General features: G+C 46.1%; 3 protein-coding genes, 2 long non-coding RNA genes, 1 other non-coding gene and 2 pseudogenes across 8 annotated transcripts; 5 read left to right on the forward strand and 3 right to left on the reverse strand.

Moving 5' to 3' along the window:
* Positions 1–4,944: 4,944 nt before the first annotated feature.
* LOC122913813 (major allergen I polypeptide chain 1-like) lies at positions 4,945–6,495 on the reverse strand. The gene is made up of 3 exons (XM_044260439.1): positions 6,429–6,495; positions 6,102–6,289; positions 4,945–5,099 (listed from the first exon to the last, which is right to left on the reverse strand). Exons 1-3 carry the CDS (start codon positions 6,487–6,489, stop codon positions 5,070–5,072), a joined length of 279 nt encoding a protein of 92 aa, XP_044116374.1. The 5' UTR covers positions 6,490–6,495; the 3' UTR covers positions 4,945–5,069.
* Positions 6,496–10,421: 3,926 nt separating this feature from the next.
* On the forward strand, positions 10,422–12,677 carry LOC122913814 (major allergen I polypeptide chain 2-like). Its single transcript, XM_044260440.1, has 3 exons — positions 10,422–10,518; positions 10,959–11,140; positions 12,509–12,677. The coding sequence occupies exons 1-3, from the start codon at positions 10,458–10,460 to the stop codon at positions 12,587–12,589; spliced, it is 324 nt and encodes a 107-aa protein (XP_044116375.1). The 5' UTR covers positions 10,422–10,457; the 3' UTR covers positions 12,590–12,677.
* Positions 12,678–20,510: 7,833 nt separating this feature from the next.
* On the forward strand, positions 20,511–45,481 carry LOC122911531. 2 transcript variants are annotated; one of them, XR_006385484.1, is made up of 4 exons: positions 20,511–20,637; positions 22,172–22,380; positions 23,554–23,712; positions 45,419–45,481. It is a non-coding gene; the product is annotated as an uncharacterized LOC122911531 (long non-coding RNA). The 2 variants fall into 2 exon arrangements; XR_006385485.1 differs by lacking the exons at positions 20,511–20,637; positions 22,172–22,380 and adding an exon at positions 22,678–22,770.
* A 7,632-nt stretch (positions 45,482–53,113) lies between these two features.
* Positions 53,114–80,765, reverse strand: LOC122911529. Of its 2 annotated transcripts, none has more exons than XR_006385483.1 (4): positions 80,367–80,765; positions 58,908–60,645; positions 58,176–58,281; positions 53,114–55,601 (listed from the first exon to the last, which is right to left on the reverse strand). It is a non-coding gene; the product is annotated as an uncharacterized LOC122911529 (long non-coding RNA). The 2 variants fall into 2 exon arrangements; XR_006385482.1 differs by having other exon boundaries at positions 58,083–58,281.
* LOC122914803 lies at positions 67,864–67,972 on the forward strand. Its single transcript, XR_006385878.1, has one exon. It is a non-coding gene; the product is annotated as a U6 spliceosomal RNA (small nuclear RNA).
* A 7,909-nt stretch (positions 80,766–88,674) lies between the features above and the next one.
* Positions 88,675–95,993, reverse strand: LOC122913294 (annotated as a pseudogene).
* Positions 95,994–103,841: 7,848 nt separating this feature from the next.
* LOC122913295 lies at positions 103,842–104,811 on the forward strand (annotated as a pseudogene).
* A 14,674-nt stretch (positions 104,812–119,485) lies between these two features.
* Positions 119,486–134,941, forward strand: ZNF599 (zinc finger protein 599). The gene is made up of 4 exons (XM_044256294.1): positions 119,486–119,825; positions 122,086–122,212; positions 124,226–124,321; positions 133,073–134,941. Exons 1-4 carry the CDS (start codon positions 119,808–119,810, stop codon positions 134,593–134,595), a joined length of 1,764 nt encoding a protein of 587 aa, XP_044112229.1. The 5' UTR covers positions 119,486–119,807; the 3' UTR covers positions 134,596–134,941.
* The last annotated feature ends 7,592 nt before the right edge of the window (positions 134,942–142,533 follow it).

Consider the following 142,533-nt stretch of genomic DNA (forward strand, 5'->3'; position numbering starts at 1 on the left):
ATCTCTGGGTCCTGGGTTCGAGCCCCACATCGGGCTCTCTGCTCAGCGGGGAGCCTGCTTCCCCCTCTCTCTCTGCCTGCCTCTCTGCCTACTTGTGATCTCTCTCTCTCTTTGTCAAATAAATAAATAAATAAATAAATAATCTTAAAAAAGATTTTATTTATCAGAGAGAGAGAGTAAGAGAGCACAAACAGCGGGAGAGGCAGGTAGAGTGGAGAAGCAGGCTCTCTGCTGACCAAGGAGCCTGAGGATCATGACTTGAGCTAAATCAGACACTTAGCTGACTAAGCCTCCCAGGTGCTCCTCTAGTTGTACCTTTAAAAAAAAAATTCATTCAGCCACCAAATGCCTTTTTTTCTTTTTTTTTTAAAGATTTTATTTATTTGACAGAGAGAGAGCTCACAAGTAGGCAGAGAGGCAGGCAGAGAGAGAGAGGAGGAAGCAGGCTCCCTGCTGAGCAGAGAGCCCGATGCGGGGCTCGATCCCAGGACCCTGGGATCATGACCTGAGCCGAAGGCAGAGGCTTTAACCCACTGAGCCACCCAGGCGCCCCCCAATGCCTTTTGAAAAAAGAATTTAACTTACTTACATTTGAAGTAATTATGAGTAAGTCAAGACTTACTGATGCCATCTTATTGCTTTTTTTTTTAAGTTATTTCATTTTAGAGTGAAAGAGCATGTGTGTGTGCATGTGTGCAAGTGGGGGGAGGGGCAGAGAGCGAGCATTTCAGGCAGATTCCTGGCTGAGCGTGGAGCCTGTCGCAGGGCTCCATCTCAGGACCCGTGAGACCATGACCTGTGCCGAAACCAAGAGATCAGACTCTTAACCAACTGAGCCACCCAGTCGCCCCTTATTAGTTGTTTTGTCTGTTTTGTATTTCTTTGTTTCTTTCCTTTCTTCCTATTCCCCTTTTACTGTCTTCCTATGTGAACTGATGATTTTCCACAGTGGTATGCTTTGATCCCTTTCTCTCTGTCATTCATGTAACTACTGTAGAATTTTGCTTTGTGGGCCCCATGAGGGTTACATAAAACTTCTTAATGACATAAGAGTCTGTTTTAAACTGATAACAACTCAGGGCGCTTGGGTGGCTCAGTCGTTAAGCGTCTGCCTTTGGCTCAGATCATATGATCCCAGGATCCTGGGGTCAAGCCCCACATTGGGTTCCCTGCTCTGGAGCAAGCCTGCTTCTCCCTCTCCCACTCCCCCTGCTTGTATTCCCTCTCTGTATGTCTCTTTCTCTGTCAAATAAATAAAATCTTAAAAAAAAAATAAACTGATAACAACGTAATTTTGATCACACATGAAAATCTATCCTTTTATTCCCCTCCATCTTTAAAAATTGAAGAATAATTGACATCCAATAATGTATTACCTGCTGGTGTACAATGTGGTGATTTCGTACTGATTTACATTCCAAAATGGCCACCACAAGGAGTCTAGTCACTCTATCACCAGACAAAGTTGTTATAATGTCGCTGAGTGTATTCCTACACTGTACATTATATCCCCATGTCTTATCTATTTTATAACTGGAAGATTGTACCTCTCAGTCCCCCTCACCTATTTTATCTGTCCTCCCAAACCCCTTTCCTCTGGTAACACTTCAGTTTCTTTTCTGTATCTATAAGTCTGTTTTTTTTTTTTTTTCAAGATTTAAAAAATTTATTTGACAGAGATCACAAGCAGGCTCCCTGCTGAGCAGAGAGCCAGATGCGGGGCTCAATTCCAGGACCCTGGGATCATGACCTGCGCGGAAGGCAGAGGCTTTAATCCACTGAGCCACCCAGGCGCCCCCTGGTGGTGTTTTCCTAACCGATCTTTTGAATGCAATTTTGAACGGGTGAAGTTCTTTTTTTTTTTTTTTAAGATTTTATTTATTTATTTGTCATAGAGAGAGAAGCGAGAGCAAGCATAGGCAGACAGAGTGGCAGGCAGAGGCAGAGGGAGAAGCAGGCTCCCCGCCAAACAAGGAGCCCGACGTGGGACTCGATCCCAGGACGCGGGGATCACGACCCGAGCGGAAGGCAGCCGCCCAACCAACTGAGCCACCCAGGCGTCCCGAACGGGTGAAGTTCTTAACCATGACGTCTTAACCATGACGTCATACTGTCTCTCCAGCTTCCTTCTTGGACACTGTATACCTCGATGCAGGTGTTCTGTGCCTGAAACGGATGGGGGCGTGAGATTAGAGATTTCAGTGGTTCCACATAGAAATTTTCCACCCCTTACCTCCTTCTGGTTTTGCAGCTTTGTTTACTCTTACCCACTGCTCTGTCCAGTGCCTCGGAAGCCCAAACCTCTTTGGAATTCTGTAGGAAAAACTGGCTTTTCCCTTTCTTAGTAGATGTGGATTTCTCTGCTTGGAGTTAGCATATCTTTTTCTGCTTTCTGTTCTCTGAAAACATGTTATTATTATTATTTTTAAAGATTTTATTTATTTATTTGACAGAGAGAAATCACAAGTAGATGGAGAGGCAGGCAGAGAGAGAGAGAAGCAGGCTCCCCGCTGAGCAGAGAGCCCGATGCGGGACTCGATCCCAGGACCCCGAGATCATGACCTGAGCCGAAGGCAGTGGCCTAACCCACTGAGCCACCCAGGCGCCCCAAACATGTTATTTTTAATTTAAAATTTTTTTTCTTTTTTTCTTTTTTCTTTTTTTTTTTTGAGAGAGAAAACATGTGGGGGTGGAGAGGGGCAGAGGGAGAGAGAGAATCTAAGCAGGCTCCATGCCCCAAACGGAGCCTGACACAGGGCTCAATCTCATGACCTTGAAGGTCACGACCTGCGCCAAAATAAAAACTCAGACACTTAACTGACTGAGCCCCAAGGCACCTGATTCTCTGAAAAACAGGCTACGTTCAACCGCCTGGTAATATGCCCTGTACTGTGCCTTTTGTCCACCTGGGATTATACTTTTAAATTCTTTTACTATCTTTTTCATGGGATTTTGAGAAGGGAAAGAGAACCAGAAAAGTATTTTTCACCCCCCCTCCCCCACTTCACGGCATTTACTGAGAGGTGTGGGGTTTTGTGAGCCTGTGCTTGTGCAGTGAGCACGCCGTGTCCCGCACCGGACAGTCATGCAAGTGTCTCCCTGGACTTTAATGACCCGCCTGCGGCCCCTTTTGCCTTCTTCCTCTGGGCCTCCTTTCAGGATCTCTCTTAGTCTGGGCCTTCCCTGGTAATCTCGGGCCTTGCTTTATTTTTTCCTGGGCACCTCGACCACAACGGGTTAGCTAGCCTTCTGATTTGTTCTTGTGCCTTCTGTGTCTCTCCTGAAAGACGGTAGTCTGGCCTGGCCCCTCACGGCCTCGGTAAGGAAGACGCTCCTTAGGCTTTTCCAGTGTTTTCCTCTTGCCGCCTTCACCAAATGTCTTCCACTCTTCTACTTGGTCACCTTTCCTTCTCTATCAGGAAGCTGGGTGTAGGCTGCTGTGTGTCAGCTTGTGTTGCCACCAAAGGAGACCCTGACGCAAGGACTTGGGGGCCGGAGGTTTATCTGGGAGGTGATCTTAGGGAGGAGCTCAGGGAAGTCGAACAGGAAGGTGAGAAAAGCCACCAGCGTGGGCAGCTGGGACTCGAGACCACCGGGCACCTTATCAGAGGGGGCAGGGTTCACCCCAGCGCTGACCCCCCAGATGTCAAGGAGGCTGGGGTTGGTGTTGTTTGAGGGTCGCCCTGTGGGCATAAACTCCTTCAGGCTCTCAGAGTGGGCCTGGGGTGGGTCAGCAGCTCCTGGGGTGGGGACGGCCAGTGAACGGTGAGGGAGGGAAGGCGCCAGTGCTTGTGGAGGGAAGAGGTCTCCAGGAGCGGGTAATCTGCCTCAGCTTCAGGTGAATTTCGGTCAGACTCCGCGAAAGTGGGGCTTTTATGATCTCAGAGTCAAGGTCGCATGAGAGTCAGAGATTGAGAACCTCAAGTTTCTGACATTTACCCTTCAAGCCACCGAGGTTTGGATGTCAGACAAAACAGGATTTCGAAGGGCACCCGAACTTGACCTTTTAAAAGATTTTATCTATTTTATGAGGGAGAGAGAGGGCACGCGCGCACGCACAAGTGGGTGGAGGGGCAGGGGGAGAAGCAGACTCCCCGCTGAGCGGGGAGCCAGAGGTGGGACTCATCCCAGAACCCTGACACAATGGCCTGAGCTGAAGGCAGAGGCTTCACCCACTGAACCACCCAGGTGCCCCTGCACTTGAGTTTTGACCCTGGCCCCAGATTAGGGAAGGTTCCCCAGGCTGGGAGAAGGCAGGGCACATGGGCAGCATCGACATGGCTCGTGGGGCAGCCATGCCCAGGGGGTTCTGTGGGTTCTGTGTGTGACGGTCGAGAGACTGATGGTGTCTCAGTGACAGCAAAGTGCCCATCACTCATCATCGTCTCACCTGTGGACGGGGCGCCGTCACTCCCTGCCCTCGCTGCGGCCAGGGTGAGTCTCTGTCCCTGATGCTGGAAGACCCCTCCAGCTCCTCTCCCTCAGAGACCAGCTCTCCTGAGGAAAGCCCAAGAGCTTTGAAATGTGTAGAATGGCAGAGGGGCGGGATACGCAGCCTGAGTCACCTGTGCGAGGGTGACGCGAAGAGTCTGTGCCCCGCAACCTGCTGGTGTCCCCTAGGCTCTGCTTGCGAGCACAGGGACAGTTTTCCATCTCAGAAGCAGCCCCCAGACAGACCCTGGGGGTCAGAGCGGCGGGCCGTAGGCCAGGAGCTGGGGTCACTCGGGGCAAGGCGGCCTGTGCCACCCGTGCGTCTTGGGGCACAGAAGTGCTCAGACACTCTGGCTCTCCTGGTTACTGTCACCCGCGTCCCCACCTATGGCATTCCGTGGGGGAAGAACGTGGGCAGCATGCCAACCTAGCCGCAGCTGGAAGGCGCCCTGGAGGTCCCCAAGGTGACAGCCCTCCGTCCCCAAAGCCCAGCCCAAGGAGCAAATGCTGCCGTAAATTGCAAGACTTTTATTGCTGGAATCCTCTAATCAGACCCCTGGACGGGGCAGGGTGCCAAGATTACTGAGTCGGTGATCAGTTAAGGGACATCCATGGGGCTCCTGGCAGAGATGGCTCCGTTAACACAAAGAACTGGAGTATATTTTATTCTGCAGAGAGAAAGGCAGGAAACCTGGTGAGACCTCAAGTGGCGCCAGAGCCCTGGAGCCCTCCCGGAGGGCGCACTGGACACTCCCCGGGGAGCAACCTGTGGCTTTGTTTGGAGGATGGCTTCGATCGGGGCAGGCAAAGGTGGATTCCCCCCACCTCCTGCACCACAAGAGAACCCCAGGTGTGCCTAGAAGCTTCCTCCACTGAAGCAGAGTGAAGCAGAGGCATCACTGTGGGGGGATGGGATGGAAAGAGGCTGCTGAGAAGGTCCTGGCAGGCTCAGGTGCACCTACGGGCCTCTGGGGGTCGCCAGCTCTGCTTCATCTTTCTGCCCCCAGACCCTTGCGGCTTGAAGCAGCAGCCTGTTCCCTCTCTTGGGAGAGCCAAGAGAAGATTCACTGTGATTTTCCACTTGGGGCCTCTCAGGCCTGGGAAGGGCCGGAGGGGGCTTTTGGAAGCTGCCTTCACCCCTTCCTTCTCCCCCTTCCCTCCCCTCCTCTCTCCTTCCCTCTGCTCTCCTGGCATGTGGGGCATGGAATGGCACTCTGGGACCCCGGGAATGAGGACAAATGAAGGCTTTAGGGGAGAAGGGATAGGGAACTTGAGGAGTTTAAGTAAAGGAACCCATGGTGGGAGACAGGAAGGACCCCCTGCTAACAGTTTATAAAGATCCAGGCTCACACGCTGGAGAGGCTGGAGTCAGGGAGGCCAGCACTGAGGGCCTGACACTGAGGCCAGGCAATGCCAAGGACGCAGGAGGGCCTGCCAGCTCCCAGACTGGTGGCCGGGCAGCACTTGAGCAGCCGTGCTGGCCAGAAAGCCCTAGGCCTGGGCTGAGTCTTTCCTACACCACCCTCTCCGCTTCCCCATCCATGAAGCTTTTCTCTTTCTGGATTCCCAGGGAAGGGCGATGGTGGAGAAGAAAAATGGGTGGCCCCCCACCCCACCCCGAGCAGACCCCCAGGTCTGCCAGGGAGATGGACACATAGAGCTGGACCCACCAGCACATTGATAGCATTTGTCTGGTCATCTTCTGTGAATTTCGCATCCACGCACTCCTTCAGGCTTCTGGCGTTTTCCAAAATTATAGTTTCGTTTCGGTACTGGGCCACCTGCTGGACATACTCATCAGGGGTGCCCTTGATGAACAGGGTGACATCGTGCTTCACAGAGGAGCAAATTTTACAATCTGGAACACAAAGATAAGCTGACACTCTGTGGAAAGACCTTCCCCGGGACACATTCCTCCTTTCCTCCCCCGGACAGGCTCAGAACTGCCCTGGGAAGGTATCAGAACCCCTGGAGAACCTGCTGCCCTACGCGCCCACCTCCGCCCGAGATCAGGAGCAAGGCAGCGCAGAGAAGCAGGAAAGCACCGGCCGGCTTCATGGTGTGGGTGGCAGCTGCTCCCTGCCCCGCCTGGAGCCCTTTTATGCCCACGGAGGAGCAGGGCCATCCTCTCCCAGGAGGCCCTGCCAGGCCTCTCCTGGCTGCAGCCTGGACTTGCCCGGGGGCCACGGAGGGAGGAGGTGTATGTGTAGGCGACATTCTAAGTCCCTGAGTCAACAAAGGACACAAACTTGACCTCCCTTCCCCATCCCGGGGCTCAGTCCAAGTGTCAGCTGACACCAGAGGTTTCAGAACTGCAGTTTCCTAGGTTGACTGGGAAAAGGGGCAAAAGTCTCCCACATCAGGCCTCCTGAATGATGGCCGATGTCAGCCTCTCATTACCTGTGACCTTAGAGACAGTTTGGTCAGAGCTGAGGGATTCTTCAGGAAGCCCAGTGCTTAGCTAATGGTCTCACAGCGAGGAAGCCCCTGCCTGCAGCATCGTCTCTGTCCTTGACCTGCTCAGTGGCCTCCCTTCAGCCAGTCCTTGGGGTGTGTATCTGGAGCCCCGAATCCTCCCCTCCATGCTGACCAAGCCCTGTCACCTGGTTTCTCTGGCAGCACCTCAGTCTGCCTCAGAAACAGCATTTTCCCCACCAGCCTTTTCTCCTGAGCTTCTCTACACGGTCCACACCGCTCTGTCTCTAGAGGTGCAAGCGAGGAAAAGCCAGGCTCCTTCTCTGGCCTACCGTCCCTGTGTGCCTTGTAGGCCCGAGCCTTTCCCTGCCGTTCTGTCCCCGCTCCCTGGTCGCCCTGCTGCTTCTGGACCGGGCCCGTGGCCGGCTGCTTTGTGTTCCAGATTGTACCCCTGCAGCAGCGCCTTGGCTCGAGCTGCCCCCGCTGCCTGCAAGGCTCTTCCTCCAAGAACATGATACGTGGCCTGATGGCTCAGGTCTCTTCAAATGTCACCATTATCAGCGAGACTTTGCCACAGGCTTGACCCCTTGGAGCCTGGCCCCCGCCCCGCTGCCCTCCCCGACTTCACCTCCCTCCCTGGCTCTCCCTGGCACTCATCGATTGTCTTTCACTTCCTCTCAGATGTATAACGAGCTCCGGGAAAGCGGGGGCTCGGCTGTGTGTGGTGCTGCATCCCCCGGACACAGACACTAGCAGGTGTTTCACGAATGTTCGCTAGAGGAATGCAAGGCATCCCCTACTTCTGCGGAGCTGACCACCAAGAACGGTTTTGCTTGGGCTTGCTTGCTGGTAGTGCCTGCCTAGCCTTTCTTTACTCTGAGTCATCGGGTCAGAAGAGGGTTACTGGAGCCCAGAGCTGAAGGGAGGGCACGCGTTTTTTGACCCCAGTTAGAGCCTTATGCCAAACAGGATTCACATCCGGTAACTGCTCTTGGCGAAGAGGGTGTTGAGTCCCGAGCTCCCCCTGTCAGGTGGCTGCTGTGGAACCACTCCAGTCCAGATGCCCAGAGGCCATGTCTGTGAGGGCATCTCACGAGAGACTCAGGCCATTGCAGATGTCCCTCAGGTTCCTGGGCACCTGTTGGCCTGGGAAGGTGAGCACCATAGGCCCCCGAGCGGACATGCTTGCGGGACCGAATTTCACTGTGGTGGGGACACCCGGGCAGGGTCTGCTACCTTTCACTAGGCTCTTCCTTCAAGTTCTCCCCAGCTCTGGGAGACGATGAAGCCAGAGTTTGGGGTGCTGGAGTAACACAGGATGCTGATGTCCGTCCAACCCTACTGGGTGCCACAAAATCATCTGAGATCTCTCCAGAGGCGGGGACATTTGCTGAGGTTGGGGGAAATTTCTGGACAAGGTATTGCAGTATATGCAATCCTTTACTAATACAAGTGTTTGTTTTTTTTTTTAAATTCATTTTTATCCAGAGTAATTCTAGACTTACAGAAAAGCTGCAAAGATTTGTCAAAACCAAGAAGCTGACATTGGGGCGCGTGGGTGGCTCAGTGGGTTAGGCCGCTGCCTTCGGCTCAGGTCATGATCTCAGGGTCCTGGGATTGAGTCCCACATCGGGCTCTCTGCTCAGCAGGGAGCCTGCTTCCTCCTCTCTCTCTCTGCCTGCCTCTCTGCCTACTTGTGATCTCTGTCAAATAAATAAATAAAATCTTTAAAAAAAAAAAAAAAGAAGCTGACATTGGTGTACCACTACTGACTAAACTCCAAACTTTATTTGGATTCCACCAATTTGTCCATTAATGTCTTCTCTGTGTTCTAGAATCCAACCCACATCCTAAACACAGCATTGATTGTCATGTCTCCCCACTCTCTCCTGATCTGTGACAATTTCTCAGTCTTCCCTTGTTTGTAGTGGCCGTGATGGTCTTGAAGGTGGGCCAGGTGTTAGAGAATGTCCACCAAACTGACTTGACTGCTGTGTTTCTTCTAATTTGGATTGGGGTTCAGACCTTGGGTTTTGAAGGAGACACCAAAGAGGGGAAGTGCCATATGTCACATCACATGTGGCATATGTGACATCAGTATGTCTCACCACTGGTTGTATTGGCCTTGATCCTTTGATTCATGTTGGGTTGGCTAGGTTTCTGCATGGTTTCCTCCTTTCCCTACTCTCTAGAAGTGAGTTACCAAGTCTAGCCTACTCACAAGGAGGACAGGGCAATGAGCTCTGATTCCTGAAGAGAGAGTATCTAAGTGTGTTATTTGGAATGCTTCTGTGAGGAGTATCTGTGTCTTCTCCATTTACTTGTTTGTTTGTTTATTTATTTATTTATTTATTTGACAGAGAGAAATCACAAGTAGGCAGAGAGACAGGCAGAGAGAGAGAGAGGGAAGCAGGCTCCCCGCTGAGCAGAGAGCCCGATGCGGGACTCGATCCCAGGACCCTGAGATCATGACCTGAGCCGAAGGCAGCGGCTTAACCCACTGAGCCACCCAGTCGCCCCTCCATTTACTTGTTTATTAAATCATTTATTTAATAAGTATGGACTCACAGATACAATTTTATACGTTGGGTTATCATCTCATACTATGTCATTTCTGTGATTGCTTAAATTGTTCCAGATTTGGCCCCTGGGGAGCTTTCCTTCTAGAATTTTCATGGACTGTCTTGCCTTGTTTGTGCCAATAAACCACTTTGCTAGAGTAGACGGTTGAGTTTAACTCTTGAGGGAGTTTAAGCCAATGGTGTGGCCCCTCTGGTTGGCCTCGCCCTCTGGTGTGTAGAGCTCCAGCCCGCGGTGAGCATGGGCGACAAGATGCACAACTCCACAACTACTCACCAATGTTTCTGGATGAGCTGTTAAGCCCAAGCTCCTTTTGGGACCAGGTTCACCTATGAAGGGGATGAGACAGGGCCAAGGCTGGACCCACTGGGAGTCCAGAAGGTGCCCAGGAATTTGCTTCTTTAAGGGCAAGAAGGGAACAGGAGACATGATCCTACATTAGGAGTGTTATCAGCCCTTGAGGAGCCCTGCAATGGCCAGGAGTCCTGAGACTTCCCTGGTAGGGCGTACTCCAGGGCCCAAGAATGGTGCCCATGCATCCCTGGGGCTCAGTCCTGAGCCTGCAGCACTGAAGGTGGTCAAGAGAGTCTAGTTGGGCTCAGCACCCCATAGGTATCTGCAGGACTTCAATGTAGGCACAGGAAAGGCTGGCTGATCTTTTGTCAACCTGTAGTGGCATAGACTTGTCCTTGACACCCCATGTGATTGGGAGTATACTGCACTCGAAGCCAGGATAGGTTGGTGGAATGAGTCGCAGGCCACAGGGGTCAATGCTGGGGCTGGGACAACAGAGCAGTTGGCTCGGGATGGAGTCACTTGGAAATGCCAGCTCTAGTTGGTCTTTGGCAAAGGAAAAAACCACATCCTCTCCAGGAGGCTTTCAGTCCAAGGGCTGAGGGAGCCACACGTGCCAGGTGCTGCCCATAGGCCCTTGGAGCACCTAGGAGGGGTCTGGGCGAGGCTCAGGGAGCTAGTAGTTTATAAAGCCGCAGAAACGCTGCCCTGAGAAGAACATTCTGGTGGCTGACACTATGAAGGGGACACTGCTTATGCTGGCCTTGCTGGTGACCCAGGAGCTGGGCATCGAGATGGGTGAGAGTTGGAAGGAGGGACAGATAGCTTCCCTGATCCTTGTCCCGATCTATCTCACTCCTTCATCCCCCATGGTGATCTCCAAGTAGCTTCTAGGGACAAAGTTACAGGGCAGCTGGGAGGTCATTGCCCAGGAGTCCTGCATAAGCCCCCCTGAGGTTTCCAGTCACAGAGTGGAGGGAGAGGGTTGGAGATGGAGGGGTCCTTAGTTGTGCACAAAGTAGGGGATAGTTCGTTGGGGGTAGTGGGGCTTAGGGAAGGTCAGAAGCAGGCAGGGTGGTACGTCTCGAGGCAGCAGTCAGGGCCCCTCACGCTGTTCCCTTCTGCTGAGAGTGTCTTGGTTTCTCCATCTGGGATGTGAGCAGTCCTGGGAGTGGGGAAACAGGAGCTTCCTACCCTGATGATGCTTTCATTGAGGTGTTTTCTGTTTGTGTCTTCAGTGAAATCTTGCCCCATTTTTTATTCTACCTTTGGTGCCCTGGCCATTGGAGAGAGGTTTCCGCTGGACCTCAACCTTGATGTAGTAGGTGCTACTGAACCAGAAAAAGAAGCCTTAGAAAAAATCCAGGATTGCTACAATGAGAAAGGACTCCTGGCCAAGGGCTTGGATCTGATTGTCATGGTAATTTACCAGCCCTTCCCCTCCCCTCCCCCTCCGCCCCAAGACACGCAGGCAGTGTATTGTAACATCGCACAGACAGACAGACCGCAGTCAGGGGCCACAGGATGGATAAGAACTATGATGCTTGAAAACTCTGCCCTGCGGCACACAGAACACACAGCCACCTGCCGCCTGCACACCAGCCTCTTCTACCACATGTGTCCCTTTCACGCCAATTTACACACAGCTGGAAAATCAGGCACTGATATCCGTGCAACACAGAAAGTGTGTTGACACGTGATTTTCCCCCCCTACTTTACAGGAGCCAGCACTGCAGGAGTAGGATTTGATTTCATTTTTTGAAGATTTTCTTTATTTATTTGACAGAGAGAGACACATCCAGAGAGGGAACACAAGCAGGGGGAGTAGGAGAGGGAGAAGCAGGCTTCCCGCTGAGCAGAGAGCCCCAGAGAGCTCGAACCCAGGACCCTGGGATCATGACCTGAGCCCAAGGCAGATGCTTAAGGTCTGAGCCACCCCAGGCAGGAAGGCAAGGGTCCTTCCTTCAGTTCCCGCAGCTGTGGGAGCGCGCTCAGCTCTGTTCCTGGAATGTTGAAACCCAACCACTTGCCCTTAGACTCTCTTCTTAGGAAGGGGCTCCCTGGCCTTGGGAGGCTTCTGGTTTACGGCCCATTTCACTGTCTCCTCGATGGCTGTTCTTTGGCTCTGAGTCCCACTTCCATCTGCATCATCTCGGGGCCTGAAGCGGGGAGGGGCCCTCGTTGATTCGTGCCTGGGCCCCTGAGGCAGCTGCTCCCCAGGGCTGGTCAGCGCAGCCCTGAGGAGCGGTCTTTCTCCATCATTGTTCTGGTTGCACCGTTAGGTAGATTTGGATCAGTCTGTGTCTCACTCGGTCTTTCCCGAAGTGCCGATTCTGCCAAAGGTGAGGTTTGTGAAGAAGCAGAAATTGCTGGGTTCACAGAAGCACACAGGGCCCAGGAGACTGCTCACCGTGCCGGCATCCACACCCCCTACCCCCCACCGCTCCACACCTGCCACATGCCAGGCAGGGGCAGGAGGTGTCGACCCAGCCTTAGCCCCCTTGCTCCTCGTTCAGACCCAGCCTCCAACACAACCTCCTGAACCTCTGGCTTCCCTCACTGGGGGTTCAGACTCCCACTGACATCTGTGTATGGGCGACCAGGGAGTCCTCTTTATCCCGTTCTGACAGATAGCAGCTCCCTTTCCAGCCATCCGTCTGGGGGCCGGAGGCTCTTGCTGGGGCTGGAGCTCAGTCACCGAGGATGGGCCGTGGGGTGATCCCGGGAGGCCGGATCACTCTGCCTGGTGCTCAGGTCTTCTGTCGCCCCTCGTCTTACTCTCTCCCAGATTACCATCACCACCAGCAGCCAGTGCCTCTTGGAAGCCGTGGCCCCACTGAAGGATGCCGTGGTCTCTTTGGGGAGATGAATCTTTGCCCCGGATGCCCAATCCCGACACCGGTCCTCACCTCTGTCAGTCTCTCTCAGGCTCGCTGTAATAAAGTAACTGCAGCTTAGCTCGGCGTGCCCTGTGTCTGTGTGCTCTGCAGAGAGTGTGCGAGGCCTGGCAGGGGGTCCCGGGACACGGCCAAGGCGGGTGACACACGCGGTCATCAAGAGCGTGGGGACTGGAGTTGGGCCGAATCAGGAGTGGGTGTGAGTGGATTCGTTTTTCTCGGGCGAGTCTCTCATCTGTAAAGGGGATTCTGTGTTCAGACTAAATGACACATATGTAACTCCAGGATTCACCACTCTGGATGGGTCTGGTGCTTGCCCAGTTGCAGAGCGTTTAGCTCCTTAAATGTCACCCTGGTCACTAGAGGGTGTTCTCTAGCGTCATAACCTGAGGAGGCTTATTGCAAGCCTCTCTGTCTCCGAGGGGCAGCTGTCCTTTTATGTTTCTTAGGTGGATGTCTTCTGAGAAGCCCAGCCTTTCTTTCTTTCTTTCTTTTAAAAGATTTTATTTATTTATTTGACAGAGAGAGAGAGACAAGTAGGCAGAGAGGCAGGCAGAGTGTGTGGGGGGGAAGCAGGCTCCCTGCTGAGCAGAGAGCCCGATGCGGGGCTCGATCCCAGGACCCTGAGCTCATGACCTGAGCCGAAGGCAGAGGCTTAACCCACTGAGCAACCCAGGCACTCCCATTTATTATAATCTTAATGAAAATGCCAAGAGGATTTTTTTTTTGAAGAAAAAAGTATTTTTTAAAAATTGTTTTTTACTGAGGTATCATTGACATAAGATCTGTAATGCTTTACCTACCTTATCAGAGAGGGAGGCAAACCAAAGAGTACTTTATTCTTATAAAATTGACCTTACATTTGCCATATGATCTGGAAACTTCTCTCCAAGTGTACACTCAAGAAAAATAAACTTTATGTTTACATAAAAAACTGAAATGTTGGTAGTAGCTTTGTTCAGATTTCAGTTTATCAAAATTAGAAACAACCTAAATGTCCTTCAAGTGGGGAATAGATAAAGTGTGTCACACTCACACATTGAATACTAGTCAGCAACAAAGGGCACAGACTATTGGTGTGTGCAACGGTATGGAAGAATCTTGAGGGAATTATGTTGAATAAGAAAAACCGAGCTCAAAAACTACAGTTAAATGGCTTATTTAGATGTCATTTTTATTTGGAAAAATAAACAAGAATAGCTGAATAAAATTTTCAAAAAGTAGAGTAATTGGAGGTAGCAAGCCCTATGGAATACTAAAACATACACATCACGGGCAGATAAATGGACTCTCAAAGGAAGGCCAGACATAATCATGGGTTTTATGATGACTTGCCAATAAATGAAGAAATCAGGATTATTTTATAAATGAAATGGTGTTGGATCAATTGATTGACTATTTGGGGAAATAGAACTGTTGGATCTCTTATAACTTGCTTCACAATTAACTTTAGATAACTTAAAAACTTACATATTTAAAGAGTGAGACAGAAAAATCCCATCAAAGTCTTAGAAAAGGGGAGCCTGGGACGCCTGGGTGGCTCAGTTGGTTGGACGACTGCCTTCGGCTCAGGGCGTGATCCTTGAGTCCCGGGATCGAGTCCCACATCGGGCTCCCAGCTCCATGGGAAGTCTGCTTCGCTCTCTGACCTTCTCCTCGCTCATGCTCTCTCTCACTGTCTCTCTCTCTCAAATAATAAATAAATAATCTTTAAAAAAAAAAAAGAAAAAAAAAGAAAAGGGGAGCCTGGGTGTCTTAGTTGGTTAAGTGTCTCCCTTCGGCTCAGGTCACGATCACAGCGTCCTGGGATTGAGTCCCGTGTCAGGCTCCCTGCTCATAGGGAGTCTGCTTCCACTCTCCCTCTGCCCTTCCCCTTGCTTATGCTCTCTCTTTCTCTCTCTCAGATAAATTCTAAAAGTCTTAGAAAAGTCTTAGGAAAATTATAGAAGAATATTTCTATAACCTCAGAGTAAAGAAGACTTTCCCAAAGATATGTTTATTTATGTATATTTATAATATATATAATTATATATAATATATTGTTATATATTATATATACACACAGAGTATAATACTTCTATAATAGTTTTTTTACATTAAAATTCTACTTAGAATAGAATTGACTCTTTAAAATAAAAGAATAGAATAATAATTAATATTGGGATGGATAACACATGTAGAAATAGAATGTATCATACAGAGCACAAATGTCAGGGGAGAAGAAATAGATGCCCACTGTTCTTATGGTATTTTTAGATCTTATATATGAAGGGATATAATATTACATGAATGTTGATTGTGATAAGTTAAAGATGTATACTATAAATAAAACCACTTTATCATTTTTATTTTTTAATTTTAATTTATTTTTGAGAAAGAGAGAGGGTGTGCACATCATATGGGGGAAGGACAGAGGGAGTGGGAGAGAGAGAATCTTAAGTAGGTTCCATGCTCTACTCAGGCCTCTGTCTCATGATACTGAGATCACAACCAGAGCCAAAATCAAGAGTCAGACACTTAACTGACTGAGCCACCCAGGTGACCCTAAATAAAACCACTTTAAAAATCATTAAAAATTAAATGAATATGGGACAAAAACCTGAATTATTAAAAATAATTCAAAATTAGGCAGAAAAAGGAATAAAGAAATAAAAAAAGGATGGGACAAATGGGAAATAAACAGCAAAGCTATAGATTTAATCTCAATCCCATCAGAAATCACTTTAAATATAAATGGTTCAAATGGTGAGTGGTGTAAGACAGGGGTTCAATTTCATTCTTTTACATTGTGGATATCCAATTTTTTTTAGCATCATTTATTGAAAAGACTATCTTTTCCCCAAGGTATATTCTTGGCTTCCTTGTCAAATATTAGTTGGTCATATATATAAGGATTTATTTCTGGCCTTTCAGTTCTGGTCTGTTGTCTACGTGTCTGTTTTCATGCTAGTGCCATACCATTTTGATTACAGTAGTTTCTAGCATAGTTTGAGATAAAAAAAAAAGCATGATGCCCCTGATTTTATTCTTCATTCTCAGGATTGCTATGACTCTTTGGGTCTTTTGTGACTTCAAATTTCAGAATTGTTTTTTCCTATTTCTGTGAAAATGCCAGTGAAATTTTGGCAGGAATTGCATTGAATCTGGAGATGGCTTTGTGTCATATAAATATTTTGACAATATTAATTCTTCCAGTCTATGAACATGGGCTATCTTTCCATTTGTTCCTGTCTTCTTCAGTTTCTTTCATCAAAGTCTTACAGTTTTCAGCATACAGATCTTTCACCTCCTCAGTTAGATTTATTTCTAACTTTTTCATTATTTTTGATGTTGTAAACGGGACTGTTTTCTTTCTTTATTTTTTGGTTGTTTTGTTGAAAGTGTATAGAAACATATTTGTTTTCTGTGTGTTCACTCAGTATCCTGAAATTTTACTGAATTCTTCTTCTTCTTTTTTTTTTTTTTAAAGATTTTATTTATTTATTTGACAGAGAGAAATCACAAGTAGATGGAGAGGCAGGCAGAGAGAGAGAGAGGGAAGCAGGCTCCCCGCCGAGCAGAGAGCCCGATGCAGGACTTGATCCCAGGACCCTGAGATCATGACCTGAGCCGAAGGCAGCGGCTTAACCCACTGAGCCACCCAGGCGACCCAATTCTTCTTTTTCTAAGTGGCTTTTAAATTTTTATTATTTTTTCATTTTTTTAAAATTTAAATTTAGTTACTTAACATGTAATGTATTATTGGTTTCAGAGGGAGAGGTCAGTGATTCATTAGTGCTCATTGCATCGCATGTCCTCCTTAATGTTCATCACCCAGGTACCCATCCTCCCACCCCTCCAGCAACCCTCAGTTTGTTTCCTGTGATTAAGAGTCTCTTGTGGTTTGTCTCTCTCTCTGATTTTGTCTTATTTTTTTCTCTCTTACCCTATGATCCTATTTTGTTCCTTAAATTCCACATGAGTAAGATCGTATGATAATTGTCTTTCTCTGATTGACTTATGTTGCTTAGCATAATACCCTCTAGTTCCATCCACGTCGTTGCAAATGGCAAGTTTCATTTTTTTAAGCTTTCATTTTTTGATGGCTGCATAGTATTCATGTATATATATATATGTGTGTGTGTGTACATCACATCTTCTTTATCCTTTCATCTATTGATGGACATCTGGACTCTTTCCATAGTTTGGCTATTGTGGACATTGCTGCTATAAACACTGGGGTGCAGGTGCCCCCTTGGATCACTGCATTTGTAACTTTGGGATAAATACCCAGTAGTGCAATTGCTGCATCATAGGGCAGCTCTATTTTTATCTTTTTAAGAAACCTCCATATGTTTTTCCAGAGTGGCTGCACCAGCTTGCATTCCCACCAACAGTGTAAGTATGCTTCCCTTTTTCCGAATCCTAGCCAACATCTGTCATTTTCTGACTTGTTAATTTTAGCCATTTTGACCGGTTCAAGGTGGCATCTCATTGTGGTTTTGATTTGTATTTTCCTGATGCCGAGTGATGTTGAGCATTTTTTTCATATATCTGTTGGATTTTTGTATATCTTCTTTGAAAAAAATGTCTGTTCATGTCTTCTGCCCATTTCTTGATTGAATTATTTGTTCTTTGGGTGTTGAATTTGATAAGTTCTTTACAGATTTTGGATACTAGCCCTTTATCTGATAAGACATTTGCAAATATCTTCTCCCATTTTATGTGTTGTCTTTTGGTTTTGTTGACTATCTCCTTTGCAGGGCAAAAGCTTTTTATCTTGATAAAGTCCCAGTAGTTCATTTTTGCCTTTGTTTCCCTTGCCTTTGGAGACAGGTCTAGCAAGAAGTTGCTACGGCTGAGGTCACAGATGTTGCTGCTTGTGTCCTCTTCTAGGATTTTGATGGATTCCTGTCTCAAGTTTAGGTCTTGATGTATGACCTGTAATGGTGTAAGAAAGCGGTCTGGTTTTATTCTTCTGCATGTGGCTGTCTAGTTTTCCCCAACACCGTTTGTTGAAGAGATTGTCTTTTTTCCCATTGGACATTCTTTCCTGCTTTGTTGAAGATTAGTTGACCATAGAGCTGAGGGTCTATTTCTGGGCTCTCTATTCTGTTCCATTGATATATGTGTCTGTTTCTGTGCCAGTACCATACTGTTTTGTTTTTTTTTTTTAAAGATTTTATTTATTTATTTGACAGGTCACAGGTAGGCAGAGAGGCAGGCAGAGAGAGAAAGAGGGGAAAGCAGGCTCTCCACTGAGCAGAGAGCCTGATGCAGGGCTCAATCCCTGGACCCTGAGATCATGACCTGAGCTGAAGGCAGAGGCTTAACCCACTGAGCCACCCAGGCGCCCCCATACTGTCTTTTTTTTAAAAACACATTCTTTAGGGACGCCTGGGTGGCTCAGTTGGTTGGACGACTGCCTTCGGCTCAGGGCGTGATCCTGGAGTCCCGGGATCGAGTCCCACATCAGGCTCCCAGCTCCATGGGGAGTCTGCTTCGCTCTCTGACCTTCTCCTTGCTCATGCTCTCTCTCACTGTCTCTCTCTCTCAAATAAATAAATAAAAAATCTTTAAAAAAAAAAAGAATTTTAAAAACACATTCTTTAAAAGATTTTATTTATTTATTTGTTTGTCAGAGAGAGAGAGAAAGAGAGAGAGAGCGCACGCACAAGCAGGCAGAGGCAGAGAGAAGCAGCCTCCCCACAGAGCAAGGAGCCCAATGTGGGACTCTATCCCAGGACCCTGGGATCATGACCTAAGCCGAAGGCAGCAGCTTAACTGACTGAGCCACCCAAGATTCCCAGTATCATGCTGTTTTGATGATTACAGCTTTTTTTTTTTTTAAAAAGATTTTGTTTATTTATTTAACAGTTCACATGTGAGGCAGACAGAGAGAGTGAGAGGGAAGCAGGCTCCCTGCTGGGCAGAGAGCCCGATGCGGGCTGACCTGAGCCGAAGGCAGATGCTTGGGGCACCTGGGTGGTTCAGTGGGTTAAAGCCTCTCTGCTCAGCAGGGAGCCTGCTTCCCTCTCACTCTCTCTGTCTGCCTCTCTGCCTACTTGTGATCTATGTCTGTCAAATAAATGAATAAAATCTTAAAAAAAAAAAAAGGCAGATGCTTTAACCCACTGAGCCTACCAGGTGACCCTGATTATTACAGCTTTGTAATGGAGCTTGAAGTCTGGAATGCCACCAACCTTGGTTTTCTTTTTCAACATTCCTCTAGCTATTTTGGGTCTTTTCTAGTTCCACACAAATTTTAGGATTTTTTGTTCCAGCTCTGTGAAGAGTTGATGGTATTTTGACAGGCATTGCATTGAATGTGTAGATTGCTCTAGGTAGCATAGACATTTTCAGAATATTTGTTCTTCCATCCATGAGCATGGAACATTTTCCCATTTCTTGATGTCTTCTTCAGTTTCTTTCATGAGTGTTCTGTAGCTTTCTGAGTACAGATGCTTTGCCTCTTTGGTTAGGTTTATTCCCAAGTATCTTTGGTTTTTAGTGCAGTTGTAAATGGGATTGATTCTTTGATTTCTCCTTTTGCTGCTTCATTATTGGTGTATAGGGATGCAACAGATTCTGTACGTTTATTTTGTGTCTGGCAACCTTACTGAATTCATGTATCAGTTCTACTAATTTTTTGGTGCAGTCTTTTGGGTTTTCTACACAGAGTATCTTGTCATCTGTGAATAGTGAAAATTTGACTGCTTCCTTGCTGATTCGAATGCCTTTAATTTCTTTTTGTTGTATGATTCTGAGGCTAGGACTTCCAGTACTATGTTAAATAACAATGGTGATGGTGGATATTCTTCTCTTGTTCCTGACCATAGAGGAAAAACTCCACCTAGCAGCCTTGGCCTGTGGTCTCCCCTAGCTGCCACTGCCCTTTTTGGTGGCCCTGAGCTAAGAGGGACAACATGGCCATTTTGAAATGGAAGCTCCCCACTCCTAGTGATGACGGTGCTATTGTATTGTCCTCATCAGTCCAAGAGCATGATTTCTGAGTGAAATATGACACAATAGCAGCTTCCTGACCTTCCTTAAGGTTTAAAAATCATCTTGTGAGTCATCTATTAGAAATATAGATTCAACATGTGTTCTTTGTTCTGGAAAAGAAGTAGATCCCATAGTAATCATGGCTTCCTGGCACCTGCTCCTGAGAGCCATCACACCCGCTCTTTGTCCAAACTATGATGCAGATATTGTCCCTCTTAAATGTCCAAACTATGATGCAGATATTATGTCACATTTTCTAGATGGTTAGACAGGGGCTCGGAGATGATTCGAGTCACAGAGGATTTGAGTGTCAGAAAACTAAGTGGGATCCCCAAGCTGACTCCAAATCCCTATTATTCTATACATGATACTATTTCCCTCTTATCTCTGGTCTTCTCCATCTGGAAACATCTCAAGTCTCAGATTTTCTTGTTGTGTGGTCAAGTGGAATGAATTCAGCCAGCCTTTTCACCTCTGCCCTCATGATCATTAGGAGTGGAAGACCTCTGAGTAAGATATGCAAAGATCCCTAGGAATAGAGACATTATTTTTCTGATATTAAAGTTACTAAAATAACTATCTTTTAAAAATTGATTCAGGCTCTGGTATGTTCAGAGTGTGCTGTAAGATAGGTCTGAAATAGTATTTAAAAACACTCAGCTCAGTCTCTTCTATAAAGTGAGACAATGCTTGTAAACATTGCTAAACTATTCCCTTACCCACGATTACTTACTTCCCAACCGTCATAGTGTTTATATGGTATGACTATGACTTACATTAGTCAAAATCTGCAGGAAAAGATCTAAGACAGTGTATCCAAGCTTTAGGGGGGCTTCATGTTTAAATTAGTGTTGTGACAATGAGCTACTCTATTTTATTCTGTAGTCCAAGGGAATGGTGCCGGACATCTCTAAGATGTCGGGAGGTTCTAAAATTCTGAATTTAAATTATCTGTGTGTTTCAGAGATTTGGGCAGGAGAAAGGGAGGAGCCCAGCTTCTGTGAACACCTCTGTTACCTCCTTGACCACAGAACAGGTAATTTTCTGTACGCATCATTTTGATTTCTCAGTAGTATTTTTTTTTTATTTTTACACTTTAAAGATTTTATTTATTTACTTGACAGAAAGAGATCACAAGTAGGCAGAGAGGCAGGCAGAGTGGGGGGGGGGAAGCAGGCTCCCTGCTGAGCAGAGAGCCTGACACAGGACTCGATTCCAGGACCCTGAGATCATGACCTGAGTCGAAGGCAGAGGCTTAACCCACTAACCCATTGAGCCACCCAGGAACACCTCTGTTATTGGTATTATATTGTTAAAGGTGTTTTTGTCTCAAATTCCTTCCTTGAGTAGTAATTAGAATGATAATGGAAATTTTTATCTTTTACCAGCCATGAGCCTGGATCCTGGGCTCCCAGGGTAGCTGTCCTTTAACATTTTACCAAGCAAAACCGGGCCTCAGAGCTTGGGCCCTATTTCTGGCCCAAGCACATGTTGTACATCTGCTTCAAGAAGAAAAAGAGAATCAAAAAATGTCATTGCAGGGGTGCCTGGGTGGCTCAGTGGGTTAAAGCCTCTGCCTTCAGATCAGGTCATGATCTCAGAGTCCTGGGATCGAGCCCCACATCGGGCTCTCTGCTCAGCAGGGAGCCTGCTTCCCCCTCTCTCTCTGCCTGCCTCTCTGCCTACTTGTAATCTGTCTGTCAAATAATAAATAAAAAATCTTTAAAAAAAAATGTCATTGCAAACATAAAGATAAGAAAAACAAAAGAATCTCTCCTGCTCCCGTAAGATTAAAGTCATACTGACTTGCGCATACTGAAGACATAAGAAAAAGTCTGTAACTTTCTGGAATGTTCTTCCTCATGATGATGTGTAACTCTGTATGTAAAACAAAACAAAACGAATATAGAAACCTGCCCCAAATGTTCCTCTCCCGGAGCACTCCCTTCCTTGTGAAGACTGTCTCCCAGGCAGCTGTCTTTTTTTTTTTAATATTTTTTATTTATTCATTTGACAGAGAGAGATCACAAGTAAGCAGAGAGGCAGGCAGAGAGAGAGGAAGGGAAGCAGGCTCCCTGCAGAGCAGAGAGCCCGATGCGGGACTCGATCCCGGGACCCTGAGATCATGACCTGAGCCGAAGGCAGCGGCTTAACCCACTGAGCCACCTTTTAAGATTTTATTTATTTATTTCACAGAGAGAGATCACAAGTAGGCAGAGAGGCAGGCAGAGAGAGAGAGGAGGAAGCAGGCTCCCTGCTGAGCAGAGAGCCTGATGCGGGGCTCGATCCTAGGATCCTGAGATCATGACCTGCGCTGAAGGCAGAGGCTTTAACCAACTGAGCCCCCCAGGCAGCTGTCTTGATGTGGGTTTGAATAAAACTCTCTTCCTTTCTCTCTAAAACGTTTAAAAGGGTTTGTTCCTTTAGGGTCGACAATAACAATATGTTTTCTTTTTAAGTGAAAAATCAATGTTCCTGGTTCACACCTCCAACAGCCCGGAAGGGCGGTTGTTCTGATTCATCCTGGAGCTTCCTTGCAGATCCAAGCCTATGTATATATGTTTCAGCAGGAATCGTAGAAGGATGATAGAAGGTCTGAGAAGCACTCTCCACTCCAAGGGTGAGACCAGAAGGTGAAGCTCCTCCCCCTTAGAGCATTACTTTTTGGATCTTAAAATTGCCTTGGAACTGTGGGAAACCATTGCATTTCCTAAAGCCCAAGTCTGAGAAGGTCTGAGAGAGCAGCGGACCTTGCCAGGAGCCAGGAACAGCACCGGAGGTAGGGCTGGTGCAGGAAGAGAAGGGGGCAGGGCTCTGCAGGTGGTCTGCAGCCAGACGGGTGCCCGGAAGGAGCTGGATGTCTTGGGGAGAGGGGCCCTGCCCACGACCGGCCCCTGCCTGTCCGGCGGAGCCAGGTGTTCCAGCGAGGAGGCGCCGCCTTGGCCTCTGCGAGTACCTGCAAAAGCAGGGAGGTGCGGGTGTAAGGGCGGGTCGCCCATTACAGGCAGGTGCGGCATCCAATGGGCTCAGGGCACCACCCTCCCCGAGGGATTCAGCACGTGGGGGTGGAGCTACGTCCTCTATGGGCGGACCCGGAGCTGCCTGGGGATGCAGAGGTGGGGCAGGTGATGGGGCTCTGGGAGAGCTGCTGGGCAGAGATCCTGAGTCGGTAAGTTCGGGCCGTGCGCCTAGGTGGGGTTCCTGGGTGTAGGGTCCGCGAAGGGCGCATGAAGCGAGTTCATCGTGGGGACTCAGATGGGTTTTCTTTTTCCCTTTTCCCCCCTCTGCTGCCCCATGTCCGTCAACTGGCCGTATCCCCCAGACCTGGGAGCTCCAGGGCGCCCGCTCACCCAAGCCCTGTGGGATGGGCTGCGGACATTTCAGAGTTTCCCGTGTTCCCCAGGAAGAGTGCATGTAAAGACAGCACACAGTCCCCAACTTCAGTGGGGTGCCCCTGTCCCTGGGCACAGTGCAGGTAATGGACCTTGGGCAGCACCTTGAGCTCAGCTGGGTGTCCCTGTCCACCCCCCCCACGCCCTCGCACAGGTGTGGCACTAACAAGCCCTAGAGTAGTTCCCCAGCTTCAGCATTTTGCATCCTGTCCCGGGATTGGTGGTAATGGGCTGTCAGGGTCATGCACAAGGGTCTTCCTGGTTCCTGTCCCTCCCAGGCACAGGTGCGGCGCTAACAAGCCCCCAATTTCAGAGTCCTGCCCCGTGTCCGCGGGGATGGTAGTAATGGATTGTCAGGATCCTGCAGGAGAGTCCTCCAGGTGGGGGTCTGGAAGCTGGAGGAAACCAGACCCCACTCTAGTTGCATGAGGAACAGATGAGTTCAGGTGTTCATTTGGAAGAGTAACTTCGCTTCTCCAAAGAGGACAATGGCACTGGTCGGCTTTAGAATGAAGCCAATTAGTACTTAAGAAACCAGCATGTGTCTCCCCTTCTCCCAGGAGCTGGAGTGGGTGTGCCGGCCTTAGGTCAAAGGTGCCTTTTCATCCCCACCTGACAACACTTCCCCACTCTGGCTCCACGAGACCCAGTTTTGAAATCAGCCTCTGAGTCAGTCATGCAGCTGGTTCCAGGACGTCAGCCTTCAGAGAAAGCAGCAGGTACGTTGGGCGCAATGTCACATCCGTGTCAGGACGGGAGGTAAAAGTTCTTTAACCCCAAACATTGTGGGCTTTTCTCTTGTCTCTAGTGGAGCCACAAAGTCAGACGAAGCAGCTGTCAGCAGTCTAGAGTGGGTGCCCGAGTTCCTTAGTTGCTCTCCAGGGAGCGCATGGCAGGGGATCCCATTTTCTCTGCTTCATTTCTGGATTACAAAGGTACTTGGAACATCTCTTTCCTAGACAATCACTTTGATTAGAAAGAGAAGATGAGATTTACCCTGTGTGTGTTTTTAACATATAATTTGTTCTTCATCTACCAATGTTTACTCCATTGGGCCGAGGCTGTGGTGGCGTGGCCGGCGTCTGTAGTTAGGTGGGTGTTTGCGGTCAGATAGAGACTGGGATGGTGTCTTGTCATTTGTCAGAAGTGATGTTTCCTAACTGATCAGTCTTTTCGTCCAGAGAGTTACAATGAGGGCAGAGGGGACATTCAAAATAATTCCAAGGAACATTTTATGATTTAAAAGTTAAGCTTGAGGGACGCCTGGGTGGCTCAGTTGGTTAAGCAGCTGCCTTCGGCTCAGGTCATGATCCCAGCGTCCTGGGATCGAGTCCCACATCGGGCTCCTTGCTTGGCAGGGAGCCTGCTTCTCCCTCTGCCTCTGCCTGCCACTCTGTCTGCCTGTGCTTGCTCTCACTTCTCTCTCTATGACAAATAAATAAAAAGTAAAAAAAAAAAAAAAAAGGTAAGCTTGACTTTCCAGTTTCACTCAGTGGATCATCTAGATATCTGGACGTGCCGTATTTTCTCTGTAGTTTCAGGGGTGGTGAAGTCAGAAGGAGAGTGTTTGGGAATTTTCCTGGATAGAAACATGCCGGTGGCTTTAAGAGGCTTGGCCTCAGGAACCCTGGGGTGAATTTCTGGAACTACTTGCCTGTTGCTGCGTGAGTCAGGTTACCCCACAGGTTTTTCCACTCCCTGCTTAGGGAATTGCTGGCAGGTGATGTTGTGCATAAAGCAGAACCTCCTGCACTGTTGGCGGGAGTGCGGGCTGCTGCAGCCGCTCTGGAACCGAGTATGGTGGTTCCTCCAAAAGCTACCAATTGAACAACCCGAGGATCCAGCAATCGCACTCCTAGGTATTTACCCAGAGGACACAAAAATGCACATTCAGTGGGGTCCAAGCATCATGGTGTTTGTAGCAGCATGAACAATAGTGAAACTGTGGAGGGAGTCCCAGTGTCTGTTCACTGGGGAATGGAGAAAGATGTGGGAGACAGATACACAATGGAACAGGACCCAGCTTCCCAAAGAACGAAACCTCTGTCCACAAGGATGCGGATGGACCTAGAGTGGGTTAAACAAGCAAAATCTGTAAGGAAAGACAAAACCCACTGACTTCCCTCCGCTGGAGTTTCAGAAAGAACACAGATGACCATAGCGGGAGGAGGACAGGCACATGAGGAGGCAGACTCAACTTTAGAGCACAAATGGGGGGTTGCTGGAGGCAGGGGCGTGAGGGGAAGTGGTGACTGGGTGGCGGCTGCAGGGAGGGCGCTTGCGATGAGCCCCAGCTGTTGTCTGCAGGTAAGGAATCACGAAATCCTCCCCCTGAAGCAAAGGAATGAACACTTCGTGGAAACAAACCGGATTTGAAGTCCACGAAGGAAAGAAAAGACCGTGTTGTGCTTCATGAAGAGCGAGGTAGAAATGGAGCGTTTTCCGCTCTCCCGTTCTGTAGATGATAGTTTTCAAACACCCCGGCGTGGGCTGCGCTAGTTTCTGATTGCACGAGGAGTCCTCGGAGAGCTGCTGTGAAAGGTTCAGATCTCGGAGCGCATTCACGCTCCACTGATGCGCCGCTGGCTCCCAGTTTGCCCAGGGGGGAAGGTGAGTGCGGAGAAATAGGACAGAGGAGGAAAGGAGGCGTTCACCATTCAGGAGGGAGCCTTCTGCCCCCCGTGAAAGCCTTGGGCCAGTGTAATTTTGGAAGGGGCGAATCTTGGAGCTTTGCAGCAGACAGGGGAGCTCCAGGTCTGGGGAGAGCTGCCAGGGGTCCCGGAGGAGAGCGGAGTGCATTCTGTAGGAGGCTGTGGGCAGGGCTGGCCCCAGGGGTGGCTGTGTGTCCCCCAGGTGACAGTTGTGACAGGTCAGGGCCGTGAGCAGGTTCCTGGCTGAGGACGGGTGAGGCACAGGTGGCAAGCGGCCAGAGCACCTTCTTTGGGCCACCAGCCTCACCCAACAGGCACATCCTCGTCTGTCCCTGTCAGTCTGGTTCAGACCTCTCCGCACTGCCAGCGCGAGACGCTGGTTAGTGCTTCGTTCCTTGCGTGTGGGTGACGTTTCAAAAGTTAGATGGTGGAAATGACGGGTCGTCGGAACATCCGTTCCTCTTTTATTTCCTGCTCCTCTTTCAATCACTGGAGTGAATCAGACCTGCTAGTGGAAGGGGCGATCTGTGTGATTTTCTTCCCTGTTTTAATTAAACAATGGGAAAACAGTCTTCTGAAATAGTCCAAGAATCCTTTGTGGGTGTTTATGCTTTTCTCTTCCATGAACCACTTTCTGATATTAGAAATTATTTTTGAGGGGCGCCTGGGTGGCTCAGTTTTTCAGCATCTGCCTTCGGCTCAGGTCATGATCCCAGGGTCCTGGGATCGAGCCCTACATGGGGCTCCCTGCTCAGCGGGGAGCCCGCTTCTCCCTCTCCCACTCCCCCTGCTGTGTTCCCTCTCTCACTGTGTCTCTGTCAAATAAATAAATAAAATCTTTAAAAAAGAAATTATTGGGGCGCCTGGGTGGCTCAGTGGGTTAAGCCGCTGCCTTCGGCTCAGGTCATGATCTCAGGGTCCTGGGATCGAGTCCTGCATCGGGCTCTCTGCTCAGCAGGGAGTCTGCTTCCTCCTCTCTCTCTGCCTGCCTCTCTGCCTGCTTGTGATCTCTGTCAAATAAATAAATAAAATCTTAAAAAAAAAAAAGAAATTATTTCTAAAGTGAAGCGTAGGCTCAGAGCTGTAATAGGGGGTGGTGCCCTTTGTGAGGGGGAAGCTGAGGGGGAGTGTGGGTTGTTCAGGAGCCCGGGGAGTGGCTGGTTGTGCTCACTGTGGAACACAAGCCCCACAAGCCCGTTAGCCTTCCTTGATGGGGAGCTTACCTGGCGGCCCATCCTGGGCTCTGAAACATAACCCGGTGAATCACTTGTGACATGAACTGAGGAATTCATGAAGAAACAGAATGAGCCCAGAGGGTGCCTGCATCCTCTGCCCTCGGACAAATCCATGGAGCAAAGGAGCTCATCCCCTGTGAGGCGTGTCAGGATCCCTGAGGGTCTGGGCTTTTCTTCCTGGGAAGAGGTTGTGTCCATCCTTATCTGAACCAGTGTGTCTGGTTATGGAGACCCAGACCTTTATGTGATCATGTCAGTATTTTAAAAAAATATTTTATCTATCTATTTATTTATTTGACAGAGAGTGAGAGATCACAAGTAGGCAGAGAGGCAGGCAGAGAGAGGGGGGGGAGCAGGCTCCCTGCTGAGCAGAGAGCCTGATGCGGGGCTCAATTCCAGGACCCTGAGATCATGACCTGAGCCGAAGGCAGAGACTTAACTCACTGAGCCACCCAGGCATCCCACCACATCATTATTATTCTTATTTAAGCAAGTGATCTAGACATTGACTTTGAAATGCAAATAAATATCAAAAGGAAAGCACAAGGTCAAATCTATGGAGGACTGAACGTGTGGTGCCTCTCATTAGTATGGGCAGTGTAGGGCTGCCTGGATGAGAAGGAACATGGAGTTCTATTTGGATAGAAGCGAGCTGTGCCACGTGGTGTTCTATTCTATCCCTTTCCTCACTTCTCTGAGGGGAAAATAGAGTAGTGACTGGAGCTTGGTTTGGAAGTGTTGCTGTTCAGGGAGGATGTAGTCCGAGTTTCCCACACGTAGAGTCACCGGCTGGTCTGCCTAATCGGGCTGTTCTTGCCTTTTGAAGGGCAGCTTGAAGGTGGCTTGAAACCCTAGGGCACTGGAGGAATGATCTGGAAGGGGCACCTGGGTGGGCCAGTGTAGACAGATCCGGGGCATTCCAGAGCTAACGATGAACATTCCTGAGGCTGGAGTTGGCTTCTCTGTGAGCAGCATTGCGCTGGGGAGGAAGGCAGTCTCTGGGTCTTAGGAGCCACCGTGTCAGCAGGTATGAGCCTGGCAGGGGAGTCAGATCATAGCTGGGAGACGGTGAGCCGTGGCGGTGCCATCGCTCTGGAAGCACAGGCCAACTTGCTCCAGGGACGGGGCTCTGCTCCCCAGCCAGACCTCCTGCTGCAGATGTGATAGGAAACTTGTTTCCTGTTGGGTTCTCCAGCCCTTATCTCAGTAGGGGGCTTGGTGGGAAGCAACCCACAGGCAGCATTATGGATTCTCAACTGGTGTGCTCCTTGCTTCCTGGGATAAGGCCCCGCAGGTGTCCTCTGCCTGGTGTCTGTGAATTCAGCCAGCAGAAGCACTTCTTCCAGCACCACAGCCCTGAGAAATCCTCCCCTTTCCTGTGCATGTGCAAGAGACCAGTTTTCATTTGGAACTGAAATCTCAGCTCCTGCCGTTATGTTTCAAGGCCACATGGGACACCAGTCTCCTTGAGGCTCTAATTCTGCATGGGCCCTGATGTGCGAGACTGAGACCGACCTTGGGTCGCCTGTTCCTGCTGCTGCTGCCCGTTCCTTCCTGAAAACTGTGCAGCACAGCCTGGTTTGTGATGATGTCCCAGGAGAGAGGGGCGGGTGCAGCATTCTGCCCCAGCACAGGAGGATGCCGGACGTCAATCACAGGTGGCTGGTGCAGGGAGGAGGGATGTCTGTTTCCCAGGACCTCGGCCAGAGGGAGATTTGGACCCTGGGACGCTTCTCTGCTCAACTTTCTCAGATGAGCACATTTGTGTGCTCCCCTGGAATCGAGGAAGGTGTCTGGTTTCAGGTTTCATGTGCAAATGGATCCTCTTATGGCTCATTCCTGATGGTCTTCAGGTTGCGGTAGGGGGACTCCCTTGTTCCGGGCATCCTGGCTGTGCAAGAGCTCTTGTTACGTTTTCCTCCAGGACTCTAGACCAGGAAATCAGAGGCAGTCAGTGGTGAAACCATTTGTGTAGGCCTCTGTTTCTTCCCTGCCGAAGTGCACTGGTCACTCTGATAACTGCTCTGGAAATATAAAGCAGGAGACAGGGCTGGGGCGCTCAAGGGGAGGTGGTGGTGGTGTCTGCTGTTCACATAGGGGCCAGGTGGGACTTCACTAGGAAGGGGATGCTTGAGTCAAGGTCTAAAGAAGGTGAGTGGTATCACACCAAGAGCCTTCTAAACAGAGGGGAAAGCATATGCAAAGGTCCTGAGGCAGGAGCATACCAGATGTGTCCAGGAGCAGCAAGAAGGCCCCGTGGCCAGAGGAGACAGCTTAGGACAAGACCTCAGGGAAGTGACAGTAGGGTGACAGAAAACCATTGCAGGGCTGTGACCCCATGCGATCCTGTTTCACTGGGCCATCCTGGCTACAGTGTTGAGAACAGATGACACAGGGTTGAGGATCGGCAAGGGAGGTCAACGATGAAGCTTTTCCAGGAACTCAGGCAAAAGATGGGCTCTAGTGTGGACCAGACAGGTGGCCTTGAAAGGAGTGGTTGTTCCTATTCTGGGTTCCTGCTGAGCTCACAGGATTTGCTGATGGGTTCGATATTGGGAATAGAAGAAAGGAGCAATTGAGGTAACTCCGAGCTCTTGTTGGCTGTCCCGAGGGAGGAGAAGGAGGAGGTTCCTGGGAGAAGGAGGTAGTCTGTGTTTTACCTGCCAAGGAAGGTGCCTTTCACAGTGGACCTGCTGATGTTTGTGTCCAGAAGAACTCTGAACTTCTACCCCATCAGCAACTTTCAAGTACAAGGCTCCCCTAATTTTTGAAGTTCATGGTAAGACACTTGGGTTTTTGGGAAGATCTACATTATTACCCAGCTTCAGTCACAGGAAGAAACCTGAAGAGAATTTCCCTCTAATGCAAAAAGTCAAAAAGTGGGCATCACGTTCAGCATCTGTTTTGTGGGGAACACTTACAGAGGCGGTATGCACCCCAACCAGCCCCTTCCCGGCACCACTCTCCGTGTCCAGCCACCAGCACTTTGAATTGTGCCTGTGAGCATCTGCTGTGCTTTATCTCCATTTATTTTGGGCATCTGTTAGGATGTTGTGTCCTGACAACTAAGAGAAGCCAAAGAGAAGGAACTTTTGGAGTCTGAGCATGCTCACTCCTTTTTCTGTGGAAGTGAATGGTAATTCCTTCTTCAGTTTACACCATTTCTACTGTGAAAGGTTTCCTAGGATTGCTGTACTTTCAGATTGTGGGGGAGCCTGTACCCCATCCTGCAGGGTTAGCTTTCGCCTCCATGCTGGGCAGAACATTCCACAACTTACAGATTTTATCCCTCAAACATGGCACCTTTGAGCACCCGCACCTGTTTCTCCCAACCATTCCCGAATCTGGCAACCACCAATCCAATCTGTTCTCATTATCTATGTGTTCACTATTTTTTTTTTTCCCCATGTGGAATGTCCATGAGAGTATCTGGCCTTTGTCTTTCTGTGTCTGAGTGACTTAGCATGATGCTCCCAAGGTCTGTGTTTCCAGTCTGGTTATTGTGAATAATGCTGCCATGAACATGGGAGCGCATCTCTCTTTTTCAGGGAGTGTTTTTGTGTTCTCCAAATAAATACTCCGTAGAGCAGTTATTGGGTCATGTGGTAGTTGTATTTATCTTTTTAGGAACCTCCATAGTGTTTGTTGCAGTGGCTGGCTGTGCCAGTTTCCATTCCCACCAACAGTGCACAGGGTCCCATCGTCTGCATGCCCTTGACCACACCTGGTGTCTGTCTCTGGGATGATTGCTATTCCAATAGTTGTGAGGTGGTGGCTGATTATGGTTTTATGTTTCCTTAGTGACGATTAGTAATGTTGAACTACTTTTTCTGTATCTGTTGGCCAGATGGATGCCACCTTTGGAACGTATCTATTCACATATTCTCCCTTGTTTTTATTCAGTTTTTGTTTGGATTTGAAAGAGTGTTTTGTATATTTTGGAGATGAGCCTCTTCTCACACGACTTGGCAGATATTTTTTCTCATCAGGGAGGTTACCTTTTAAGTGTTTCTTTTATTTTTAAATAACATATAATGTATTATTTGTTTCAGGGGCACAGGTCTGTGAATCATCAGGCTTACATACTTCACAGCACTCACCGATAGCACATACCCTCCCCCATGTCCATCACCCAGCCACCCTATTTCACCCCCCCCCCCAGCAACCCTCAGTTTGTTTCCTGAGATTAAGAGTCTCTTATGGTTTGTCTCCCTCCCTGGTCCCATCTTGTTTCATTTTTCCCTCCCTTCCCCCCACCCCCGCCCTGCCTCTCAAATTCCTCATATCAGAGATATCATATGATAATTGTTTTTCTTTGATTGACTTATTTCACTCAGCACAATGCGCTCTAGTTCCATCCACATCGTTGCAAATGGCCAGATTTTGTGTTTTTTTTTTTTAATGGAATTTTATATATATATACCACCTCTTCTTTATCCATTCATCTCTGTTGATGGACATCTAGGTTCTTTTCATAGTTTGGCTATTGTGGACATTGCTGCTAGAAACATTCAGGTGCACGTGTCCCTTTGGATCACTACATTTGTATCTTTAGGGTAAAGACCCAGTAGTGCGATTGCTGGTTCGTGGGGTAGCTCTATTTTCAACTTTTTGAGGAAACTTCATCCTGTTTTCCAGAGTGGTTGCACCAGCTTGCATTCCCACCAACAGTGTAGGAGGGTTCCCCTTTCTCCGCATCATCACCAGCATCTGTCGTTTCCCGACTTGTTAATTTTAGCCATTCTGACTGGTGTGCAGTGGTATCTCAGTGTGGTTTTGATTTGTATTTCCCTGATGCCAAGTGATGTTGAGCAATTCTTCATGTGTCTTTTGGCTATTTGGATGTCTTCTTTGCAGAAATATCTGTTCATGTCCTCTGCCCATTTCTTTTTTTTAATTCTTAATTCCATTGTAGTTAACGTTAAGACTCTTTTTTTTTCTTTTAATATTTTATTTATTTATTTGACAGAGATCACAAGCAGGCAGAGAGGCAGGCAGAGAGAGAGAGAGAGAGAGAGAGAGAGGAGGCAGGCTCCCTGCTGAGCAGAGAGCCCGACGTGGGGCTTGATCCCAGGACCCTGAGATCATGACCTGAGCTGAAGGCAGAGGCTTTAACCCACTGAGCCACCCAGGCACCCCTCTCTTCCCATTTCTTGATTGGGTTATTTGTTCTTTGGGTGTTGAGTTTGATAAGTTCTTTATAGGTTTTGGATACTAACCCTTTATCTGATAAGTCATTTGCAAATAAATATCTTTTCCGATTCTGTCAGCTGTCTTTTGGTTTTGTTGGCTGTTTCCTTTGGTGCGCAAAAAGCTTTTGATTTTGATGACGTCCCAATAGTTCCTTTTTGCCCTTGCTTCCCTTGCCTTTGGTGATGTTTCTAGGAAGTTGTTTTGGTTGAGGTCAAAGAGGTTGCTGCCTGTATTCTCCTCAAGGATTTTTGATGGATTTCTGTATCACACTGAGTCTTTCACCCATTTTGAGTCTATTTTTGTGTGTGGTGTAAGGAAATGGTTCAGTTTCTATCTTCTGCAAAAAAAAATGTGGCTGTCCAATTTTCCCAACACCATTTGTTGAAGAGACTGTCTTTTTTCCATTAGACATTCTTTCCTGCTTTGTCAAAGATTAGTTGATCATAGAGTTGAGGGTCCATTTCTGAGCTCTCTATTATATTCCCTTGATCTGTGTGTTTTTGTGCCAGTAACATACTGTCTTGATGACTACAGCATTATAATAGAGCCTGAAGTCTGGAATTGTGAAGCCACCAACTTGGTTTTCTTTTTCAACATTCCTCTGGCTATTAGGGGTCTTTTCTGGTTCCATATAAATTTTAAGATTATTTGTTCCATTTCTTTGAAAAAAGTTAATGGTATTTTGATAAGGATTACATTAGGCCTGTAGATTTCTCTAGGTAGGATAGACATTTTCACAATATTTGTTCTTCCAATCCATGAGCATGGAACGTTTTTCCATTTCTTTGTGTCTTCCTCAATTTCTTCCATGAGTACTTTATAGTTTTCTGAGTACAGATTCTTTGCCTCTTTGGTTAGGTTTATTCCTAGGTATCTTATGGTTTTGGGTGTAATTGTAAATTTGATTGACTCCTTAATTTCTTTCTTTTGTCTTACTGTTGGTGTATAGAAATGCAACTCATTTCTGTGCATTTATTTTATTTCCTGACACTTTATTGAATTCCTTTTTTTTTTTTAAAGATTTTATTTATTTGTCAGAAAGAGAGAGGGAGAGAGAGCGAGCACAGGCAGACAGAATGGCAGGCAGAGGCAGAGGGAGAAGTAGGCTTCCTGCCAAGCAAGGAGCCCGATGTGGGACTCAATCCCAGGACGCTGGGATCATGACCTGAGCCGAAGGCAGCTGCTTAACCAACTGAGGCACTCAGGCGTCCCCACTTTATTGAATTCCTATACAACTTCTAGCAGTTTTGGAGTGGAGTATTCTGGGTTTTCCACATAAAGCATCATATCATCTGCAAAGAGTGAGAGTTTGACTTCTTTGCTGATTTGGATGCCTTTTATTTCTTTTTGTTGTCTGGTTGCTGAGGTTAGGACTTCTAGTACTATGTTGAATAGCAGTGGTGATAATGGACATCCCTGTTGTGTTTCTGACCTTAGCAGAAAAGCTCTCAGTTTTTCCCCATTGAGAATGATATTCACTGTGGGTTTTTCATAGATGGCTTTGATGATATTGAGGTACATACCCTTTATCCCTACACTGTGAAGAGTTTTGATCAAGAAAGGATGCTGTACTTTCTCAAGTGCTTTTTTAGTATCTATTGAGAGTATCATATGGTTCTTGTTCTTTCTGTTCTTTTCTTTTTAAAGATTTATGTGACAGAGACACAGCGAGAGAGGGAACAAAAGCGGGGGGAGTGGGAGAGGGAGAGGGAGAAGCAGGCTTCCCACTGAGCAGGGATCCTGATGCAAGGCTCGATCCCAGGACCCTGGGATCATGATCCAAGCCAAAGGTTTAATGTCTGAGCCACCGAGGTGCCCCATGTTCTTTCTTCTATTAATGTATCATATCACATTGATTGATTTGAGGATGTTGAGCCAAACTTGCAGCCCAGGAATAAATCCCACTTGGTTGTGGTGAATAATCCTTTTAATGTACTGTTGGATCCTATTGGCTTGTATTTTGGTGAGAATTTTTGCATCCGTGTTCATCAGGGATATTGGTCTGTAATTCTCCTTTTTGATCAGGTCTTTGTCTGGTTTTGGGATCAAGGTAATGCTGGCTTCATGGATTTGGAAGTTTTCCTTCCATTTCTGTTTTTTGGAACAGTTTCAGGAGAATGGGTTCTAATTCTTTAAATGTTGTAGAATTCCTCTGGGAAGCTGTCTGGCCCTGGGCTCCTGTTTTCTGGGAGATTTTTGATGACTGCTTCAAATTCCTTACTGGCTATGGGACTGTTCAGGTTTTCTATTTCTTCCTGGTTCAGTTTTGGTAGTTTATATGTCTCTAGGAACACATCAATTTCTTTCAAGATTGTCAAATTTGCTGGTGCATAGTTGCTCGTAATATACATATATGTGTGTGTGTGTGTGTGTGTGTGTGTGTGTATTTGACAATCTTGAAAGAAATTGTGTATATATACACACACATATTATATGTAAAATATATATATATATATTAAGATTTTATTTATTTATTTGACAGAGAGAGACCACAAGAGAGGGAACACAAGCACAGGGAGTGAGAGAAGGAGAAGCAGCTTCCCACAGAGCAGGGAGCCTGATGTGGGGCTCGATTCCAAGACCCTGGGATCACGACCTGAGCAGAAGGCAGACATTTAATGACTGAGGCACCCAGACACCCCTCAAAACTCCAATCTTTAGGGATGTGGTATGGTGCAGACTTGCACTTGTCCACTGCAGGGGGTGGCAGTGTCTTGCCACACTGGGGCTGGTGGAGGTTTGTCCCAGAAGGGCAGTCACACCAAGGCACAGGAGCTTGGAGTTTAGAGTAAAGCAGAGCAAAAAGCCGGCGTCTAGGTTAGCTACCCTCAGCAGGGGTATTCTGCTCTTTTTGGATGGAATATTATGAATATATATTAGATCCATCTGGCCCAAGGTGTCATTCAAATCCACTGTTTCCTTGTTGATTTTCTGTCTGCATGATCTATCTATTAATGTAGGTGGGGTGCTAAAGTCCTCTGCTAGTAACGTAATATTGTCAGTTTCTTCCTTTGTGTCTGATAATAGTTGGTTTATGCATTTAGGTGCTCCCCTGTTGGGTGCCTGAATATTTACAATTGTTATTCTCTTGTTGGATTGTTCCCTTTATATAAAATCATATAATTTTAATATATTTATAAATATTTATTTATTATATTATATTTATATAAATATAAATTTATGTAGTGTCCTTCTTTGTCTCTTGTCATGGTCTTTGTTTTAAAGTCTATTTTATCTAAGTATTGCTACTTCAGTTTTCTTTTCACTTTTAATAGTGTGGTAATGCTTCTCCATCCCTTCACTTTCACCTTCTTGTGTCTTTAGGTCTACCGCGAGTTTCTTATTAGGCAGTGTATGGATGCATCTTGCTTCTTCATCCGTTCAGTCACATTATACGTGTTGATCGGAGCATTTAGTCCACTGTCGCTCAAATTGATTATTGAGAAGTATGTGCTTGGTACCATTTTGTTACTTGTTTTAGGATTGTGTTTGTAGTTCTTCTGTTTCTTTCTTCTCTTGCTTTCCTCCCTTGTGTTTTTATGACTTTCTTTAGTGATCTGCTTGGAATCCTTTCTCCTAATTTTTGTGCTTACCTATTACAGTTTGTTGATTTATGGTTACTGTTAGGTTGTATATAATTAGGTTTGTATATGATTAGATTTCATATAATATCTTATGCATGTAACAGTCTATGTTAAGTTGATGGTCGCTTAAGTTTGAACCTATTCTAAAAACACTAAATTTACTCTCAATATTTTATGTGTACGAATGCATAATTTCATCCTTTTATTTTGTGAATTTCTTGACTGATTTTATTTATTTACTTTATATTATTCATGTCCGTTTCATTTGGGTCTTTTGCTGTGGTTTGCCCTGTTCTTGCATTTGGGATGTATTTCTCTGTCTTCTCATTTTGTACATTGCTGTGTTTGTCTATGTGTATCAGGAAAGTCAACTATGTCTTCTGATCTTGGAAGTAGTGGGCTTATGGAGAAGTAGTCCTGCAGTGCCCTGGGGTGCAATGTTTCCTGTTCATTAGAACCTGGCACTTCAGGGGTATCTCCTATGTCCATTGTGTTCACTGTGGCTGAGCTGCATTTGCCTTCAGTCCAACTGGCTAGTTTTCCACTTTGCCTGTTGTGGCCAGGTTTGGTCCCTGTTCTGTTAAGTGTTCGGTCTCAAGCCATGGGTTTGAAATTTGGTGATATAAGCAATCAGACTCTGTGCCTGCCCTCAGCCCATCTGTGCTGCCCCCGAGAGGTTTTCACTGGTGGGCAGGGCTGGTGGGTCAGATGTCCGCCTTCAGTCTGTATGTTGGGGCTATAGTTAAAGTGGTGTGTGACTACACACCTTCCCCTCTCCCGAGGGCAGGAGTCCCTCTGGAGTGGTGCTGCTCCTTTCCCCAGCTGCTTCAGGCCATGATATGGCAGGAGCCATATCGGAGTCACTCCAGCGGAGCAGCACGGGTTGGATGGGGGCAGATTCAGAGGAGAATGTGGGGTGGGATGCACGGTGTGAGCAAGGTCCTGGTGCTGGTTCCTGCAGGTGTCTGCCTACCTACCCTGAGATAAGAGGCAGAGAAAATAACTGGCAGAGAAAAGGTGACTGCCAGCTCTTTTGTTCTTTGAGAGGTCTCCTACAGATCCCTGCCCCTCCAGCACACATTCTGGGATTCGTAAATAAATCTCCTCCAATTATACCCCAGGCCCTTTACAAACTGCTTTATCTCAGAGGGGTTGTTTGTTACGCTGTCTCTTTAAGGGTAGGGACTGTTTCCTATGCCCTCCACCCCTCCCAAAGCCCAGTCTGCTGATTATTAAAGTACCAAGAGTTAACCCCTGCTGATTGTAAAAACCCTGAGTAAAGTTAAGCCCTACTGGGTTTCAAAGTCAAATACTGTTGGTACTTCTCTTCCCAGTGCAGGCCTGTGGTGTCTGGGGGTTGCCTGCTGTGGGGTCTCTCTCTCTCCGTACCCTGTGCTTGTAGTGTCCCTCTTATTTGTGGTTCCTGACCATATCTCCACCCCCTTACCCTTTTTGATGTGGTCTCCTGTCTGTGATTAACTGTGGAAAGTCTGTTTTGCCCGTCTTCAGCTCTCTTCTGTGTGACACTTATGTGGTGGTTGTGTAGGTGTGTCTCTGGGACAAGGTGAGCTTAGGATCTCCCTACTCTGCCATTTATCCTAGGAATGTGTTTTAACCATTTTAAGGTGTACAATCAGTGGTATTTGATGCATTCACAATGCTGTGCCCCCATCGCCACTACCTAGTTCCAGAACATTGACATTATCCACAAAATAAAACCCACCACCCATTGGGCACTTCTTCCCCATCATTCCCACCCCCAGTGCCTGGAAACTACTAATATGCTTTCTGTCCTGACGGGTTTGCCTATTCTGGATATCAATCATACAGTATGTGTACCTTTTTATGTCTGCTTCTCTCACTAGCATTTTTTCAAGGTTCATCTATTTTCTAGGATATATAACAATTCTCTTTTATGGCTTAATAATATTCCATTTTATGGATATAGGACAATTTGTTTATTCCTTCATCAGCCGATATACATTTGGGTTGTCTTCAGCTTTTGGCCATTGGGAACAGTACTGCTATGAACGTTTGTGTGAACATTCTAGTTTGGACACCTGTTTTTTATTTTTATTTATTTATTTTAAAATTATTTTATTTATTTGACAGAGATCACAAGTAGGGAGAGAGGCAGGCAGAGAGAGAGGAGGAAGTAGGGTCCCTGCAGAGCAGAGAGCCCAATTCGGGGCTCGATCCTAGGACTCTGGGATCATGACCTGAGCCAAAGGCAGAGGCTTTAACCCACTGAGCCACCCAGGTGCCCCCACACCTGTTTTTTATTTTTATTTTTGGACAACTGTTTTGAATCCTTTTGGGTGTACTCTCAGAAAAGGAACCCCTAGGTTCTATGGTAATTCTGTGTTTAACGTTTGAGGAGTGGTCAAATTGTTTTCCTCATTAGCTACCAGCAGCAATGTATGAGGGTACCCATTTCTCTACAACCTTACCAATACTTACTATTCCATTTATTCTTTTCTTTTCTTTCCTTTTTTTTTTTTTTTAAAAGATTTTATTTATATGACAGACAGAGATCACAAGTAGGCAGAGAGGCAGGCAGAGAGTGTGAGAGGGAAGCAGACTCCCTGCTGAGCAGAGAGCCCGATGCGGGGCTTGATCCAAGGACCCTGAGATCATGACCTGAGCCGAAAGCAGAGGCTTAACCCACTGAGCCACCCAGGCGCCCCTCCATTTTTTTCTTTTATACCATTCTAGTGTTATGAACTGTGAAGTGAAATCTCATGGTTTTGATTTGCATTTCCCTAATGATTAAGGACACTGAGTATCTTTTGCTGTGATTATTGGTTATTTGTGTATCTTCTCTGGAAACATGTCTATTCAAGTCCTTGGCCCATTTTACTTTAAAAATTTTTTTTGCAACATCTAAGTTTTTGTTGATGAGAGTTTTTAAAAACAAGCACCACCACCATGTGGAGACTAGGAAATTTGGAAGGGGAGGGAAGGACAGGGGAAAGGATTCTGCTTTATCAGTGAGAAAGTTCCAGCATGGATTTCCCAAGTCCTCCAGAAACCTGTGGTCCTTGAACACCTATATGTGTCACTTCCTCAGGATCGTCTTTTTCTGGTGGGAGCCAGGTTGGGCTGTGATTGCTTCTTTTTTTTTAAGATTTTATTTATTTATTTGGGAGGCCTGGGTGGCTCAGTTGGTTGGACGACTGCCTTCGGCTCAGGGCGTGATCCTGGAGTCCCGGGATCGAGTCCCGCATCGGGCTCCCAGCTCCATGGGGAGTCTGCTTCGCTCTCTGACCTTCTCCTCGCTCGTGCTCTCTCTCACTGTCTCTCTCTCTCAAATAAATAAATAAAATCTTTAAAAAAAAAAGATTTTATTTATTTATTTGACAGGCAGAGATTACAAGTAGGCAGAGAGGCAGGCAGAGAGAGAGGAGGAAGCAGGCTCCCCACTGAGCAGAGAGCCCGACGTGGGGCTCCATCCCAGGACTCTGGGATTATGACCTGAGCCGAAGGCTGGGGCTTTAACCCACTGAGCCACCCAGGTGCCCCTGTGATTGCTTCTTAAGGTTCCAGTCATCAGCATTGCATTTAGTGCACAGAGAAAAGGAAAAATTAAGGAAAACAGAAAAGTGATGTGAAAGTTAAAATGTCACAGTCTGGCAAAATTGAGTTTCTGCAAAGAAAGAACTGAGAGAATAGAAGAGAGACAACATGGAAAGAAAATGGATAAACGCTCTCCAAAAGTGATAAAAAATGAACCAATAGATTCAGGAAGCACCGTGGGAGGTTCATAACTAGTCTCTAGACTTTTCTAGATTCACAGATGTTTGCTCGCTCAGTGTCTCCACGGAGGAGTGAGGGCCTGGAGGTTCCCGTCTGCCATCTTGTTGACGTTACTCCCTCTCCTTTTCTGCAAAATGCACAGGCTCAGATTTTCCCAGATCTTCAGTCCTGATTACATTTTGCTTAACAATTCCTTCTTTAGTTTCTCTCTCTCCTCTTGTGTTTTATCAAAAGCAGCAAGGAGAAAGACAGCCATACCTTTAGCACTTTGCTTAGAAATCTCAACTAAACGTTCAGGTGCATCAATTAGAAGTTCTACTTTTTGCAAAACGCTAGAACACAATTTGAGCAAGTTCTTTGCCACTTCATATCAAGGATAAACTTTCCTCCAATTTTCAGTAGCTGTTCCTCATTCCCATCAGAGACTTCATCCAAAGCGCTTTTGATATCCATGTTTCTATCAACTGTCCCTTCGAGGTTATGGTGGACAGTCCCCAGTTTCTTCATGATCAGTGGCTCCTGAATTCCTGGAATCCAGCCCTTGTACCCCCCCCAAAGACACAGCAGAATTTAGGGGCATGCATGTTCACAATCTCAGGGCATGGCAGAGGGTACAGCCGTAAAGGCAGAGAGATTATCCTGAGCTAGAGACAGGATGCTAAGTTACTTGCTTGGGCAGTGGGGGTGAAACGGTACAGCCCAAAGGCATGGGTTTGATGCTTGTGATTCCCTGACTGACCTTGATCAAATTATTTAATTTCTCTGTGTCTCAGTTTCCCCTTCTGAACATTGACCGTCTTACAGTAAAGACTCTTGACATTACCATTGCTAAGTCCCAGACACAGTCTGAGGCAATGGAAAATTAAAGATGGAAAGATGAAGCTAAAATCCTGCCTTATAGAGCACACATTCTGGAAATGGGAGGCAGGCTATAAACAAGTAGACAAGAAGGGATTCATAGCAAGTCATACTGTAAGTGCTAAGGAAGAAAGCAGAGTGTAAGGAAGACAGGTATGTGTGGGAACGTGGTGATTTGAATGGCATGGCTGCAGGGATTAAGGACCTGGACAAGTGGCGGAACTGGCAGAGATGTTTGGAAGGAGGGGGACGCAGGTGGAGTGAGCAGCATGAACAAAGGCCCTGAGGTGGGGTGTGGCTGGGGTCCCTACTCATTTCTGAGGCTGTGAAACAAATCACCACAAACCTGCTGGCTGAAAATGCACATTTAATCTCCAAATTCTGGAGGCCAGAAGTCTCAAGTTATATTCACTGGCCTGAAATCAAGGTGTTTTCAGGGTTGTGCTCCCTCCTGAGGAAGGGGACAATCTGGTTTTTGTTCCTTCCAGCTGCTGGTGGCTGTGGGAATTCCTTGGCTTTGGCCACATCATTTCAATTTCTTCTCCATGGTCACATTGTCTTCTCCTTCCTTTCTGTGACCTGTTTCTATCTTATAAGGACACTTGCAATTGCATTTAGGGTCCACTCAGATAATTTGGGGTAATCTTTTCAATCTTTCGATCACATTGGCAGGGTGCCTGGGTGGCTCAGTGGGTTAAGCCGCTGCCTTCGGCTCAGGTCATGATCTCAGGGTCCTGGGATCGAGCCCCGCATCGGGCTCTCTGCTCAGCAGGGAGCCTGCTTCCTCCTCTCTCTCTGCCTGCCTCTCTGCCTACTTGTGATCTCTGTCTGTCAAATAAATAAATAAAATCTTAAAAAAAATTTGATCACATTGGCAAAAATCTATTTTGCCATAAAAGGCACACAGGTTCCAGGGATTCATTACCTTTGAGGGATATTTCCATGTTTCCAGTTTCTTAAAAATAGAAATCAAGGAGGGGAGTGTGGCTACGGAAGAGTGAGATTTGGGAGGAATAGATTTATCACGGAGAGGTCACAAAGGAGAGGCCATTGCGAGGACTCTGACTTGGAAAAGAGGGGGAACCACTGAGGGTTCTCAGCAGGAGAATGAGATAGTCGAAGAGGATTCCTTAGTTTCTGTGGTAAGATCAGACTTTGGGGGGTTAGGATGGAAGCTAGTGAGAGGATGGTACAGTGGAGGGAGAGAGACAGTGATAGCTGGGCCCAGCATGGCAATAGTGGTGATGAGAAGTGGTGGCTCTGGGGTACACTGAAAGTAAGTTGGACAGAATATGCCAACCAGTTGCATACAGGAAGAAATAAAAGGAGTCAAGGATGGCAATGAAGTTTTTACTCTGAGCATCTGGAAAGATACAGTTGCTGTGTCCCGAGATCTGAAAGCCAGAGGGAGGACCAATTCTGGAGCAGGAGGCAGTGAAGAGCTCATTGCCCTCAATGTGTTTTGGACACACTGGATTTGACATGTTCATCAGATATCCAAGATGGCGCATTGAGTATCTGATTAGATCTGCAGGTCTGGAGTTGAGGGGGTTGCTATGAGCTGGAGATGGAAGTGTCACCCCCACCCCACCCCCACACATGCCTATTGGACATGTGTTACAGAAATGCGGGAGTAGACAGCCAAATACTCATTAAGACAGTGAGACACAAACACACACAGGATACACATGAACTTAATTTATGTGCCAAAAATCTGAGGACTCCTAATGAAAAGGCTTTATAACTCTCCCAAGAAGGTTATAAGAAAAAGCAGCAACAATGAAGCAACTCTATGTAAGGTTTACTGGATGGACAGAGCAGGGACTTTATGTCTAAATACAGTTTCAAGTGGTTGCAGACTAGCAGTAATCCCAGAACTTGTCCAAAAATGAAATTCTGTAATCTCCAGAAAAGAAGGGTACTTTCAAACAAAAAGTACCCTTGGGAAGTCCCATAATGTCTCTTTTCAGGGATGAAGTGACACACAAAGATAACCAACCAAAAAAGGAAACAAAGCAAATTTAGGAATTAAAAAAATAAATTTACAAGGAGATTCATAAAATCTTGTTACTGGTATTATCCCATGCATATTATGAGTTAACTGTGTCTACCACATTACCAAAAGTATTTAACAAATTGAAATTTAAAAGGATTCGCTGGAAAGGGGATTATGAATAGGAGACAAAGCAGAATAAATTATCCAGAATGCAATACAGACAGTGAAAGATGGAAATTACAGAGGAGGATTTAAGACTCATGAAGGACAGAATAGAAAGACCTACCAACTGGTGTTCACAAAATGAAAGAATGGGGAAAGGACAATATATAAAGGAAAGGAAAATTTGCTGAGTAGAGATTCACAGATTCAAGTTGCTCAGCAAATCCCTCGCTAGAGAAAAATTGAAGAGTTTTACACCCTAAAACATGCAAAAACTGTAGAAAACACATTTGGTTACTGAATCCAGGCAGAGATAAGTGAAGTTACACCAAACTGAGGATCCAAACCCAGGATTCTAAGGGGGTAAATATATAATATCCTGGTCTCTGCACTCCCCCTTTAAAATCTTGCATTTTTCTCTTTTTTAAAAATATTTCTATTTATTTATTTGACAGAGAGGTAGAGAGCACAAGTAGGTATAGCAGCAGGGAGGGGGAGAAGCAGGCTCTCCGTGGGGCAAGGAGCCAGATGCAGGACTCCATCCAGGACCCTAGGATCATGACCTGAGCTGAAGGCAGCCACCTAACCAACTGAGCCACCCGGTGCCCCTAAAATCTTGCATTTTTCTATATAACTTGTATTTTAATATCAAAAAGGCCTTTGCTCTAAAACAGCATTGACCAAAAGATATGCAATTCTTAGAGAAGGAAATATTAAAGCCAACAAACACATGAAAAGATTCTCTTATCAACAATAAAAGAAATGCAAACTTAAGCCACATAGAGTCACAATTTCATACTTAGCAGATTGGCACGATTTGAAAATTTCACAAAATCCAGTACTGGACGTAATAACTAGCAACCAAAATAATTATAAACCACGAAAAAAGTGCAAATTGGTACAATTTTAGAAAACAACTTGTCATTGTATAATGAAGACAGGGAGGGGAATATACTTTGCACTAGCAAATCTTGTTACCTTTTGTAAGCCTTGAGGAGAATCTAGTTGATGCCAGGGTTTTTACCAACTACTCTTGCTAAAGGAATTAAATACCACAGCCACGAGATCTATACCAAGCTGGAAGCATTGTCTAATGAATCTTATGCACTTAAGTACTTGACATATACACGAAAATTCATAGCCACACTACAATTTAAAAATAAACATAATTAAAATGAAATGAACAGGGGCGCCTGGGAAGCTCAGTGGGTTAAGCATTTGCTTTCGGCTCAGGTCTTGATCCCAGCGTCTCTGGATGGAGCGCATGGGGGTCCTTGCTCAGTGGCGAGCCTACTTCTCCTTCTGCCTGCCGCTCTCCCTACTTGTACTCTCTCTCTCTCTAACAAATAAAATCTGAAAATAAAAAATGAATTATAAGTAAAAGTAAACTTAAAAAGAAAGTAAAGGAAACAGCCCAAATATATACCCGCCGTAGACTGCTTTGTCCTACGTACATCTACCGCCAGCGGGCGTTGGGGGTGGGGGGCAAGGACAGCGATTCTGGGGACAGTAGTGGGTCAAGCTCTATGGGTTCCAGGACTGAAGGCCTTTTTCCTTAAAGCGCTCACCTGAAGCCGCCGTTTCTGAGGCCTTCGAGGACCTGTAAACAGGATAGTGGCAGTCAGTGTCACAGCCCTGACGGGACCGCACAAATTTGCAAGTGTCGTCTGTTCGCTGGCAACTGTTGCCATGACAGCCCGGACACAGGGTATTTTAGGAACCACAGACCTGGGCAAGCCGGCGCCAAACACTCAGAGCCCACCCGAGCTGGCCAGAGCAGCCCAGGATTTCACTTGAGACCTTCCACGGTAGACCGCAGCTCTCCGCAGGCACCAGCAAGGCTGCCCACCTCCGGGCAGGAGGGCGGTCGCGAGGGCCGAACCGCGAACCGGAGGACTTTCCACGGCCGCATCCTTTTCTGGGAAGGGGAGTTTTGTGCTTTGCGAGCCACTGTACTTCAGAAGAACTCAGAGGGCGGTCCCCTTGGCCTCTGGACACTTGGAGTGCGCGTCGGACCGGAGCAGCTCCGCCGCAAAGCGCGCGGGCAGTGGCATGCTGCGGCTTTCTCGCGGGGCGCCCAAAGCGCGCGGGAACGCGCAGCCTTTTGGGAAGTGTGGTTTTTATGGGGCAACGCGCGAGGCACAGGTAACTTGCTGCTGACGCGGAGGAAGCTGGGAAATGCTGTTCCGGTGTGGGCTGTGGGCTCCGTCCTCCTTCCGCCTCGCGGTAATCTCAGGGAGGCGGCGGGATCCTCCCCGGGCGGTGCAGTTCTTTCCACCGCAGCGGCCGTGGTCCGCTCTCCGCATCGAGTGCAAGGAGGTGCGGCCTCTGGATCCCCGGGCCCGGCCTTCGGGGCCAGGGAGGGCCCGCAGGGACTCAGGCAAGTGTGGGTCCTGACGGTGCGACCGGGCGTCGGACACGGCCGCCACAACCTCCTGCTGCTGATTCTACACTGCGGGGTGAGCCCCGGCAGGGCCTTAGCTTTCTGGGCGTGTCAGCTCTGTACAAGGGGTGTCGTTTACCTCAGAGTTGCTGCAAGAAGGAAACGGGCGAGTGATTGTGCATCCTACGCACTGAGAGAAAACGCCCTTGGCAATGGTTTTGGGCAGTCCAGTGGTCAAGTGACGCTTCCCACTTATGCAGCCTTCAACGCTTTGGTTCAGCATCGCTGGGTTTATTTTCTCATCGTTTAGAAAAGAAATGTGGAATAAGTGAATGTCTGTCTTGCATAGTTGTGAAGACTGAATGAGCTCTTAACATTGTTACTGTTGTTTTGTGAGTCTAAAAAAAATACGAAGTAGCCGATTTACATGCCTGTAGCAGCTGGGGAATGGCTATCCCGTGCCAAGGAACACTCTGCTAGTTTAGGAAAAGAATGAAGCCCTAGAAAGTGATTCCCAGTGTTTACTTGTAGATGTGTCACAGCACTGTGAGATACATCGCCTCATTTTTCATGGGTCCTTTTTTGTGTTCTTGATCTGCTTTCTCAGGACACTACTCTTCTTTAAGACGGGAGGCTGGAAAAAGGACCGTGTTGACAAGTCATGTTCCAGGTAAGTCGGTGATGTCCGCAGATCTTCCTGAACCATCTTACCAGAACTCTTGAGTGTTTGCTTTGCTTACAAGCTCCTACCTAACAAAGTCCTTTTAGGGACCAGATTTGTGTTTCCTTTCATTGTAGCAAAGAATGGAGCCCAGAGAACTCCAAAGTACTCTCTTCTCTCAGTGCTCCTCTTCTCTACCATTTTTGTTTAAAGTCGCTGTAGTCTTGAGCAAAACTTTTTCTTTTGTTTGTTTTTTATTACAATTCAAAATTCGAGTTTGGAATTTGGGGTTATTTGCTTTACGATTGTAAAAGTACTATTGTGTGGTTTCAGTTAACGATATTATCAGTCCTTTCAGTTGTAAGTCAAGAGATGTTTGGAGTCATCGTGATTCTTTCCTTTCTCTTATAACTGACCTTCAGACAGTCTAGTTGGAACTAAACACACACAGGATATCCACAGACCCTGACCAATGGTTACACATCACACCCACCACCACTGCTACCATCATTGCTCAGCTTAAAACTCTAAAAGTGACCCTAACTCAGATACCAGAGTACTACAGTGACTTAAAAAGCTTTGTGCACTTAGGCTTTTATCCCTTTGATCTCATCTTACTTCTCTTGTCTCCTTGTTCCCTGTGAGCTCTAGCCACTGGCTACAGCTTCCAGGCCTTGGAAATTGCTGTGCCATCTGCTTGGAATCCTCTTTCCCCAGATATGTACAGGCTTGCCTTCTTACCTCCTTCCTATCTCTGCTCAGTGGTTACTTATTAGTAAAGCTTCCCTGAACACTCAGTCAGCTTTTCTAATAATTACTTCTCCTCACTGCTTGATTTCCATAGGGATTATCACTCACTAGAGAATACACGCTTTGTTTACTAAATGCATATACTCATTATTTGTCTCCTCAGAGGGATTTTTTTGTTTTTTTTGTTGACTGTTTTCAGTACCTAGAGTGGTATCAGGTACAAAACAGAGGCTAAGTAGATAGCTGTTGAGTGAATAAGCTTTGAAAAAATGAAATGGTAGGGTAGAATCATGGAGTGCCAGGTGAAACCTGCATGGAAGGTATTAGTGGCATATGTGCACATTGGGCAGAGTCTGGTTTCTTGGGAATATTAGATAACTAGAATTGAAAAACTTTTTTTTTTTTTTTTTAAGATTTTAAAAATTTATTTGACAGAGATCACAAGTAGGCAGAGCCAGGCAGAGAGAGCGGGGAAGCAGGCTCCCCACTGAGCAGAGAGCCCGATGTGGGGCTCGATCCCAGGATTAGAGATCATGACCTGAGCCGGAGGCAGAGGCTTAACCCACTGAGCCACCCAGGTGCTCTGAAAAACTTTTTTAAAAAAAGATTTTATTTATTTATGTGACACAGAGAGAGAGAGAGAGTACAAACAGGGGGAGCAGCAGAGGGAGAGGGAGAAGCAGGCTCTCTGCTGAGCAGGGAACCCAATGTGGGGCTCAATCCCAGGACCCTGGGATCACAACCTGAGTCTGAGGCAGACACTTAACTGAGCCACCCCCTCCCCGAAAAACTGTTCCTTTTTAAAGTAAAAGCTAAAGTGAACTAGTTGCCAAAATCATTCATTGATTGATTCATTCATTCATGATTCATTTTAATTTAAAGAGAGCACATGCAAGCAAGAGTGGGGAGGAGGGGTAGAGGGAGAGAGAGAATCTCTAGCAGACTCCCCATTGAGCATGGAACCTGACACAGGGCTTGATCCCAGGACCCTGAGATTATGATCTGAGCCAAAATGAGGAGTTCGATGCTTAAATGACCGAGTCACCTTGATTCATTTTATAAACATCTGAAGTACCTGTTAGGAAGAACTGTACTTGGATCCAAGTGTACAGTGACATGTGATATCTAGTTTAATACTAAGAGAACTTTCTGCAGTGGTGGAAATGTTCTGTGTACTGTCCAGTACGGTAGCCATCAGCCCCCTGTAACTATTGAGTGCTTGAAGTATGACTAAAGTGACCCAGAGACAGAATTTTAAGTTTTACTTAACTTTTAATTTTTAATAATTTAAACTTACAGAGCCAAATGTGCTAGTGGCTGTATTGAGCAGTACAGGGCTGGTAGGAAAGTAAGAAAGAAAGAAAGTAGAAAACATTAAGATGGGCGCTGGAACAAAATCCTCAGTGCTAATGGGGACAAAGATGACTGAACATCCTAGGCAGTTGAAGCGGGAGAGAGCGTTGAAGGATTCCTGGGGAAGCAGGGCTGGGACTGGTTTTGGTGGCCCATGGTACCAGGGAGGCAGAGGTAAGTGAAGTTACACCAAACTGAGGAACACCTTGAGCACAGGTACACAGGGCGGACAGAGACTTTCAGGGAACTGTAGACATTTTCTAAAGTGGTGGTTCTCAAACAGGGGTGACTTTGTCCCCCTTAGCCCTACCCATACATAGGGACATTTGATAATGTCTGGAGACATTTTTGGTTGTCACAGCCTGGGGGGGGGTGTCATCATGCACTGAAATAAAGTTCTCAGACACCGATCTGAGTGGCCGTTCAGGACTGCCTCTGCAAGGGAGACAACAGCTATGTGCAGCTGAATTCTGCACAAAGCTTTTATTATTATTTTTTTTTAATCAGAAAAGCAAAGGTGCATCTAAGGGTGGGAGAGGAATACAGAGGGATGGCAACTATCTTGAAGCCATAAAGCAGGCTTGCATCCTCCCCTACGGGCCAATATGCAGGGAGGCAGTTATGGGATAAGGGAGAAGCAGGATGTTTTCTGCTAGCAATCGCCAGGTGCAGGAAGGGGGCTGAGGGCTATGTTCTTCCATAGCTCTAAACCTGTGCCCAGCCCCAGGGGATCATGAGATCCTGTTCATTAGCGTTCAGTAGCCTGAGACTGGGGAACTGCTGACACTTGCTTCCACAATCACCCCTTACGGTTTACAATTAATTTTCTAAGAATAATTCTAGGGGGGGCAGAGACGAATTACTACTAGTATCTAATGGGTAGAGGCTAGGGATGCTACTTACTAAATAGTCTGCAATGCACAGGACAGTTCCCACGACAAAGAATTATCTAGCTTAAAATATTAGTAGTGCCAAGGTTGTGAAACCCTCATCTAAATAAAGAACAGGGGCGCCTGGGTGGCTCAGTGGGTTAAAGCCTCATGATTCCGGAGTCCTGGGATCGAGCCCCAAATCAGGCTCTCTGCTCAGTGAGGACCTGCTTCCTCCTCTCTCTCTGTCTGCCTCTCTGCGGGCTTGTGATCTCTATCAAATAAATAAAATCTTAAAAAAGAAAGAACAAAGGGTATCTGTTAATAAGATTATGTGAGTTTTCTTTTGTAGACTTAATACAATGACGTTCATTAATGTGTGTTCAAAACTTAAAATATGAAATATCTTGGGTGCTTGGGTGGCTCAGTTGGTTAAGTGATTAACCAACTTGGTTAACCAAGTTGGTTAACCGCTCAGGTTATGATCCTGGAGTCCCAGGACTGAGTTCTGTGTCGGGCTCCCTGCTCCATAGGGAGTCTGCTTCTCCCTCTGACCTTCTCCCCTCTCATGCTCTCTCTCAAATAAATAAGTAAAATCTTAAAAAAAAAAAAAAAGGAATATCTTTGCATTAGTGGAATAAAACACAAGTATCTGTGCATTAATTTAGTATTGATTTTTTGGAAGATTTATGTATTTATTTTAGAAAGAGTGTGTGTGTGCGGAGAGGGGGCAAAGGGAAAGAGAGAATCCCAAGCAGACTCACCACTAAGCATGGAGCCTGACATGGGGTTCAGTCTCACCATCCTAAGATCATGTCCTGAGTTGAAATTTTTGAATACTAAATTGACTGAGTAACCCCAGGTGCCCCTGGTATTGATTTTTAAATTTGGTTTATCAAGTGGGGTTTGTTAGAGCCAATCATTTAAAACCATTGTAGAGGGGTGCCTGGGTGGCTCAGTGGGTTAAAGCCTCTGCTTTCAGCTCAGGTCATGACCCCAGGGTTCGGGGATTGAGCCTCACATCGGGCTCTCTGCTCAGCAGAGAGCCTGTTTTCCCCGCATCGCCCCTGCCTCTCTGCCTACTTGTAATCTCTGTCAAAAAAAATAAAATCTAAAAAAAACCCCAAAAAACCAAAAAAACCCCCTAAAACACTGTGCAAAGTAGGAAAAGATGGGAAAGTTTTTGATTCATATAAGGCTAGCATAACCCTAATACCTGGGTAAGAATAAATACAAATGAAAAAGGAATTTTCCCTGGTTCCAAAAGGGAAAGAGATCCTTCCCTCCTCCCTTTTATAGAGTATTTCCTTTGAGAAAAACCTGTAATTTTATTTTATTTTATTTTATTTTTTTAAAGATTTTATTTATTTATTTGACAGAGAGAAATCACAAGCAGATGGAGAGGCAGGCAGAGAGAGAGAGGGAAGCAGGCTCCCTGCTGAGCAGAGAGCCCGATGCAGGACTCGATCCCAGGACCCTGAGATCATGACCTGAGCCGAAGGCAGCGGCTTAACCCACTGAGCCACCCAGGCGCCCCAAAACCTGTAATTTTAAGTCCTTTCCCTGTCCCTTTGAGATGCCTGTGAATCTTTTTCAAAGCTAAATAAGCCTCTACCAATTTTTCAAGTCAGTAAAGTCTTCCCTTTTTCTTTCCTTCCTTCCTTCCTTTGAGAGAGCACAAACAGCGGGAGCAGCAGTGGGAGAGGGCGAAACAGGCTCCTCACTGAGCAGGGAGCCCGACATGGGGCTCCATCCCAGGGCTCTGGGATCATGACCTGAGCCAAAGGCAGATGCTTAACTGACAAAAGCCACCCAGGTGCTCCAGTAAAGCCTTTCTTAAGGCCTTGCAGCCATCTCTTTGAAATGAAAACATGAAGGAAAATGTACCTCTATCTCCCTGTCTGTGTGGGTGTTTAGCTTAGGCTCTTGGATCCAAGTTCTAACTACTTGCTGTCATAAAGCTAGGGGAAGTTTTATTTTTCTTGGGGTAAAAGCAATTAACACAGTTGGCCACTCCAATTACCAGGTGAATTTAGGATGAACTATGATGCAAATGATGCTGCCAAATCCTCTTACTTGAGGACAAATTATTTATTTTGAAAACGTCTGTGTTATAGATTATACATGCCCAGCTTTATTACAGAGTGAGATTTCTTTCTGTCCTTGCAATCTCATTGCCTATGAAGTGTGTTATAGTCTGCTGTGATGCTTATTCAGGAGCAAAACTGTTGTTTTCTGAATTGTGGAGAGGATTTTCTGCTTGGCAGGTGTGATTTTTAACTATTTCCCCAATACCTGACAAAGGTAAGTTACCTCTTTAAAACCAAAGACCAGTATCACTAATGAACATACATGCAAAATATCCAAAGAGAATATTGAATCAGCCACTCTTAAAATGAAAACTTTGTCACAGCCAAACCATGTCCATTTCACCAGTGAAAGTAGTAAGAATGTCATTTTAAATGCATAATTTATTTATTTGACACAGAGAGATCACAAGTAGGCAGAGCAGCAGGCAGGGAAGCAGGCTCGCTGCTGAGCAGAGAGCCCGATGGGGGGCTTAATCCCAGGAACCCGAGATCATGACCTGAGCCGAAGGCAGAGGCTTTAACCCACTGAGCCACCCAGGTGGCCCAAAATGCATTCATTTTTTGCTATAATTTGACTAACAAACTATCACTAAACATTTGAGCTTTTTCTAAAGTTCTGCTCCTTTAAAAAGTATCATGAATGAATACTGTTTCCTTAGAATATTTTCCTTGAAATGTGTCCTCTAATTCTTTGCCCTTATTTACAGTCCAATTCATGAACTGCCTATGGCATAAACTATTCTTTAGTCTTCTTGCCCAGCGGTGTCAAATTATTTTAACTATAGATTATCAATAACAGGGCTTAATTATATGCTGTAAATGGTTTTTGTTTATAAATTAGTTATGTATATTTCTATCTTTCAAGGAAGTCTTTTTCTGAATTTAATTGATTTTTTTAAACCTTAGTGGATCATTTTTATTTACCTATCAAGTAAGCAGCAAAAAACATAACTAAGCACTTGACTATATGCTGTCCAATGTTGAATGCTGATTTAAAACAATTTTAGAATTCTTTTCCATTTGACAAGAATTAACTCTCCTGAAGCAAAGCTCTTATATATGTCTTTTTTTTTTTAAAGATTTTATTTATTTGCCAGAAAGACAGCGAGAGAGGGACTATAAGCAGAGGGAGTGAGAGGGGGAGAAGCAGGCCTCCCGCTGAGCAGGGAGCCTGATATGGGGCTTGATCAGGACCCTGGGATCATGACCTGAGCTGAAGGCAGACGCTTAACGACTGAGCTACCCAGGCACACCCTCGTCGCTTACTCTTACTGTAAAACAATGCCAAACACATAATTATCTAATTACTATTTAAGTTAGATCAGATTCCTAGTCATTGCCACAACTAAATCTTCTTCCCTTTTTTCTACAGGCAGGGTAATTTTACCCCTTTACCAGTGAGGGAAGTGGCCTTGGCTATGACTGAGCCTAAATACGTTTGCTATTTCAGGTGACATTTAGTGATGTAGCCATAGACTTCTCGCATGAAGAGTGGGGATGGCTAGATTCTGCTCAGAGGGATTTATACAAGGATGTGATGGTCCAGAATTATGAGAACCTGGTTTCTCTAGGTAAGCACATCTCCCTCTTCACCCCAGTTTTTCACAGTTCTTCACCCCAGAATTGCTGGGGATTCTCCTAAGTAAATGGCTGAGATTTTGTTTCATGTTCCCGAAGAGGTGTAGGGCTCTGTTGTGCCCTCCCTGAAGTTTATCTTCCCCTTTCAATGACCATCCTTCAAAACTGCCTTTGGTTCCTTTTATCCATGAAAACCATAGTTTAAACAGGTTCTGTATTTTTCCTGTAAGCAGGTCTTTCCATACCTAAGCCATATGTGATCACCTTACTGGAGGATGGGAAAGAACCTTGGATGGTGGAGAAAAAAGGTATGTTTCTAGATAAGTCATGGAGAATCAGGCAAAAGAGGTCTTTGTTAAACATGCTTATAAAAAGTTGGAGGCATTTAGGGTATTTTAAGGATACTGTCTTCAGAGATCCCAAAGATAACAAATTGAGGGATCCTTAGCTTAGATTTTATTTATTTATTTATTCATTCATTCATTTTTAGCTTAGATTTTAAAACAGTCATTCTTCCATCCCAAATTATCTTTCTGTATTAAGTTATCTAATCAAAAGTGAAGGTTTTGCCATCATAATAATTCAAATTGTTATTTTATTTGAAAAAAAAAATAAAGCAAGTTCTCTTTAAGACCACCTATGGAAAAATATACCACTGGTTTTAGGTGAAGAAAGGTTGTCAGTAGGATGGGAAATCACTTTGCCCATAATGCTGAGCTTCAAAGGTCAAATGTGAACGCAACTGTTAGAGGAAGTAAAGAATGTATAAAAAGGTTTCTAGGAACAATATTTTCTAGTGTCCAGTAACATGATTTCATATAGATCTTAAAGCCTAAATCTGAATGATTTTGTTCACTGTTAACTTTTTTTTTTTTTTTTAAGGATTGATTTATTTATTTGACAGAGATCACAAGTAGGCAGAGAGGCAGGCAGAGAGCCCAATGCAGGGCTCGATCCCAGGACGCTGGGATCATGACCTGAGCCGAAGGCAGAGGCTTTAACCCACTGAGGCACCCAGGCGCCCCACTTATTAACTTTTTAATGTACTACTATAAATTGTGCATTTTAAGCATACTAATCTGACAGCAAGTTGAGATTAATTGAAAGTTGGAGAACCAAGGCTGTGAGACAAAATGTGGTCTTTCACAAAAATGTAGGTACAAAATAGAGTGTTGGCTTGGAATCCAGAAGACTTTGTGCATTTTTTCCTGACAATTTCACTTTTAGTCCACATACTGATTGCCTGTTTTTAACTGATTTCCCTTATTACACTCCATTTCCACCTCTGCAAGCTAGCTCTAGTCTTTGCTCCATTTGAACTTCGTTCAGAAATCACTGAATGAGAATTCAGTCCTGTGCTTTCTGGAGGTAGAGATGTGCTCTGTTTCTTATCTCTTATTCCTACCATAGTAGTTTCTTTTCAAGAAGTACAGAAAAAGCAGTGTTTTGCTTTCTTGATATATTTCAGATTGGGAATCAAGATGGGAAAACAAGGAATTAGTAACAAAGGAGGATATTTATGATGAAGATTCACCCCAAACGGTAATAATAGAAAAAATGATAAAACACAGTCATGAATTTTCCAATTTTAACAAGGACTGGGAATATATAGAGAAGATGGAAGAGAAGCATGAAAACCAGGTAGAACATTTCAGACCAGTGACCCTCACCTTTAGAGAAGGTCCTACTGGGGAAAATGTTTACAAATACAATACATTTAGCAGCATCTTCTCTTTAAAGTCTATTCTTTCTGAACCACAGAGAATTTCTGCTGAAGGGAAATCACGTAAACGTGATATATGTAAGAAGAGCTTACCAAAAGAATCTGTTATAAAAAATAAGGCGATCAATGGTGGGAAGAAACTTTTGGATTCTAAAGGAAGTGTGTCAGCCTTCAGCCAGAGCAAATCTCTTACCCTTAATCAGACTTCTAATAGAGAGAAAATCTATACATGCAATGAATGTGGGAAAGCCTTTGGCAAACAATCAATCCTTAATCGCCATTGGAGAATTCATACAGGAGAGAAACCATATGAATGTCATGAATGTGGGAAGACTTTTAGCCATGGCTCATCCCTAACTCGACATCAGATAAGTCACAGTGGAGAGAAACCTTACAAATGTATTGAATGTGGGAAGGCCTTTAGCCATGTGTCTTCACTCACTAATCATCAGCGTACTCACACTGGAGAGAAGCCATATGAATGTATGAACTGTGGAAAGTCGTTTAGTCGTGTTTCACATCTTATTGAACATCTGAGAATTCATACTCAAGAAAAACTCTATGAGTGTCGAATATGTGAGAAAGCCTTCATTCATAGGTCATCTCTCATTCACCATCAGAAAACTCACACTGGAGAGAAACCTTATGAATGCAGTGAATGTGGAAAAGCCTTTTGCTGTAGCTCCCACCTTACTCGACATCAAAGAATCCACACTATAGAGAAACAATTCGAATGCAGCAAATGTCTGAAAGTCTTCAGCAGCCTGTCATTTCTTATTCAGCATCAGAGTATTCATAATGAAGAAAAGCCTTTTCAATGTCAGAAATGCAGGAAATCCTTCAACCAGCCAGAATCACTGAATATGCATTTAAGAAATCACACCAGATTGAAACCTTATGAATGCAATATATGTGGGAAAGCCTTCAGTCATAGGTCGTCCCTGCTTCAGCATCACAGAATTCATACTGGAGAGAAGCCCTATGAATGTATTAAATGTGGGAAGACCTTCAGCTGTAGTTCAAACCTTACTGTACATCAGAGAATTCATACTGGAGAAAAGCCATATAAATGTAACGAGTGTGGGAAGGCTTTTAGCAAAGGCTCAAATCTTACTGCCCATCAGAGAATACATAATGGAGAGAAACCCAGTAGTGCAATAAGTGTAGAAAAGCCTTTAGGCCATATGAATGATTATACATGTGAGAAATCACATGAGAGAGAAACTATATGAACAGAATATTTGTCATAATATGCTTTAGCCATAGATCTTTCCTGAAAATTTTTACTGGGAAAAAAAGTCTCATGAATGTAGTGAATATGGGAAGGCCTTTAGCAGGGGTACAAGCCTACTGTCCATCACACTTCACACTGTGGAGAGACCGTTTATTGACTATGAAGGCAATAATTCATAGGCAATAAATGTGAGAAAGCCCTTAGCCAGTATTAATCCCTTAATGGACGGAAGTCCACACTGGAAAAAACCGTATATATGTAACATGGGGAAGACATTAGGGAATAAGAATTTCTTACTGAGTATACACAAGAGGAAAGGAATAGGAATATAAAAATGGTGGGAAATCCTTCCGTTAAGGTGTATCCCTTATTCTGTATCAATTCACACTGGAGAGAGCTTGTATGAGAAATGTAGCAAACTGTCCACTATGAGTTCTTACCTTGTTAGACATCAGAAGATTAATCCAAGAACAGCCTGACGGATGTAGGAATTCTGTGTAAATCTTTGCAGTGATGCTGTTTGTAAGCAGTTCTACAGGAGAGCAAACAAGTAGATTATAAATGAATATGCCTTTCTTACAGCAGTAGCATGCCATTTTACTCAAGTCCTACACAGAAGTTTCTTTAGCTAATGGGCATGTGAAGATAGTCACGCAGTGGATCCAGAAAATGTTTTAAAGTTAAAAATTAAAGCTGCAGAAGAAGCAAAAGTTGGTGTGAATAAAGTTTTTGGTCTCTAATAAAATCAGTTTATATATAATGAGCTGTGACACTGGTATTTCTTACCAGATTTTCAACTTCCCCTTTGAAGAATTAAGCCTTACTATAGCTTTTGGGGGAGACTAGCCAAGCTAGAGAAAAACAGCCTGATCTCTGTGCTAAGAATATCATTATTTTGGTGTCAGTTTCACACATTTTAATTTTTACAAGTGCAGTGAGAACATAACCAAGAAACAACAAACCAGCAGGAGAGATCAAAGCAGGCTTAATGGTGGATGTGGTTTGCAATCCGAATACTAAGGGATGAGCACTAACTGCATAGCTGTGTGCGGGCCACGTACTCTGGGAGTCATTCTACGCCAAGTACACAAGTCTGTTCCCTCACGTTTGCTGCATCTAGATGCCACGATCCAGTGTCTAGTGTCAGATCCCGTGGCGCTGCGCTATCACTGCTGGCAGCATTACTGGTAACAGCAACAGTCCTTGCTCCATGCTAGGTCATAGTTATGAGCATTTACATTGAAATTAATAGTCCAGAGCTGTCCCCATTACTTTTCCTCCAGCCTGCCTATCAGTTTTGAAAACATTTACTTGTAAGTCTTCTTGAAATAAGACAGTTTTTATTTTCTCTACCAAACACTGAGAGATACTCATGGTTTGTACAGATGCTGGCTCAAATATTTTTACATAAATAGTCTGACTGGCCCCTTGGTTTCCTGTCTTGTGACTAGACAGGTGATATGTAGTAATCGTCAGAACAGTCCAGACACTTGGAAATAAATCTGAAAATAACAGTCCAGACACTTCTACCGCTTATATTTCAGGTTATGTTTTCGATGGCATCTGATGTAAGTAAATTATTTTAAAAAGGAGTATTATATCACTGACACAATTCTGATGTGGAATGAGTGATAAGGTTTCCAACTTAAGACAAAATATTCTGCTCTAGTACGTGAGCTACCTTAACTGAAAACCAAGAGGTGGAAATAGTTTGGAATGGGGTGGTGATTTTTTTTTTTAAAAGATTTTATTTATTTATTTGAAATAGAGAGATCACAAGTAGGCAGAAAGGCAGGCAGAGAGAGGGAGAAGCGGACTCCCCGCTGAGCAGAGAGCCCGATGCGGGCCTCGATCCCAGGACCCTGAGATCATGACCTGAGCCGAAGGCAGTGGCCTAACCCACTGAGCCACCCAGGTGCCCGGGGTGGTGATTTTTAAAAAGAGACTTATCTTTCCTTTGATTTAATTTTATTTATGAGATTCTAAGGACTGTTGAAGGATCTTTGAGAGACCAAGGAAGCACAGAATGGTACCAAACAAGGATTAAGAACCGTTGTGATTATGGACAGATTGGCCGCTGAATATATCCAGTTATAGGGTAATGGCAAGCTTTCTGTTTCTCCCACTCTGTGCTTCCCCCGCTCTTCCAAGCACTGGTACCATAAAGACGAAGAATTACTTCAATCCCTAGGTTTTATCTGCTTCCACTACGCATAGTTTTAAGTTATTTTGTTAGTCTGTTATGAAAGGATTCATCCAAATATTCATACTTTGTCAATTAAGCATGAGCATGCACATGGTAACATTTTACAATGATACTGAACTAGGAAAAGAAAGCCAAGGTTAAATATAGTGAAGGACTTAGAGCAGTAAGAGTATGCTACCTTATTGGAAGGTTGGGCTAAGGTCATGTTATAATGTCACTGATGGAGAATCATACTCAGTCACGTCTGTTAACCACTTCTTGAGCATCCACTGTGAGTCAGATGAATAAGACACACTCTACCTTTCAAGAGCTTGACTGTGTGTGTGTGTGCGCATATGTGCGTGCATATGTGTGTGTGTGAAGAGTATATGCCCAGAAGTCCTGTTACCTGGATATAAATCCAAGTTGCACGTATACTGTCTCTATATGACTTTGGACAAATTACTTCACCATCTACTGTAACACCTCACAGGATTATTACGAAGCTAAATGAGTTAATTGGTATAAAATGTTTATAGTGCCTGATACCTCAAAGCATTCAGTGAATATTAGCTATTAATTTCATCATTATCATCATCTTCACATGGCTGCTTCATTATTCTGGTCTGTCACATCTAGTGAGTCTTCCTAATCACCTCTTATCTACTTACTGTTTCACTTTTTGGAGGTTCTTACAAGACACACCTATTTTCTTCCAACAAGTCCTCCTTTGGCATTTGAGCCATTTTCAGGGGAAGTATATTTATTTCTCCATATATTCCAAGGAGACACAAAGAGCGCCAGATAGGAGAAGGTGAGAAAACCCACCTGGGTTGCAGGAAGGAGGAAGGGTGCCCTAAGATGTGTTTTGGAGAAAAGGCAGAATGAAGGAGGCATCATGGAGGAGAGGTGAGGCTTTACCCAGTGAGATCCGAAGCCCAAAAACAGCTTTCCGTACCACCTCTCAGTACAAGTCTTCTGGGCTGAGTGCAGCTGCCCTCACGGTCCAGTTAAGACCGAGTTATGCCTGTAAAGTGAGAGTAGCTTTATTAGCTTTATTAGTTTGTTTTAGTCAGATGTGATTAGAACCTATTGTGTAGTCACTGGTACAGATCCCAAAAGAACCAAGGCACGCACCACTGGGCACTTCCTAGGAGTCTATCTCTGTGCTGGGCATCAAAGGGAAGTCAGACACCTTAAATAGGATTTTAAGCAGTTGTGTTGGGGGAGAAATTGCTGATGAAGAAGCCACTGATGAAAGAATGACAAGGCTGTGTGCCTTTAGAGTCGCCAAAGTAAGAACTCTGGCATTAAAGGCGAATAGGAAGAGGACTGCAATGGTAAGCAATATCGTTAGCAGCAGCAGCTGAGCCTCAGGGCTGGCCGTGCCCCTCAACTGTGTGCTGTAACCTGAACTTTCAGCTAAGGGTTTTAGATGCAGCATTCAAACAACTAAATGTCTCCAGTTCTGCACCCACATTGCTGGGGCTGAATCAGCCTGTCGAGACTGGCAGCTGCCTTCTACACATTCCTACTTGAGAAAGAGAGCGCAGGTTTGGTTACAGAACACTGTACTAAACACTGTACTAAACGAGTGCTGCAATGAAGTGAGTCCAGTGGATTTTTTCCTTATGTTTATACAAAAGTACATACCTTAATTGAAAAATACTTTATTGCTCAATATAATCTGAGCTTCTGTAAGTCATAATCTTTTTGCTGGTGGAGGAGGGGGTCTTTCGTTGATGGCTGCTGACTGATCAGGGTGGCAGTTGCTGAAGGCTGGGGTGGCTGTGGCAGTTTCTTAAAATAAGACAGCAATGAAGTTTGCTGCATCGGTTGACTTTTCCTTTCAAGAATGATTTCTCTGTCATGAAGTGCCGTTTGATAGCATTTTACCCATTTAAAAACTGGAGTCAATCTTCCTAAACTTTGTTGCTGCTTTATCAAGTAATTAGGTAACATTCTAAGTGCTCTGCTGTCATTTCAGCAATCTTCACCATCTCCCCCAGGAGTAGACCCCATTTTAAGAAACCATGTTCTTTGCTCATCTGTAAAGAGCAGCTCCTCATCCCTTTGGCTGAATGAGATCGCAGCAATTCAGTCACATCCTCAGCCTCCGCTTGTAATTCGAGTTCACTTGCTCTTTCTGCCACATCTGCAGTAATTTCCTCTACTCAAGTCTTAAATCCCTCAAAGTCATCCACAAGGGTTGGATCAACTTTTTCCAAACTCCTGTTCATGTTGATAATTTGACCTCTTTCCATGAATCATGAAAGGCTATAGAAGGATAAATTCTTTCCAGATTTTTATTGACTTTGCCCAGATCCATCAGAGGAATCACTAACTACGGCAGCTACAGCCTTATAAAATGTTTTTCTCAAAAAGACTTGAAAGGCAAAGTTACTTCTTGATTCATGGGCTGCAAAATTGATCTGTTAGCAGTCATGAAAACATTAATCTCATTGTATATTTCTCTACCGGAGCTCTCAGATGACCAGTGCATTGTCAATTAGACCATATATTTTAGAAAAGAATCTTTTTTTTTCTGAGCACTAGGTCTTAACAGTAGGCCTAAAACATTCAATAAGCCAAGCTGTAAGCAGATGTGCTGTCATCCAGGCTCTGTTCTTTCATTCACAGAGCACAGGCAGAACAGAATTAGCATAATTCTTAAGGGTCCTTGGGTTTTCAGAATGGTCAATGGACACTGGTCTCCACTTAAAGTCATCAGCTCCGTTTGCCCCTAAGCAGAGTCGGCGTGTACTATGAGGCTTTAAGCCAGGCACTGGCTTCTCTCTAGCTATGAAAGTCCTAGATGACAACTTTCCCAATGGAAGGTGTTTCATCTACATTGAAAATCTGTTGTTTAGTGTAGCCACCTACAATGAATTGTTTTAGTTAGATCTTCTGGAGAACTTGCCACAGCTCCTACCATCAGCACTCTCGGCTTTACCTGGTACTTTTCCGTTCGAGAGATGGCTTCTTAAACTGCATGAATCAACCTCTGCTAGTTTCCAGCTTCTCTTCTGCAGCTTCCTCACCTCTGGCAGCCTACCTTGAACTGAAGAGTTAGGGCCTTGCTCTGGATTAGGCTTTGGTTTATGGGAATGTCGTGGCTGGTGTTCACACATTTGTGTGTTCACTGGAGTAGCACTTTTAATTTTCCTCAAGAACTTTGCCTTTGCCTTCACAACTTGGCTGGCTGGTGCAAGAGGCCTAGCTTTCAGCCTCTTTTGGCTTTTGAATGCCTTGCTCGCTAAGCTGAATCATTTCTAGTTTTTGATTTAAAGTGAGAGATGTGTGACTCTTCCTTTCGCTTGAACAATTATAGGCCATTGTAGGGTTATCATCTGGCCTAGTTTCAACGTTGTGTCTCAGGGAATAAGGAGGCCTGAGGAGAAGAGAGAGATGGGGGAACAGGAGGTTAGTGGAACAGTCTGAACACACTATTAAGTTCAAGGTCTTATATGAGTGCAGTTCCTGGCATCCCACACAATGACAACAGTGACATCAAAAAGATCACTGATCACAGATCACCACAACAAATATAATAATAAAGAAAAGGTTTTAATATTTTAAGAATTACCAGAATGTGACAGAGACACAAAACAAGCAAATGCTATTGGAAAAACGATGTCAACAGATTTGTTTGATGCAACATTGCCACAAACCTTCATCACTTTGTAAAAAATGCAAATCACAATAAAGTGAAGTACAAGAAAATGAGGTATGCCTATATAAGCGGGGGGAAGTCCCTTTATCGCTCAAGCTTTGATTTCTACATCAAAATAAAATTAATTCTTATTTTACTAGGTGGTTGTGAGAATTAAAGAGAAAATATTCATAAAGCAAACAACAGAGTGCTTGGCACATATGTGTTGCTTGGTGTGTTTTTCTTACTTTTATTAATCCTCCCGCTGACTACAAGGTGAATGTCACAATCATTTCCCTGGAGTTGTCAGCACTCTGAGACTCAATTCTAGCAAGCTTCCCAGAGTCACACATCTCAACAACACAGGCTAGATTTGAACACCCAGTAAAAGACCATACAACTGCCCCATGACAATATTTTGTCTCAGAAGATTAAGGTTTCTTTTGGCCATGACACAGGTCCTCTTATGCCTCTTTGAACAAAAAATATTCCCTTTGGCATGCTGTTCCTTCAGCCTAGAATGTCTCTTTATCTCCCTTATTATCAAGCTCATCTGCAGAGGGACTAATGCCCACCTTACAAAGTTCCCTTTTGTCGTCACCCAGGCTTCTTCAGACACCAATGGAGGAAATGAGGACTCAAAAAACTGTAAGACATACAGAAAATCAAGAGCAAAAAGGCAGAAATTCCTCCTTTCCTGTAATTACTTTTAATGTAAATGGATTAAATTCTCCAGTAAAAGATTGGCAGAATGGATTTTAAAATGATCCAAGCAAATGCTGTCTGCAAGTGAGTCACAGTAGATCCAAAGACATAAATATGTTAAAAGTCAGAGTAGAAAAGCTCTTTTATGCAAATAGTAATCAGAACAGAGCTGTGGTGCCTCCAATATTAATATCAGACAAAACAGACTTTAAATATGAAAGGTTACAAATGACAAGGTTATTATATACTAATAAAGTATTCATAGGAAAAAGATACAACAACACCAGTGATATATAAAGGAATAAAGGAATCGAACAATGTAACAAATTAACTATATCTAAGACAAATAACAATATTCCACCTCAAAACTGAAAAATACACATTCTTCTCAATTGCACTCAGCATATTTTTCATGATGATTTATTAGCCCATAAAACAAGTATCAATAGATTTAACAGATATCATCCAAAGCAACTTCCTTGACCACAACAGGAGGAAGTTAAAAATTAATAGGGCAAAGTGGACAAACATGCAGAAATTAAACTATGCACTCTTAAACAACTGCTATGGCCTGAATGTGTCCTCCCCAAGTTCCTATGTTGAAGTCCTACTACGCACTGTGATAATAGTAAAAGATGGGTCTTTTGAGAGGTGCTTAGGTCACAATAGTAGAACCCTCATGAATGGGATTAGTGCTTTTTTTTTTCTTTTTAAAGATTTTATTTATTGGGGCGCCTGGGTGGCTCAGTGGGTTAAAGCCTCTGCCTTCGGCTCAGGTCATGATCTCAGGGTCCTGGGATTGAGCCCCGCATCAGGCTCTCTGCTCAACGGGGAGCCTGCTTCCTCCTCTTTCTCTGCCTGCCTCTCTGCCCACTTGTGATCTCTGTCAAATAAATAAATAAAATCTTTTTTTTTTTTAAGATTTTATTTATTTATTTGACAGAGATCACAAGTAGGCAGAGAAGCAGGCAGGGAGACAGAAGGAACCCACTGAGCCACCCAGGCGCCCCAGGGATTAGTGCTCTTATAAGAGATCCCACAGAACTCTTTAGCCCCTTCTGCACTGTGAGGATACAAAAGCCGTCTGCAACCTCAAAGAGAGCCTGACAATGCTGGCACCCTGATCTCAGACTTCCACCCTCAAGAACTATGAAAAATAAACTTATGCTGCTTATAAGCTACTGGGTAGCTTATCTCTGGCATTTTGTTATAGCAGCCTATATGGACTAAGAAAACAATCACTGGGCCAAAGACTAAATCACAAATCAGAAAATATTAATCAGGGGCGCCTGGGTGGCTCAGTGGGTTAAAGCCTCTGCCTTCGGCTCGGGTCATGGTCCCAGCGTCCTGGGATAGAGCCCCGCATCGGGCTCTCTGCTCTGTGGGGAGCCTGCTTCCTCCTCTCTCTCTGCCTGCCTCTCTGCCTACTTGTGATCTCTGTCTGTTTTATAAATAAAATCTTTAAAATAAAAAAAAGAAAATATTAATCAGGAAAGACTAATGAAAACACAGCATACTAAAATGGCATGTAGAAAAAAACAGAGCTAGAAGGGAAACATAACATAAATTGACTACATGAGAAAATATCTTGAATCAATAACATAACTTTACACCCTCAGGAACTAAAAAAAAAGGACAAATTAAGCAAAAATGTATAGAAGAAGGAAATAATAAAGAAAACAAAGTTGAGATAAATCAAATAAAAAATAGACACAGAGAAAATCAATGAAACCACAAGTTGGCTCTTTGAAAAGATCAACAAAATTGTCAGACCTTTACCTGACAAAGAGAAAAAAGAAAACACAAATAACTAAAACCACAATTGAATATGGAGATATTACTACCAACCTTACCTTAAGACAATATTAAGAACAATGGTAGGGGCGCCTGGGTTGCTCAGCTGGTTATGTCTATCTAATTTTGGCTCAAAGTCATGATCTCAAGCCCCTTGTCAGGTTCCATGCTGGGCGTGGAGCCTGCTTAAGATTCTCTCTCTCTCCTTCAACCCCTCCCCCATCATTCATGTGTGCTCTCTCAAAAAAACAAAAACACCCAACTGTACACCTACAAATTATTTTTTTCTCCAAATTTTTACTTAAATTCCAGCCAGTTAACATAGAGTGTAATATTAGTACACCAACAAATTAGATAACGAAACAGAAATGGACAAAATCCTTGCAACACATAACTTACCTAAGTTGACTCAAAGAAATAGAATATTTCAACAGATCTTAAAAAAGTAAGGAGACTGAATCAATAATCGAAACCCCCCCCAACAAAGAAAGTCCTAGACCAGATACTGTACAAGTGAATTCCACTAAACATTTAATGAAGAATGAACAGGAATCCTTCTCAAGCTTCCAAAAAATTAAGAGGAAGAAACACTCCCTAACTTATTCTATGAGGCCAACATTATTTGGATACCAAATTACAATGAAAAGAAAATTACAGGTCAATGTTCTTTGTGAATATAGATGCAAAAGTCCTCAACAAAATATTAGCAAATACAAACCAACAGTGTATTAAATTGTTCACCATGACCAAGTAGAATTTACTCCAGGAATCCAAGAGTGAGAAGGAAATCAACCAATGTAATCCATCCCATTATTAAAATGAAAAAACTCACATAATCATCTTAATTTATGTAGAAAAGGTATTTAACAAAATCCAGTAACTTTCATGATAAAAATGCTCAGAAAACTAGGAAAAGAGGGGGAATTCCTCAACATGATAAAGGTATATATGGAAAAAACTACAGTTAACATTATCTTCAGTGGTTAAAGACTGAAAGCTTTTCCTCTGAAGTCAGAAAAAGACAGAAGACTTGCTTTCACAGTTACTGTTCAGCACTGTACTTGAAGTTCTATCCCAGAGCTATAAGGCAAGAAAAGAAAATAAAGGACATCCACAAGGGAGAGGAAATTGTAAAACTATGTTTTTGCAGCTGACATGATCCTATATTTAAAAGGATTCACAAAAAAAAAATCACAAAACCCAGTAAGGCCAATGATAAAAACCACTGTGTATCTATGGAACAGAAATGAACAATCCAAATAGGAAAGGAGGAAATTCCTTCCATTTACAGTAGTAACACAAGGGGAAAATATTTAGTAATAAATCTAACCAAGGTGAAATATTTGTATGCTGAAAACTAAAACACACTGCTAGAGAAAATTAAAGATGACCTAAATAAATGGAAAGATTACCCATGTTCAAAAGAAAACAGAAAGACTTAACATTGTTAAGATGTCGGTATACCCAAAGAGATACACGGATTCAATGCAATTAAAATTCCAACAGCTTTTTTTTCCCCCAGAAGTAGGAAAGCTGATCCCTAAATTCATAAGGGCCTCAAATAGCCAAAACAATGCTAAGAATAAAGTTGAAAGACTCACGTTACCCAACTTCACAATTTGTTACAGTGCTACACTAGCTGTAATAGTATGGCAGTGACATAAGGACAGACATACAGACCAATGGAATAGAAGAGAGAGCCTAGAAATAAACCCTCACATATACGGTCAATTAATTTTCAACAAGGACGCCAAGACCATTTAAGGGGGAAGAATGCAACATTTCCTAACTCATTTTATTGAATTGCCCTAGTATCAGACACAGATACCCCAAGAAAGAAAAACAAAACAAACTAAAAACCAGTATCCCTTATGAAAAAGGATGCAAACATACTGCAAAGACTAGCAACAGTCTTCTTTCTCCAAAGAAGATATATAAATGGGTAATAAACACATGAAAAATGGTCAACATAATCGGTCATCGGAAATGCAAGTCAAAACCACAGTGGGATCACTGTGGAGATGGCTGTAACAGGGAAATTTTAAGAAGGAAAAATAAATGTCCGTGACACTGTGGAGAAAATGAATGCTTTGTGAAATGCTTATGGGAATGTAAAATAGGACAGCCCTTGTGGAAACCAGTATTTTGATACTTCAAGAGGTTAAATATAGAACTACCATATTTTTCAGCAGTTCCACTTCAAAAGAATTGAAAGCAGGAACTCAAACAGGTAATTGATAACCAATATTTATGGCAACAGCATTATTCACAATAGCCAAAAATGAAGAAAAACAATCAAATACCCATCAACACATGAACTGATAAACAAAATGTGGCATATACATACAATGGAATATTATTCAGCCTTGAAAGGAATAGAATTCTGATACATTCTACAATGTTTATGAACCTCGGAAACATTACAGTAAGTGAGATAAGCCATACACAAAAGGATAAATGTACGATTCCATTTATATGGGGCACCTAGAGTAGGGAAATTCATAAAGACATAAAGTAGAATAAGGGGGTGCCTGGGTGGCTCAGCTGGTTAAGCATCTGCCTTCACCTTGGGTCATGATCCCAGGATCCTGGGATCGAGCCCCGCATTGGGCTCTCTGCTCAGCAGGGAGCCTGCTTCCCCCTCTCTCTCTCTGACTGCCTCTCTATTTGTGATCCCGCTCTCTCTCTGTCAAATAAATAAATAAAATAAAATTAAAAAAAAGAAAGTAGAATAAGAAGATACTGCTGGCAGGGTGGAAGGAGGAGCTATTGTTTAATTGAACAGTTACTGTTTGCGATGATGAAAAATTTCTAGAAATGGATGGTGCTGAGGGATGCACAGCAATGTGACTGTACTTAATACTACCATACATTTAAAAATTGTTAAAATGGTAAACTTTTTATTATATATATCCTACAATAAAAAGAACAAAAACCTCAATACATAATACATAGCCTTCTTATTCTAGGGAAATTGGATATTATGTCTTTGTTTCTAACAGAAGGAAGACAAAAGGGAGAAACCCATGCAAATTATCCAAATCTCATAATAAGATAATATCTATTTCATGGTAATTTTTAGAGTGCTACAAACCATACCTTCTAGCTTTTGTCTCTTGGAACTGAGCTATCTTATCTCTGTTGGAACCCACCAGTCAACAAGTTAATGGAAATTATACACTAAGACTGGAATGGCACATGTCAAGAAAAGACAGGGCAATGTCTGTAAGTACTCACCAATTACACTGAGAAGAACCTGATTTTTTGTAAGGGTGTGGGTCCTGACATGTAAACAAACTGTTTAATTATTTGTGGTTTTATTTCTCCTTTAAAAATTATTTTTGTAAGAATAACAGTCCCATACAGGATTACTCATTGATAATTAGTCAGTAGTTACGTGAGAAAAAAAAAAACCATTTGTTGATGACTGTAGGTTGCTAATTATATAATGACTTACATTCTGGAACTGCCATGGAACATACAAACCCATTTCCTCATTGTAAATCTTAGGAGAATTGAGACACTGAAAGGCCCACGATATAGATACAGGAAATGCTCAGAAAATATGTGAATTCTTACAATAATGGGGTAATCAGTAGTTTACAGTGTGGCTCTTGGACCAGCAACATCAGCACCCTGAAACCTGGGATAAGCGCAGATTGTCAGGACACTGTCCCTGGCAGAGAGGAACATTTGAACAAAGGCCTAGTAGCTGGAGAGGTTGGGTTATAGGGAGGGAAAGAAGTTCCATTGTGTTAAGGTAGTTTGGGGGGTTGGGGGAACATACATCAAAGCAGAGATGGGAGGGGGTGGAGCCCAAGGTATCTTTCCTGACATATTAGGCGTTTGGATTTCATCCTAAGAGCAACACGGAATGTGGAAAGAAAGGAACACATTCTTCATGCCCCTGGGACAAACTGGGTCATTAATAAGGGAACAAATGCTGGGTAAGGGACCACCTCTAGAAGGCACCCTTGTAGGAATCCAGCCTCTACAGCAGGGTCTACTAGTTTCCCCACAGGAACAAAGGCCCAGAGCTATTTTAAAATTGTTCAGATTCTCTGTGGTGGCACTTTCTTATTGTTGTTTTGTTTTACAAACCTTTTGAGGACCCTCAACCTATGCTTCCAGGCTGAAGGTGGACTCCCTAGAAGTACCAGGATGGAGAGAGAGCTGAGGGTCTTGGTTCTGTAAGCCATTTAGTTACACTTCCACGTATCAGACACAACAGACACCCAAAGCAAACAGAAGGAAGTATGCACAGATGACTAGTACTCATGACTATTCAAAGGCTGTATGTTTTGAAGTTTCCTTTTACTAAAACGTGAAAGCTAATCAGCGATCACTTGCACCCCCGGGAGACATACCAGAAGACAGATTCACAGATGCCTAAATGCAGAGAATTGAGAGCAGTCCTGATGGCCCTTCTGAGGACCCCACCTTTCACAGGCAGTGCTAGTGCTCGCTTCGGCAGCACATATACTAAAATTGGAACGATACAGAGAAGATTAGCATGGCCCCTGCGCAGTGCTAAAGTTGTCAGTTTACATTTGTTTATATAATTTTTGCCAGAATACCAGTCTCCCCACTGAAATATTTATGAGTGCAAAAATATTCACAAATATCTGACATCTAATTAAAAGTAAATGGTGATATACAGAAACAAGAGAATATAACCTAAATCAGAAGAAAAACCAATCACTTAAAATAGGAATAGAATAAAAGTAAAAGTAGAAGACATTAAAACAGAATAATGTATTCCATATGTCTTAGAAGCAAGGAGAAAGACTGAACATGTTAAGTACGAAAATGAAAGACCTAAGGAAGACCCCAGTCTAACTAGAAGAGATGAAAGCTAACATTTATGGCGTGAAATACAGTGGATGGGACTAAGGGCAAAGAAAGGTTGCAGGAACTCTTGCAGAAGAAAAGTTGAGGAACCTGGGTGATGTAGCAGTAGAAACTATTTGAAAGGAAACTGAGAGAAAAAAAATTATCAATGAGCAGTGAGACAACTTCAATGGAATTAAAACACTGAAGGCGCTGAAACAGAGGTAGAGGGACAGAAAATCATTGGAAGAAATAATGCCTGAAACATTTCCAAATTGTTGGAAACTATGAACCTACAGAATGAAGAAGTATAAGACAATTTCACCAAGGCTGGAGCTTGGGAAGATGGTGGACTAAGTGGGTGCTGAGCTCACCCTGTCCCATGTTTTCGACGAGACAGCATCCATGTGCAAGTCACTAAGCCACAGAGTGATGTGAAGACTGGCAGAACAAATGCCACAAGTAAATACAGACAAGAAGCTGCATCTGAAAGGTTAGGAAGGTCAGAAAAACACAGGGAGACTGTCTAAAGGAGGGAGGGAGCTGTGTTTTTGGAGAGGATGGAGAAACAGGCCCTCACCCCAGGGAGCTCACATGAGGAAGACTCTAAGCCTCAGAGCATTTGGCTTCAAAAACCAGAAGGGCAGGTTCCTGGGTGGCTCAGTTGGTTGGGCGACTACCTTTGGCTCAGGTCATGATCCTGAAATCCCAGAGTCAGGGTCCCACATCAGGCTTTCTGCTTGGCCAGCAGTCTGCTTCTCCCTCTGCCCTCCCCTCTCAAATGCACTCTCTCTCTCTAATGAATAAATACAATCTTAAAATAAATAAACAAGCAAACAAATAAAAACCAGAGGGGCTGATTTCTGTGAGTTTGTAAAATCAGTGGGACTTGAAACCTGGAGCTTTGGAGGTCAGCTGACTCAGCACTAGAGGAGCCAGGAAGACAAGTGACAGCTGGGTCCCTGCCCTTAAAAAAACAACAGACTGCATTGAGAAGCAAAGTTAAAATGGCAGTTCACACAACACTAGGGGCAAACAGGAGACAGATCTGTTCATACTGCTTTCAGAGAATGTTGGGGGACTTCTTCAAAAACAAGGGAGCTAGCAGATGCCATTATCCTCCCCACCTCCCACCCCTGCATAAGCACAGAGCCACCTGCGAGCTTAGGGCTGCACAGACCCTTGCTACCTAACCCACTAGCAGTGTGCCACACCCATGAGTTCTCTTGAGGACTTGCTTATTCCAGGCCTGCCAGCCTAGGCCCTGGGCTCAGGGCAAATTTGTAAAAGCCTCTAGCACCCAGCCCAGCCATGGAGAACACAGCTGCCACCATGCACACCACACACATCTGCCGTGCCACACCCAGTTGTGTGCCCCCAGCCACGCTTGTGTTTTACCCAGCCACACCCCCCCAAGCCAGCACTGTAAGCTCTGCCTAGCCAGACACCCACAGGTGCCATTGCACACCCTGCCCGGTCACTCCCACCAGCCACCTTCACGGGCCACAACCAGCCACGCACTCTCCATCATTAGCAGGCACTGTGCCCAGCCACCGAGTGCCCAGCTGCTGCCACGCGCTACACCTAGCCACCAAGACACCCCAACCACTGCACTGCACACAGAAGCCTGCTCCAGCCAATGTTGTTTGCTGTGCTCAGCCTTGTGCCCCCAGCCACCGCAGGGCCTCAGGAGATCCTAGATCCTAGGACTAATGGCCTAGGGACAATCTAGCTAATATGGCCACCTTGCTCCTGAGTTCCCAGGTGGGCACGACTCCCAGGAGCTGGCCTGCCTGGGTCCCACTAACACCACAGAGAACAAACATAGCCAACAACAGGCAGAGTCAGTGTGGACAACAGCACTGAAAGGAAAAGTAACTCCGACACAGCAGCAGGACGTAAGCAACACACATCGGATACTCTCCTGAAGGGCCAAGGTTCTGAACAAGGAGACATCACACGACAGGGCACTCCAGGACCTCTTCATAGAGTCACTACTTTTAAGAGCTTTTTTTTTTTTTTTTTTTTTTTTTTAAAGCTGACTTATCTTAACACACAGAAACAGACATAGAGAAGCAAAGTGAGGAGATAGAAAAATCTATCTCTGATGAAAGAACAGGACATGGCTACAGCCAGAGATCTAAGCAAAAAGATATTAAGTAACATGCCTGACAGAGAACTTAAAGCAATGATTATAAGGATACTCACTGGACTTAAGAAAAGAGTGGAAGACATGCATGAGACCCTTAATACAGACACAAGGAATAAAACAGCGAGATAAAGGATACGATAAATGAAATGAGAGAAACACTTTTTTTTTTAAAGATTTTATTTACTTATTTGAGAGAGAGAGCACAGAGGGAGAGGGAGAAGCAGACTCCCCGCTGAGCAGAGAGTGGGGTGTGGGGCTTGACTCCTGAGATCATGACCTGAGCTGAAGGCAGACGCTTAACTGAGCCATCCAGGTGCCCCATGAGAGACACACTTGATGGAATGAACAGCAAGACGGAAGAAGCAGAGGAACTAAATTACTGAACTAGGAGGCAGAGTAATGGAAAGTAATCAAGCTGAATAGAAGAGAGAAAAGAATAATGCAAAGCGAGAACAGACTTAGGGAACTCAGTTGCTCTATCAAACACAGTATTTGTATTACAAAAGTCCCAGAAGAAGAAGAGAGAAAGGAGAGCAGAAAATCTATACAAAGAATCATAGTTGAAAACTTCCTTAATCTGGGGAAGGAAATAGATCTCCAGATCCAGGAGGCACAGAGAACCCCAACAAAATCAACAAAAGGAGATGCACAACAAGACATACTGTGAAATTAAATGTAAGATACACTGTTAAAGAAAAATAATGTGATAGTGATAAAGAAAAAAAAAAAGGGAGTCATTAATTTACAAAAGAAACCCCATAAAGCTAGCAGGGGATTTTTTCAGAAAAACTTTGCAAGCCAGAAGAAAGTGGCAGGATATATTCAAAGTGCTGAATGGGAAAAACCTGCAGCCAAGAAATACTCTATCCAGCATGGCTATCATTCAGAATAGAAGGAAGATAAAAAGCTTCTCCAAAACTAGAGGAGTTTATGAACACCAAATCAGCTCTGCAAGAAATATTAAAAGGGATGCTTTCAGGGAAAGGACAGACCAAAAGTGACAGAATTGAGGTAAAAAACACAAAACCAGTAAAAATGAATATTTCTGTAAAAAATCAGTCAGGGAAATCACCAAAAACAGGTTATAAAATATAATAACATATATCTAAAACATGAGGAGGGGAGGAGAAAATAGGTTTGAACTTAAATGACCATCAACTTAATATAGACTATTATATTCAGAAGAGGTTATATGAAAACCTGGTGGTAACCATGTACCAAAAAGCACTAATAAATATGCAAAGAATAAAGAGAAAGAAATACAAATATATCACTCAAGAAAATCAGCAAAACGTGAAAGAGCAAAAGACAAAAAGGATCAGAGAAAAACTACAGAAACAACCACAAGTAATAAAATAGTAGTAAATATATATCCACCAATAATTATTCTGAATGTAAATGGACTAAATGCTCCAATCAAAAGTTACAGGGTGAAAGAATGGATATAAAAACAAGACCCATCTATATGCTGCCTACAAGAGACTCATTTTAGATCGAAAGATACCTGCAGATTGAAAGCGATAGGACAGAGGGATGCCTGTGTGGCTCAGTTGGTTAAGCCTCTGACACTTAAAATTTTTTACTTAAATTCAATTTAGTTAACGTACAGTATATTATTAGTTTCAGGGGTAGAGTGTAGTGATTCATCAGTTGCATAGAATACCCAGTGCACATTATATCAAGTGCCCTCCTTAATGCCCATCATCCAATTACCCCGTCCCCCCACCAACGTCCCCTCCAGGAACCCTTAGGTTGTTTCCTATAGTTAAGAGTCTCTCTCTCTCTCTCTCTTTCTTTTTTTAAATATTTTATTTTATTTATTTGACAGATAGGGATCACAAGTAGACAGAGAGGCAGGCAGAGAGAGGAGGAAGTAGGCTCCCTGCTGAGCAGAGAGCCCAATGTGGGGCCGATCCCAGGACCCTGGGATCATGTCCTGAGCTGAATTGAAGGCAGAGGCCTCAACCCACTGAGCCACCCAGGCGCCCCAGTTAAGAGTCTCTTATGGTTTGCCTCCCTCTCTGTTTTTTTCTTACTTTATTCTTTCCCTTCCCCTATGTTTATGTTTTGTTTCTTAAATTCCACATATGAATGAAATCATATGGTAGTTGTCTTTTGCTTAGCATAATACCCTTTAGTTCCATCCATATTGTTGTGATTAGCAAGATTTCATTTTTTTTAAAGATTTTATTTATTTGACAGACAGAGATCACAAGTAGGCAGAGAGGCAGGCAGAGAGAGAGAAGGAAGCAGGATCCTGCTGAGCAGAGAGCCCGATGCGGGGCTGGATTCCAGGACCTGAGATCATGACCTGAGCCGAAGGCAGAGGCTTAACCCACTGAGCCACCTAGGCACCTCTAGAAGCCTCCAACTCCTGATCTCAGTTCAGTTCTTGATCTCAGGGTCATGAGGTCAAGTCCCATATTGGGCTCTGGCCTTGGTGTGGAGGCTACATTAAAGAAAGAGAGAGAGAGAGAGAGAGAGAGAGAGGGAGGGAGGGAGGGAGGGAGGAAGGTAGGAAGGAAGGAAGGCAGAAGGAAGGAAGGGGAAAACGAAAGAAGGAGAGAATGAAAGAAAGAAAGGGAGGGAGAGAGGGAAGGAGGGAGGAAGAAGAGAAAATGAGGAGGACAGAGAAACATCTATCATAAAAATGGATGCCAAAGGAAAGCCAGAGCAGCACTATTTATTTTGGACACGTTAAAACAAAGACTAACAAATGACAAAAAAAAATAACACTTACTATATAGTGCCCATCTTAATAAAGGGGACAGTCCAAGAAGAAAGTATAACAATAGTAAATGCTTATGCAATCAACATAGGAGCACCAAAACACATGAAACAGTTCGTAACAATCATAAAGGAACAAATCAATAACAACACAACACTGGCAGGGGACTACAACAACAGCCAACTCATGGAAAGAACCTGTATGTCCATCACCTGAGGAATAGATAAAGAAGATGTGCTGTATATATGCAATGGAATTTTACTCAACCATAATAAGAAATGAAATCTTGCCATTTGCAACGACATGGTTGGAGCTAGAGAGTATACTGCTAAGGGAACTAGTCAGAGAAAGACAAATAGCATATGACTTCACTCATGTGGAATTTAAGGAACAAGACAAATGAACATGGGGCGAAAAGAAGGAACACCAAGAAACAGACTCTTTAGCTATAGAGAACAAACTGATGGTTACTGGAAGGGAGGTGGGCCGCGACAATGGGTTAAATAGGTGAGGGGTATTACAAAGGGCACTTATGGGGCACCTGGGTGGCTCAGTGGGTTAAGCCTCTGCCTTCAGATCAGGTCATGGTCTCAGGGTCCTGCAATCGAACCCCATATCGGGCTCTCTGCTCAGCGGGGATCCTGCTTCCCCCTCTCTCTCTGCCTCTCTGCCTAATTGTGATCTCTCTCTCTCTCTCTCTCTAATAAACAAACAAACAAAACCAAAGAGCACTTGTGATGAGCAATGGGTGTTGTATATAAAGTGATGAATCACTAAATTCTACACCTGAAACTAATATTACACTGTAGGCAACTGGAATTTAAATAAAAACGTGGAAGAAAAAAAGATTAAAAAATAAATTACTAATTCAATTTCTCATTTAAAAAAAACACCATGACTAAGTGGGATTTATTCTTAAGTTGCAAGAGTCATTCAACATTTGTAAATCAATCAATGTGATGGGAAGTGGCCAAGCATTTAGAGCTTTTCTCTTACTTGGTTCATTGATCACACTGACACAGCACATCAATAAGCGAAAGGATGAGAAGCATATGATCATTTCAACAGAGACAGAAAAAGCCTTTGACAAAGTACACCACCTATTCATGATAAAAATCCTCAACAAAACATATTTAGAGGGAACATACCTCAACACAATAAAGGTCATCTATAAGAAACACAGAGCTAATATCATCCTTTATGGGGGAAAAACTGAGAACTTTTTCCCTAAAGTCAGGAACATGGCAGGGATGTCCACTCTTACCACTTTCATTCAACATAGACTGGAAGTCCTAGCCACAGCAATCAGACAACAAAAGAAATGAAAGGAATCCAAATCAGTAAGGAAGAAGGAAAACTTTCACTATTTGTGGATACCATGATACTATAGAAAACCTGAGAGACTCCACTTAAAAAATTGCTAAAACTGATTCATTTCCCAGTTTGACACAATATGCAGGCTAATGCCCAGCTCTTATCAATGGAACGTGAATGGAAGTGACATATATGAGCGAGCGGATAGGACTACAGATCTTCCTCGACTTATGATGGGGGGGTCCCATCCTGATAAATCCATCAAATGCATTTAGTACACCTAAGCCACCCCATGACAGAGCTTACCCTGGACCACCTGAAACGTGCCCTGCACATTTACATTATCCTACAGCTGGGGAAAATCATCAAACACAGACTATTTCATAATAAAGTGCTGGATATCTCATGCATGTATTGACTATTGCACTGAAAGTGAAAAACACAAAAGGTGTAAGTGCACTGGCTGTCCACCAACACGACCGCATGGCAGACTGGGAGCTGTGACTCGCTGCTGCTGCCCATCATCAGGGGAGACGATCTCACTGCAATGTCACCAGCCCAGGAAAAGATCCAAACTCAAAATTCAAAGTCCAGTTTCTACTGAATGCACACTGCTTTCACACCACTGTCAAGTGGAAGAATCCAAAGTTGAATGACTCTAAGGTGGGGACCACCTGTACTCCCCTTCTCTCCTACTCCTCTTGGCCAGTGGGATGATGCCAGGGCAGCCTTAAAGCAACAGAATGCATTGGATCCCTGGCTAAATATGTGGTATGGAGTTCCCCCGCTGACCCACCATAACCATGGCATGAATGAGAAAAAAACTCCTTACTGATGACCCACCTAGATTTTGGAGTTCATCTTTTACAGGAGAGAATTAACATAGTGTAACTTGTATGTCAAACGTACAGCAAGATCATGCAACATCCCAGGGTCAAGAGACTGGTGAGTGGCCAAGCATTTAGAGCTTGTTTCTTAATCAGTATACCATGTCCTAACCCTAATAAAGAACAGTGTGATGGGATGGAAAGAAAGGGCCAACAGGGCTGGACTACTACCGTCACCAAACAAGACACCAGGAAAGCCACGAAAAGAACTTGCCCATGGAATTTCAGATGCAGTAATCTCCTGGGAGTCTGTCAGTTGCCAGAATCCCCACCTGCCAGGCTGTCAGCCACCTACCCGTGTAGGCGCTTTTGGAGAGGCCTCTCTTCACTGGCCACAGTTCCTGCCCTGCTCCACTAGGGAGATCAGCTCTGCTTTGGGAACAGGACTCCCTGTGCATGGAGAGATAAATGGGGCATGGGTACGCAGGGAAGGACAAAGGAGGTCTCGAGTACACAGGAGTATACACCTTTTACACACCACCATGAAACTCCAGAAAGGAAACGACTCTTTCCAGAAGGTGTTCTCTAATGAAGCCAGTAGAATCCAACCTCCCCATGGATCAGAACTATCTGGAGATGTCTGGTTTGAATACAGAACGAATCAAACCAAATCTCTGGGCGTAAGGACAGAACACAAGAAGTCTGAAAAGCTCCCCAGGTGATCCCAGGGCTGGAAGATGGCTAAAAACACTGGACTAAATCACCTGCTGAATAGCATCTACTGCTGTCAGATGTCCGAAGTTGGCCGTGACCTAAATGTGCTACCCACGCTGAAGAACAAGCCTTTACTCCAAATTGGGAAGACAGAGCTGAAGGTGGGGGCCTGCTGCCCGACCTGCTGCCGTATCATCTCATGGCTACTTCGAGGATACCGTCCTGATGGCCTTGACCAAGCAGAGAACGCGAGCGGACACGCCTGGGTTGGCATCTGCCAGGCCAGGAGCCGGTGTCACCTCAGGGCTTCTCATCAGGCAAAATCATTACGTCTTTCAGGGGTGAAATCAGCATGAGTACGTTTTCTGGGACACACTCCAAATGCATTTTGCCAAATGTGAAGACTTAGAGACAGGAAGATTCTAGAGAAACCAGTGACTAAGGCACCGGGACCCTCAGAAACTTGGACTAGAAGATCCTGTACTGCAGGCCAGAATGCATCCAGCTGTCCCACAGCGAATGGTCACTGGTGTCTGCCGGATGCCTGGCCCTGAGCTCAGGGAGCCAGGAGTGTCAGAGTTAAATCAGACCTTCCTTCATCTGTCATGGAACTGAATCCCTGTCCCCACTGGGACTTGGCTCCTGTTGGTCCCTCCACCTAGAATACTATTCCCTGTGCATCTCCTTTCAACAACTAGTCACAGTGGTCACTACCACCATTTACTGCACTGATGACTGACTTCCAGGGAGAGACAATGTGGACACGAGGCTGGGAGAGCCCCGTCAAGGTAACCATCTGGACATCTGGGAAAAGGGAGACCTCGGGCCTCCATCGGTTCGGACTCAAACCGATTTCTGGGAAAACTTGCCATTTCAAGTTTTGTGGGAAAATATTTGGGATTTACTGATTAGTACATATAATAAATACATGTGTCACACTTGCTATGTTCCCAGTTCTATTCTAAGCACTTCACAGATATTAGGTCACTTGGGCTAAGTCAAAGGTTACTATAAAGAGACAATAAAATCGGGGCACCTTGGTGGCTCAGTGAGTTAAACCTCCGCCTTTGGCTCAGGTCATGTCTCAGGGTCCTGGGATAGAGCCCCACATCGACCTCTCTGCACTGCAGGAAGCCTGCTTCCCCTCACTCTCTGCCTGCCTCTCTACCTACTTGTGATCCCTCTTTCTCTCTGTCAAATAAATAAATAAAATCTTTAAACAACAACAACAAAACTAAACAAAAAGACAGTAAAATAAAATAACTGTATCAGGGCCCAGGAAGCTCACAGTGCCTCCTTAAGTCTGTGTGTTCTACAGCACTTCTTTCTGAAAGGGAAATCGGCCAACAGACACAGGACAGCTAAAGATGCAGCACCAAGCCCAGACTCTTCCAACAACAATCAGAAGGCAGGAAAGAGGAAGGAAAAAGGAAGAGCTTTCTTAGATGCCCATCAACACCATTTAATGACATGTCTGTACACCCTCTAAAATGATCTCCCTCAGCAGCAGAGAAGCAAGGCGAAGGCCTTAGGAAAGAAGGGACAAATGTGCAGGTACCAGGGGCCAAAGCCATTTAGCTTAGATTGTGCCACTTAGAAAAATACCATGAGCACTGATGTCAAATATCTTCCTGTTTGTCTGATTCACCCACTTGGAGAACTTCCTATTACCCACAGGTCCTGCTAAATGGGCTGTGAGGACATTTGACCCAACCAAACTGAACCAATCACTTTAGCTCTTATGGAGATCTGGAATAAGGACATCAGATTGAGGCCAGCTTATGCTGGACACTTGGGTAAAAATGTTGAGAATTATGTTTCTTATACAATAATCCCTGTTGCACACACAGCAATGCCAATAAGAGGTTAGCACACGAATATGCTGAGGCTGTGGGGAGACAAGAAGGTGGGTCCCAGAAACCTTCATTAACCATGCTAAGAGAGAAAGAGTAGAATGAAAGCCTGTGGGTACCACTCAGGAGAGCACTGAATCCTTACCCAGTGAGGCCAGAAGCCCACATGTCTCCCACATCACCTCCCGGTATAAGGTCCTCTGGGCCAGGACCAGATGTCTCCATTCCTCCCCAGTGAAGGTCATAGCCATGTCTTGCAAAGACACCAAAGCCTAGAACATCAATCAGAGATGGTGGGCGGCCATATACTATTAGATGAGATGTGAACCTATTGGTTGGCCTCCGGCAGAAGTCCAGAAAGGCCTAAGGTCTGAACCCCTGAGTATCTCCTGAGAACCTAGCTCTGTGCTGAGCTCAGGAGGGAGGCACATGGTGCCTCTGACAGAATAAAAGATGTGGGAGAGCAAAGCCTCCTGTGCAGGAAGCCACTAGAGAAAGACAAAACCATGATCATCTAATGCAGTCGGTAAGGAGCAGACAGTAAACCCATGAGGTAAGCGCCATCACCTCCATTCACAAGCAGCAAACGGAGGCTCAAAGCCAAGTGGAACAGAGTTGTATGTCTAATGAGAAGGGGCAAGATTTGCACCCAGTCCCTCGGGTCCAGCCATGGTGGGGGGTTTAGATTTAATCTAAGTATGACATAGTCCCAGAGGGGAAAAAATCTTTCATTCCTCAATCCCTTATTGGACACTGGTCAGGTCCAGCACTGTTCGAGGCCTGGAGATGGAGCAGAGAACAGCAGCTCACACTCTGGGGCTGGGGAAGGTCTCCGTCAAGAAATTAAAGAAATGACCAAGATCAAATCATATAGCCCTAAGACCTCAAAAAACAACAAAAGAGACTGAACTGATTGCAAACATTAGGGGCCTTAGGTGGGGTAACCAGGGAAGGCCTGTCAGGGGACACTGGAATGAGGCTGGAGTGAAGTTGGGGAGCAGGCCAGGCGGGGAAAGATCAATCAGTAACATAAGTCCCAAAGGTAGTCAGAGCTAGGACGAGTGAACGGGAGGACTTGCTAGAGAGTAACTCCAGGCCTGTTGTGTTTACAACCCAAGAGACACAGCATTCCTGTACATTGTCAGTAAAGAATATTGGAGTCACTCTTCAAGACAGGTCTCCCCCACTACCTGAAAGCACAGTGTTCCTAGGAAAATATCCCTAAGCCAAAATGCAATAAAGTGAAAAGTATCCCCCAACTTTCTCAAGGTGCCCCTTACTGCTAACTTTGCTTTTAGGAAAAACTTATAATAGCACCTGTTCTCACCAACCAAAAGAAACTCCAAGAGGATTTTTGTTTTTGCCTTACTAATGTAGTCTCTCCTAAAAGCCAGTGGCTAAATCCAAACCTTTGGAAAGTGGGGGAACCTGAGTAAGAAAATGTGTTCTACAGGAAAATGGATTCACTGCTGCAAGCTGCAAACTGGCTTCACTTGTAATACAGAGATCTTCAAACTTCAATCTGGTGACTGTCTTGTGTTCCCACCTGTCCAGGGATCTTCCACACCAATCAGAGAAGCAGCAATTCAAAAAACGCAGCTCCCATCCCTTCTCCCAGCTTCCAGCTGGGTAGAGGTCTGTGGCAAGGAGGTCCAAAGGCCAGACTCTCCTTGGTGTGAGCCTAAGAGCAGAGCAGGACCAGCTTGGTCCCCCTCAGAATCGCACCCAGGCTGATTGCTCTCTGAGCAATGAAGGACACATGTCACACACATAAGCCCTCTGGTTCCCTCAACTGAGAGAGAATAATCCTTAATACACACAGTATTCCAATTTTAGACCCAGAGGAATAGAGGCCAATGGCCGCAAAAAGGCAAGTTGAGGTCAGAGGCAGAAATGCAGGCCTCCCCTTCTAACCTCTGGTCGGGGTGCAGAACCCTGGGTTAGGAGTGATTAAATCTACCTCCCTCCTCCACTATATTCCTCCAGAACCTTCCGATCCAAGAACACTAAGAAGGAATGGTGAAGATGATGAGGGAAGAGCAAGCAAGCTGAGGACAAAGCAGAAGCTGACACCCTGCAATCTCCCTCCCACCCCGCACTCCTGGGTGGGACATGTGTGACATACTTCCAGGAATCTCCCAACCTTCTGTAAATACCTTGCTAGAGAGGAGAAACCACCTTAACCAGACAATGGGAAGGCCTCAAGGCCTCAGGTATATTTAAGTCCATTCAGCATATGAAAGTTTTATTGAAACCTCCCTTTTCCTTACATCCCACAACCCCACCAAATAAAACCTGTCACCATTCACGACCCCGGGGCAACAGCTCTTTCTGCCCACAGGTCCGGTCTCTGTGCTTTAATAAAACCCCATTTTGCACTAAAGATGTCTCAAGAATTCTTTCTTCGTGGTTGGCTCTGGACCCCACCCCCACTGAACCTAATTTATATTCTAAAACTTCATCAGAGAGTCCCAGGGTCAATATCACTGCGGGCTGAACCGTGAGGACCCCGGCGCGTGAGCCTGTGCCGACCCTCCACTCACCAGCTCCGGCGCCGCCATGACCCCCCATGGGCGGAGCGAGACCGCGAGAAGCAGGGACTAAAGCGCGCCCAGCGGGCTCAGCCGACCCCTCACCCCAGCCCTGGGCCGGGTGACCAGGGACCTCGGTCTCCGCTGTGTAAAGGCTCAACAAGGTCCCCAGCGGGTGTCTCAGGAACGAAGGGCTAGTGTGGAGGCGCCGGACAGGAGAGAGGGACAGCCCCGTTACAGGTGCTGTCGGGCTCATACAAAACCGTGGATTTAGGTCCTATCCTCCTCACTGTCCTAAGACTCTTCTGAGTGCGGCCTCTCCTCAGCGCTGGAAGCAGAAGCGCAATTTGACACAGCCCCGTTAGAACCAAAAGTCGCCGCAAGGAAGACGCTAGAAGGCCTGTCCACCGTGCGGCGGAAATACCCCTCTCCGATCTCTGTCATTGGCTGAGCGTCCACCGACGTCCGATGCTTTCTGGGTAATGTAGTTTCTGACTGCATCTAGGCAGCAGGCGTTCTGTTTTCTGAGACACCTGGTGTTAAAGTTCCAAAGACAGGGGTGTGGCTCTTAAGAGTTCCAAGGAGAAGCTCACAGATTTCAGTGGCCTTTCAATCACCTCCTTCACCTCAAACAGGTGACGCATATACCTTGACCTTCCTCCGTGTGTAGGGTAGTGGGATAACTCACTTCTCCTTTCCGAGTCAGTATTCACAATGAAAAATGCAGATAATTCTTGAATGTAGTGATTTTTAAAGTTCCCTATTCAGCAGATTCCAACCTGCGGACCAGTACAGCATGGCCTGGGAATTTGTTACAAGTACAGGCCTCACTTCACTCCTACTGAATCAGGAACTCTGGGCTAGGGCCCCACGTCTTTGCTTTAATAAACGCTTCAGAGGATTTTAATGCTCCAAAACAGGTGAGGACCAGCCTCTTTAAAATCCAGTGAATAGATGAGTTAAAACTACCTCTTTTGTGGGAGATGACTAAAAAGAGCTTAGTAGCAGACCTGGAACATAATGGTAAGTACAGAAGAGCTAGGACGGTCATTATGATTATGATTATTATTTTATGTTAGTATCATTGGCAATGTCATCCAAGGATCTGGCATACACTCCTCTGATACAGAAAGTCTGATACTTGTTTGCAGAGGCATTGGGTAAATTTGTCAAAATATATAATGCTTTGACTCAACAAGGAGCCTCCTTAATAGTATTTAAAATTTTTACATAATACACTCAAATCAGGCAGAAGCGTTATTCAAGACTGCTTTTGACTTCCTTTATAACAGGGACCCTTCTATGATCTGGACACTGAAACTAAAGCAAATGGGAAGAAGGATTGGTGCAGTATAGAAACATTTTCAGAGAAATGAGAAACCAAAAAAGTCACACAAAAATTATGTAGTTCCACAAAATTATATCAAGTGTGCCTGCCTCTCCTGCCTCCCCTTCCACCTCTTCCATGTCTGCCACCCCTGGGCCAGCAATACCTTCCCCCTCCTCTTCCTTCTCCTCATCCTACTCAACATGAAGATGATGAGGTTGAAGACCTTTATGCTGATCCAATTCCACTTAGCGAATAGTTAAGAATGGTCATGCTTTATAGGTAATAAACTCATCTGTTGTGTATGTCTGTGAAAATCTAATAACTCCATGGCCAGAACAGTATGAAACTTTTTCATGTCATCATCACCGTCATCCAAGTACTCATGTAGAACTTTAGGATCACCTGAGAATTTGTTAAAAATGCAAGTTCTCGGTCCCATCTGATGAGGGAGCAGAAGTCCAGCTGAAGACAAAGCACAAGCTGACACCCTGCAGAGGCCTCCCTCGTTAGTTTGACCAGATTGTCTTGGTTTTAGCCCTGAAAGTCCCATGTACTAGAAACACCTGGAGTCCCACTGTTCAGTGATAGGTGCAGAAGTCTGCAGCAAACCCATACACTAACCAAAAATATATGGGCTGAAAGAAAAACGTTTTAATGCCAGGATGCTGGCTATGGTATAGATTATTGGCTACGTGTCGATGTTGTAGTTTGCCCAGTTCACAACTGAGTGATATTATAATGAGGCACATGTATAAATGATACCTTACTTAACCTGATTCCGCCTAATGTATATAGTTAAAGAAGCCACAGAAAGTGAAGCAGTTTCCTTATCCACGTTGATCCCACCCCGTATCAGACATTTTTCTGTCTCAATTCTTTCCTCTTCTTGCATGTCTGTCCCTGTATTTGTTTTCTATCAGTGCTCTAAAAGAAAAATCACTGGTTAAAAACAATATTACTGGTTGAAAACCATAACGGATTTATCATCTTGAAGTCCCTGAGCCCTTGTGATAGGGGGGAAACTGTATTCTAAGATGGCAGACCAAACCAGCAAGGGAATTCCCGTCCCCTTTTCAAAGCCCTTCCAGGTTCTTCTTCCCTATCTCCTTTCCCCACACGCGCAAGAAGTACCAAGTACGTGGAAGTAGAAGGGTATAAGTTACCCTCCCTGATTGTGCTCAGGGCTCAGACCTTTGGAGATCACTCTCCTCTTATCCTGCTGGTGTTAAATAAACCTCCAATCCTCTAAAGTCTCCGAGTATTGCCAGGTTCTGTTAACACTTGAACTTCAGATCAGAAGTTCGAGGGCTCTGCTGGGTGTTCTGAATAAAAAAATACGCAGGGACAAACTCAAGGTATAGGCCTGGGTTACAGTTTTCATCTGGGGCCCTGGGCCCTCTTTCATAATCTGTTTTTGGTTTTGTGTTTTTTCAGAATTCATTTCCTGCTTACGATTTCCATGTGTTCTCCTTGACTTTTGACCCAGTGACAGTGGATTTAGTGCTTCCCCTTCCTTTTTACAAACCAGCCAAAGAAACTAATCTACATCTAAGGGCTCCTGAGATTAGACTAGATCCACCCAGATAGTCCAGGATTATCCCATTTGAAGATCAACTGGTTAGTAACTTTGCTTACATACACAAAGTCTCCTAAACCACATATTCATGGGAGTCACACCCAGTAATGGGTTCCAAATTTCAGTCCACCATGTTCTCTTTTACCAGTCAGTTTATTTATATCCAAGTATCTATGCCTATGTATGGGTTCTGTAGCAGATTTTTCTTTTTTCTTTTCTTTTTAAAGATTTTTATTTATTTATTTGATAGAGAGATCACAAGTAGGCAGAGGAGAAGGCAGAGAGAGAGGGGGAAACAGGCTCCCTGCTGAGCAGAGAGCCCGATGTGGGGCTTGATCCCAGGACCCTGAGATCATGACCTTAGCTGAAGGCAGAGGCTTAACCCACTGACCCACCCAGGCACCCCCTCTTTGTTTTTATCTTATTTTAGTTTTCCTTCCCTTCCCCCTATGTTCATGTGTTTTAGTTCTTTAATTTCCCATAGGGGTTAAATCACATAGTACTTGTCTTTCTCTAACTTATTTCGCTTAGCATAATACCCTCTAGGTCCATCCACGTCATTGCAAATAGCAAGACTTCTTTCTTTTTGATGGCTGGATATTATTCCATTGTGTATATATACCACCTCTTCTTTATCCATTCCTCTGTCGATGGACATCTGTATGGACATAGTATCCATAGTAGGGCTACTGTGGACATTGCTGCTGTAAACATTGGGTTGCATGTGCCCCTTCAGATCACTATGTTTATGTCCTTTGGATAAATACCTTGTAGTGCAACTGCTAGGTCGAACATACTTCTTTTTCAAGTGAATCTGGAATGTTCATGACTTAGGCATTTATTGGGTCAAAAACAATGTCTCGACAAATTTCCAAAGTTGAGCATCATACATAGCCTTTTCTCTGAACATGACAGGATTAAAGCAGAAACCAATAACTAAAATATCTAGAAAATCTGCAAATATTTAGAAATAAAGGAAAACATATGTTCACATAACCAATGGGTCAAAGAAGGAACAATAAAAAGCTAGAAATAATTTAAACTGATAAACAGAACAAATAAAAAAATTTTAAAGATTTTATTCATTTACTTGACTGAGAGAGAGAGCACAAGCAGGGGGAGCGGCAGGCAGAGGGAGAAGCACGCTCCTCACTGAGTAGGGATTCCAAATCTGACTCTGGGCTTGATCCCAGGACCCCAGGATCATGACCTGAGCTGAAGGCAGATGCTTAACAGACTGAGCCAACCAGTGGTTATAAATCAAATAGAATGTGGCTAAAGCAGTGTGTAAAAGAATGTTGCATCTTTAAGTGTTTATATTAAAAAATAAGAAAGATCTAAAAACAGGAATTTAAGTTTCCATCCTAAAAGCAGAGAAGTGAAAGCAAATTAATTACAAAATAAAAATAGATAACAAATACAGGTATGGAAAAGAAAATAGCACAGAAAATGAACAAAGCAAAAGTTAGATTTGTAGAAGACTGATACAATTGATAAATGTCTACTAAGACTAATCACGAAATAAAAAGTGAAATTTCAAATTATCAATATCCGGGAAAAGGGGGGACACTGCTACAGATTAGAAGACATTCAAAGGATAAGGTGATTATAAACACCTTTTTAGGAAGAACATTAAAGGTTCAAAGATTTCTCCTGGTGAATTTCATCACACATAGCACATATTTCACCAGCGTTATACAAAGTCTCAGAAAATAGAGGCACATTCTCCGAATCCATTCTATGAGGTTAACACGACCTTCCTACCAAAATATAACAATAAATGTACGGATTACTATACCTCACAAACACAGTAGTATGGCAATCTTGAACATGCTAGAAAATCAATCCTAACCAAATTTAAAAAGATGCTCTAGAATGACCAAGTGGAATTTGCAGCAGAAACTACAAGGTTGGTTTCCTATGTAAAAGCAGTCAGTGCAATTGACCATAGTAAGAGACTAAAGGAGAAAAGCCATCTGCATTCTCAACTGTAGGGGAAGTAATTGATGAAGTTGACCATAGCTTTCCAAAAGGTCTCTGGTAAAGTAGGAATTGGAGGGAATTTCCTTCTCCCGAAGGCAGAGCAGGGTTAAGTGACCAGGAGAGGTTGTGCCTTGGGACCTGAGGCCATGAGAGCTGAGCAGATTCTGCCCCCAGCTGCAGCGCCTCTCCTGTCCTTGCAGCTGTGTGGTTGGCCCCAGGCTACAACACATGCGTCATGGGATGATGCAGGGCGACTAACTGCCTCTGTCCTCTACCTTCTGAGCAGCCTGGAGCCCAGGGTGACCTGTGTGGGCCTTAGGAGAGCAGCCAACTCAGACCTAGTGGGCGGCGTGGGACGCTCATAGGGAGCCGGGGAGCTGGGCATCGGGACTGGAGAAATGGTCATCCATGATGCCTGCTTGATGAGGGGGCTCCAGTCGGGGGGCGCATGCATGAGCTCTGGAATCAGACCAGCTTCAGCCCCCGCCTTCACTCCCACGTGGGACCTCCTGAAGACCCCGAGGGTTCGTTCTGTTTGTCACTTGTCAGATGTGTAAAAGGAAGTGAAGAGAAGCCAGCTGCCTGGAGGGATGTGGTGGGGTACAGCACCTGGGCAGGCTAGGGCACCCCAATGACCCCCACTGCAGAAAACATAACAGCCCACGTGGCGATGCTTAAGACTCACACTTTTCCAGGACTGCAACAAGGCTGTCCTTGTCTTGCTCCAGGACTTCAACAGACCACAGACAGCTCCCTTGTGAGCAGATGTTCCAGAAACCAGACCCACCATCACAGAGGAAAGGTAGGATGTGAGGGGAAATGGGTGTTGCCTGTGGCGGCCACCTGAAGGGAAGAGGCCGGGAAAAATCACTCCCTGTGTTGCTGGGGCATTCCTTATCCCCCTTATCGCACATCCAGTGAAGCCATTCCCTGACTCTGGGTGCACCTTTTCCCGTCAGAAACAGAACCCAACATCAACTGTTCCCGTGGCACTTCTCCCGCACTGACCTAGAGTGAGCCAGGACCCCAGACCATCCAGATGTGGGGTGCTCCAGAGCATGGCTACAATGGCTAGTGGAACTGAGAGGCACAGAGTGCGTCACCTACAGCCCCAGGCCAGATGCAGAGGAGACCGCAGACCGAGAGCCCCAGTGGTCCCCCCCTGCTGCTGGCAACAAGCATCAGCAGTCCTGAGTGTGCCCACATGCAGGGGGAGTATGGGGGGGTGGTAGAGGGTGTGGGTGGGATGGGGAGGAGGAGGAAGGACAGTCCCCAAGCCCTACAACCAGGGGCAGAAATCCCAAAGGGACTGGAGAAGGGCCAAGAGCCCCACCCTTTGCCCTCTGGTGCCCTTGCTTCTGCCTCTTTACTGGACAGTCCTTTCCTGTCACACATTCCAGTGATGAGTCACAAGCATCGGGCTCCACAGCGCAGTTTTCCGTGGAGGAGTAGGCAGTCAGGGCACATCCAAACAACATACCGGGTTCCTGGGATCAGAGGGCAAACACAGCTCTTCATGGGCAATGTAAAGCAAGCTTCCCTTCCTGACCCAACTCCTTTCCCCAAGCCCAGGGCCATTCACCCGTTCATCCAGACCCGTGTCCCTCCTCCACATCCACCAGTGCCTCACTTTTCACTGACTCAACCATCCCTGCTTCCCCATCTCTTCCCCCGGGGCAGTCAGTACCTCCGTACAGGTGACCTCACCGCGTGTTCTGAAACTGGGTGTCACCACGTGGGCTCAGCTCCCCATTCCCAGGCTTTTGCCTTCTGCTTTCCCTAAGGAACCACTGTTGTTACCTCCTCATTAACCAGGACCCGCTAGGGTGGAACCTGTCCAGTCTCCACCAGTCCACCTGCCGTATAATCAGGAGCCCGACCCCAACTCTGAACCTCTGCCTGAGCCCGGGAGCCACACTTCTGCCACATGTGGGGTCTCTGATGGGCAGGAGCAGAGTCACCCTCCCCAGTGTCCCTGACTTTACTAGCTGGTCCATCCCTGCTATTGCAGTAGCCTACTCTCCAGCTGGCAGAACAGCAGCCAACTGGGCATCCAGGCCTGACTTTTACTCTGATGAAATTGATATGGCTACCAAGCCCCTTCCCAGGCTCCTCGGACGGCCCCCCCGCACCCAGATGCTTTGCTACCTCTCACCTCTTGGGGAAACCTGGCCTCGCAGCACAAGCGGCAGTCTGAACCTCTGCAGAAACCCAGGCACCCAGTAGGAGCAGAGCTCGGTCAGTTTCTGCAAATGAGACACTCTCACGTCCCACCTTTGGCATCTCGGCAGTCAGCCTCATCTGCTAAAGTGGGGCCATCATTGGGATACCCGGCACTCGGCAAGGCTCATCTTTGCTAACATGACTCCAGACCATTTCCTTTCAAGGCATCTGCAGGTCCTTTGGCTAAAGACTGTTCTAGGGCCAGGGTGTCCCCCCAGGCCCCAGCTCCAGGAATGAAGCACTCTGCCTTAGTGCAGGGCCGAGGGGGACACTCCGGACCTAAGCTCATGCCGGGGGAGTCTGAGACCTGAACCCCAGAGTCCTACAAGCCTGCAGAGCCTCCGTCCCACCTGGAGACAGAGAACCTCCCCTGAGAGACACAGTCCTTCCTGCGAAAGTCACACCAGCCGGAATCCCCAGGCCAAGCACACTGGTCCCTCCAGCAGAGATACCATCACTGACAACAGACACGACAGAAGACACTTGGGCTCGTCCTCCCGTTCCCGGCACCTGCAAGCCATCGGCCAAAGCCCTCAGCCTCAGGGAGAGCGGCCACACCACACCTGTGCTTGGAGCTCTAGCTGCTCCCACCTGCAGTCCGGCCCCCGCGCTCCACTCGTCCAGGGCACAGGGAGAGTTCCAGTGAGAGGGTCCAGGACGAGAACTGGCGTGGAGAAGCTGCGTTCCCTTTCTATGTCTGCTGGGGACCTGTCTGGCCAGAGCCAAACTGTTCCGGGTAGAAAAGCTACCACCAAAGAGAAGAAAGATGGGCCATACTGTTTTTTGTGCTTCTGCCAGATGCCTCTGGGCCACCGGGCCAGGGCACCTCTGTTGCTGTCAGAGGGGCTGGCACCACGAGTGTGGCTGGAGAAAAGACTGTCCCTGAACACATTCTGGGCACCTGGCATCCATGCAGACAGGGGATGGGAAGCGCCGTGGGAGGCGACAGCAGGGGAGCTGTGGTTGGGACACTCCCTGTTCCGCCAGCATTCGCAGCGGCCGGGGAGGCTCATGGCCAGAGCACGTGGCTGCAGTCAGATGGGACAACGTCACTTTTAGGAAGACACCTGGGGCCTGGCCTTCATTCAGTCCACCGGGCCTTCCCGGCGGAGATGTCCCCCATGACTTTGTAGGATCCCACACGACTGAGAAAATACCTGAGCTTGGGGCCTCATTCGCCTCCCATCGACCAGATCACAGCTGCCTCTTCAGCGGGTCAGCAAGGAGCTGCCTTGCCTTGGGGCAGCCTTGTCATCTATCCGGGGGCTCCTTGTGGACACGAGGGTGGGACCACCAACCCGCAGGTCATCTTCTCCTGCAAGAACCAGCATCTCGGCAACTAAGAATCAAAAGCCTCCTCTGCACATGGCGGCAGCCACGGGCCCTCACTCCCGGGTTTGCTCTCCCGGACACAGGCTCAGGTGCATCTATCCGGGGGCTCCTTCCATCAAAGAAACTTAAGCTGTTTTCTGTTTTCCTAAAGCCAGCCGGAGGCCCAACAGCTCGGGGTGTTTGTGCATGTTTCCATGCCTGTGGGTCCGATGGCACTGGTCGGAGGTCACAGTGGCTTGGAAAGGTGCACTGTGGAGAGAAGGGAGAGATCCGTAAATACCAAGCATTCAACAAACACTCTGCTTTCCACTCTTGGCCTGGAAAACTCGAGCTCTAGGCTGGTTTTCCTCTAGTCTTAAACTGGCAGGACACCCACTGCTTCCTGCAGCTGCTCCGGGCCTCCCCCCATTGGCTTCAGTGGGCCCTGACCTTCCGTTCTCAGACAGAACATACACAGACATACGTTGTTTTTGTTAATTGGGCCTCTGCTCATGTGTTTGGCTTCTTCAGCTCGGTGAGGGAAGCAGAATTGACCTGTACAAGTGGCAATGTGTTGAGCCCAACATCACTGTGCAAAGCTTCCGTGGCCCAGGAAGTAGGCTGCGGAGGCAGTACCGCTAAGGCAGCAGGAGCTGACTTCTGCAGTCTGCTGTGTCAGGGGCCGCAGCCCGGGGGGAAGCAAGGTGCGGGGGCGGACACAGGGCATGGCTCTCCCTCGCCTCTTCCTTCTGCGTTTCTCCCCAGATGCCCGTCTTCCGTGTAGGCCACACCAACTTGTAATCCAACCACAATGTACCACTGTAGTCTGTGGAAAGTAGCTCAGTGTCCTCGTTCATTTGGACTAGGCCAAGCATCCACACACATTCACGCGCCAGCCAGGGAGGACTGGCTTGGTGGGGAAAAGGAAAAACTCAAGTCTCTTTTATAATTTTTGAAAAATTTCAGTCAAGGATCAATATATAGATACTGTTTTCGTGCTGCCTTAAAGCATCTGACTGAGCATTTTCCTCTGAAAGGGAGTCAATTTTTGTCAATTGCTTTTCCTGCAACCAAGAGAGGATCATGTGGCTTTCCCCGTCAGTCTCTTAATATGGTGATTGTACATTAATGCAGTCAACAGCTGGGTAGGTTCTATTTTGAAAAAGCAAGTCCTCCTCCCGTCGAGCCCTCTGATATGTCAAATGCAAGAGTTAGAACGTCACTCAAGCTTGGCTGGCCTTGGAGTCAGGCCGTGTCTCCACTAGACTTTACTGCTAAAAACAGAATCTTTTCTAACTCATTTTGCAGCCCATAAAACCACCTTAAGCTGGGGGACAGCAAAAAGGCCAGCCTTTCCCTCAGTTTCTTACCTGTTCTTTCATCAAACATTTATTTGGGGCTGACCCTAGGCTTGACATTGCGGCACACCCTCGTGACGCAGCGTTTAAAGGCATCTCTTGCTGCACAGGAATTTACGATATCGAGAGAGTCTGACGAATAAACCAAATATTACTGAGGAGGGGAGACTGGTGGGGATATCGAAGCTGGTAGGAAGGACATAAAACCAAGGGTGGGAGGGATGGAACTTTACATTTGAGAAGAACCAAATGTCCTGGTAGAGAAGGACTACTTTCAAGTCAGGGAAATACCACGTGAAAAGGCAGGGAAGGAAGAGCAGTCACGACCCAGTGCCCACCACGAAGAATATTCTCTCTGACCACAATAGTTTAAAGTAGCATCAATAATAAGATGAGTAGAGCATCCTCAAATACCCAGACATAAAGCAAAACATACTCTTTCAGAACCAATGAGTCAAAGGGGAATAAGAAAAAAAAGGGACAATAAAGTAAATGATAATTAAAACGAGAAGGTAAAAATTTGTGAGATACAGCTAAGGCAAAGTGCGTCAGGAAACTTTGTAGTTTCATGTGTTTATATGAAAAAATAAGAAAGAATTAAAAATAGTGGTTCAAGGGGTGCCTGGGTGGCTCAGTGGGTTAAGCTGCTGCCTTCGGCTCAGGTCATGATCCCAGGGTCCTGGGATTGAGCCCCGCATCGGGCTCTCTGCTCAGCGGGCAGCCTGCTTCCTCCTCTCTCTCTGCCTGCCTCTCTGCCTGCTTGTGATCTCTCTCTGAAAAATAAATAAATAAAATCTTTTAAAAAAAAATAGTGGTTCAAGTTTCCATCCTTAGACAAGAGCCATTGGTTTAAATAAGATCCAAAATAAGAAACTGAAATTACAGAGCACTGAAAACTAAGCTGAGAGAGGAATTTTCTTTAAAGATTTTATTTATTTATTTGACAGACACAGATTACAAGTAGGCTGAGAGGTAGGCAGAGAGAGAAGGGAAGCAGGCTCCCTGCTGAGCAGAGAGCCCTATGCGGGGCTCGATCCCAGGACCCTGGCATTATGACCTGAGCCAAAGGCAGAAGCTTTAACTCACTGAGCCACCCAGGCACCCGAGAGAGGAATTTTTAAAAGATTGATAAAACTCACAAACCCCTACTGTGACTGAAGGAGAAATAAAAAAAGAATTCATATTTTATGAACATCAGAGGAGTTATGACAACCCAACTGGAAGACAGGAAAATGGTAACAAAGGACCACAAGCCCCTTGGAAGGATGACATTTCTGCCTCCAAATGTTTTGTGTTTTTCCCTGATGAGCTCTAGAAAACCTCTAATGACATTATTTAACAGTGCTACCCAAATTCTTTCAGGAAATAGACAAGGAGGCAACTCTTGCTAACCCACTCTAGGAACCCAGTGTTAGTTACCCTCAGCCCCAAACTCACCAGAAACAAAAGGACAGGAGAATGCCTCTGATGGCCCTAGAAATCTTTGATAACCTTCTCAGAAGTCAAATCCTCCCAAATATACAAGCATGATCTAGCATGATTAAGTGGGCTTTTTCTCAAGAACGTAAGGTTGCTTTGAGTGATTAATAATGCATTAATGTATGATCATCAGATTAAGAGACCAAGGGGGGAAAGTCATAGGATCCTCTCAATGGTTGTGGGGAAAGCAATTGACAAAATTGACTCCCCTTTCAGAGGAAAAGGCTCAGCAAGGTAGGAATGGGAGAGTTTCACTTGTGTGATAAAGCCCATCTACCAAAAAACTCCAATTAACGGCACAATGAATGTGTTTACCCTCTGATCAGAAACTGGGAAAGGATGACCTTAGTCTCCACTTGTCTCCACTCAATATGTTCCTGGATTTTGGAGCTAATGTCGAAGGTAAAGGGAACTACTCAAAGACCTACATGTTTAAAAAGAAGCAAAAGTGTCTTTCTCATAGAGAATGTGATTGTGCATGTAGAAAACCCAATCTACTACACATTTATGAAGAAGCTCCAAGAAGGAAGAATTGAAGTAAGCCAGTTTCCTGTGTCAAGGTCGACATACAAAAGGCAACTGCTTTTTCTGTGTGCTACCAAAAACCAACATGCATGTAATGCATACGTACAATATATGTACAGATCCGTATATCCTACTTGTGCCCGGGAAAAAGTCACACTGCTATGTTGTCCATTTCAGTCCGGACCCTGAATGATGGGCTGTGGAATTATTATAAAGGATATGGGTGCCCTTGGGTAAAGCTCTTAAGCCAGGCTAGATCCTGCAGCCACCTGGTGTTGTCTCCTGTCCTTGGACCTGGGAGATCATTCACAGACAGCTGTGTAGTAGGCTGCCAAGTCTTCCCAAGACAAGAAATGCCTGGCGGTGCTATGCTGACCGCGGTTACTCTGCAGAGGGAAAAGAATGAGAAATTCAAGGCCTGGTTCTTCGCTCTCTCATCTTACAAAAACAGGCAGAGAATTTTAGAAAGACCTCATATATGGAGATGCATACCGTGTTTGTGCCCTAGAGAAGTTAATACTGGTCAATTGTCCCTTTTGACTAGGACTCTGAAACCTCATCTATGGGGTTATTCTGCGAAAAGTTGGTGCCCTTGGGGTATAAGAGTTTTCAGAGCGGGGATCCTGTGCCCACCTGATGGGCCTCCCCCATCCTGGCCTGGGGGAAGACAGCTTCCAGCCAGCCCTGTGGTTTGCTGCAAGAGGCAGTCACAAGAGAGCTCTGCCATGGAGATGTGCTGACAGCTGTGGTCCCTGCCCACATCCTCGCATAGCCTAAGGCCCCGTTGGTCAAGGCCCACTTAGAGGAGTTGTGCCCCTAGCTAAGTACCTTAAGGTCTTAAAAAAAAAAAAAAAAAAAAAAAGGACCAGCTGGTGTGTAAGTGATGGGGAGTCACCAGGGTCTGGTGGGTCCAGGCTGATGTGTAGAATCAGACAGCTTGGGTCAAGCCCTGGCAGGGCCACTACTGCCTGTGTGAGCTGAGGAAAGTTCTAGGCCTCCCATATGGTTTGGCCAAACCTGTAAAGCAAAGAAAAGAGGCTCTGGCCTCCAGGAAAGGGTGATGTGGGGTGCAGCCTCGGGGCTTGTGAGAGCCCCCGGGTGCTACCTGGGAAGCCAGTCCAGGGGCGCTGCTCCTGCTGCGGGCTCAGGCCTTCCCAGGGTGGCCACAAAGGGGGCGGCCCCAGAGAGGCTCTCAGACGTCGGGACCCCAGGCCCTGCGCTCCCCGCGGGGCGGCGGGCGCCTGGCATAACCGCTGTCTTTCTTGGTGGTTGGAAGGACGGGACTGGCGGCCCTTGCGCCCGCTGCTCTGTCCCGGATCCCTCACCGCCCCGCCCCCAGCACCCGCCTGGCTGCCCCTGCCTCCGCCACCCTGGAGCCCTGGGTCCCCCAGTTCCCTGGCCTGCGCCCCCCACCTTCCCCGGCATCAGGCTGTATCTGGCACTGCCGCTGAGTCAGCTCCTCGCTCAGACGGTCGCGGCCCCGGTACTCCGGTCGACCAGTACTGCCCTCGGGGAACCGAGGGAGAGAACGGAAGACCCAGGGCCCAGATGCCAGGCGGCTGTCTGGAGCCTACCAGCTTCCCGGGAGCCATCCCCGCTGTCCCGGACGGTACCCACGGAGCGCGCGTCAACGGGTGCCACCAACTGCAGCCCAGTGCGCAAGCCTCGAGGCGAGTGAGTCCCGCGAACCGGACCGTTGCCCTCGCCTCTTGCCCTCGCCTGTTGCCCTCTGCTGCATTTCCCTCCAGCCAGCCCTTTGAGCGCGGGTTCTCTGTCCCCCTGGCCGGTGGCCCTTCAGAGCCTTGGAGAAGGGTGCGCCGGCCACCGAGGCCTCTGGTGCTAGGACACCTCGCTGGCTTTTCTGCTGAGTCCAGGGATTCCTCGCACACAGGCGGCTCCTCCCCAAAGCTTCTGCAGCCAGCGGGTGCCCTCCAGTGTTCCCCCCCCCCCATTGGGCCTGGGTCACCCCTGTCCTGCCCCTCACTTGGCATGCTTGCAGGCTCCTGGGTCTGCACCCTTCGTCCCCTGTTGCCTGGCAGAGCTGGGAAAGGTCTCCTCTCTGATCCTTTGTCAGGACGGGCTGGGACCACCCCCTCCTCAATCTGAAAGGGCGGTGGGAGCCCACAGTGAGAAGCTAAGGGTGGCGGCCACTCTGGGACTTTGTACCTGAATCCAAGAATCAGCCCAGCTTAAATGTGTGTGTTTGGTGGTCTCAGGAGGACAGGGAGGGGATGGCGTTAGGCCTAAGTTCAGAGGGGTGCTTCTAGGCCTCAGGCAGGCAGGAAAAGGGCAGTAGAGTCTACCCTTCATGCTAAAACTGGTTTTAGGAGGAAGACTCAGGGAGCTGAGCATTGCTTGTCTCTGAGCCCTTCCGGGAAGTTTTGCTCACTAGGCTTTCAGACTGTAATTTGGCTTCAAGGCTTTAAATCTTTTCTGCTTTATGATTTTGGATGAGATCAATTGTCAGGCTTTCAAATAACCGGATTCTGCCACCCGTACTAGAGGGAGAGGACCTTGGAGGGCTTGTGGGAAAGGAGGTATTTGTTCAGACGGCTCTCATCATGCCACACGGCCTCGATGTGGTTGGCTTGGTCCACCGTCATGGTTTCGTGGCAGGCCCTGGTCAGCCTCTAAACCTCTGACACTGACCCCCCCCCCAAATCAGACCCCTATGGAATAAAAGTCCCCTTATCTTCAGGAATATGAGCATGTGACTGAGGCCGGCATCCATTCAGAGCCGGTCTGAAGTCGGTCTGATTGAGCCCAAGGTAGGTGAGATGGAGAGTCCCAAACAGGGAGGCGAGGGTCTCCACACCCATGTGGTCACTGAAGCTCATGTCCACATCCGCGCACACGAGGTAAGCCACCTCCCGCTGGAAGCGCCGCTGGGAGAAATTGCTGATGGTCTCCGTGCCGTGCGTGGAGACACCCTCCAACGGGCATAGCTCGGGGCCTTGAGGATGATGATCTGCTTCCCTTTCTGATGGCTGAGATGAGGAACATACTCTGGCTTGTCAGTGAAGATACAGTAGTTCACCCTGTGTCCCACCAGGAAGTACCTCTCGGCAGACTGCAAGAACTGCTTTAGGAAGATTGTGTAGGGCCTCACAGAAAATACAGTCCATTTAATGGACATGGTCTGGAGCTGGAACTGCTCATTCATGATGTCCATGTTGAAAGTTCCCTCCCAGATGATGGGAGCTGTTAGGTCCCCCAATAATGGGTCCGTGATCAAAGGAGCGAGACTGATACAAAGTGAAGGTCGAGCAAAGCTTTATTTCGGGCCAAGCATCGAGAATCAAACCAGTCAGGGCCGTCTCTTACAAAGAGGCGACCTCTCCCTGCCTTACAGACTAACTTTTATAGAGCAAAGGCCATGTGGTTGAGCCTGGCCACACACAGGTGGCCAATGAGATTGCAACACACAAAGAAAACTGCACAGTCATGGTAGGTCACACATGGGTGGCCAATTGAATTTCAATTTATCCTAGTAGATATTTGAACTAGCCTATCACCTTGGTCAGAATAGGCGCCCAAAAGGCGGGGCCCACTCCTCTTGGTGGCTAGGGAGACAGTATGGGCGCCCCACTGATTGGATGTCTCCACCTGGCCTGACCTGCCCTTGTGTCTGGGCTTTGCTACCTGGGACTGGTTTCCCAGACTTGCTTTTAAGTAAGTTCCTCTGGGAGGGGCAGGGTCAATCTAAGTTTACTGCATAAACAACAAAATGGCTCCCTCTTGGCTAAGTGGGCCCTTACAGAAGCCAGCCAGGGGGTCATGATGAGGATATCTTTCCTAGAGGGTGTTAGAACATCTGGTTAGGGATACACCATCCTTGATAATTTTATACTTTCCAGGCCATAGATTTTGCTAATAACCTTGCTTGCTTGCTAGGAAGCTGAGATGCTTCCTAGCATCTGGTTTCTGGGATTCAGGTAGCAATAGCAAAAGGTCAAGGCAAGAGCTATTAAAAGAAGAAAATTCACTTGATGAGGCAGGTAACATTTGGGGTTCTCTAAGAATGTCCTCACGGGCTGAGCCATGGCTCTACTTCCTACTCTTGGCAGCCGAGATCTCTTAGATGCTGTTAAGCACCTGTACCTGCTCAAGGTTCCACTCACAGCCGCCTCTCCTGGGCGGAGTGAAGGAGAATCCATTGACTATAAGGTACTCATGCCCACTGCTTCTCCTGGGGTCCTACCTCTATGCAAGGAGCACCTGAGTGCTGTTCAGGGTTACCGAGCTAAGCAAGACTCCTAGACTATCAGGACATTGATCAATTCAGTTCTGTTTTGAGGTTGTATCAGAAAAACCAGGTGGCAGGACTCAGTCTGGACCACCAGAACTTCTGGGCCAGCATGTAGGGGAGAAGTCAGTCTCCTGTAATAGGCTCAGGAGACTGGCTCATGGAGGCCACTAAGCAGGTCAAGGACATATATTATGATGAAAGCAGGGCAGGGCCTGAAGTGAAGGTTAAGAGGGCTTGTGCTCCAGCCTCCCCTTGATACTCACTGGCTATGAGGCCTTTACAAAAACCCTCAATTTCCTGGAAGTCAATAAAGTTGGAAACAATGTCTTCAGGGTCCTATCCAGAGAGGCTGATGTGGGCATCATGCAAAAAGGCCTGATTTGGGGGGCACCTGGGTGGCTCAGTGGGTTAAGGTTCTGCTTTCAGCTCAGGTCATGATCTCAGGGTCCTGAGATTGAGCCCCACATCAGGCTTTCTGCTCAGCAGGGAGCCTGCTTCCCCCTCATCTCTCCCGACTTGCCTCTCTGCCTACTTGTGATCTCTGTCAAATAAATAAATATAATCTTTTTTTTTTTTTAAAAAAAAGCCTGATTTGGTAACCATGCTCCAAGAGAGAGAGCCTACAGATCAAGGATTGCTAACCTTTATTCCTCTAATAATCATATAAAATGCCACCGAGTGTTTACTTTGCAGATACACGGGCTTATACTGTGGTTAGGATTAGGCTGCTAGACTCATTGTGCGTTATATTACTGAGCCCTGCAAACAAGGCTGGGGGAATGGATGCTGCATTGTCCTCATGGTCTAAATGGGGAAATCTGCTCAGAGATGGGTGACTGGTCCACGACCACATGGCTAGCTGGAAAGTGTAAAAGCCAACAGAACAGCCAGACTCCAGGATTGGGCCCTTGACCACCCTGTACTCTGGTCCTCTTGCCTTGCCTGTCAGTCCTTTGTGGTTTCCTGTTTCTGGGCTCTTTTCCCAGTTGGGTTCCTTTGCTTCTGTCCCTTATGGATACCATGCCAGTTGACCTTAGGCAGGGCCCTCAAAATGAAGAAAGAAACCCGACCCAGTGCCATTTTTGACCTATTGTATTCCCAACACGTATGTCTCCCTCTGCAGTCCTGGGCAGTTCCAAGTACAAGTCTCTTGGAAAATGAGACCCATGGCATAGACTTCGGGCCCATGAAGTTGGTAGAAAAGAGTCCCGTGGTGTGCGGGGAGCCCCTGCCACGTGTCCCCTGAAGCTGGCTGGTGTTCTTGTGCTGCTGCCTCTGTCACCTTGTTTCTCCCCTCCCACAGGAGCAGGTGGCTGGAGACATGTTTTTTCCAGGCTTTCTGAAACCTTCTCAGGCTGATTCTGAGCATGTTAGGAGGAGGGAATTGTGAGTTTTGATGACTGTGTCTTAAGAGGCTGACACCTTGTCTTTGTGGCCCAGACTCTGACATTTGCCTAGCTGGGTAGAGGAGTTGTTGTGTCATCTTGATTGTCACCCCTGCTCAGTAATTGCTAATTACTTGCTAATGCAGTGGCAATACATCAGGCCAACTCAATGACGTTACAAATGCCAGAAAATGGAAGCACTGCTTTGAGGAGAAAATGACCCCCAGAAGATAAGGAGCGTGTGCCTGATGTGCTTGTGGGTCTGGCTGTATGTGGGAATCTGGGGAATCTGGTCTTCCCAAGGCGGTGGTGGAGGGAACCCATGGCACTGCTCTCTCTGCTGTCCCTGAGAGTCTTGGAGGTTAAAAAAGCTTACAGAATGAAGAGGTAGAGGGATGGGACAGACACTAGCGGTGTCAGAAAAGACCAGGAAGAGACACTCAGCATGGCCTCTGACCACTTGGGAAGGTCCTGACTGCTCAGATCTGCCAGACCACTAGCCTGAGACCCTCCAGCTTCCATGAGTCACCAGGACACCAGTGTGTTATGCTGACCCTTGGCCTTCCTCACTCCAGCCTCAACAGATCCTCTTCAGACTCTTATTCCTGGCCAGTTCCATTGTCCAGAATTTATCCTAACATCCCCAACCCTTTGCCCATGCCTCCCTAAAGCCCTCATTATTCCTCTTTCTGTAGAATCCAGAGGGTTATTCTGTGGCTTACATGCCAGGACACATGCTCCAAAGGGCCCCCTGCTCCCTGTACCTGGGACGTCCCAAGACAAGAACTAGAATGTATCCTCTCTCCACTGTTGTCACAGTGGTTGGGCACAGAGCCCTGCTTCAGCCCTGGGCCTGTGAGTGTAGCAGGAGGAAATGAACTTGGAACTGTTCATTGCTACAGGTTCACTGCAGTCCCCGCGATCTCCTAGGCACATCACAGACTCATCTGGAATACTGGCAAGTCCTTCTCAGCAACTGCATTTTTAAAAAAATTTTTTTATTTTTTATAAACATATATTTTTATCCCCAGGGGTACAGGTCTGTGAATCGCCAGGTTTACACACTTCACAGCACTCACCAAAGCACATACCCACCCCAATGTCCATAACCCCACCCCCCTTCTTCCAACCCCCCTCCCCCCAGCAACCCTCAGTTTGTTTTGTGAGATTAAGAGTCACTTACGGTTTGGCTCCCTCCCAATCCCATCTTGTTTCATTTATTCTTCTCCTACCCACTTAAGCCCCCATTCAGCAACTGCATTTTGTCCTGCCCCAGGACACCATCCCTCCAGATGGGACAAGTGAATCCTTCCTCTTTTTTGCTCTATTGGAGCGAGCGCCATGGGAGCTTCTCAGGCATACCTTTGGGTACTCCCGTGCACAAGATTGAGAAGAATCCACATTTACTTGCTCAGATCCAAGAGCCACACTCCAAATAAGGCGTCAGGCCCCTTTCCAGAAGCATCCCAATATTTTGCATGCTGCTATCTGTCTCCTACCCTTTAAGGCCTCGTTGGGTTTCAGGCCCTTTTCTTTTAAACATTCTTTTTTAAAGATTATTTTAGAGAGAGAGAGAAGAGAGGAGAGACAGAGGAGAGGGAGAGAGAAACTCAGGCAGACTCCACACTGAGTGCAGAGTCCGATGTGCGGCTCTGTGCAGGCCTCGATCCCACAACCCTGAGATCAAACCAGAGCCGAAACCTAGAGTCAGATGCTTAATGGACTGTGCCACGCAGGTGCCCGTCTTTTAAAGATTTTATTTTAAAATAATTTTTATACCCAATGGGGGGCTCGAACTCACAACCCTGAGGTCAAGATTCACATGCTGTACTGACTGAGCAAGCCAGGTGCCCATTTAGGAAACAACCTACTCAAGTCCTTTGTGTTAATGGAGCCATCCTTGCCAGGAGCCCTCAAGAAGCCATCTGCCTCATCTAAGTAGTCTTGGCAACCTGCCATGTTCAGCTATCTTGGTTGGAAGATTCCAATAAACGCCTTGCAATTCACCAGCAAGTGCTTATTCTTTGGGCTGGAGCCTGGGCTCTCTGGAGGGTGGGACGGGGGGCTAACTGCATGGAGCACACCTTTGTCTTCTAATGGGGGCCAGATGTGAATGCCGTTGGGATATTCTTCCTCAGCTGAACTTGGTACAGGGTGTGGAAGATGGAAAAGAAGACACTAACACAGCTAGAGAGTCTGAGCACTTCTATGGACCAGGACCCACAGGTCGCATGCATTACCTACCGGATTTCAGCCTCCTGATGACCTTGCGAAATGGTTGATGACTATGAGTGTTGAGTGATCCTCATAGTCTTACAAGTAAGGAAACGGAGGCCTCAGAAGCTGCTGGAAAGGCTGGGTTTACAAACTCACTTGTGCCTGTGCCCCTATTCTAGCTCCCTGGCCCTCTGATTTACATCTAAAGAATGGGAGCAACACCTCCATTTCCATGGCTGTGGTGAGTGCCCAGTAAAATAATTGGTACAAAGGGGCACCGGGCAACTTATGGAGGAGAAGAACAAAGTATGGGTCTTGGTTACAGTACAAGGGCTGAGCCTGGCCAGGACCAAGAAATTGCGTCTTGTGCCTCAATTTATTCTCATCCCAACGATGCAATGGTGGGCCGAGTTGCTGTCACTTACTGTGGCTACAAGATGGGTCTTACATACAGAGCTGGGTTCCTGGGTGCTTTAGAACTCCTCCTGTGCTTCTGCTCCATAGCCATGATTCTGGAACTCTTTCATGCCTAACCCCCACACTCTCTTACAGTTCAGTAACAGCCCACTGAGAGCTACCTGAGAAAAGACTCTGCTAGGCATTCACCCCAGGGACCCTCTCAGGATGAGTGTTTCTGTGATCCTTATGGCAAGGAGCCTACGGAATGTTTCCTGAGCTGGACACGTTGACAGTCACTCATCTCCTTGTCATGTGAGCTTGGTAGGTGGCAAGGGAAGGCTACTTTGCTCAGGATGAGATAGGACTCTGGGGCTGCCCTCACCCTTCAACCCCACTCTACATCATGGGTAGAGGCTGCTTCTAAAAGGGGGCATGAGTCCCTGCCTCTGTGGAAAGAGGGGGACACAGGGAGGTTGTGGGCAGAGAATCTGCCCTCCAAGTGCATGGGAACTGGAGATGTTCCACTACTCTCCCCTTTCCAGGGCTACTGAAAACGTACTAGCCAGCCAGATGAAATGGATGGGCACAAGGTCTTGGATAAGTACTCTGACCTACAGATGAGTGTATGGATAGGATGGGTGCCCTATCCAAAGCTGAGGAAGAGATGAGACAGTTAGTTTGTCCCTACAACATATGTAATATACTTGTTGTCACTCGACTTCCACAGAGCTCTCTGAGGATTGCTGGGCACCAGTGGAAACTCTCAATGTCGTCCATGTACTCCCTTCCCTCTCACTTCCTTCCTCCAAAGTATACAATCTTTATCTAATCTATTGTTGGGGGAAATACCATGATAGGATACCCTACAACTTTCATACCCAAATTTAGGATTTGGAGGTAAAATCCAGATTTATCTTTTAATATTTACTTCTGACCTATCATTTCCTCCATAATCATGGGATCCCCTGCCCTATTTTCACCTAGACTTACCTGAGTTAAGTGGACAGTCTCCCCCACCACATCCCAGCAGACATACTGCCTCCTCAAACACTTGTATCTGTCTTTACCATTTGGTAGCTTTCTCTACCACATGGAAGGTTGGTGGGTCATGGTCAAGCTCATTCAGAAAGCAGAGAGAAACCTTTAAAAAATATACAACCTCCTTGATCTCTAGTGGGTCGGTTCTGTGGTAAGTTCCACATGGTTTCTGAGACAGGTCCCAATAGCTTCGGGACCTAGTTGCTCATAGCCATGGCTTTTCTCCCTCCCAGGTTCTCACTTGTTCACCCTGAAATCACATCCCAAATGAATATTCTGTCTTGACAACTTTGTCTCAGAGTCTGCTTTAGCAAGAACTCAGCTTATATAGTGAACTAGGTACACTTGCCTAAGCCGGAAGGAAAGACTACCAAACAGAAGGCCAGAGAAGAGAGGAAGGTGAAGGGTAAGGACAGGGCAAGGTTGTTGATCATTCAGAGGGAAACTTGGGTGGGTAGAGAGGGTTTCTAGGGACGTCTAGGTTTATCTAGAGGTATTTCTAGGTCTCTAGGTTTATCGAGGCACCATGCTTTGTAGATTCCCAAACTGTCCTGCAAACATGTTCTTATGGCACCCTTCTAACCTCAGCCTGTGGGAATCCTTGGGATTCCAGACAGAAGGATGCATTAGCCACTTGCTTAGGCCTGGGATCCAAGCAGAAAGAGAAATATGGAGCAAACTCTGGGTGCCCCCATTACAGCAGCAACAGGATTGAGATATGCTCCCCACAAAAGAAGAATCCTAGATCCAGGACACAGCTGTATACAGTACTCACGCCAATTCTTGTGAGGAAGATTGGCAATTGCAAATGTAGCTCATGGAGTTGCTGTTTTCATAGCTGGAAGATTCCGTTCGATGTCTTTTTCTTCAAAGTATTAAAGAAGGATAAACTTATTCAACAGAATTCTTCTCGAGGTCACTTGAGGGGTGTCCAGAAATCCCCCATCCTTACTCAGAACACTTCCCCAATCACTCCCTGATGCACAAGAAAGCAAACCTTTATGCTCTCACTTTGGGTCTTACCCATCAGTTTTCCGTGATTGTGCCAACATTCAGGTATGGGAGACACTTGAGGTTTCTCAGTCATTTCATTGTAGTAAAATAGTTGCAACATACGATTTGCTGTGTGCTGAGAAAGCTCTGTCTTCTGCCCTTGAGAGGAGTGATTTTATGAAGAGGAGGTCCTGCCGTCCAGTGTCCCTCGTTCACTCAAACATGGCTCTTCTGCTTACGTCCTGCTGCTGCGTCTCAGTCACTTTTCCTCCTGGGCGGCTGTCTGTCCTGACTCTCTGCCCCTTGTGGGCTTATCTTGCTCTCTGTGACATTGGAGGGACCCAGGCAGGCCAGCTCTGAGTCTGCAGGGGGAGGCATGACTGCAGGGGGAGCTCGTGAGCCGGGCCGAGGTGTCAGCAAAACTTGGGCTGGGTGGCGAATCCTCTGCTGGGTTCCCTGAAGCCCTGCGATGGGTGGAGGGGTCATGAGGCAGGGTGTGGGACGCTGTCAGCACTGTCAGCTCTGACCAGCCAGCCGCGTGCTCACGGGCCACTCGCCCACCTCTCAGAGGCTGTTTCTCCTGCGTCTGTATGAGGCGGAGGACATTGCATCCATCCCTGAACTTATTGTAAGGATTGAATAAGACCGTGCACACTGAGCAGCCTAATCCTAACAACAGTGTAAGGCCAGTAGCATAAAAAGCAAATGCTATGGATTTTAAGTAATTATTAAGAGAATAAAGGAAAAACATTTCCAGCCTGTAGATCTTCTGTCCCCTTCACTGCGTCTTCCAGATCAGGCCTCTGGAGGATGGCCCATGTTAGCTGCATGGATATGATCTTGAAGACAGTCTGATCTTGACTTTGTGGATTTTTTTCAGGAAACTCGGTGCTTAACTCACAGCGGTTAAGGGCCCAGGGAAGGCCAGAGCATTTGTCCTGACTTTCTGGTCAGGATCTGGGGGCTACAGCCCTGCCCTGATTTCATCATAATCTCTGGCCTTGACCTTCTCAGTGGTCTCTCTTGAGCAAGACTCCTGAATCTGTTTCAGGAGCTCCAGCTCTGATTTGTCTCCTATACACTGGTCCTTAAGTTCAGCTGTCTGTTGACTAAGACCTGACACCTGGTTTCTTGACGGCACCTCAAACAAAACCTGAATTTATCAAGGTCTCCTTGAATCCTGTCTTTGTCCACAGGGCATCCACGATGTCCCCATGCCCAGGTGCCCACTTGTGCAGGCCCAGGCCTCAGGATAGCCTGGGCTGCTGGACTAGTGAGCAGGAAGTGTGAGTGTGGATGTTTTAGTGTCGGGCGATCAGTTTCACCTCGCTTCAGGGAGACCACTGAGGGGAGGAAGTCGGGAGAGACAAGTACCCTCGTATCTTGGGGGAGACGAAAAGTGCATCCTTAGTCACGCAGTCATGGCCCAGCGACTCCAGATCCTCACTGCGACACGGAAACACTGCTCGCTTCATCAAGTGGCCTCGCTTCTTCTCCTAGCGCCCATCATGACCTTCTCCGGCGATCAGGGTTACCTGAACCCAAGAAGCCAGAAGTTGGAAAGCATCAGGGTAAGGTCAGCATGCCCGTGAGAGAACACAATGGCCTGCAAAGTGTAAAATTATCAAGGATGGTATATCCTCAACCAGAAGGTCTAACACCCTCTAAGAAAGATGTCCTCGTCATGACCCCTTGGCTGGCTCCCATCATCTGGAAGGGGACTGTCAACACGGACATCGTGAATGAGCAGTTCCGGCTCTGAACCACGACCCTCGGATCGACTGTATTTTCTGTGAGGTCCTACACGATCTTCCTAAAGCAGTTCTTGCGGTCCGCCAAGACGTACTTCCTGGTGGGACACAGGGTGAACTACTGTATCTTCACTGACAAGCCAGAGTATGTTCCTCATCTCAGCCAACAGAAAGGGAAGCAGATCATCATCCTCGAGGCCCCGAGCTATGCCCGTTGGCAGGACGTCTCCACGCACGGCACGGAGACCATCAGCAATTTCTCCCAGTGGCACTTCCAGCGGGAGGTGGCTTACCTCGTGTGCGCGGATGTGGACGTGAGCTTCAGCGACCATATGGGCTTGGAGATCCTCGCCTCCCTGTTCGGGACTCTCCATCTCACCTACCTTGGGCTCAATCAGACCGACTTCCCCTATGAATGCCGGCCTCAGTCACATGCTCATATTCCTGAAGATGAGGGGACTTTTATTCTATAGGGATCTTATTTGGGGGGTCAATGTCAGAGGTTTACAGGCTGACCAGGGCCTGCCATGAAGCCATGACGGTGGACCAAGCCAACCACATCGAGGCCGTGTGGCATGATGAGAGCCGTCTGAACAAATACCTCCTTTCCCACAAGCCCTCCAAGGTCCTCTCCCTCTAGTACAGGTGGCAGAATCCGCGAATGGGTTATTCGAAAGCCCGACAATTGATCTCATCCAAAATCATAAAGCAGAAAAGATTTAAAGCCTTGAAGCCAAATTACAGTCTGAGAGCGTGGTGAGCAAAACTTCCCGGAAGGGCTCAGAGACAAGCAATGCTCAGCTCCCTGAGTCTTCCTCCTAAAACCAGTTTTAGCATGAAGGGTAGACTCTACTGCCCTTTTCCTGCCTGCCTGAGGCCTAGAAGCACCCCTCTGAACTTAGGCCTAACGCCATCCCCTCCCTGTCCTCCTGAGACCACCAAACACACACATTTAAGCTGGGCTGATTCTTGGATTCAGGTACAAAGTCCCAGAGTGGCCGCCACCCTTAGCTTCTCACTGTGGGCTCCCACCGCCCTTTCAGATTGAGGAGGGGGTGGTCCCAGCCCGTCCTGACAAAGGATCAGAGAGGAGACCTTTCCCAGCTCTGCCAGGCAACAGGGGACGAAGGGTGCAGACCCAGGAGCCTGCAAGCATGCCAAGTGAGGGGCAGGACAGGGGTGACCCAGGCCCAATGGGGGGGGAACACTGGAGGGCACCCGCTGGCTGCAGAAGCTTTGGGGAGGAGCCGCCTGTGTGCGAGGAATCCCTGGACTCAGCAGAAAAGCCAGCGAGGTGTCCTAGCACCAGAGGCCTCGGTGGCCGGCGCACCCTTCTCCAAGGCTCTGAAGGGCCACCGGCCAGGGGGACAGAGAACCCGCGCGCAAAGGGCTGGAGGGAAAGGCAGCGAGGGCAAGGTCCCGGTCCGCGGGACTCGCTCGTCTGGAGCTTCGCGCGCCAGGCTGCAGTTGGAGGCACCGGGTGAAGCGAGCGCTCCGTGGGGACCGTCCGGGACGGGGATGGCTCCCGGGAAGCGGGTCGGCCTCCTGCGCGTCTGGTTCCGGACAGCCGCCTGGCGTCGGGGTCCTGGGTCCTCCGTTCTCTCCCTCCGGTTCCCAAGGGCAGTACCAGTCGTCCGGAGTACCGGGGCCGCGACCGTCTGAGCGAGGAGCGAGGAGCGAGGAGCCGGATGAGGGGGAAGGCTCAGGCCGGGGAACTGGGGGACCCAGAGCTCCAGGGAGGCGGCGGCAGGGGCAGTGCCCGGGATGCGGGGGCTGGGGGCGGTGCGGTGAGGGACCCGGGATAGAGCAGCAGCGGCCGCGAGGGCCGCCAGCCGCGTCCTTCCAACCGCCATGGACCGAAGCCGTTATGCCAGGCCCCCGCCGCCGCCCGCGGGGAGCGCAAGGCGCCGGCCCCGACCTCTGGGAGTCTCTCTGGGGCCGCCCCGTCAGCTGCCACCCTGGAAAGGCCCGAGCCGGCAGTAGGAGCGGCGCCCCTGGGCTGGCTTCCCAGGCGGCGCCCCGGGGCTCTGACGCGCCCCGAGGCTGCGCCCCACAGCACCCTTTCCTGGAGGCCAGAGCCTCTTCTCTTTGCTTTACAGGTTTGGCCAAACCATATGGGAGGCCTAGAACTTTCCTCAGCTCACACAGGCAGTAGTGGCCCTGCCAGGGCTTGACCCAAGCTGTCTGATTCTACACATCAGCCTGGACCCACCAGACCCTGGTGACTCCCCATCACTTACACACCAGGTGGTCCCTTTTTTTTTTTTAAGACCTTAAGGTACTTAGCTAGGGGCACAACTCCTCTAAGTGGGCCTTGACCAACGGGGGCCTTAGGCTATGCGAGGATGTGGGCAGGGACCACAGCTGTCAGCACATCTCCATGGCAGAGCTCTCTTGTGATTGCCTCTTGCAGCAAACCACAGGGCTGGCTGGAAGCTGTCTTCCCCCAGGACCGGGATGGGGGAGGCCCATCAGGTGGGCACAGGATCCCCTGCTCTGAAAACTCTTATACCCCAAGGGCACCAACTTTTCGCAGAATAACCCCATAGATGAGGTTTCAGAATCCTAGTCAAAAGGGACAATTGGCCAGTATTAACTTCTCTAGGGCACAAACACGGTATGCATCTCCATATATGAGGTCTTTCTAAATTTCTCTAGGCAATATTTTCTACTAGCAGCCAACGCTGAGGCCTCTGGGTCAGATTCAACCCACAGCCTGTTTTTGTAAGGTGAGAGAGCAAAGAACCATGCTAACAATGGAAAATACTTGTAGCATACACACATGCACGTGCAGAAATATGTGACCGAGGTCTGTGAGCCACAAAGCCTATAATATCTATTTTTTGGACTTTTAAGAGCATGTTTGCAACCACCCTCATATAGTTTTGTGGCTGTAGATCTTCCACAGCTTTTGCTAATTTATTCCTATGGACTGTGTGGGCTTTGTGAAGTTTATTTTTCAGTAGTACATTGGTACTTTACAGAACATGCTATGATCACATAGCTATCGCATTCTGGAAACTTCTTTGTAGGTTCCTTAAGATTTTCTACATATGCAGTAATGTTTCCTCTGAATCCTGATTCTATGAATAAAGCTAATTGACTTCCTTTTTCATCTGCATGCCTTGAATTTCTCATTCTTTTCCCTCTGCAGAGAGTAACAGCAGTCAGCATAGCACCACCAGGCATTTCTTGTCTTGGGAAGACTTGGCAGCCGACTACACAGCTGTCTGTGAATGATCTCCCAGGTCCAAGGACAGGAGACAGGATCTAGTCTGGCTTAAGAGCTTTACCCAAGGACACCCACATCCCGTATAATAATTCCACGGCCCATCGTTCAGGGTCCTGACTGAAATGGACAACGTAGCAGTGTGACCTTTTCCCGGGCACAAGTAGGATATACGGATCTGTACATATATTGTACGTATGCATTACACGCGTGTTGATGTTTGGTAGCACACAGACAAGGCAGTTGCCTTTTGTATGTTGACCTGACAAGGAAACTGGCTCACTTCATTTCTTCCTTCTTGGAGCTTCTTCGTAAACATGTAGATTGGTTTTCTACATGCACAATCACATTCTCTATGAGAAAGGCACTTTTGCTTCTTTTTAAACATGTAGGTCTTTGAGTAGTTCCCTTTACCTTCGACATTAGCTCCAAAATCCAGGAACATATTGAGTGGAGACAAGTGGAGACTAAGGTCATCCTTTCCCAGTTTCTGATCAGAGGGTAAACACATTCATTGTGCCGTTAATTGGAGTTTTTTGGTAGATGGGCTTTATCACACAAGTGAAACTCTCCCATTCCTACCTTGCTGAGCCTTTTCCTCTGAAAGGGGAGTCAATTTTGTCAATTGCTTTCCCCACAACCATTGAGAGGATCCTATGACTTTCCCCCCTTGGTCTCTTAATCTGATGATCATACATTAATGCATTATTAATCACTCAAAGCAACCTTACGTTCTTGAGAAAAAGCCCACTTAATCATGCTAGATCATGCTTGTATATTTGGGAGGATTTGACTTCTGAGAAGGTTATCAAAGATTTCTAGGGCCATCAGAGGCATTCTCCTGTCCTTTTGTTTCTGGTGAGTTTGGGGCTGAGGGTAACTAACACTGGGTTCCTAGAGTGGGTTAGCAAGAGTTGCCTCCTTGTCTATTTCCTGAAAGAATTTGGGTAGCACTGTTAAATAATGTCATTAGAGGTTTTCTAGAGTTCATCAGGGAAAAACACAAAACATTTGGAGGCAGAAATGTCATCCTTGCAAAGTAACATCCTTGTTACCATTTTCCTGTCTTCCAGTTGGGTTGTCATAGCGCCCTGATGTTCATAAAATATGAATTCTTTTTGTATTTCTCCTTCAGTCACAGTAGGGGTTTGTGAGTTTTATCAATCTTTTAAAAATTCCTCTCTCAGCTTAGTTTTCAGCACTGTGTAATTTCAGTTTCTTATTTTGGATCTTATTTAAACCAATGGCTCTTGTCTAAGGACGGAAACTTGAACCACTATTTTTAATTCTTTCTTATTTTTTCATATAAACACATGAAACTACAAAGTTTCCTGACACACTTTGCCTTAGCTGTATCTCACAAATTTTTACCTTCTCGTTTTAATTATCATTTACTTTATTGTCCCTTTTTTTTCTCATTTCCCTTTGACCCATTGGTTCTGAATATGTTTTGCTTTATGTCTGGGTATTTGAGGATGCTCTACTCATCTTATTATTGATGCTACTTTAAACTACTGTGGTCAGAGAGAATATTCTTCGTGGTGGGCACTGGGTCGTGACTGCTCTTCCTTCCCTGCCTTTTCACGTGGTATTTCCCTGACCTGAAAGTAGTCCTTCTCTACCAGGCCACTTGGTTCTTCTCGAATGTAAAGTTCCATCCTTCCCACCCTTGGTTTTATGTCCTTCCTACCAGCTTCAAAATCCCCACCAGTCTCCCCTCCTCAGTAATATTTGGTTTATTCGTCAGACTCTCTCGATATCGTAAATTCCTGTGCAGCAAGAGACGCCTTTAAATGCTGCGTCACGAGGGTGTGCCGCAATGTCAAGCCTAGGGTCTGCCCCAAATAAATGTTTGATGAAAGAACAGGTAAGAAACTGAGGGAAAGGCTGGCCTTTTTGCTGTCCCCCAGCTTAAGGTGGTTTTATGGGCTGCAAAATGAGTTAGAAAAGATTCTGTTTTTAGCAGTAAAGTCTAGTGGAGACACGGCCTGACTCCAAGGCCAGCCAAGCTTGAGTGACGTTCTAACTCTTGCATTTGACATATCAGAGGGTTCGACGGGAGGAAGACTTGCTTTTCAAAATAGAACCTACCCAGCTGTTGACTGCCTTAATGTACAATCACCATATTAAGAGACTGAGGGGGAAAGCCACAGGATCCTCTCTTGGTTGCAGGAAAAGCAATTGACAAAATTGACTCCCCTTTCGGAGGAAAATGCTCAGTCAGATGCTTTAAGGCAGCACGAAAACAGTATCTATATATTGATCCTTGACTGAAATTTTTCAAAAATTATAAAAGAGACTTGAGTTTTTCCTTTTCCCCACCAAGCCAGTCCTCCCTGGGTGGCGTGTGAATGTGTGTGGATGCTTGGCCTAGTCCAAATGAACGAGGACACTGAGCTACTTTCCACTGACTACAGTGGTAGAGCGTGGTTGGCTTACACGGCAAGGCTGGTGTGGCCTCCACGGAAGCCGGGCATCCAGGGAGAAACGCAGAAGGAAGAGGCGAGGGAGAGCCATGCCCTGTGTCTGCCCCTGCACCTTGCTTCCCCCCCCAGGCTGCTGCCGCTAACACAGCAGACTGCAGAAGTCAGCTCCTGCTGCCTTAGCGGTACTGCCTCCGCAGCCTACTTCCTGGGCCACGGAAGCTTTGCACAGTGACGTTGGGCTCAACACATTGCCACTTGTACAGGTCAATTCTGCTTCCCTCACTGAGCTGAAGAAGCCAAACACATGAGCAGAGGCCCAATTAACAAAAACAACGTATGTCTGTGTATGTTCTGTCTGGGAACGGAAGGTCAGGGCCCACTGAAGTCAACAGTGCGGAGGCCCGGGGCAGCTGCAGGAAGCAGTGGGTGTCCTGCCAGTTCTAAGACTAGAGGAAAACCAGCCTAGAGCTTGAGTTTTCCAGGCCAAGAGTGGAAAGCAGAGTGTTTGTTGAACGCTTGGTATTTACGGATCTCTCCCTTCTCTCCACAGTGCACCTTTCCAAGCCAGTGTGACCTCTGACCCGTGCCATTGGACCCCACAGGCACGGAAACATGCACAAACACCCTGAGCTGTTGGGCCTCTGGCTGGCTCTAGGAATACAGAAAACAGTTTAAGTTTCTTTGATGGAACTAGATGCACCTGAGCCTGTGTCCAGGAGAGCAAACCCGGGAGAGAGGGCCCGTGGCTGCCGCCATGTGCAGAGGAGGCTTTTGATTCCTAGTTGCCGAGATGCTGGTTCTTGCAGGAGAAGATGACCCGCGGGTTGGTGGTCTCACTCTCGTGTCCACAAGGAGCCCCCGGACAGATGACAAGTCTGCCGCAAGGCAAGGCTGTTCCTTGCTGGACCCGCTGAAGAGGCAGCTGTGATCTGGTCGATGGGAGGCGAATGAGGCCCCAAGCTCAGGTATTTTCTCAGTCGTGTGGGATCCTACAAAGTCAAGGGGGACATCCCGGTTGGGAAGGCCTGAGTGGTCTGAATGAAGGCCAGGCCCCAGGTGTCTTCCTAAAAGTGACGTTGTCCCATCTGACTGCAGCCACGTGCTCTGGCCATGAGTCTCCCCGGCCGCTGCGAATGCTGGTGGAACAGGGAGTGTGCCCAACCACAGCTCCCCTGCTGTCGCCTCCCACGGCGCTTCCCATCCCCTGTCTGCATGGACGCCAGGTGCCCAGAATGTGTTCAGGGACAGTCTTTTCTCCAGCCACACCCGTGGTGCCAGCCCCTCTGACAGCAACAGAGGTGCCCTGGCCCGGTGGCCCGGAGGCATCTAGCAGAAGCACGAACAACAGCATCCTCTGGCCCAGCTTTCTTCTCTTTGGTGGTAGCTTTTCTACCCGGAACAGTTTGGCTCTGGCCAGACAGGTCCCCAGCAGACATAGAAAGGGAACGCAGCTTCTCCACGCCGGTTCTCGTCCTGGACCCTCTCACTGGAACTCTCCCTGTGCCCTGGACGAGTGGAGCGCGGGGGCCGGACTGCAGGTGGGAGCAGCTAGAGCTCCAAGCACAGGTGTGGTGTGGCCGCTCTCCCTGAGGCTGAGGGCTTTGGCCGATGGCTTGCAGGTGCCGGGAACGGGAGGACGAGCCCAAGTGTCTTCTGTCGTGTCTGTTGTCAGTGATGGTATCTCTGCTGGAGGGACCAGTGTGCTTGGCCTGGGGATTCCGGCTGGTGTGACTTTGCGCAGGAAGGACTGTGTCTCCCAGGGGAGGTTCTCTGTCTCCAGGTGGGACGGAGGCTCCGCAGGCTGGCAGGACTCTGGGGTTCAGGTCTCAGACTCTCCCGGCATGAGCTTAGGTCCGGAGTGTCCCCCTCGGCCCTGCACTAAGGCAGAGTGCTTCATTCCTGGAGCTGGGGCCTGGGGGGACACCCTGGCCCTAGAACAGTCTTTAGCCAAAGGACCCGCAGATGCCTTGAAAGGAAATGGTCTGGAGTCATGTTAGCAAAGCTGAGCCTTGCCGAGTGCCAGGCATCCCAATGATGGCCCCACATCAGCAGATGAGGCTGGCTGCCTAGATGCCAAAGGTGGGACGCAGATGTTCAGACTGCCGCTTGTGCTGCGAGGCCAGGTTTCCCAAGGGGTGAGAGGTAGCAAAGCAGTCGGGTGCGGGGGTTCGTCCGGAGGAGCCTGGGAAGGGGCCTGGCAGCCATATCAATTTCATCAGAGTAAAAGTCAGGCCTGGATGCCCAGTTGGCTGCTGTTCTGCCAGCTGGAGAGTAGGCTACTACAACAACAGGGATGGACCAGCTAGTAAAGTGGGGGGCACTGGGGAGGGTGACTCTGCTCCTGCCCATCAGAGACCCCACATGTGGCAGAAGTGTGGCTCCCGGGCTCAGGCAGAGGTTCAGAGTTGGGGTCGGGCTCCTGATTATACGGCAGATGACTGGTGGAGACTGGACATGTTCCACCCTGGAGGGTCCCGGTTAATGAGGAGGTAACAACAGTGGATCCTTAGGGTAAGCAGAAGGCAAAAGCCTGGGAATGGGGAGCTGAGCCCACGTGGTGACACCCTGTTCCAGAACACGTGTGGAGGTCACCTGTACGGAGGTGCTGACTGCCCCGGGGGAAGAGTTGGGGAAGCAGGGATTTTTGGGTCAGTGAAAAGTGAGGCACTGGTGGATGTGGAGGAGGGACACGGGTCTGGATGAACGGGTGAATGGCCCTGGGCTTGGGGAAAGGAGTTGGGTCAGGAAGGGAAGCTTGCTTTACATTGCCCATGAAGAGCTGTGTTTGCCCTCTGATCCCAGGAACCCGGTATGTTGTTTGGATGTGCCCTGACTGCCTACTCCTCCACGGAAAACTGCGCTGTGGAGCCCGATGCTTGTGACTCATCACTGGAATGTGTGACAGGAAAGGACTGTCCAGTAAAGAGGCAGAAGCAAGGGCACCAGAGGGCAAAGGGTGGGGCTCTTGGCCCTTCTCCAGTCCCTTTGGGATTTCTGCCCCTGGTTGTAGGGCTTGGGGACTGTCCTTCCTCCTCCTCCCCATCCCACCCACACCCTCTACCACCCCCCCATACTCCCCCTGCATGTGGGCACACTCAGGACTGCTGATGCTTGTTGCCAGCAGCAGGGGGGGACCACTGGGGCTCTCGGTCTGCGGTCTCCTCTGCATCTGGCCTGGGGCTGTAGGTGACGCACTCTGTGCCTCTCAGTTCCACTAGCCATTGTAGCCATGCTCTGGAGCACCCCACATCTGGATGGTCTGGGGTCCTGGCTCACTCTAGGTCAGTGCGGGAGAAGTGCCACGGGAACAGTTGATGTTGGGCTCTGTTTCTGACAGGAAAAGGTGCACCCAGAGTCAGGGAATGGCTTCACTGGATGTGCGATAAGGGGGATAAGGAATGCCCCAGCAACACAGGGAGTGATTTTTCCCGGCCTCTTCCCTTCAGGTGGCCGCCACAGGCAACACCCATTTCCCCTCACATCCTACCTTTCCTCTGTGATGGTGGGTCTGGTTTCTGGAACATCTGCTCACAAGGGAGCTGTCTGTGGTCTGTTGAAGTCCTGGAGCAAGACAAGGACAGCCTTGTTGCAGTCCTGGAAAAGTGTGAGTCTTAAGCATCGCCACGTGGGCTGTTATGTTTTCTGCAGTGGGGGCCATTGGGGTGCCTTAGTCTGCCCAGGTGCTGTACCCCACCACATCCCTCCAGGCAGCTGGCTTCTCTTCACTTCCTTTTACACATCTGACAAGTGACAAACAGAACGAACCCTCGGGGTCTTCAGGAGGTCCCACGTGGGAGTGAAGGCGGGGGCTGAAGCTGGTCTGTCTGATTCCAGAGCTCATGCATGCGCCCCCCGACTGGAGCCCCCTCATCAAGCAGGCATCATGGATGACCATTTCTCCAGTCCCGATGCCCAGCTCCCCGGCTCCCTATGAGCGTCCCACGCCGCCCACTAGGTCTGAGTTGGCTGCTCTCCTAAGGCCCACACAGGCCACCCTGGGCTCCAGGCTTCTCAGAAGTTGGAGGACAGAGGCAGTTAGTCGCCCTGCATCATCCCATGACGCATGTGTTGTAGCCTGGGGCCAACCACACAGCTGCAAGGACAGGAGAGGCGCTGCAGCTGGGGGCAGAATCTGCTCAGCTCTCATGGCCTCAGGTCCCAAGGCACAACCTCTCCTGGTCACTTAACCCTGCTCTGCCTTCGGGAGAAGGAAATTCCCTCCAATTCCTACTTTACCAGAGACCTTTTGGAAAGCTATGGTCAACTTCATCAATTACTTCCCCTACAGTTGAGAATGCAGATGGCTTTTCTCCTTTAGTCTCTTACTATGGTCAATTGCACTGACTGCTTTTACATAGGAAACCAACCTTGTAGTTTCTGCTGCAAATTCCACTTGGTCATTCTAGAGCATCTTTTTAAATTTGGTTAGGATTGATTTTCTAGCATGTTCAGGATTGCCATACTACTGTGTTTGTGAGGTATAGTAATCCGTACATTTATTGTTATATTTTGGTAGGAAGGTCGTGTTAACCTCATAGAATGGATTCGGAGAATGTACCTCTATTTTCTGAGACTTTGTATAACACTGGTGAAATATCTGCTATGTGTGATGAAATTCACCAGGAGAAATCTTTGAACCTACAATTTTCTTCCTAAAAAGGTGTTTATAGGGGCATCTGAGTGGCTCAGTCGTTAAGCATCTGCCTTTGGCTCAGGTCAGGATCTTGGGGTCCTGGGATTGAATCACACTTCGGGCTCCCTGCTCCACTGGGAAGCCTGCTTTCCTGTCTCCCACTTTCCCTGCTTGTGTTCCCTCTCTCGCTGTCTCCCTCTTGGTCAAAGAAATAAAATCTTTTTTTTTTAAAAAGATTTTATTTATTTACTTGACAGAGAGAGATCACAAGTAGGCAGAGAGGCAGGCAGAGAGAGAGAGAGAGGAGGAAGCAGGCTCCCTGCTGTGCAGAGAGCCCGATGTGGGACTCGATCCCAGGACCCTGAGATCATGACCTGAGCCGAAGGCAGAGGCTTAACCCACTGAGCCACCCAGGCACCCAGTAAAATCTTTTTTTTAAAAAAGGTGTTTACAATCACCTATCCTTTGAATGTCTTCTAATCTGTAGCAATGTTCTCCCTTTTCCCGGATATTGATAATTAAAATTTCACTTTTTATTTCATGATTGATCTTAGTAGACATTTATCAATTATATTAGTCTTTTACAACTCTAACTTTAGCTTTGTTAATATTCTGTGCTATTTTCATTTCCATACCAATATTTGTTATCTATTTCTATTTTGTAACAAATGTGCTTTCACTTCTCTTTTTAGGATAGAAAGTTATAATCCCAGTTTTTAGAGCTTTCTTATTTTTTAAAATAAACACTTAAAGATGCAACATTCCTTTACTCACTGCTCTAACCACATTCTACAAATTTGGTTTGCTTTGGGTTACCTGGGTGGCTCAGTCTGTTAAGCGTCTGCCTGCTCAGGTCATGATGCTGGGGTCCTGGGTTCGAGTGCTGGAGTCAGAGTTGGACTCCCTACTCAGCAGGAAGCCTGCTTCTTCCCTAGCCTGCTGGTTCTTCTGCTTGTGCTTTCTCTGTCAAATAAATAAAATCTTAAAATTTTTTTTAATTTGCTTTGTTTCAGTTATCATTCAGTTCAAATTATATCTAACTTTTTATTGTTCATTCTTTGATCCACTGGTTATGTGAACGTATGTTTTCCTTTATTTCTAAATATTTGCCAATTTCCTAGATATCTTAGTTATCGGTTTCCGGTTTAATCCCACCATGTTCAGAGAAAAAAACTGTATCTATGTTTAACTTTGGAAATTTGTTGAAACACATTTTGACCCAATAAATACCTAACTCAAGGACATTCCAAGTTTAACTTGAAGATTTTTTAAAAAATTAAATTAATTTATTTATTTTCAGAAAAACAGTATTCGTTATTTTTTCACCACACCCAGTGCTCCATGCAATCCGTGCCCTCTATAATATCCACCACCTGGTACCCCAATCTCCCACCCGCCCGCCACTTCAAACCCCTCAGATTGTTTTTCAGAGTCCATAGTCTGTCATGGTTCACCTCCCCTTCCAATTTACCCCAACTCCCTTCTCCTCTCTAACACCCCTTGTCCTCCATGATATTTGTTATGCTCCACAAATAAGTGAAACCATATGATAGTTGACTCTCTCTGCTTGACTTATTTCACTCAGCATAATCTCTTCCAGTCCCGTCCATGTTGCTACAAATGTTGGGTATTCATCCTTTCTGATGGAGGCATAATACTCCATAGTGTATATGGACCACATCTTCCTTATTCATTCATCCAAGACATACAAATGACTATCAGACACATGAAAAAATGTTCATCATCACTGGCCCTCAGGGAGATTCAAATTAAAACCACATTGAGATATCTCCTTACACCAGTTAGAATGGCCAAAATTAACAAAACAGGAAACAACATGTGTTGGAGAGGATGTGGAGAAAGGGGAACCCTCTTACACTGTTGGTGGGAATGCAAGTTGGCGCAGCTTCTTTGGAGAACAGTGTGGAGATTCCTCAAGAAATTAAAAATAGAACTTGCCTATGACCCTGCCATTGCACTCCTGGGTATTTACCCCAAAGATACAGATGTAGTGAAAAGAAGGGCCATCTGTACCCTAATGTTTATAGCAGCAATGGCCACGGTCGCCAAACTATGGAAAGAACAAAGATGCCCTTCAACGGACGAATGGATAAGGAAGATTTTTGTTTTTTAATTTATTTTTATTTGACAGAGACATAGATAGATACAAGTAGGCAAAGCAGCAGGCAGAGAGAGAGGGAGTGGGAGAAGCAGGCTCTCCGCCAAGCAGGGAGCCTGATGTGGGCTCGATCCCGGGACTCCAGGATCATGACCTGAGCCAAAGACAGTTGCCCAACAAACTGAGCCACCCACGTGCCCCCATCCAGGTTCACTTGAAAAAGAAGTATGTTTGACCCAGCGAATGGCACTACTAGCTATTTACCTAAAGAATATAAACATAGTGATCTGAAGGGGCAAGTGCACCCCAATGTTTATAGCAGCAATGTCCATAATCGCCAAACTATGGATAGAGCCCCAATGTCCATCGATGGAGGAATGGATAAAGAAGAGGTGGTGTATATACACAATGGAATATTACCCAGCCATCAAGAAGAAAGAACTCTTGCTATTTGCAATGACATGGATGGAACTAGAGGGTATTATCCTAAGCAAAATAAGTCAGAGAAAGACAAAATACCATATGCTTTCACCCCTATGTTGAATTTAGGAAGCAAAACAGATAAAAAGAAGGGAAGGAAAACTAAAGATAAAAACAAAGAGGGAGGCCATAATAGACTTTTAGCTATAAAAACCAAACAGGATTGTTGGAGGGAAGGTTCTTGGGGTGTTGGGGTATGTGGTTGATGGGCATTAAGGAGGGCACCTGAAGTAATGAGCCCTGGGTGTTGTATGTAACTCATGAATCACTAAATTCTACCCCTGAAGCTAATAATATAGTATGTTAGTAAAATTGAATTGAAATTAAAAAAGAAAAGAACAGTCTGATATCAGCCACTTTTCCTGAAATATACCTCATTCAGTTAAGACAATAAATGTTTCATCCATGCCTTTTATAAAAAGAAAAAGTGATTTCCACTAATGTTGGATCTAGTGTTTTAACAAATACCATTAAGTCAAGATAAATCTTTTGCACTCTGATTTGCTTCTTGTTTGCTTGTTCTAACAATTAGTGAGAAAGAAATGTTAACATCCCTAGTTATGACTGAAATTTGTGTATTATCCTTGAGTTTGGTCAGTTTTTCCCTTATATATTTCAAAGTTCTGCATTTAAGCACAATAGACATTTTTTTTTAAATTTTTTTAAAAGACTTTATTTATTTATTTGACAGAGAGAAATCACAAGTAGATGGAGAGGCAGGCAGAGAGAGAGAGAGAGGGAAGCAGGCTCCCTGCTGAGCAGAGAGCCCGATGCGGGACTCGATCCCAGGACCCTGAGATCATGACCTGAGCCGAAGGCAGCGGCTTAACACACTGAGCCACCCAGGCGCCGCCACAATAGACATTTTTATGTCTTCCCAGTGAAGTTGTTCTTAAGTGTGTAAACTAATGTTATAAAAAAGTTTAAAAAATTTATAAAAAAAATTCCACTAAGTGCAATTGGATCAGCATAAAGGTCTTCAACCTTATTGTCCTCATATTGAGTGGGAAGAGGAGAGGAGAAGGAAAAGGAGGAGAAAGTCTCACTGGCCCGTGTGGCAGACATGGAAGAGGTGGAAGGGGAAGCAGGAGAGGCAGGCACACTTGATATAACTTTGTGGAACTACATCATAATTTTTGTGTGACTTTTTTGCTTTCTCATTTCTCTGAAAATGTTTCTATACTGCACCCATCCTGCTTCCCATTTGCTTTGGTTTCAGTGTCCACATGATAGAAGAGTCCCTGTCATAAAGGGAGTCAAAAAGCAGTCTTAAATAACACTTCTGACTGATTCAAGTGTATTATGTAAAAATTTTAAATACTATTTTGGAGGCTCCTTGTTGAATCAAAGTATTATTTATTTTGACAAATTGTCCCCAATGCCTCCGAAAACAAGACTTCCTGTCCCACAGGAGTGTATGCCAGAGCCTTGGGATGACATTGCCAATGATACTAATATAAAATAACCATAATCATAATCATGACGAAGGCCCTAGCTCTTCTGTACTTGCCATTATGTTCCAGGTCTGCTACTAAGCTCTTTTTAGTCATCTCCCACAAAAGAGGTAGTTTTATCTCATCTATTCACTGGAATTTAAAGAGGCTGGTCCTCACCTATTCTGGAGCATTAAAATCCTCTGGAGGGTTTATTAAAGCAAAGACGTGGGGACCTAGCCCAGAGTCCTGATTCAGTAGGAGTGAAGGGAGGCCTATACTTGTAACAAATTCCCAGGCAATGCTGTACTGGTCTGCAGGTTGGAAACTGCTGATTAGAGGAACTTTAAAAATCACTACATTCAACAATTATCTGCATTTTTCATTGTGAATACTGACTCGGAAAGGAGAAGTGAGTTATCCCACTACCCTACACGGAGAGGAAGGTCAAGGTATGCCTCACCTATTTGAGGTGAAGGGTGGCTTGAAGGGCCGCTGAAATCTGTGAGCTTCTCCTTGGAACTCTTAAAAGCCACACCCCTGTCTTTGGAACTTTATTATTATTATTTTTTATTATTATTTTTTAAAGATTTTATTTATTTGACAGACAAAGATCACAAGTAGGCAGAGAGACAGGCAGAGAGAAAGGAGGAAGCAGGCTCCCCGCTGAGCAGAGAGCCCAATGTGGGGCTCAGTCCCAAGACTCTGGGATCATGACCTCAGCCAAAGGCAGAGGTTTAACTGAGCCACCCAGGCGCCCCTGTTTTTGGAACTTTAACACCAGGTGTCTCCTTCGAGAACAGAAAGCTTGTTGCCTAGATGCAGTCAGAAACTACATTACCCAGAAAGCCGTGTGCTTCTGACGGCAAAGATTGACGCTCAGCCAGTGACAGTGAGAGGAGAGGGGCGTTTCTCCCGCACCATGGGCGGGACTTGTAGCTGCTTCTTCTTTAGGACGTCATTTGGCTGTAGCGATGTTTGTGTGGATCGGCGCCTCTAGATTGGACGCTGTGGAGAGGCCGCTCCCAGAAGGGTCTTTCAGACTGAGCGAAGGACAGTGAGGAGGATAGGACCTAAATCCACGGTTTTATATGAGCTCGACAGCGCCTGTAACGGGGCTGTCCCCCTAGCCTGTCCGGCGCCTCGGCACTAGCCCTTCGTTCCCGAGGCACCCTCTGGGGACCCTGTTGAGGCTTTACACAGCGGACACCGAGGTCCCTGGTCACCCGACCCAGAGCTGGGGTGAGGGGTCGGCTGAGCCCGCTGGACGCGGTACAGTCGCTGTTTCTCGCGGTCTCGCTCGGTCCGTGGGCCTCATGGCGGCGCCGGCGCTGGTGAGTGGAGGGTCGCGCAGGCTCACGCGATTGGGTCCTCCCTGTTCAGCGCGCAGTGATATTGACCCTGGGACTCCTCGCCATTCCTTCTTAATGCTCTTGGATCTGGAGGTCCCCGGGGGAATACGGCGGGAAAGGGTGTAGATCTCATCACCCCTAACTCGAGGTTCCGAACCCGGGGGTTAGAAGGGGAGGCTTCCATTTCTGCCTCTGACCTCGGCTTGCCTTTTCACGGCCATTGGCCTCCATTCCTTCGGGTCTAAAATTGGAATACTGTGTGTATTAACGATTATTCTCTCTCAGTTGAGGGAACCAGAGAGGGTATGTGTGTGACATGTGTCCTTCATTGCTCAGAGTGCAATCAGCCTGGGTGCGATTCTGAGGGGGACCAAGCTGGTCCTGCTCTGCTCTTAGGCTCACACCAGGGAGAGTCTGGTCTTTGGGCCTCCTTGCCTCAGACCTCTACCCAGCTGGAAGCTGGGAGAAGGGGATGGGAGCTGCGTTTTTTAAATCTTTTTTTTTTTTTTTAAGATTTTATTTATTTATTTGACAGACAGAGATCACAAGTAGGCAGAGAGGCAGGCAGAGAGAGAGGGGGAGGCAGGTCCCTGCTGAGCAGAGCGCCCGACGTGGGGCTCGATCCCAGGACCCTGGTATCATGACCTGAGCTGAAGGCAGAGGCTTAAACCACTGAGCCACGCAGGTGCCCCTGGGAGCTGCGTTTTTTGAACTGCTGCTTCTCCGATTGGTGTAGAAGGTCCTAGGTCAGGTGGGGAACACAAGACAGGCACCGATCTGAAGTTTGCAGTTGCCATCTCTGTATTATAAGTGAAGCCGGTTTGCAGCTTGCAGTAGTGAATCCATTTTCCTGTGGAACACATTTTCTTACTCAGGTTCCCCCACTTTCCAAAGGTTTGGATTTAGCCACTAGCTTTTGGGAGGGAGTAGATTAGTAAGGCAAAAACAAAAATCCTCTTGGAGTTTCTTTTGGTTGGTGAGAACAGGTGCTAATATAAGTTTTTCCTAAAATCAAAGTTAGCAGTAAGAGGGACCTTGAGAAAGTTGGGGGATACTTTTCACTTGACTGCATTTTGGCTTAGGGATGTTTTCCTAGGAACACTGTGCTTTCAGGTAGTGGGGGTGACTTGTGCTTGAAGAGTGAGTCCAATATTTATTATGGACAATATACAGGAATGCTGTGTCTCTTGGGTTGTAAACACAACAGGACTGAAGTTAACTCTCTAGCATGTCACCCTATTCACTCGTCCTAGCTCTGACTACCTTTGGGACTTATGTTAGTGATTGATCTTTCCTCACCTGGCCTGCTCCCCAACTTCACTCCAGCCTCATTCCAGTGTCCCCTGAGAGAGGCCTTCCCTGGTTGCCCCAGATAAAGTCTCCTAATGTTTGCAATCAGTTCATTCTCTTTTGTTGTTTTTTTGAGCTCTTAGGGCCCTATGACTTGGTCTTGGTCATTTCTTTAATTTCTTGTCGGAGACCCTTCCCCAGCCCCAGAGTGTGAGCCGCTGTTCTCTGCTCCATCTCCAGGCCTAGAACAGTGCTGGACCTGACCAGTGCTCGATAAGGGATTGAAGAATGAAAGGTTTTTCCCCTCTGGGACTATGTCATACTTAGATTAAATCGAAACCCCCCACCATGGCTGGACCTGAGGGACCTGGGTTCAGTTCTTACCCCTTCTCATTAGACATACAACTCTGTTCCACTTGGCTTTTTTTTCCCCTTAAGATCTTATTTATTATTTGACAGACATACAGATCACAGCTAGGAAGAGAGACAGGCAGAGAGAGGGGAGAAGCAGGCTCCCTGCCCAGCAGAGCGCCCGGTATGGGACTTGATCCCAGGATCCTGAGATCATGGCCTGAGCCGAAGGCAGAGGCTTAACCCACTGAGCCACCTGTTCCACTTGGCTTTGAGCCTCCATTTGCTGCTTGTGAATGGAGATGATGGCGTTTACCTTGGGGGCTTACTCTCTGCTCCTTACTGCCTACATGAGGTGATCATGGTTTTGTGTCTATCTCCAGTAGCTTCCTGCATAGGAGGCTTTGCTCTTCCACATCTTTTATTCTATCAGAGGCACCATGTACCTCCTTCCTGAGCCCACAACAGAGCTAGGTTTCTCAGGTGGTACTCAGGGGTTCAGGCCTTAGGCTTTTTTGGATTTTTGCTGGAGGCCAATCAATAGGTTCGCATCTCATCTAATAGATGTATGGTCGTCCACCATCTCTGATTGATGTTCTAGGCTTTGGTGTCCTTCCAAGATGTGGCCGTGACCTTCACTGGGGAGGAATGGAGACATCTGGACCTGGCCCAGAGGACCTTATACCGGGAGGTGATGTTGGAGACTTGTGGGCTCCTGGTCTCACTGGGTAAGCATTCACTGCTCTCCTGAGTGGTACCCACAGGCTTTCATTCCACTCTTTCTCTCTAAGCATGGTTGATTGAGAAGGTCTCTGGGACCCACCTTCCTGTCTCCCCACAGCCTAGGCATATTCTGTGCTAACCTCTTATTGGCCTCCCTGTGTGTGCAACAGGGATTGTTGTATAAGAAACAGTTCTCAACATTTTTACCCAAGTGTCCAGCATAAGCTGGCCTCAATCTGATGTCCTTATTCCAGATCTCCATAAAAGCTAAAGTGATTGGTTCAGTTTGGTTGGGTCAAATGTCCTCACAGCCCATTTAGCAGGACCTGTGGGTAATAGGAAGTTCTCCAAGTGGGTGAATCAGACAAACGGGAAGATACTTGACATCGGTGCTCATGGTATTTTTCTAAGTGGCACAATCTCAGCTAAATGGCTTTGGCCCCTGGTCCCTGCACAATTGTCCCTTATTTCCTAAGGCCTTCGCCTTGCTTCTCTGCTGCTGAGGGAGATCATTTTAGAGGGTATACAGACATGTCATCAAATGGTGTTGATGGGCATCTAAGAAAGCTCTTCCTTTTTCCTTCCTCTTTCCTGCCTTCTGATTGTTGTTGGAAGAGTCTGGGCTTGGTGCTGCATCTTTAGCTCTCCTGTGTCTGTTGGCCGATTTCCCCTTCAGAAAGAAGAGCTGTAGGACATGGAGCCTTGAGGATGCAGCGTGAGATTCCTGGGACCAAATACAGTTATTTGGATTTTATTGTATTTTCATAGTAAACTTTGACTTAGCCGAAGTGACCTAGTATCTGTGAAGTGCTTAGAATAGAACTGGGAACATAGCAAGTGTGACACATGTATTTATTATATGGACTAATCAGTAAATCCCAAATAGTTTTGCACTGAAACCTGAAATGGCGAATTTTCCCAGAAATCGGTTTGAGTACGAACCGATGGAGGCCCGAGGTCTCCCTTTTCCCAGACGTCCAGATGGTTACCTTGACGGGGCTCTCCCAGCCTCGTGTCCACATTGTCTCTCCCTGGAAGTCAGTCATCAGTGCAGTAAATGGTGGTAGTGACCACTGTGACTAGCTGTTGAAAGGAGATGCACGGGGAATAGTATTCTAGGTGGAGGGACCAACAGGAGCCAAGTCCCAGTGGGGACAGGGATTCAGTTCCATGACAGATGAAGGAAGGTCTGATTTAACTCTGACACTCCTGGCTCCCTGAGCTCAGGGCCAGGCATCCAGCAGACACCAGTGACCATTCGCTGTGGGACAGCTGTATGCATTCTGGCCTGCAGTACAGGATCTTCTAGTCTGAGTTTCTGAGGGTCCCGGTGCCTTAGTCACTGGTTTCTCTAGAATCCTCCTGTCTTTAAGCCTTCACATTTGGCAAAATGCATTTGGAGTGTGTCCCAGAAAACATGTCCTCATGCTGATTTCACCCCTGAAAGACGTAATGATTTTGCCTGATGAGAAGCCCTGAGGTGACGCCGGCTCCTGGCCTGGCAGATGCCAACCCAGGCGTGTCCGCTCGCGTTCTCTGCTTGGTCAAGGCCATGAGAGGCTACAGCAGCAGGTCGGGTGGCAGGCCCCCACCTTCAGCTCTGTCTTCTCAACTTGGAGTAAAGGCTTGTTCTTCAGAGTGGGTAGCACATTTAGGTCACAGCCAACTTCAGACATCTGACAGCAGTAGATGTCGTTCAGCAGGTAATTTAGTCCAGTGTTTTTAGCCATCTTCCGGCCCTGGAATCACCTGGGGGGCTTTTCAGACTTCTTGTGTTCTGTCCTAAGGCCAGAGATTTGGTTTAATTCGTTCTATGTTCAAACCAGACATCTCCAGATAGTTCTGATCCATGGGGAGGTTGAATTCTACTGGCTTCATTAGGGAACACCTTCTGGAAAGAGTCGTTTCCTTTCTGGAGTTTCATGGTGGTGTGTGAAAGGTATATACTCCTGTGTGCTTGAGACCTCCTTTTGTCCTTCCCTGCGTACCCATGCCCCATTTATCTCTTCCATGCACAGGGCGTCCTGTTCCCAAAGCAGAGCTGATCTCCCTAGTGGAGCAGGGGCAGGAACTGTGGACAGTGATGAGAGGCCTCTCCAAAAGCATGTATACAGGTAGGTGGCTGAGAGCCTGGCAGGTTGGTGTCCTGGCATATGGGTTTTATGGCAACTGACAGACCCCTAGGAGATCACTGCGTCTGAAATTCCACAGGCAGTTTCTTCTCATGGTCTTCCTGGGGTCTTGGTTGGTCATGGAGCACTCCACACTGTGTTTCTCCTGTCTTTCCATCCCATCACACTCTTCTTTATTAGTTAGGACTTGGTATACAGAGTACCAGACAAGCTCTAAATGCTTCGCTAGCCACAAGCATTTACGATTGTTATATTTTCTTCTTGGACTGTCCTCCTTGTTATTATATAGTGTCCTTCTATGTCATTTGTTAGTCTTTGTTTTAATATGTCCAAAATAAGTATTGCTGCTCTGGCTTTCCTTTGACATCCATTTGTATGATAGATGTTTCTCTGTCCTCTCATTTTCTCTTCTTCCTCCCTCCCTTTCTCCCTCTCTTCCTCCCTCCCTCCCTCCCTCCCTCCCTCTCTTTCTTTCTTTCTCTCCTTCCTCCCTTCTTTCCTTCTCCCTTCCTTCCTCTCTCTTTCTTTAATGTAGGCTCAACACCAAGGGCAGAGCCCACTATGGGATTTGACCTCATGACCCTGAGATCAAGAACTGAGCTGAGATCAAGAGTTGGAGGCTTCTAGGGGTGCCTGGGTAGTGGCTCATTGGGTTAAGTCTCTGCCTTCAGCTCAGGTCATGATCTCAGGGTCCTGGGATCGAGCCCCGCATCGGGTTCTCTGCTCAGTAGGGAGCCTGCTTCCCCCTCTCTCTCTGCCTGCCTCTCTGCCTACTTGTGATCTCTCACTCTCTGTCAAATAAATAAATAAAACCTTTTAAAAATTGTTGGAGGTTTCTAACAGACATATGAAAAAATGCTCAACATCACTCTACATCAGGGAAATACAAATCAAAACCACAATGCGAGACCATCTCACTCCAGTCAGAATGGCTAAAATTAACTCAGGAATCAACAGATGTTGGCAAGGATGGAGAGATAGGGGAACACGCTTACACTGTTAGTGGGAATGCATACTGGTGGCCAGTCTGGAAAACAGTATGGAGGTTCCTCAAAAAGTTAAAAATAGAGCTACTCTGTGACCCAGCAATTGCACTGCTAGGTATTTATCCAAAGGATACAAACATAGTGATTTGAAGGGGCACATGTACCCCAATGTTTATAGAAGCAGTGTCTACAATAGCTGAACTATGGAAAGAGCCCAGATGTCCACTGACAGGTGAGTAGATAAAAAAGATGTGGTGTAAACACACACACACACACACACACACACACACACACAGAGGAATATTACTCAGCCATCAAAAAGAATGAAATCTTGCCTTTTGCAACAACGTGGATGGAACTAAAGGGTATTATGCTAAGGAAAAGGCAAATACCATATGATTTCATTCATATGTGGAGTTTAAGAAACAAAACAGATAAACATAGGCGAAGGGAAGGAATAAAGTAAGATAAAAACAGAGAGGGAGGCAAACAATAAGAGACTCTTTTAACTATAGGAAACAACCTGAGGGTTCCTGGAGGGGAGGTTGGCAGGGGGGACGGGGTTATTGGGTGATGGGCATTAAGGAGAGCACTTGATATAATGTGCAGTGGATATTGTATGCAACTGATGAATCACTACACTCTACCCCTGAAACTAATAATACACTGTACATTAACTAAATTGAATTTAAGTAAAAAATTTTTAAGTGTCGGAGGCTTAACCAACTGAGCCACACAGGCATCCCTCTATCCTATCGCTTTCAATCTGCAGGTATCTTTCGGTCTAAAACGGGTCTTTTATAGGCAGCATATAGATGGGTCTTGTTTTTATATCCATTCTTTCACCCTATAACTTTTGATTGGAGCACTTAGTCCATTGACATTCAGAATAATTATTGATGGATATATATTGGCTGCCATTTTATTACTTGTTTTGTGGTTGTTTCTGTAGTTTTTCTCTGATCCTTTTTGTCTTTTGCTCTTTCACGTTTTGCTGATTTTCTTGAGTGATATATTTGGATTTCTTTCTCTTTATTCTTTGTATATTTATTAGTGCTTTTTGATACATGGTTACCACCAGATAAATTTTTCTGTCTCCTCACTTTGCTTCTCTATGTCTGTTTCTGTGTGTTAAGAAGGTCAGCTTAAAAAAAAAAAAGTCAACTGTGTCTTCCGCTCTTGAAAGTAGTGACTCTTTCAAGAGGTCCTGGAGTGCCCTGTCATGTGATGTCCCCTTGTTCAGAACCTTGGCCCTTCAGGAGAGTATCCGATGTGTGTTGCTTACGTCCTGCTGCTGTGTTGGAGTCACTTTTCCTTTCAGTGCTGTTGTCCACACTGACTCTGCCTGTTGTTGGCTATGTTTGTTCTCTGTGGTGTTAGTGGGACCCAGGCAGGCCAGCTCCTGGGAGTCGTGCCCACCTGGGAACTCAGGAGCAGGGTGGCCATATTAGCTAGATTGGCCCTAGGCCACTCGTCCTGTGAGGCTCTCCTGAGGTCCTGTGGTAGCTGGGGGCACAAGGCTGAGCAGAGCACACAATGTTGGCTGGAGCAGGCTGCCATGCGCAGTGCAGTGGTTGGGGTGTCTTGGTGGCTAGGTGTAGCGCGTGGCAGCAGCTGGGCACCCGGTGGCTGGGCACAGTGCCTGCTGATGATGGAGAGTGCGTGGCTGGTCGTGGCCCGTGAAGGTGGGAGTGACTGGGCAGGGTCACTCATCATTATTAATGGCACCTGTGGGTGTCTGGCTAGGCATAGCTTGCAGTGCTGGCTTGGGGGGGGCATTCCTGGGAAAAACACAAGCATGGCTGGGGGCACACAACTGGGTGTGGCACGGCACATGTGTGTGGCATGCACATCCCTGCACGTATCCATCCTTCCATTCGCGAAGCAGATATTTGGACGCAGTCCCTAGCCTTGTTCTCTTTTTGGCCTCCTGTCTTATGAAACCTCAAGGGGATATTTTCCTTTGTCAGCCTCACAGCTGAACTAAGAGCTGCTGGACCATGGAAAGGATGGAAGGATGGAGAGGCATTGCTGCAGATTTGTGATCTCTCCCCACTCATGTTCCTTCCAGCTGCTTGGCCAGCAAGTGTCCTGCCCTCCCCTCCTCACCCCTTCGAGGCTGTCTCATACCTTCACCCCACTCTGCCATTCCATGTCTTCACTTGAATGTTCCAGGACTCCAGTCTCCCACTGTCATCCTAAAAAGAACCTCATGATTTGGCCCTCTTCTCCCATCTCCCCGTTTTCAACTACTGATCGTACCATTCCGTAAGTCAAGGAAGCCAGGAACAAAAGGAAGACCCCATGCCACCTGCATCATCTTCCTACCCTCTATGCCGCCATTCCTGAATCTCAATCACGTTTCATCTTCCATATCTCCAGAATCTGTCACCTTCACCAGCTCTGTCATTTGCCCATGAGCTTTCTCGTCCAAGCCATACTCATCTCTTGCCTGATGATGCTAGCAGACTCCCAGCCACTCTCCCTGTATCTGCTGCTTGTGTCTGGTCCCCTCTCTGCCTTCCATCCGCTTCCTTATCCGCTCACCATCCTTCCAGATACCACCACCCACCTTGCTGCTGGTAACTCACCATGTGACCTACTTCACATTCAGAAGAGAGACTATGCACTCAGCCTTCTTTCCGTTCACCCCGGATAGACTCATCCTGCGCCTTCCTTCTCACTTCTGTGGGAGAGTTCTCATGCATGGCGAGTTCCCCCAGCAGAGTCTAGATCACACCGTCGCCTGACTTCTCAGGTGTATTAGTTAATCTGTTGCTGCCTGGCAGTATTCCCACAAACGTGGCTTAAAATATCCCTTATTTCCATTACCCATCTGTGGCTTGGAGGTGCAGACACAACTTGGAGGGGTCCGCCTCACGCCGCAGTCAGGGACCCCTCACACCTGTCACCTTCCTTCTTCAGATCAGGTGGTGGTGGGAGACACTCCAGCAAGAGGGGTACAGCACACAGCCCCATCTTGTACATTCCACCGCCTGGGCCTGGCCACAGTCTGTTCTTTCGAAGCCAATCAAGCCAATCTGGCATTTCACCCGAGAGCGTCATAGCAGGGTGTAAGCACCACGAGCTAGGAATTAGGAGATTCCGTACAGGAGGCTGCTGCCTCCGGGACCTTGATCTTCACTTACTTCCTGCCCCTTCTGTATCTTCACCTTCTCTCAACTCAACACGGAAAACACAGTGAAGTTTCGGACACGTGGGGGAAGCATGAAACCAAAATGTTCCTGACTGTCCAACACATGTAACTGTTCACAAGTCTATTTCATGGGAACAAGCAAGCTTCTGGGAGGACTTTTCTCATTCTCTGAAGAAACAGCTACCCAGGACTTCTAGGCTTCCCCGTTACTGTTTTACTATTTTCTTTAATTGCTGTTTGAAGGTGTAACTTACAGTAAATATATAGATTTTAAAGGTTCATCTTCATGAAATATTACATGTACAAACCCAACTATCCACCACACAGGTCAAAAAATATTTCCAGTACCTCCCAGGTTTCTCCTGCTCCCTCTTTATTAATATCCCCTTTTACCGAAGTAGCGGCGTTCAACTCAATCACTAGATTAGTTTTAAAGACTTATAAATGGACCCCCACAGTGCATAATACTGTTACGTCTCTGTCTTCTTTTGATAATTGTGGCTTCGAGGTTCCCTCATCTGGGTTGCAAAATTCAGAGTTATTTCTTAACTGGGCAATGTCTCAGTGAATGAATAGGTTTGATATATCCATTTTCTTGTTATCTGGCTTGTTCTCCAGTTTCAGAATATTGTGAAGAATGCAGCTGTGAATATTCTTGATCATATTTTTTGTTGGATCTAAGCACACATTTCTCTTGGAATATGCAAATGAGTGGCCTGGCTGGATCATGGTGTAGATACATGATTAGCTTCAGTAGAAATCACCAAACAGTTTCAAAGCGACCGCATTATTTCACATTCCCAGTAGACATGTGTAAGAGTCGTCAGCTGCTATGCATACTGGGGAGCAGGTATTTATTATTTGAGACCCAGTAGTGTTTTTCAGCACTGAAAATGTTCTTACGTTACTGCTGACATTCTGGCTGGCAAGTGCAGGACCTCTAATAATGATAAGAGGGGTGTACAGCTTACTGAACATTTGCTGTGTCCTGGGCTGGTTGATTGACTTATGTTATTGTGAACATTGTTATGTGTCCTCCCCAAATTCATAATTGGAGCTGGGGGTTAGGTCCTCCAGTGTGATGCTGTCAGGTTGGGATTTGGGGAGATGATTGGGTTTAGATGAGCTCATGAGGGTGGAGCCTCCGTGATGGAATTGGTGTCCGCGTAAGAAGACAAAAGGAGACCATCCTAGGTGTCGTATGAGTGCTGGTGACGGTTAGGAGAAGAGGGAGAACACTCTGGTGTCTCTTCTTAGAAGGACACTAATCCTACCCGATCGGGGACCTACCCTGATCACCTCATTTCACCTCAGTTGCTTACATAAAGGCCCTATTTCCAAATTCACTTTGGAGGTTAGGGCTTCAACATGTGAATTTTGGGAGAACACAAACATGGAGTCTGCAACAAAATTTGCTTTTAGAGTAAATATAAGGGCTATTCATATATTGTTTTTCTTGTGTCAGTTTTGGTAATTTGAGTCATTCAAGGAGTTTTTCCACTTCATCTAATTATTCTACCCATTACATTTTAAGATTGTTTTATCATGTTAAATTTTATGTTACGTATTTACCAGAGTAAATAAGGCTTAAAAAATGAATATACATGTATGTGTGTGTATATATATATATATATTTATATATTTTACGTTTTTATCTTAATCACCTGGTACTCATCATGCCAAGTACACACCTTAATCCCCATACCTTTTTAACCCATCCCCCCCACCCATCATTTCCTCTCTAGTAACCATCAGTTTGTTCTCTATAGTTAAGAATCTGTTTCCTGGTTTGTCTTTCTCTGTCTGTCTGTCTCTTTTTTACCCTTTGCTCATTTGTTTTGTTTCTTAAATTACACATATAATTGAACTCATATGGTATTTGTCTTTCTCTGATCACTTACCATTATACTCTGTAGCTGCATCCATGTTGTTGCCAATGACAAGATTTCTTTCCTTTTTTATGGCTGAATAATATTTCATTGTGTATGTATAACTCATCTTCTTTATCCATGCGTCAGTGGACAGTTGGGCTGTATCTTGGTCACTGTAAATAATGCTGCAGTAAACACAGGGATGTATGTATCCTATGTATGTGTATTTATAACACCACATAAACTGACATTCTCAAAACAGGCTTAAACATTACTTCATTATACTCAAGTGTACACATACTTACTTGAACTTTATGGAAAGTATAACATAGGTTATATTGTCTTATATGATTTGTACTTTTTATTCAGCAGTATATTATTAAGATTCCCCATGTGTGGGGTGCCTGGGTGGCTCAGTGGGTTAAAGCCTCTGCCTTCGACTCAGGTCATGATCTCAGGGTCCTGGGATCGAGCCCCACATCGGGCTCCCTGCTCAGCGGGGAGCCTTCTTCCTCCTCTCTCTCTGCCTGCCTCTCTGCCTACTTGTGATCTCTATCTGTCAAATAAATAAATAAAATCTTAAAAAAAAAAGATTCCCCATGCGTGTAGTATAGTTCACTCTTTTTTTTTCTGTAGTCATTTTCATGAATATAATACAATGTATTCATTTATTTTCATGGGCATTTTCATGTATCTAGTTTCTTATACCCACAAAGAATGCTGTTGTAGAAATTCACGTACATATGTCCTCATGAGTATGTGTAAGAATTTCTCTGAGTAGTGTTCCTAGGGCTAGAATTTTTCGATGATTATAAGTGAGCAAAAGGAGAACTTCAGTAGATGCTACCCTGCTGTTTTCTCAAATAGTATCTTACCTGTTTACTCTTCACCTGCATTGTATTAATGATTCTGTGGCTCTGCATCCTTTCCAACTCTTGGTACTATTACATTCGTAAGTTTGTTCAACTGGGTGAATATAATATGGTATCTCCTTGTGGTATTTTTGCCCTTCCCTCATCCAGGAAAGTTGAGCACCTGTTCATATGTTGATTGGCTAATGTAGATCTTCTGTGAAATGTCAGTTTGTACCAATATGCTTAATTTTCATTTTGGAAGTGGAGTGCTGAACTTACCAGCTGTAATTGTGGTTTTGTCTGTTTCTCTGTTGAACTCAGTTTTTGGGTTATTTTGGGGCTGTGGTATTTGTTGCGTACAGATTTAGGATTGTTATGTCTTCCTGGTGGATTGATTTTTTCATCATTCTATAATATCCCTCTTTTTCTCATTTACTTTGCTCTGTAGTCTATGGTATCTGATATTAATATAGATAGCCTTGTTTGCCTTTTAAAAAATTATATTTAGTTTAGTCAAATTGACTAGTTTTTGCATTTACAGTGAATGGTTTTTTATCTTGTTTATGAAATCTTTCACTTTCCCAAGATCTAAAAGATAATCATTTTTACTGTTTATTACATGTTGTGAGTGTTGTGCTTCTGACAGGTCTTAATCAGTCTGGTGTGAGGGTAGGAATGTGGTTTCATTTTTCCCCATATGGGAAATGATTTCTCGAGATCCATTTGTGGAATAGTCCCTCTTTTTCCCACTGAGCCTCTCTGCGACTTCTGTCATATTTCAAAATTCATACATACATTTCTGAGGTCTTAATTCTGTTTTTTCCTTTGACAGTTTGACAGTTGATCTTAAATCTGTGCCTACATCATACTTTCTTGATGTACATAATCATCATAATTCTAGTTCTTCAAAGGGCAAGACTCCCTTCTTTATTCTTCTGTGGAGATAGCCTGGTCTGTTTGTTCATTTCTATAAATTCCACAAAGTTAGAAATCATTTTGTGAACATCCTTGAAAAATTCTATCAGGATTTTATCTGAAGTTGTATTGAATTTATAGATGAATTTAAGGATAACATAATCCCCCTTTTCATATAGATCTTCATTAATGTGGTAAATTTATAATTCTCTTCATCTAGAATCTAGATGAATCTAGAATAGGTATCTATTTGGTGTCTATTCACCTGGTCTTTACTCAGATGAAGCAGACTCAGTACGCCCACCCAGTAGTTTCTCATCATCTCCCACAATCCCACAGTCCGGAATCCTGAGGTTTTTTTTTCTCCTCTGTCCCTGCCTGCTGCTCCAGCCCCTCATCTCCACCATCCTCCCATCCACTTCACTTTGCCTGGCATCCAGAATTCTCTAAACACACCACATGTTGTACTTCCATCATCTGCTGCAGTTTCCCCCCCAATTCCTCTATCAGGGAAACCCTCTTCTCCCTTAGAAATAAGCTACCACAGCACCTTTTCCACATAGCCTCCACTGACCTCTTTCTGTCTCCCATGTGGGTCAGGTTAGGTTCCCCTTCCCTGTGCCATCATACCATGGGCTGTTAGGGCACAGTCATTACACACAGTGTAGTCATTACTCTGCCCGCCCTCCCCTATTCTGGAGAGTGAGGAGACATCTCCACTCCAGATTCTGCATGCCCTGCCCCAGCTTTTCTTCCTGAGTTGCCTTTTAGAGACATCTAGAGTCCAAGGATTAGTGAAGAAAGAAATTGTAAACCTGGGCTTAGTAGGTGTATAAATGCCACAGGCATTAGAGGAATTATTTTCATCTTCATTCTATCCCTATTGGTAATTTTGTTTGTTCTGTGTCGACGTGACTAATAGACACCTTTCTGTATTGGATTCCCTTCAGGTGAAAAAGCAAAACCTGAGACCACAGAGCTTATTGCTTCTCAGCTCGCCTTCACTGAGGAAGCCCCCTTTGAGGAACAAGTGACCCAGGGAGTCTCAAGGGATTCCAGGTTGGGGCAAGCAAGGAATCAGGAGAAGCTATCAGAAGTGCAGGAAGTGAACTTGAGGCCAGGGGCAGACCCCCACAAGGAGACATGCCCTAGGAAGCTGACCCATAAACATGATGATTTGGAGACTGGTGATCGTTTGTGTTTCACGGTTTTGCAGGAGCGAGTCACTACACAAGGTGATCTACGTGAACATGAGCAAGGACCAGGAAAAGACCCTGCGATAGAGGCAAGGAATAGCCTGTATAAATGCAAAGAATGTGGGAAAAGGTTTAGCAAGAATTGGGCTCTTGTTCGGCATCAGCAGATTCATGCTGGAGTGAAGCCCTTTAAATGCAGTGAATGTGGGAAAGCCTGTCGTTATATGGCAGACTTCATTCGACACATGAGGTTTCATACTGGGGAAAAACCATACAAGTGTGTTGAGTGTGGGAAGGCGTTCAAACGCAGGTCTCACCTCACAGAGCACCAGCGCATTCACACTGGAGATAAGCCCTATGAGTGCAAAGAATGTGGTAAAACTTTCACCCACCGCTCTTCTTTTAACCAACATAATATGACCCACACTAGGGAAAAGCCCTTTTTGTGCAAAGAATGTGGAAAGGCTTTTTACTACAGCTCTTCCTTTGCTCAACACATGAGGATTCACACCGGAAAGAAACTCTATGAGTGCAGTGAATGTGGAAAGGCCTTCACTCACCGCTCCACTTTTATCCAGCACAATATGACCCACACCGGAGAAAAACCCTTCTTGTGCAAAGAATGCGGAAAAGCCTTTTGCCTCAGCTCATCCTTCACTCAGCACATGAGGATTCACACTGGAGAGAAACCCTACGAGTGCAACGACTGTGGAAAGGCCTTCACTCACCGCTCTACTTTTATCCGACACAAGAGGATTCATACCGGAGAGAAGCCCTTTGAATGCAAGGAATGTGGGAAAACCTTCTGTGACAGCTCTTCCTTAATCCAACACATGAGGATTCACACTGGCGAGAGGCCCTATAAGTGCAGTGATTGTGGAAAAGCCTTTACACACCACTCTGTTTTTATCCGACATCATAGGACCCACAGTGGGGAAAAACCCTTGGAGTGTAAAGAATGTGCAAAAGCCTTTTACTACAGCTCTTCCTTTACTCGACACATGAGGATCCACACTGGCGAGAAGCCCTACGTATGCAGAGAATGCGGGAAGGCCTTTACCCAACCTGCAAATTTTGTTCGTCATAATAGGATCCACACTGGAGAAAAACCATATGAGTGCAAACACTGTAAGAAGGCTTTCTGTGACAACTTTGCTTTAACTCAGCACATGAGAACTCACACTGGAGAGAAACCCTTTGAATGTGGTGAATGTGGAAAAACCTTCAGCCACAGTTCCTCCTTCACTCACCATCGAAAAATTCATACCAGAGTTTAAAGGCCTGTGCAGGTTGTTTACATCAGTCAATCTTAGTGAACACCTACTGGTGAAATACCTTTTCTTTTGAATGTAACCATTCAGGAAAACCTTTTGGCGGGTGAAATGTCTTGCTCATTATCTGAGAATTCATACTGAAGAGAAACATAATTGCCATCCGTGTGAAAGCTTTTTGTGGCAGGTCATCTCAAGGGTCATATTGGAAATTGACCCAGCCTAGACCCTTACACTACCCTCGAGAGTCATCTACGAGTGAGACCCAGTGGTTATGCATTTAGGAAATATGTCTGCAAGAATTCTTCCTATATTTGGGGCACCTGGGTGGCTCAGTGGGTTAAAGCCTCTGCCTTTGGCTCAGGTCATGACCCCAGGGTCTTGGGATCGAGCCCCACATCGGGCTCTCTGCTCAGTGGGGAGCCTGCTTTCTCCTCTCTCTCTGCCTGCTTCTCTCCCTACTTGTGATCTCTGTCAAGTAAATAAATAAAAATCTTTAAAAAAACTAAAAAAAGAATTCTTCCTATATTTATACTATAAAGCCACCTCAAGGGTGTTTTAAAAGTACAATGAGAGGTAGAGGAGGAGATATAGAAGAGAAAGGGTAAAGAAAAGAGTGTATGGCTTCTTTCCAATTTCCCTGCCAAGCTTGTGATAATTTGTCATTGGGGTTGGGGTGGGGAATGGCGTAGGTATGAGAGATAGAAAGACCTCATTCCCTCTATGTGTGTGTGTGTGTGTTTTAAGATTTATTTATTTGGGAGAGAGCAAGAGAGAACATGGATGGGGGAGAGGGAGAAGCAGGCTCCCTGCTGAGCAGGGGGTCTGATGTGGGAGTCAATCCCAGGACCCCAGGATCATGACCTGAGCTGAAGGCAGATGCTTAACTGACTGAGCCACCAGGCATCCCTGTGTATTTTTTATGTATCTATCATCAGGAGAACTGGAACATTGAAGGCAGCTCTGCTGTCAACATTTCTTGAAAATATTCCTTATTCTAAAACATTGTCATTTTTACCCTTGAGGAACATAAATGTTGGTGAGAGATTTAGAGGCCCAAGTCATGAAATACTTAACACACGTACACACACTCATATATTTAGTCAATTCTTGTTATTCATTGTAGTTGTGTTCTATATATCCATCACAAACACTGAATTAATACGGAACCATTGCTCCTAAGGGAAATGCAGACACGTTCATCTGAGCCTCTGTTCACATTTTCATCAACCAAACAATGCATAACCTGTCATGGATTTTTTTTTTCTATTTAAAGGCACCTGAATTGAATATATGTTTCTCAGAAATAAATTATTTGCAGTATTATAATAAAAATATTTCAATTACATTTTGTATAGTATATTGTTATTACTGTACTTCTTTAAGTCATTCATACAATACATACAATACTTGTATGTAAACACAGTAAACAGTACAGTAATGTGAACACCTACACTATGCTATACTGTACAGTCATTCAGAGAAAGTGCAGAAAAAGTTAAAATTAATTGGAGATTAATATTAGTTTTGATAGAGCTGTGGGATGTGGCGGGGGGCAGTGCACTTTGGATAAACTTCTTGACCTTGGCTTACCCCAAGAAAACCAAAGGAGTAGTTGATGGTACTTATTTCAAGCCACTGAAGTGCCTTGAAAAATTGCACAAGGCTGCATTTGCTAATAGGGTTCCATTGTTTCATGTCATTGAAAATTCTTCCAAGGCAGAATTTCATTCTGATATTATGGCTGCTGTGAGAGGGACAGTTCAGCGGTAGATGGATTTTCATCCCTATCTTCATCATTACTGACTTCAGTGCCTCGTTTTGCCATCCTTCTGGGTCTTAGTGGGCTCTACTACCTTTTCTGCCAAAATTTCTTCCACATCCTCATGTCCCTGAAGATTTTCCCACTTATTTGCCTTCCGATACGCATTATGTTTTTGACACTGACCTTTATATTTTCCATAACACTGCCAAAGCCTTTGAAATTTTTCAGGCAGTCTGGCCATTTTCCCAGATATTATAGTGGTCTGCCTGATACTGTACCAGGCTGTGCACCACAATCACCAACGGAGCATAGAGAAACCAACTTCCAGTAGTCCATCATGTGGTTTCCTTGCTGGTGTTGTATTGGTTTACCATAATTTCCCTCATGTTGTGTGCCACGAAAGCTTTATTATGTCCTGATTGAGAGGTTAGGTGACAGACCTAATGTTTAGGAACATGAAAAGAACATCTAGGTTGGGGTGGGCATTTGCAAGTTGTTCATGGCAATGGACTGGGGCATTATTCAAAATCAATACAACCTTGGAGGCAAGGTTTCTTCCCTGGAGATAGCAGTCAGTTTCTTGGATGAGCAGTTGTGGAAGCGATCCCAGAACGTTTCTGATATCTCATATGTCATTATCTCAAACTCCTGAACTGGAGTTTCCTTTTACGTTCTTGTGGATTTGGGGCTCTGTATACCTTTAGGGATTTGCACTTAAAGTCGGTTGCTGTGGGTATTGACACACAGTAGCAAGATTGCATGATATTTGAATAATTTGAATATGGGATTTGGAGGCCATTTGCATTATATAGGATCATTTGTCAAGAGCCAATGAAAACAAACCAGGGGGTGCCTGGGTGGCTCAGTGGGTTGAGCCTCTGCCTTCGGCTCAGGTCATGATCCCAGGGTGCTGGGATCGAGCCCCGCATCAGGCTCCCTGCTCTGCTTCCATCTCTCTCTCTGCCTGACTCTCTGCCTACTTGTGATCTCTGTCAAATAAATAAAAATATTTATAAAAACAAAAGAAAAGCCAGTCTCACTGGCATTGAAACCTGCTCTTCCACATAACACTTTCTCTGTATTAATATTTAGCAGGTATTTAAACAATTATTCCACAGCCTCCTGATCTGCAGGATTTGCCTTATCTACACACTGCTCATACCGTATTGTCTCTTGAAATGTGCAAGCCAGCCAACTTAGCTGATCAGGTTTCGCATTGTCCCTATCTGGGTAAGGACTAAATTTTGGCTTTCAGCCTCAGAACAGTGCCTTCCTATACTTTTTTATGGGTCTTTATCTCGCAAATCCACAATTTGAGCTGCTTTTTTATCTTTTTCATAGCTTTGTCACCCACTATGAAAGATGCTTTTAACACTTTCTGGAATGACTTCATGTACAGATCAGTGCATTTCTTCTTCCTACTTGAGAATATGCCATATTGTTGATTCATTGACATTGAACTCTGAGCCAACAGCAGTACAACTGCCCGAAGGTAGTCCATCTAACACATGTGTGTACTTTAAGGTCCATCACAGCCCTCTTGCACTTAACATACATTGGACAGCACCAGATGCCTCCGTGGCATAGTTGGTCAAGTGCCTGACTCTTGATTTTGGCTCAGGTCATGATCTCAGAGTCATGGGATTGAGCTCTGTGTTGGGCTCCATGCTCTGTGGAGTCTGCTTGATATTCTCCCTCTCCCCACCCCCTGCTGCACTCTCTCTCTTTCTAATAAGTAAATTTTTAAAAAAATAAAGTCCAAATTAGGTAGAAATACATGATAAAGCTAAGAGCAGAAATAAAAAATATACAGAAAAATTAACACACTAGAAATAGATTTTTTAAAGGCTAATGAAATTGACAACCCCCTAGAAAACCTGACCAGGAAATAAAAAACGAAAAGAAAAAAAATGAAATTTCCAATATCAGGAATGATGGGCAGGCATCACTGTAGATTTGATATACACTAAAGAGATAATAAGTGACTGTAAACACCATTCTGTGATGGAAACTGCAAATGCATATGGTTTTCCTGTAAATTGTATAAAAATTATTAGGAAGATATTTTACTAAGGTTACACAAACTCTTTCTGAAAACAAGGAAACGTTTCCTAACTCATTCTATGAAGAAGCCAGCATTACCCTAAAACAAAAACATAATAACCAGCATTACCCTAATACAAAAACATAAAGAAATTTAAAGATTAATATCCCTCAGGTACATAGACATAAAAGTGTTTAATGACCATTTCAGGAAATCAATCCAATCAAATACAATAGGATAGTCTCACATGACCACCTCTTGGGTGGGGTGGGGTGTTGTCCCAAGAATCAAGGTTGATTTAACATTGAAAAAAACAGTCAATGTAATTCATATTTACAGGATAAAGGAGAGAAGCCATATTATCTGAAATGTGAAGTAATTGACAATATTCGGTAATTCTTTCAAAGTAATCTCCAGCAAAATAGAAATTGGAGGGGATTTCCTTGATATGAAGCACATAAACAAAAAAACCTTCAGCTAACAGCATACTGAACACTTTTAAGATTGGAACCTGGAATGCATGTTCATTATCTTTACTGATACTCAGTATTTTACAGGCTTTCAGATCAGATGTAAAAGTAAGAAGAGTAAAAGGCATACAGATTGAAAAGGATTATATAAACTCTATAGAAAACATGAATGTGTATTACAAAATCATAAGAAATCCACAAAGAAATACCAGAAGCATGGAGATTTAGCACACTTACAGCATACAAGACCAATATATAGAAACCAATTGTATATTCTATATGATACCACTAGCATATAATTGAAAACTAAAATTTAAAAGGTACCATTTACAATAGCACTTTTAAAATTTCACAAAACAGTAAGAAGTACATCAGCAGATACTGTATATAAGACCTACAGACCGAAAAAAGGACACATCGGAGGTTGGCAAACTTTCACTATAAAGCACCAGCTAGGAAATATTTGTAGGCTTTGCAGGTATGGTCCCTATCACATGTGATGGTTTTTTTTTTTTAAAGATTTTATTTATTTGACAGAGAGAAATCACAAGTAGATGGAGAGGCAGGCAGAGAGAGAGAGAGAGAGAGAGAGAGAAGCAGGCTCCCTGCTGAGCAGAGTCCGATGCGGGACTCGATCCCAGGACCCTGAGATCATGACCTGAGCCGAAGGCAGCGGCTTAACCCACTGAGCCACCCAGGCGCCTGCATGTGATGGTTTTGTTTTGATTTTACAACATTTAAAAAATGTTAACATCATTTCAAGCTAATTGGCATTACAAAAACAGACTGTGGGCCAAATTGACCCATGCTCTCTATGATGTATAATTTCTGGAACTCTGCTACAAAATACTGAGAGAAATAAAATCTAAAGACCTCAACAGTTGGTACAACTGGTGAGCTGGAAAAGTTAATATTGGTAAGTTAGGACCTTGAAAGCTGACTTATGGAATTATTACAAGAGATATGGATGCCCTTGGGGCAGAAGGCTTGTAAGCCAGGCTAGCTCCAGCGCATACCTGATATGCACCTGCTACTCACGCACCTGGGAGAAGAGCTCTTGTAGGTTCATGGTTTGCTGCAAGGCTCATATTGAGGAAAAATATCTGATAGGGCTGTGTTACCAATTCACAGACCCTGCCCTCTTCTGAGACTGGAGCCTGGTGTAGCCAATGGTTGATTCATGAGCTGAGCCGAAGAAGATCTCCTCATAGGCACATGCCCTGCTGTAGCCATCCCATGCTGTCTGGACGCATCATGACAGCACCAACCCCCAGTCTCCCTAGCTTTCCTGTGTCTACCCCAACCTCCCACAAGCCATGCCCCATGTGGGCAGGATCTATGTTTTGCTCTCCTGCTCTGGCCTTGAGCAGGCTCTGCCCTCTGGGGACCATAGGGAAAAGGGCTGGCAGACCCCCCCTCCAAACTCAGGTTGCCTCTGCCACTGCCTTACAGTTAGGCACTGGGGTGACAGTCATGCAGGCTCTTGGAATGTCTAGTCTTTAACGGTCTCACCAAACCACCAGGCCCGTCTGGTGTCACACCCAAGCAACCAGCAGCAGAAAGTAAGGAAGTGCTAGAAAGTCCCACTGGGATTTGGCCTCTGGGCCTTGCCCTTTGCCTTTGGCACTTTGGGCTCATCCCCTTTGCAGGTGTAGGTGGAGCTGGGGTGCTTTTCCGCCCCACGTTCTAGCGCTGTGCCACAAGCATCAGGCTAAACAGAGCATGGTTTGCCACAGAGGAGCAGGTAGGTAGGAGAGCTCTCTCCGAATTGCGTTACTACACTCCCAAGACCCGACAGTGTCCAGACTGTCCTGTATGGGCAACCTCCTTAGCAAGCTTTTCTCTTGCCCTTTTCCCCCAGTCTCCCCAACTCGAATTTGGAGATGGCCAGGGTCATCCAATCCCCCTCTACATCCTTGCTTAAAGGAGACAGAGCTGAAGTCACCAGGAGGGTGAAGGCAAGGGATATCAAAGGAAGACAAAAGTGTGACAAAGGCAGGACTACCAGAAAGGGGTCCCCATAGCAGTGGGAATGTACCATCAGCATGTAGGCTCCTGGTGACAAGTGGAGCTGTCACACATTTGGGGAAACCTCTATTCCAAAAAGCTAGCTTAGGTGAGATATCATAGACATCTTCCATGAACTCCTTCACCAAAGGCCATGACTTCAGCAGCTCATACAGTCCTGCGGGAGGTTTCCTGCCTCTTTACAGGAGTGATCCAGGTACATGAGGGCCATCTGGGCCAGTTGCCAGAGAGGTTGAGAAAGGAAGAGCTTGATGAAGGCCATTGGCTCAGCTCTCCGCCCCTTATTGATGTCAAAGAAGACCCAAGAGAGAAAAGCTTTCAGACACTCTGTCAAGGAGAAATTCTCCACCCACGTAGGCTCAGTAAACAGAGATTTTCAGGGCCACTGCTGCTGCCACTGCCACTACTGTGGGGTAGAAGAAGCAAGTCCGCTCCTACCTCCTACCTTCCTTGGATGGTCATTGCTGAAGACCTCAGCTTGGAGAAAAACACAGCAGCAACGGAACCACGAGGCTGGTGGACGAAACTGAAGACCACGTCACACAGCAGTTCCACTCAGCCTGCCTCTTCTCGCTCCCCATTTCTTGCAGGGAACACAGTTACTTTGCCATTGGCTGCTTTCCCCTCGCAGATTCCAGAAATTACCAAATTAGCAGTCACTGACTGGACTGACTTGTCTACTGGGGCCTGGACCTGTCTGTCCCTTTATCTCCCCCGACACCGGCTATGGGTCATGAAACGGGTGCACAATTTTCAACGCTCCCACTGCTGCTCTGGCCAGTGCTGCCTTTAGATCCCAACCCCTCTTTGAGGCTCCACTTAATAATGAGAATTGAGGCCCCTTGCATCCCAATCCCTCAGTCACAGCAGCAGGATCTTCTGCTTCTCCTGCCACACCTCCTAACATCTCATCCTTCTTCCTCGCCTGTCTTTAAAGTCAAATCACCCACTTCTATGTGTGTGGATTCTCCTCCCTTTTTCTTACAGCCTCCCCCCTTTCGAGTCCCTTTAGCCAGTGTCTCGGTCTTCACCAGCCTCTTCAAACACCCCCACCCCAGCATCACAGTCAGTGCATCTGCAAAACGGACCCCAGTGGGTGCTTTGGCCTTGGTGTGACTGTCACAGACGCCGCTCTGCCTTGCCATGCTTTCGTCTTCAGGTTTCCGCCGGGACCCAGCATGAGCCCCGTCGCTCGAGACCAGGCTTCTCCCCATAGGGAAGAAACAACCCTGCAAAGGCCAAGGTTGCCACCTGCTTTTATGGCTAGCAGCCCTACCACAGCTTTCCCCCTTCCTTTTAGGGCAGGAACCGCCTTTTAGCTGAAATGTGGGAGCCGATCTGGGCGGTGGCAGGAAGCCAATCTCTTCAAGGCCCCTGTTTTTTTCTGGCCCACCTACCACTGCTTCTGCAGTAGCCTCACTCCAGGACACTTCAGCCTCACCATCCAAGCCGGCTTTGGACTCTGATACCATGCTCAGTTCCCAGCCTGCTCTCTTCCTGTCTCTTCTATGCACCTTTCCCTCTGGGAAAGCTGGCAGCTCCCGCAGAACCTCCGTACCTAGCCTAGACAGCAGGCCTAGCCCCCATCAGCAGTCAGCTTTTCCAACTGTTCCAAATGCAGCGTCTCAGGGAGCACC

Source organism: Neovison vison, chromosome 7, assembly GCF_020171115.1.
Source record: "Neovison vison isolate M4711 chromosome 7, ASM_NN_V1, whole genome shotgun sequence".
Lineage (NCBI taxonomy): Eukaryota > Metazoa > Chordata > Mammalia > Carnivora > Mustelidae > Neogale > Neogale vison.

Bases quoted from the DNA above. Each gene is read 5' to 3' on its own strand.
- LOC122913814 (XM_044260440.1), top strand. From the start codon at position 10,458: ATGAAGGGGACACTGCTTATGCTGGCCTTGCTGGTGACCCAGGAGCTG. The intron at 10,519-10,958 runs GTGAGAGTTGGA...TTGTGTCTTCAG, and splicing joins GGAGCTGGGCATCGAGATGG to TGAAATCTTGCCCCATTTTT. The intron at 11,141-12,508 runs GTAATTTACCAG...ACTCTCTCCCAG, and splicing joins GCTTGGATCTGATTGTCATG to ATTACCATCACCACCAGCAG.
- LOC122913813 (XM_044260439.1), bottom strand. From the start codon at position 6,489: ATGAAGCCGGCCGGTGCTTTCCTGCTTCTCTGCGCTGCCTTGCTCCTG. The intron at 6,290-6,428 runs GTGGGCGCGTAG...TTTGTGTTCCAG, and splicing joins GCTCCTGATCTCGGGCGGAG to ATTGTAAAATTTGCTCCTCT. The intron at 5,100-6,101 runs GTGGGTCCAGCT...TTCTCTCTGCAG, and splicing joins CAAATGCTATCAATGTGCTG to AATAAAATATACTCCAGTTC.
- ZNF599 (XM_044256294.1), top strand. The intron at 122,213-124,225 runs GTAAGCATTCAC...TTCCATGCACAG, and splicing joins TGGGCTCCTGGTCTCACTGG to GGCGTCCTGTTCCCAAAGCA. The intron at 124,322-133,072 runs GTAGGTGGCTGA...GATTCCCTTCAG, and splicing joins CTCCAAAAGCATGTATACAG to GTGAAAAAGCAAAACCTGAG.